General features: G+C 39.4%; 3 protein-coding genes across 13 annotated transcripts; 1 reads left to right on the top strand and 2 right to left on the bottom strand.

Moving 5' to 3' along the window:
- The first annotated feature begins 11,703 nt into the window (after positions 1-11,703).
- On the top strand, positions 11,704-26,545 carry ADNP2 (ADNP homeobox 2). Of its 6 annotated transcripts, none has more exons than XM_081325976.1 (5): positions 11,704-12,134; positions 16,223-16,340; positions 21,572-21,691; positions 22,152-22,241; positions 22,924-26,545. In XM_081325976.1, the coding sequence occupies exon 5, from the start codon at positions 23,023-23,025 to the stop codon at positions 25,837-25,839; it is 2,817 nt and encodes a 938-aa protein (XP_081182102.1). In that variant the 5' UTR covers positions 11,704-12,134; positions 16,223-16,340; positions 21,572-21,691; positions 22,152-22,241; positions 22,924-23,022; the 3' UTR covers positions 25,840-26,545. The 6 variants fall into 6 exon arrangements, 5 of the variants coding, with proteins under 5 accessions (XP_081182102.1, XP_081182101.1, XP_081182099.1 ...); XM_081325975.1 differs by having other exon boundaries at positions 21,568-21,691; XM_081325973.1 differs by lacking the exon at positions 21,572-21,691.
- A 3,960-nt stretch (positions 26,546-30,505) lies between these two features.
- On the bottom strand, positions 30,506-37,608 carry LOC308665231 (biogenesis of lysosome-related organelles complex 1 subunit 4-like). Of its 6 annotated transcripts, none has more exons than XM_081322990.1 (6): positions 36,868-37,591; positions 35,995-36,066; positions 35,281-35,382; positions 33,660-33,794; positions 31,757-31,847; positions 30,506-30,609 (listed from the first exon to the last, which is right to left on the bottom strand). In XM_081322990.1, coding segments are annotated over exons 1-6 (678 nt in total). In that variant the 5' UTR covers positions 37,144-37,591; the 3' UTR covers positions 30,506-30,607. The 6 variants fall into 6 exon arrangements, with proteins under 6 accessions (XP_081179116.1, XP_081179119.1, XP_081179115.1 ...); XM_081322989.1 differs by lacking the exon at positions 30,506-30,609 and adding an exon at positions 30,857-31,358 and having other exon boundaries at positions 36,868-37,589; XM_081322993.1 differs by lacking the exon at positions 33,660-33,794 and having other exon boundaries at positions 36,868-37,608.
- A 5,026-nt stretch (positions 37,609-42,634) lies between these two features.
- Positions 42,635-126,355, bottom strand: PARD6G (par-6 family cell polarity regulator gamma). The gene is made up of 3 exons (XM_081325390.1): positions 126,036-126,355; positions 101,856-102,078; positions 42,635-44,832 (listed from the first exon to the last, which is right to left on the bottom strand). The coding sequence occupies exons 1-3, from the start codon at positions 126,105-126,107 to the stop codon at positions 43,976-43,978; spliced, it is 1,152 nt and encodes a 383-aa protein (XP_081181516.1). The 5' UTR covers positions 126,108-126,355; the 3' UTR covers positions 42,635-43,975.
- Positions 126,356-127,034: the final 679 nt, after the last annotated feature.

Here is a 127,034-nt window from a genome sequence, read left to right as displayed (position 1 = left end):
TATTGGATGGAAGGATAAATGCCATACTTGAGGGAAATGTACATCTAATAAGTATAGGGGCATACATAAAATTCTTCATGGGTTGAGGATAGAGCACTGTTAATTTCAGGAGATGTGTCTGTTGCCCCTTAGATATATGCTAGTCAGCCCCACATTTAGCTAGCATATTAAGTGGCAGCATCAATGTATTTATATATCTGCTATAGAAAAAGTATATGCAAGTGGGATGCTGCTTGCCCCATATCTTCCATGTTACGATATTGTTCCAAATTTACAGCCAGTTTTAGACTGGCAAAATTCATGGCCTGGAAGAAAGGGTGAGTGCCCCCTCCCCAATTGTGAATGATGCATTGTGTTAGATTCTAGAAGTTAGAAGATTACAACTTGAATATTTGATTTTCCAATGGACTGTTCTCCCAAGAGAATTTTCTCACCTGTGCTATTTATTGATTCTCCATATAGGAATATCAGATGCTTACATATCTCAAAAACAAGGTAAACTGAAACTATAGCAGGGGTGTCAAACTCGCAATGTCACATAATGTGTCACGACGTATTGCGGCTTTTTTGCCATTGCCGGCAATGGGTGGGTACGGTTTCGCTATGATGCATCCAGCCCGCAGGCCGGCAGTTTGACACCCCTGAGCTATAGGTTGTTCTCCTTTGAATGAAATCAGCACATCATCCCTGATTAGTGTGATTTCAGTATAGAGATGTCCGCAAAGAGAAAAAAATTGAATGTTTTGGTTTAATAGTGAAAAATCTTGCTAGGGATTAGCTGACCAAAAGAACTGCAATTTAAAAAGGCGTAAGAACTTACTCCAAAAAACCTATATACTTTGGATTGAAAATTGTCAAGCATTTTTCAAAAGCCAAACTGTTTGAACCACTGTAGCTTAATTCATCACATCAGTCAACTTCCTATTTCTGTCATCTACTTAACTGTAAACTAAAGGAGATATTAATTATGTGCTTTGACTCTCTTCTTTGAACTTTCCCCTAATGCTGGCCTCTACGTTCATATAACATTTATGGAAAAAGATTGTGCCTATGTTGGAAAGTAATTATTAGAAAGCTGAACTAATGTCATTTTAGAAGGGAAGTTAGTATTTCCCCATTATAAAGGAACAAGAAGGTCAGGTAGACAAAAAAATGAGAAGAAACCATTATGCTTAAATAGGAAAGTGAGGAATTGGGCTATACCTTACTGTGTTGGGAAAGTTAACCTTGACCATTTTAGAAGTAGGCATATGTAAAATAGTTGTTTATTTTTTAAAAGGTAAAGGTTTCCGCAGTTTAGTTGTGTCTGCTTCTAGGTACTGTAGCAGTGCTCATCTGTTTCTTAGCCAAGGGAGCCAGTGTTGTCCAAAGACACTTACGTGGTCACGTGGTCACCATGACTATACATTGAGGTACGTGGAACGCTGTCACCTTCCCACTAAAGTGGTACCTATTTATCTACTCACAGTTGAATTTTTTTCAAAGTGCTAGGTGGGCAGGAGCTTGAGCAAGCATCGGGAGCTCCCCCTGTCACACGGGGCTCGAACCTGGACTGTCGCCTTTCCAGCTGTCAAGCTCAAGGTTTTTAACTATTACGATTTATAACTGATCATAATGAATCTTGTACCCCTTGCACAGGGCTGGCCAACAATTTTGCAAGCCAGCCAAATGTTCTTGCTAGCCAAAGGCTACCCAAGGATTCATCTGATTGTTGTCTCTCAGCGACAGGGACTTTTTACCCCTTGAGTGCCTGCTTACTGGACTTTTGGATGAGTCTAGGCTGTAAAGCAAGGGTGTCAAACTGCCAACCCGTGGGCCGGATGCTTCATGCCGAAACCGCACTCACCTCATTGCCAACAGTGGGGGAAAAGTTGCAATACGTCGCAACACGTCACGTGATGTTGCGAGTTTGACACTCCTGCTGCAAAGAGATTGAAGTTTGATCCACAGTGCTTCAGATCTCAAATGATCCTTACTCTTAAAATCGTTAGAGTGGGTGGTAAATTCACCAGGTGGATGTAGAGATGAGTGTGGTACAGGTAGGCCTCGATTTACAACTGTAATCTGGCCTGCCCGTTACAGTCACAAGTCATGATGGTTGTTAAGCAAGGCATCCATGTGATTGCCTCACCTAATGACCATTATCCTCCCTCTCTCAGGTGTGGTTGCTAAGTGACCATGCGGGTTGTTAAATGGACATAGGGAAAGAACTGCCTGCTGAAAAAAGGCAGGCTGTTTCTGTGCACAGAAGGGGATTCCTGCATTAGGCCTGAGAAACAAAGCTTGGATCCTGAAGGATCCACGCTTCCTTTCACCTGCCCAGTATACTGTTCCCCTGTCTCCTGAGCACTAATCTTTTTAGCCCTTAAAAACACTGCAATCTCCAGCTTTTTTATCTAGAGAGCCAACAAATGCAAACTTTCTGTAGCAGGAGACAGTCTCTTGGTCCACCTTTCAGAATGAGCCTGTTTGCTGGTTTGCAGCAAATGTCATTTTTCTGTAGTAGGAGAAAGGCTCCTCCTCCCCTTTCAGATTTTTACGTGTGCACCTCACCCCACCTTGTGCAACTAGATGGTGGGACAGTAGGCAGGTTCTTAACTAGAGCGTATTTTGGAGTAGGGGTTTCATTAGGCGAACACATAAAAATCAAACTAGGGCTTATTTTCAGGATAGGGCTTATTTTCGGGAAAACATGGTAAAACATATAAAGAACAGTTGCTGGAATTGGGTATGTCTAGTTTAATGAATAAAAGGACATAATAGCAGTGCTCCAATACCTATGGGTTTATCACAAAGATGGGGGAGTCAAGTTATTCTCCAAAGCACCTGAGGGGAGGACAAGAAGCAATGGATGGAAACAAATCAAGGAGAGAAGCAACCTAGAACTAAGGAGAAATTCCCTGACAGAACAATTAATAAGTGGAACAACTTGCCTCCAGAAGTTGTGAATGCTCCAATACTGAAAGTTTTAAAGAAGAGATTGGATAGCCATTTGTCTGAAATGGTATAGGGTTTCCTGCCTGAGCAGGGGGTTGGGCTTGAAGACCTCAAGGTTCCTTCCAACTGTTATTCTGTTCTGTTCTTATATGAAAAAAGTCATCCTGGTTCTGATTCTGGCAACTTCTTTTATGATTCATGAAGATTTTCCCATTTTCTCTATTTTACCCTGTTGAAGGATGTATTCTTAAAAACAAAATAAAATGCAACAGGCTGAAAAAATTGCTTATGGGGTAAACATGGAAAGCTATACTTGTGAGTCTTATTTAAGGCACTGAAGAAAATTAAGTGTCTATGGAGATTCTCAGTCATCCAAGTGATTGTCCCAAAGGTGGTTTTTCAAAAGACTTTCTTTAGAAAATCCAATTACCTTTTGAAAAAGCTCTTTTGGAAGGAAATCAACACATCTATACATTAGATGCCATTCATGTACTCTGGAATACAAAATTACAAAATAGATATAAGTACCGTTGTAAACAATAATCTTGGATTGTAGATTTCTTCCCGTGGATAAAATATCTCTTTACTAAGGTATTCATGGAAAAGAAAAGGCAATCAACATTAACTTTATAGAATATTTAAGATATTCCTTGCTGAGTAAGACTTCATAGAAAATAAGTTTCTTCTACCAAGTTTAGACATTAAAGGAAGATATATCCAGTATCTTAACATCAACAATGAATTTATGAAATTGTCTAGCTTTGGGAAAGCAAGTATCTGTCACAAAACACAAGAAACAGTAAGTGCTTTTGTTAAAAAAATGGTTTGCACAACAATATGTTTTCCTCAGTTTGGTTAATTTAATTTTTTTTAAGAGCCCAGACAAGAAGCACTTTCAGACTTAAAAGATTTCTTTCCTCTCACCTTTACAGTCCATAAAATCAGAATGGGTCCTTTCTGAGACATTTGCCAGTTCTCCATTGCTTCTGCAGGCTAAGATGCCACTTATTTGACTGTTGCCTAGTCTGTAGTTCTTCCTTCTATCTCCCAGATCATTCCCACATACCCTAAGAGTTACAAATATTCTTTGCTATTGAAATCCTTTGTCAGTTCTTAGCATGCTCTTTTCCCCATTACTTTGCTTATTTACTGTATATTGAGAACCCTCTGTAAAGGACCTACAACAACACTGAAGGAAATAAAAATTAAGTAACTTTAGGGCTAAGTTGGGGAGACATCGCCCTGGCTAAGGACTATGTCTGCAGTAATTAAGAGTTGACACTGACCTGATGAGACATTATCAAATCAAATCAATCAAAATATTAGTAATACAGATCTCAGGACAATTCAGTTTTATGCACAGAATTAAATAAGGTGAGAATTGTAATGTAAGCATCCCAGTACAATGAGATTCTGGCCAATAATTTATGTTTAACAATGATATGTGTAGAATTAATAAATTCTTCCTCCCCTCTGCTGTCTTCCCAAATCTGCTCTGGAGAATTGGGAACTCTCCATATTTGGGGATTGGGATAGGGGAGAAAAAGAAGGGGAATGTGCAATTGTACAAAGAATTTGAGTTTTTTGAGAATCATTTTTATATTTTTATTTATAATAAAATTTACAATCTATCTTTTCCAGGAAGGTTCCCAAAATATTAAAACCACATTTTTTCATTAAAAACAGCTAAACTGGTCATTCATAGTAAAACAGCAGCAAAAAGTATTAACTCAAATGCCCCATTGACATATGAGAAGCAATCAGAGAAAATAAAAATGTCTTTCATGCCAGAAGAATAGTATATTTGGCATGTAGATCAGATATATTCTATTAGGCATTCTGAGCTGATGGAGATCGCTAAGAAGGCCTGTTTTGGGCAAGCATGGCAACTAAATTTTTGACTTGGAACGTTAATGGACTAAATTCACCACAGAAGAGAAAGAAAGTTTTTCAATATTTAAAACAATTCAAGATAGATGTTATATGTTTGCAAGAAACGCATATTAGGGCTATGGACCAAAAGCTTTTATTGAACTCAAGACTGGGTACGCACTTTGTTGCCTCTGCAATGAATAAGAAAAATGGAGTGGTTGTTTATATTAAAAGTGCCATAACAGCGGACTTAATTGAAGCAGACAAGCATGGAAGATACGTACTGATAGACTTGTTGCTAGAAGGCAAAAAGACGCTTTTAGTTGGACTGTATGCCCCTAATCAACAACAACAACAGGCTGACTTTTTTAGTTTACTTCATACAAAGGTTACCCAGTTGGATTATAAATTTTTTATTTTTATGGGGGACTGGAATGGTGTTTTGGATGTACAGATGGATAAGGCTGGAGCTTTTAAGCGCATTCCAAGTCATGCTAGACTGCCTAAATCTTTTTTTGAAATGAAGGATGACTTGGAACTGCGAGATATTTGGCGTGAGAGACACTTGCAGGAAAAGGATTATACTTTTTATTCTGATAGACATCAATCTTTTTCGAGGATTGATTTTATTTTGGTGACTAATGACTTTTTTTTGAGGACTAAAAAGGTGAAGATTTGTGCAAGAACTATCTCTGATCATAGTCCAGTTTGGTTAGAGATTGATAAGGAGAAAAGAGACAGGCGCTCATGGCGCGTAAATGAGAATTTGTTTAGAAATCAGAGAAATGTGGAAGAATGCAAACAGCGGATGAAGGATTTTTTTGAAACTAATATGAACAAAGGTACCTCTATGGATATGGTGTGGGATGCTAGCAAGGCCTACATGAGAGGGGTGTTGATATATATGAATAATAAACATAGACGTGCTGTAGAAGTTAGGAGGAAAGAACTGGAGAATGAAATAAAGGAAAAAGAAAAGGCTTTGATTTTGAACTCAGAGGATGTGAAGACTAAGGAGGCTATTAAATTGTTAAGAGGACAATTTGATAAATTAATGGCTGACCAAGTGGCAACCAATCTGCGGTTTGCCAGGCATAATACTTTTTGCAACGCTAATAAACCAGGTAGATGGTTAGCTTATAGATTGAGGAAAAAACAAAGGACTTTTAATATAGACAAGATTGAGCATAAAGGAAGGGTTGTGTTTCAACAGGACCTTATCAAGGACGCTTTTGTGGATTTTTATTCTAAATTATATGCTAAGGAGAAAATTAATGAAAAAGACATTGATATATATTTGGAGAATGCTAGCATCCCGGTTCTTACGCAAGTACAAAAAGAAGGGATTAATCAATTGATTACAGAAGAAGAAATTTTTACAGCAATTAAAGAATTGAAGGTGGATAAAGCACCAGGTACGGATGGTTTGACTGCGGCCTATTATAAAAATCTACAAATAGAGATGATAAAACCGTTAAAGGAACTGTTCCAGACAATCCAGAGGGGGGGAAAGGTGCCACCGTCTTGGAGAACAGCTTTTATTTCCTTGATTCCGAAGGAAGACCAAGATGCTACTCAAGTTAAAAATTACAGACCGATATCGCTTTTAAATACAGATTACAAGATATTTGCTAAGGTTTTGGCTAATAGACTGATGAGGGTTCTGCAACAGGTGATTCATGGGGACCAAACGGGGTTTATTAGTGGTAGGCAAATGAAAAATAATGTGAGGCATATAGTTGATGTGTTAGAGTTTTTGGAAAGGAACAACCAGATCTCTGCGGCGCTAATTTTCTTAGATGCTGAAAAAGCTTTTGATCAATTGAATTGGCAATTTTTGTTGAAAGTTTTAGACAAAATGGATTTTGGGGAAAATTTTTTGCAACCGATTAGGGCATTATATCAAAAACAAACTGCCCGAATTATAGTTAATAATAGCTTGACAGAAGCATGTAATATTGAGAAGGGCACAAGGCAAGGGTGTCCGTTATCGCCCTTGTTATTTGTGTTAACATTAGAGATATTATTGGTTAAAATACGGAATTCGGAAAAAATTAAGGGGATACAAATTAGAGATCAGGATTATAGATTGAGAGCATTCGCAGATGATCTGGTTGTTACAGTGACCCAGCCAGAGAACTCTGTTGTGGACCTGATGGAGATAATAACACAATATGGGAAGGTTTCTGGATTTAAAGTTAATACACAGAAAACCAAAATTTTGGTCAGAAATATGACAGTTTTGCAAAAGGCTCTTTTAGAAGGACTAACTGGATTTGAGATTGTTAAAAGGGTTAAATATTTGGGGGTGTTTTTGTCGCCCTCTAATACAAAGTTATATAAAAATAATTACGAAAAACTATGGGGGAAAATTCAAAAGGAATTGGAGAATTGGGAAAAATTGCAATTGTCTTTGTTGGGACGGATTGCAGCAGTGAAAATGAATGTCCTGCCTAAATTTTTATTTCTATTTCAAATGATACCGATTCTTAAGAAAGATTCTAATTTGGAGGAATGGCAGCGAGGTATCAATAAATTTGTGTGGGCAGGGAAAAAGCCACGAGTTAAACTTAAGATTATGCAGGATACTCGTGAGAGAGGTGGGCTTAAAATGCCCAATCTTAAACTATATTATGAAGCTGCTGCATTAGTAGGCATAAGTGATTGGATTAATTTGACACAAGAGAGATTATTAAATCTTGAGGGCCATGATTTGTTGTTTGGCTGGCATGCATATTTGTTGTATGACAAGAAGGTAGATAATGTGTTTAGAGTGCATATTTTAAGACAGGCATTGCTGATAGTTTGGAAGAAGTACAGACATAAGTTAGATTGCAAGATACCACTGTGGGCAATTCCAAAACATGCAATAGAAAATATACATGCTGGTTTCAAACATGATGTGACTACGTACAAGGAGATCCTAAGTTTGGAAAGAAATGTCTGGTGTTTGAAATCATATAGCCTCTTGCGAGAAGGGAAGGTTGTTCAAAACTGGTTTCAATATACTCAGTTACGGGCCAGGTGGAAAGAAGATCAGAAAAATGGTTTTACAATGACTGATGAAAATTTGATAAAGCAAATTAGAAACCAGGGACCAGCACATATTAAACGGATATATCTTGCGTTGATAGAGATTGATTCAGAAACAGAACTTGTTAAGGATTGTATGATAAAATGGGCCCAAAACATCCAGGAAGTTATTACAATGGACACGTGGGAAAAGATTTGGGTGAGGAACATAAAATTTACACAAGCTCAAAATCTAAGAGAGAATTTTTACAAAATGTTTTATAGATGGCATTTAGATCCTAAAAAGCTCGCAAGTATGTATCCGAATTATCAGCCTAAATGTTGGAGGTGCGGTGATGAAGATGCAACATATTTTCATATATGGTGGACATGTAAAAAGGTTAAGGCCTTTTGGATAAAAGTTTGGTGGAACATGCAGAAGATTTTTAAACAGAGGATAAAGTTTTGTCCGCAACTTTTTTTGTTGGGAATAATTACAGATGCTACAGTTGTGGACACTAAGTTGATGTTGAATTTAATTACGGCAGCAAGACTCTTGATAGGTCAGTATTGGAAGAAAGAGGAATTGCCGTCTATAGAAGAGTGGACTTTAAAGGTTTCCGACCTGGCAGAGATGGCGAAGATTTCGGCCTATTTGAAAGATCACTCGCAAGAACGCTATATTATGGAATGGAGAAAATGGATTGAGTTTATCCAGAATAAGTATAGGGTTAAGAAGTTTTATGTAGCATTTGAATAAGTCTTCTTTCTTTTTTCTTCTTTTTTTCTTTTAGTTTTTTTTATATATATATTTAATATTACTAAGCTTTGTTTTATCCTATATAAGCTAGAGAGTGATGGATTTTAGAGTTTATAGTTGTTAGTATATGATTGTTTATGATTGGGTTTTTTTATATATACCTTGTATTTAGCTCTGGGAAGTCGGGGGGGGGAGGGGGGGAGGGGGGAGAGGTAGGGGGGAGGGTGAAGGGAGGGGGAGGGGGTTTTTTAAAGAAAAATTGTATGTTAAAACTTTTCAATAAAAAAAAATGTCTTTCATGCCAGAAGAATAGTATATTTGGCATGTAGATCAGATATATTCTATTAGGCATTCTGAGCTGATGGAGATCGCTAAGAAGGCCTGTTTTGGGCAAGCACCATTTTTAAATCTTATATGGGAAGGCACCTGGAGCAAGACCAGTAAAGATGAAGTATGGGTTGGGTTATATGGAAAGAAGTGCTCCTTAAGCTATTGGTGCCAAACTATGAAGAGTTTTATAACTAAATTAAGATTGGAAACAAAGTAGAAGTTAAAGAAGGTAGTGTAATATTGAAATAATATGATAACACCTAGGTACTGTTGCTGAAATATTAAAAAGTAACTGAAGTTTCTGGATTACTTTCAAAGATGGCATATATAAGTTATTGCTTTAAGTAAGAAATTTCCCAGGCCTGGGTTCTTGAGGGAAGGCTATCCAATTAAAGCTGTAGTTGGCTCTATGGCCTAAGAGAAGGGTAGGCAACCTTGGCTCTTTTATGACTCGTGGACTTCAACTCTGAGAATATTGCCTACCCCTGCCCTAAGCTCATCCAAGTGGTTCATACCACAGAGAACAATTAAGCTTCTAAAGACACAAATAGATCTAGGCAGGGCTTTTTTTGTCATAAAACGCTCAGAACGGAGTTCCGGCACCTTTTTTGGATGGAACCTTGTAGGGTAGGCTAGGCGGGTTGTATATCGTGTGAGTTCCGGCACCTTTTTCTTTTACAAAAAAAGCACTGGATCTAGGAGTACTTTCAAACTGTTAATACCTTCTTTTAGGGGAATAGCAGTCCAGACAAGAAAACCATCCTTACATGTGGTAATTCCATCAGTATTCTGATGATAATCCAGTATTTTATGTAGGTGGCAAAAACAAGACTGCAGAATAGATAAGTATGAAGAGTCTTTGAAGGATTATTTCAGAAAGATTATCTCCTCAATATGAATTTAACAAATCTCCTATCAAGATAAGATAAACTGAAAAGTTGTACGCTTGTTCTTGACCCATCTTTTCTTTTGACATCTTGGACAATGATAATGAAGATAGCCAAGAAGTCTAAAAAGTAAAATAAAATAAGGTAACAAAGTCTATACTATGTAGCTTGATTATGTAGCTTGATCCTAAGGTAAAGGTAAAGGTAAAGGTTCCCCCGCACATGCGTGCTAGTCGTTTCCGACTCTAGGGGCCGGTGCTCATCTCCGTTTCAAAGCCGAAGAGCCAGTGCTTGTCCGAGGATGTCTCCGTGGTCATGTGGCCGGCATGACTAGACGCCAAAGGCGCACGGAACGCTGTTACCTTCCCACCGTAGTGGTCCCTATTTATCTACTTGCATTTTTACGTGCTTTCGAACTGCTAGGTTGGCAGAAGCTGGGACGAGTAACAGGCGCTCACTCTGTTACGCGGCACTCGGGATTCGACCCGCCAAACTGCCGACCTTCTGATCGACAAGCTCAGCGTCCTAACCCACTGAGCCACCGCGTCCCTGGAAAGCTTGATCCTAAGCTCCTTCAAAATTGTTTTTCATTTTTGAATCATCTTCAGATGTCTACATTTTATTCAAAATTCCATCTCAGAATCCAAACTACAATATGTTTGAAATATTTTCTTTAAAGTATGGAACTGCACCTAAATGGACTAATTCCGCACCAGTGAAAATACTGTTTTGATTAAATGTAGGATGGAAAATAATAATATTCCATTTAATACTGCACCTGGATATACAGTATTCAATGCTCTATCTAAAAAAAGTATACTTTGAGAATGGCTCTTTTACAGTGGGCAGCTATAAGTCTAAATCAGGCGTGTCAAGCTCACCATGTCACGTGACGTGTCGTGACATATTGCGACTTTCCCCATTGCTGGAGCTGGGGTGGGTGTGGTTTTGTCATGATGCAACTGGCCCACGGGTCGGCAGTTTGACACCCCTGGTCTAAATAAAATTAATTATAATCATGACCGTTTTTGTAAATTTGTTTTATATTACATTCGACAAGTAGAAACAACGGTTTGAGTTTAGATGGAAAATGGAATTTTTTCATATTATGCAATTTGGGTTTATTTTAATTAATTATTGATTGTTCTTTGGATAAACCTTAAAAGTCCAAGAGCAAAATCATACAATTGCAATTTATTGAGCAGGTGATTTATTTACAACTGAGATTCTCCATGAAAGTGATTTGTGATGGTATTCTCTGCTTTCATCATCCGTCATATGGCAGAAAGTAAAAGTTGTCATCAGTTTTTCAACATGATTCGAAATAATCTTTTAAGTAAATTTAACATGGCATTACAATGGTTTTAGCCTTGCTCTTTGAGGGAAACTCAAAGGATTGCATACTCTGAATTGGGAAGAAGGGTCCAGTGGTTTTTTTTTTTTGTCATAAGGAAAACACAGCATCTTGACAAGGATGGATTTCATTGGTTGTTGGATATGAAGGGGGCTTTCAAAAATACACTGATGCAAATAAACCTTCCACAACATTCTATTAACATGAACAAGAGCACTGCTGCATGACCACGTGACAGGACCACATGGGATGACGTCACGCGTCACACCCTCAGTGATGACGTCACAACACAAAATCACGTTGCTCCTTTTCACTTTTTTTGGTTGAAAAAGTGCCAAAGTAAGAGAGGGAAAGTTGAGGTTACAGGTAGGCAAAGTGGGAGACACTCTGCAGGACTTCACAACGATCCCCCAAGGACACCCTTTTAACACTTATCTTTCCTCCAGGGTTGATGCTGATGGAATTAACCAATGGGAGGTGTGGAACAAGCGTCTCCTTATTGGTCCACTGACCGATATGCAAATGAGAGAAACGTCACTTCCTGGGACAAATCGAGCGCCATTTTCCCTTTCTGGCTCTGGAAGGAGGGAGGAGCAGCCGGAGGTGGGTGGATGGGAGCGGGGGGCTCAGTGGTGGTGCGGGAAGCCGAGTCCGATATTGCACGGCCGGCTGGGCGCTGCCAACGCAATGATGCTGCTCCGCCGCCGGTGCCCGTATTGTTGAGGTGCTGAGCGCGCGTTGCAGGTCGAGACGAGGAGGCGGAGACAGGCGGGGCGGCTGCTGACTGAGGGTCCGAGTCACCGGTCCGCCCAGGCAATAGCAGCTAGGCAGGAGGAGGAGGAGGAGGAAGAGGAGGAGGAAGAAGAAGAAGAGGAGCGGCGGCGGCGGCACCGGGCAAGGTTGCATCGCGTCCGCCCGCCTCAGGGAGTCACCATCGAGGAAGGAGCGGACAGGCAGCAGGCGCCCCCTGCAGCCGGGACAGGTAAGTGCAACCTCTGCAGATGTAGGCAGAAGCTTGACTCCGCGTCCTCTCTCTCTCTCCATCCGAGGCGCGAAGCCTTGTCACGCTTGGCGCCAAGGAAGAACCTCCTCGCGGGTCTCTCTTCGCGCACCTTCTCGAGGCTCGGCCAGCAGCCAGAGGCCGTGCCCAGGCTTGCTTGCTTGCTGTCTTCCCGGGTGCACGGAAAGGCGGTGATGGAGGGAAAGGAGGCCCCGCTTCGCAAAGGGATCTGCGCTCCGGTGCTGCTCCAGCCTCGGTTGCGAGTCGGGAGTTCGACCCGAACTCCTTTCGCTCACGGGGCGCCAGAATCGGCCTAAAGCTTTTGGATTGCTTGCTTTTTTTTCCCTTTTCCTTTTTTCCCCCTCAGGCGTGGGAAGCCCGCTGCCAGTATCGTTTCTGTGTAACTTAAAGGGATCTCGGGACGCCCAACTCTCCCGACATTTGAAATGGAGCTCCCAGTTTGGGAAAAGAAAACTTCTCACTCTTAATATTTCTACCTACCTGCAAGAGGAAACTAGGAAGCAGCTTCAGTGTTTTCGGTTCTAGGGATAGAATAAAATAACCTGCCTACGCTGTTCAAGTGCTGGTTACTTCTTCGTAATATTTTATTGTCTACCAGGATTAGTTTATGTTAGTTTTACACACACTCACACACACTCACACTATGTAAACGTGATAAACGGGGATCCGCCTTGCATACGATAGCTGTCTTCTTTACATTTCCATGCATGAATAGACAATCACATAGCTCCATTTCAGGTTACGTTTATGCAAAATTATCCAAGTTTTGGGGTTCAGAACCGACTGAATTTGAGGCAGTCAAAACATAATGTATTCTTCTATTTTGTAAACTTGCAAAATCTAGCTAACTTCCCAATCAAATAAGTCTCCCAAGCTGCATGGCCTCCAAACAACAACGTGATTGTGATGACTGGGGAGATAAGTGTTGTAGCCTCACCTACTCGGAGGGCAGCTTACTGGGGAAAAATCTAAGTGACATTTAAGCCATTCGGACAATTTCAACACATCAGATTAATAAACTGTGATGTCAGAGTAGATCATAAAGATTTCAAGATGTTCAAGAAAAGCCAGACAAACAGAAGGACAAAGGAAGAAAAAAGTTAGGTGGGAGCTGTTCCCAGGTTACCATGTATGAAAGGTGGTTCTGCAAGAAAGGCTTAATCTAGGGCAGGGGTAGGCAACCTTGGCTCTTTTATGACTCGTGGACTTCAACTTCCAGAATTCCTGAGCCAGCCATGCTGAGGGAAAAGAGAAGTTTCCAAGCTGAGCCATGCTGACTCAGGAATTCTGGGAGTTGAAGTCCATGAGTCATAAAAGAGCCGAGGTTGCCTACCCCTGATCTAGGGGTAAGTGACTGTTAAAAACATTGTAATGTCCTTATATATAAAATTAGGGTTTTAGCTCGCTTGGATTTAATTCAAACACCATAAGATCTTAAGTTCAGAAATGGGAAATTTGGATCCTTATTCCTATCTTAGTAGTTTCAAAATGAGGAAATTTTGAGCAGGGATATATGACAATGGGGAGGAAGGCCGTAGGAGTTGAAGGAGCTTAAGAACCTCTTATAGAATGGCAATAGCACTTATTATATATTGCTTCACAGTGCTTTATGGCCCTCTCAGAGCAGTTTACAGAGTCAGCATATTGTCCCCAACAGTCTGGGTCCTCATTTTACTGACCTTGGAAGGATGGAAGGCTGAGTCAACCTTGAGCGGTTGAGAACTGAACTGCTGAAGCTGGCAGCAGAAGTAGCCCGCAGTACTGCATTCTAACCACTCAGCGAATGGTTAGAATGGTGAACCAAATATAATGACTTAGGATATGTGACAGATTTACGAGCTATCCTATGCTGTAAATCTTTGGTTTACAGTTTACAGAGTTATAGATGTGTTTCTGTTTCTGTCCAGAGTTGTTCTTTTAATTGATGATCTTCAATTTTGAGGAAAAGAATTGTGCAGGATGGTATTGTAAGAGGGGTTTGAAATTGACCTCTTTAGCTCTTTCTGCTGAAGGACTAAGCAACTCAAAATGGCTTATATCCTCGGTTTTTGGAACTAGCTAAAACAAGATAGGTACTCTCTGAATCTGCTTTCCCTTGTGTAGTTATAATTGAAATTATTTATTCTTTTAATATTTCACTTAGACCTTTACCAATGCCATAAATTAGGCACTGTGGCTAGAGGCAGCCTGTAGCCCTAGTGGAGGAAGTCTTGGCAGGTTAAGAATGACATAGAAACATGGAGTCAATTCATGCCTAAAAGATTGTCTAGGGATGGGCCCTGCCTGCCCTTTTCTTAAACATGCATTTTAGGCCTTCCACAACATTTTAATGATAAATGGCAGAATTGAATTTTGACAAATACACCACCACTCTTTATCCCAGTAAGGCATTCTTATTACTGTTTACTAGTCTCTTACATCAAATGGGAAGATTTTTATTTTTTTTACCATTTGTTTATGCAGTTTTTCAGCTATGTAATGTTTGAGGAGTTTCTTGCATGCCTAGCCCATTTCAACTCATCCAACAGCATTTCAATAGGATTTATAGATTAGGGCTTTAATTTGGTCATTACTTTGTGGATTTATTGGAATATTTAGAGTCATTGCTATGTTGCAAGGTCCAGTTTTGGTTGAGCTTTAGTCTTCTGACAGATGGCTTCTCATTATCATCAAGCATCTTCTAGTACAATCTACAATACATTGTATCCCTTTTATCTTCATTGTTGAAATGAAGATCAAATCTGTTAACAAAGTCAAAAATTTCAATATGGTTATACCTCCTTTTTCCACATGTCTGTAATTTTTAAATTACTGAGATGATTAAAGTATACAGGTAGCCCTCAAGGTACGACCACAATTGAGCCCAAAGTTTCTGTTTTTAAGTGAGATATTTGTTAAGTGAACTTTGATCCATTTTACAACATTTCTTGCCACAGTTCTTAAATGACTCACTAGCATTGATAAATTAATAACCTGGTTGTTAAGTGAATCTGGCTTCCCCATTGACTGCTTGTCAGAAGTTGCAAAAGATGATCACATGACTCCGGGACGCTGCAGCGGTCATAGGTATGAACCAGTTGCCAAGCATCTGAATTTTGATCATATAATCATGGGGATGCTTCGAAGATTTGTGACTGAGAAACAGTGATAAGTCACTTTTTTCAGTGCTGTTGTAACTTTGAACTGTCACTAAATGACCTGTTATAAGTCGAGGACTACCTGTACTGCAAAGATGACAAACTATCACAAGTATCCTCAAGTTGATCAGGTACAATAAATATGTCTTTGCCTGGAGCAACAGAAAACTTCAACATAGATTCATAAAACATGTTTACATCATAATGCATATAAGAGAATGGAACGAAGGAGATACCGATTCTAGATACTGTCTGCAAGCTGTTCCTTAATTCTTCCTGCTTATTTTTGCTACGTGCCTCTAGGGAAACAGATGTTTCACTGCAAATTTATAACGTTCACTGTTCCGTATATGTTTAAGTTCTTAATACCTATAAGCATCCCGAGTAATTAAAATCATGGATAGACTCAATTTTTACCAACCATAGTTACTAGCAATTTTTGGTGATTTTCATACCATTGAATTAGATAGACATACCACTATATCTGAGTTAGATATCGGGTGAAATATTGTCTGATATTCTCAGCAGTGGACAGTCATGTCCATAGGTATATTATACCTACGATATACAGAACTATCTTGGATATGACTGTCAGCTACTGAGTCCATATTAAATCCTCAGGTATGCCAACTCACTGATTTTCCAGATTGGTTTTCATGATAGGCTCCATTTCTAAACAGTGTTCATTTTTAAATCCCCTTGTTGATGTTTAAATTACAGCAGTACCTTCTTTCCAAGAAAGAAATTAGTCTTTTCTAATTTCAGTCATTTCAAACAAAATTGTGTATTCTTCATTTCTCAAATCTTAAATTGTTATGGAAGTTATACAGCTTCCTACCAAAGTTTATCGTTCCAGTTATATGTGAAATTATATTGAGAAATGTATCTCTGTTTTGTGTCTTTGTCTTTCAGGCAGTTTGACATGTTTCAAATTCCTGTGCAAAATCTTGATAATATAAGAAGATCTCGGAAGAAAGTGAAGGGTATTCTTGTGGATATTGGACTTGACAGCTGTCAGGAGTTACTTCAGGTAAAGAAGAAAACTTTTGAAAAATGGAAGGCCTTTTATGATTGCATACATAACATTTCTGAAATGATTTCATGAGACCCAAAACGTGGAAAATGTTTTAAAGTAAGTTTTTGTCCTGGAAAAACTAAAAGTAGGGTCCTATACTTCAAAAGATAGCATTGTCAAATTTTGTAATACTGTGACACTGTAAAATAATAAATGAGTGTACAAGCTGCCCATGAATAAAATTAGTAATTTCATTGAAATTAGGATAGGTCAAAAATATATTATTAACTTTTAATGATTAAATTTTAATCTATATATCAAAACTTTTTATCAAAAGTTAAAGCCATGCTTTCATGGGAAAAGTAACATTTATACAGTTCCTTTTGCTTTTATATAAAGGGTTACTTTTATATAAGAGGGTTACTTTTATATAGTTCCGGAAATATGGACAGGCACTTTTATTCACCAAAATCGGGGAGAAAGGGTGTTTCCTTGGCTGTAATAGGTTCTTAAACTGTTCTTTAAATGCTACAGTTTGCACTGGGATGCTTTAAATTGTTTTTGGTGTCTTTCTAATGAATGAATTAATCCACATTGAGACAGGCTCTTTCCCTTCCCCTGTTATTCTTCCTGGTCAGGTGGTCAGAGTTTGGCATAGAAGTATTGTTCCCTCTGGTCATGACTACGCTTCCTTTTGAAACACAAAGAATGCTTAGATTTTATATAGAGCTCTGGAACTGTTTGCTTTGCATAAGTTTCCCCCCCCCCCAAACTTATAATTCAGTAGTGAAGTCCTAGTAAATTATTTTCAAGACAGAATCCTCTCTTACAAACTGGGCTTGTATGGTATTGTTTCTATCCCTGGAAGAAAATTGCCATTCTGTTGCATGGCAAAGATTTGTCTATGTTACCGTTTCGAGTTGTGAAGCAATAGGTATATCATGAGATGCGCTGGACTCTAATTAAAGCTTTGGCTAGAGTCATATCATCCTTTAGACAAGTCTGTCAAATGCGGGAAAATCAGCAGTCCAGGCAATTCAAACGAACATAAAAATTTATTGCACGTTTATGCTCTCCACAAAAATATCAACTACCAACAGTCAAAGCCAATTGGTGGTTGTTAAGAGTCAATGGAATTCAAGATGGGCTGGACGAAGGGACTTGAGACTGATGACTCGTTTGACTCCTTCTCTGGGCTCAGTCTGGTGATCTACAAATCTGGTTTAGTCTGGTAAATTTTATTCAGTAGGCAACAGTGAATATTTATGTATCTGATATTTAGGATCTGCTTGCTTTATGGGTTGCAGTAGTCACAACCATTTTCTTGGTTCAGTCTCTATCCTGTTTCACTCATCAGTCTTACTCTTGCTACATTTTAGCAGCAGTATTTTGATAATATATATTATCAACAGATATATTGATAATATATATGCCTGCCCATTCCAAAGCTTCAGATGTTAAACATCATATTTCATGTTTTCCTTTCTTTACTGGTTCATTTATTTGGTGGAGGCTTGAAATGTTGTCAATCTCTTGTCTAAGCATGAGGAGAAGCTATGCTACTGAGTTGTCTTTCATTCCATATTTTTATTACATTGGAGGAAGAAATTACTTTCTATGAAATAATGATAAAGACAGTACTGGCAGATATTAATGGCAGTGATTTGTAGTGAATTGTTAAGAGGAAAATGAGAGAGGGAGAGGACTAACATGGATATATGCCACAAAATCAGTACTGTATCATTATAAGGAAGCATTGACTGCATAATTTAATTTCAGTGGAAAAATTAGTGAATGAGATAGAAATTCTACAAGAAACCACTAAAACCAAAAAAATAGAGAAAGAGTAAAAATTCTGATCCTGATGATGACATCCTACCAGTAGAATTCATAATAAAGAAAAGCTACAAAATTTGTGGTTAAAGACACCTTCCTTAATTTTGAGTTTTCATCCATACTGTCAGAATCCATTTATATCACATTTCATAAATGTATAGGTAGAACAATGTGCTTATTCTGGGGATTCTGCCATCTCTCCAAAGGGGGGGGGAGGATAGACTTTAGGCATTTTCAAACAACAGGGAACATTTGAACTAGGGGAGGGAGGGGGAGAGACAGATCTGGATTGCATCTTCATTTACTACAAAAGGAAGCAATAACCATAAAACCAAGGAGAGTTCCCTTTCCCATGGAAGGGCCTGACATCTGACCAAATGGATGAGGGGAGGGGCTGAAATGGGAATGCTTTATATAGGATTGAAATGTAACTTTGTTAGATTCCGTCTTGTATTGCCACAATCGATTCCATCCTAGTAAACATTTTCCTTTTGGACTAAACTTGCATCCAAGAGTTCTTATTTCCTAAGATGTGGATTGAGGTGGGTCCTGACACATACCTTCAAGTTGGTATGAAGATACCCTACTAAGGCTGGATATAGGTAGTCTGGCATGAGAGGAGTTTTTTACTTTTATGCTGGCATCAGAACTTTTTTGTGGACAATCTAGGAAATGGAAGGGAATCTTGAGGTGTGTAGTGGAGAATTCATTTTTCAAACACTGCTTCTGGAGAAGTTCTGGATACTCACTTTGTCTTATTGTATTCTTTTAAAAAGTTGTAGTCTTGGGCAGAAATTTTTTAAAATGGTCTGCGGTTAACCTCTATTTGCATGGCAGGACTTTTCTTTCTTAGGAGATGTTTTCTCTCTTTGGAGGTGCAGGAGAACATATTCCTCACTTTCCAAGATGGAAACAGGGAGGGGATCTGCCAGTCCCTAATTGAGGTAGAACAGGGATGGTAAAAAGGAAGATAGGAGTGGGGAACGCCATGGATTCAAAGCATGAGGAACTTCTTCTTTTAGAGGATCACATGACAAAATAACTCTATCTCCCACATAGCTTCTAATTGGAAATTTAGTACTGAACGGAGCAGGAGGCAGGTTGGGAACATGGCTGAGCATGAGTATGAAGTGTGTTGATTTTGAAAACTTGCTGGGCTTGTCCTACTACTGTAGGCTTGGGACTTTGATGAAGAACACAGCTAGTTAATAGAATAAATCAAGTTTACAGGTTTTTTTTTACTGTAGTCTTGTTCTGGGGTATGTATGGTTTTTTTCTTATTGTTTCTTGACTTTGAGAAGTTGGTGGATTTCTGTTAGCATTGTCTCCTGTATTTGCTTGCTTCCTTAAGGTAGTGTTTTTCATTCATGATCATTAGATCAAGTGATCTCAGACTTAACATTTTTATCCGACAATGTGGGACAAGTCATTCTTCAATCAGACATCTTATTGAAGAAGGCTTTTATAGTTCACTTCAACCAGAGCATCGACTTTGTCTTACTTTTCGATTCATCAGGATCAATAAAGCTTATTTTGTTTGCTTTATGTTTATAAAGCAGTTTCTTTTATTTAGGCTGCTTAGCTCCATTTCTTAACAAAGATAGTTGAATAGTTCAACCAGCTTTGTCTCAGCTTTGGATTGCTATATTATTACATGGGGCCTTTTTGGGTAGGCGCTAGGTCAGACCTGGGCATTTTACAGCCCACAGGCCACATTAAACTTTTTGACTGTGCCTGGTAGTCTCTCTCTCTCTCTCTCTCTCTCTCTCTCTCTCTCTCTCTCTCTCTCTCTCTCTCTCTCTCTCTCTCTCTCTCTCTCTCTCTCTCTCTCTCTCTCTCTCTCTGTGTCTGTGTGTGTGTGTGTGTGTGTGACAGTGGAGGCAATAGTCCCAGTTTCTCATGTGGCTCCACGGGAAGCCAATCTGTTCTCTAGGTTTTGCTGTCTCTGTCTTTCTCAATAGACTCTGCATCCAAAATATTTAACTAATCCCTTGATTTTTGTACACTGGATTTTTGGGCTTGAGCAGATGCTATTTTTGAGTGGCTATGTTTCCCATAACATCTACTTCTGCTTCATTGACTATGCTAAAGCATTTGATCTTGTGGATCACAACAAATTGTGGCAAGTTCTTAAAGAGATGGGAGTACCAGACCATTTGTCTCTTGAGAAACCTATATGCAAGTCAAGAAGCAACAGTGAGAACTGGACAAGGAACCACTGATTGGTTCAAAATTTTGAAAGGAGTCCGGCAAGGCTGTATACTGTCACTCTGCCTGTTTGACTTTTGTTCATGGGAAGCCAGTAGGGAACTTTGAAAATTACAATCAGGGGAACTGTGTGATGGCTGGAATTCTGACTATTCATTCAGTGTTTTCACATGTTTGAACAGTTATTGAGTGAGTGGTTGTTAAATGAGGAGTACTTGTTTGGGTCTTTTAAGGAAAAAATACATACTTTTTTTTAAAAAACCACCTTTTTAACCTAAATTTATCTATTTTGTCTAGTTTTCTTGATTTAATTTAATTTAGACTTCTACCTAGACAACTGAATAAATATTATTTTGGATTTCAATAGTTTTATGTGGCTTAAACATATTTTAATATTGCAGTTATAATGTGTGTATGAATACAGATTAGGCAAACGCACCTATGTAAATGTCTTAAAGTATAGTGGTTTATATCTTTAAATCAAGGCAAATCACATAAATTTTATAAGGTACCTCAGTTTCGTAAAGAAATCTTTTCGAGATAACTAAAACACCAAATCAGTTGTATACATAAGTATAGATATTTAAAACTCTGAAGAGATCTGTTTTTGTTATTTTTATATTGCATTTATGTCCTGATTTTCCTGTACAAGCTCACAGTATTATATGTGATTTCTCCTTTGCTAATATGATTCTTACAACAACCCTGTGGGATAGTATTTGAAATAGCTAGATGTCATGCATTTTAGCTGAAGAAAATATATTCCATGCTTAATATCATTATATATTTCTAATGTGGATGAGAAATCTTAAAACTTGAATGCATGGTTCAATTAATACTTTATTAAGTTTAGTTTTACTGTACACTTAGAATTGATAACAGGAAAAAGTACATTGAATTCATGGAAGCATGTGCCTCTTGGAGTAACATTCCCCCAGAGATATATAGTATGATTCCCTGTCTTCAAGTGTTTTTGAATTCCCTACAGACCAAGTTTTGTTCCCAGTATTGGGGGGTAGGGTATTTTGGAGCACTTGTCAAATCTCTTGTGAATGTTGTTGATGTGGTTTTTGTCTGGACATTCATATTTTATAAGTCATATATTTTGTTTATTTTTATTTATTTATATTTTGTGTTTCTAATCAGCCCATCTCCCTTAAATTTTAAATATTGTAAGCTGCTCTGAATCCTTTTGAAGTTAGGTGGCCTCAAAACCCAAGAAATTTGATTGAATTAAGCAGTGGATGGGAGAAAATTTTGCTGTTGCATCATGGAGTGCCCTGCCATCTTGATTTCAAAAGGAGAAAGAAAAACAGGGCAAGGTGAGAATTTTCCTCAATAGGGAAAATTCACCCAGTGACTTCCAGACTTTCTTCCTGCTCCATCGCTGAGCCAGAAATTTCGCTACTGAAGACCTTCAGCATTGTGAGAATGTGAAGTGCTGAGCTTAGATTGGCACAAACCAGATAAAATTCCTGATTTCAAATGAGTGGGCCTACTTTGGCCAAAAGTCATTTTGAAAATCATTTAGAAAGATGAAAGCAGTTATGGTTGGGGTGGTAATGCCAATTAAGTGGAATTGTCTTTTTTTTAAAAAAAATAAAATAACGGTCATACGTTATGCTTTCTGGTAACTGGTTTGCTTGGGCTAGAGGATTTGAAAAAAATGTTTGGGGTATTACACCTAGCTTTGGAATCCCAGTCTAATTTTAAATTAACGGTATTAAGTAACATTTTACTTTAGTTATGGGCTATTTTCTTACCACCTTGCTTTTTTCTTAGACTCTGAAAAGTTTTGATCCAGGAGAAAAATATTTCTCTAGTACTTCATGGAATGATGTATCTCATTGGGATAGTGTTACTAAAAGAAAGGTATGTAATATAGTTATCATCATTTTCAGATTTAAATGGATTCAGATGTTCGATAACGGGAAGATGTTCTGAAAATAGAATAAAAATGTTGATTGTTCTGCAGTTTTTCAGTTGCCTTATTTCTTTTTTATACTTTTCTTAAATTGTCAGAATTGCATACAGAATAATTGGTTGCTTTTTCAGCATTTTGAAATCAAGTTATTACAGCTGTTATTCTGCTTTAAATTTTTGTCTTAATTTGATGGACCAAAGATTTCCATTGATATATTCCTTTAATTTTCTTTTAACCATAGATGGTAATAGAAATTTGACATTTGTTTTGGTAATACTTGTGTAACCTGTATGACATAGAAGAGCATTGTTTCTTCCCTTTTTTCGCTCATTTATTTCTCTTGGATTACGCTGGAGTCCACTCTGCTGGTATTATAGTAATTTTACTGATTCTTAACAACAGCAGCAAAAAGTTTAGATTTCATCTGCCTTGGTCCTCATACTATTTGTATTATATTAATATTGTTTAAAACAGAGAAGAAAACTAGATAATTATAATCTCCTGAAGAAGAGTTCATATCCAGTTAACAAGACTGTGATGTGGTTTTTTTTTGGTACTGCTGCATTAACCAGTTGATACATATATTATTTGGGAATTCTACAAATGATGCTCTTTTTTCTTGTTTTTCAGAGATATAGAACAAATCCATATTGCTGCAGCTTATGCAAATTTTCCTCAAAATTTCTTAATTCTTTCAAAAACCACCTGACCCGCTACCATGAAGATGAAATGGATCAAGAGTTAGTTGTTCCTTGTCCAGAATGTTCATTTGCTTCACATTCTAAGACAGTAGGAAAACATCTCCGAATGTTTCACTCCAAGAAGAAAATACAAAACTATAATGTGAGCGGTGGTATGAGACAATTCCGGAATGATGCAGTAAACTTTGTATGCCAGAAATGTCAATTTAGCGATATGTTGTACTACAATACAAAGAAACATGTGTTGGTAAGCCATTTTCAAAATCTAATAAGCACATATTTTGAGGAGAGGCCTGATGAGACTGAAGAGAACTTTACTGATCACTACTGTAAAAAGTGTAATGCTTTTGCAAATAGCCGGGATTCTTTAATATATCATGTCTTAACATCTGAAGTACATAAAGATCTAGAGAACATATTGGGGCGTGTAATTTCAGTTCAGCCTATAAAAACAGGACCAACCAAGTCACTGCAGATTGTCAATATTGCTCCCAAGCCATCAGCAATTGGTACAGTTTCACAACTGATTCCTACCTCGGTAGGATCAAATTCTACATCACGTTTTCAACTTTCACTTCCATCAGTTAATCAGAATCAAAATACAGTGTCAACGAAAGCAGTTCATAACGTGGTTGCACCTTTGAGCAGCGCTAATAGTATGACAGCTTCGACTTCTGCCAACCGGTTACATATTGCCTTTCTTTCTGGTCCTCGCCCAGAAAATCAGAATAGTGTTGGTCTTCAGCCTGCAGTTTCCCAACCAGTCTTTGTTTCTCGTTTCCCCGTAAAAGAGCCAGTAAGACCCGGAGTTTTTTGCCTAAATCAGCCCACAGGAAACACAAGCAGAGCTGCTCCTCCAGGAGTCATTTCCTACACTCGGCCTATCAGACCTACTCTCCTTCCTGTAGGTAATCAATCAGTCAGAACTAGCAGCAATCCAATTATGCCAGGGCCTGGTCCCGTTCCAGTTAACAGGCCTTCATCGCCGGAGATCCTTGCTGTAAATCGGCCTATGGGGAGTGGATCTGGAATTCTTCCAGTTCCCCAAACAATTACATCGAGAGTTCTTCAGTTTAACCAGCCAGTCACACCAGGGGTTCTTCCTGTAAACCAGTCTGCTGCTGGACCTGGGATTGTACAGTTTAATCAGCCGGTTACACCAGACGTTCTTCCAGTAAATCAGTCTGTTAGACCTGGAATGTCTCAGAATGCTACTTTACTTACCACTGGACCTATGCTTAGACAGTTAATTCCAACTGGCAAACAAGTTAATGGAATACCTACATACACTCTTGCACCAGTTTCTGTGACTTTGCCTGGGACACCAGGGGGTGGGGTGGCAACTGTTCCACCACCTCAGGTGCCTGTTCAGTTGATGCCATCTGGCCCAGTTGCCCAGCCGTCTCAGGGTCCTGCTACTGTGCCCTCTTCTGTTGCAGTAAGTTCTTCTACAAACCCTCAGACCAAGACTTCTCCAACCAGCTCTGCAATGAATCTAGTTCTTAAACAAGCTAAGCAGTGGAAGACTTGCCCTGTTTGTAGCGAGCTTTTCCCATCAAATGTCTATCAAGTCCACATGCAAGTGGCCCACAAATGTAGTACATCGAAGACGGAGATTACTCGTGAAATAGACAAAGTTGCGGCCTGTGCGCCTTTTCTGAGGTGGTTAAAAGATAAGACCATGCGATGTTTTTCTTGTAAATGCTTTCTAACTCAGGCAGAGCTGGTAAAACATATTTTTATCCATGGGTTAACTTGCCTCTTCTGCACCAGTATTTTCCATGATTTAAAATGCCTTGTGGCTCACACACGAACTGTGCATAATGGAAAGAAGAAACTGCACTCAGATTATGATGATAAAGGGTTTCAGCTTCTGAGTGATTCTGAAGATCATCTAGTATTCCCTCATTTTGACTACAGTATAACTTCGAAAGAACTTTGTGAAAGAGAAGTGCACCTCGCTGTACTTGCTGGTGTAAATTCAAGGACACTTATTCCTTTGTATATCAAACTGCAACAAGAGGATGCTGAAATGAGCAGAGAAAACAAGAAAGTTTCTACTTGCCCTTTTTGTTATGGTATTTTCACTAGCACAGATGCTTATGAAATCCACTTGAAAGAGCGGCACCACATCATGCCAACTGTGCATGCCATTTTGAAGTCTCCTGCTTTTAAATGTATTCACTGCTGTGGGGTGTACACTGGCAACATGAGTCTAACAGCTATAGCTGTGCATTTGCTTCGATGCCAGAGTGCTCCTAAAGATAACACGGCAGCTATGAAGATGCAGGTTGACCTTGATGAGAAGCAGGATCTACCACTTGTGAACGGGGAGAACCATGACGATGCTTCTCTTTCAGCCAAGAGGAAACGGTCTGATCATCTTTATGCTGCTTCAGAAGACCAAAGTGATGAGGATCCACCGTTCTTTATTATAAATAATGGTTCAGCCCAAATTCCAGCAAATGAGGTGAATTGTGTGCCTTCCAAACGACAAAAGTCTGATCCTAAAACTGAAATCAAGGGAGAGTCTTCAGTTGAAGATCTTCATGTGTTGGTGTTAAATCCAAAGCCATTCCAACACAGCTCAAATGAAGTCCAAAAAAGGTTTCTTGCAGATTATTTTCACAAGAAGCCATATCCCACTAAAAAAGAACTAGAATTGCTGTCATCTAGTCTGTGTGCATGGAAAGTGGATGTTGCATCATTTTTTGGGAGAAAGAGATACTTCTGCCTAAAGGCAATAAAAAACTTTAAGCCATCTGTGCTTTTGGGCTTTAATATGTCAGAACTTAAAAATGTAAAACACAGTTTAAATTTAAATTGTGAATTGGAGGATGTATAATTTTTTTTAAAAAGAAATAGTTCTGATATCAGGCAACCAAGATTGCATATTACATCAGAAACTTCCACTTACTTATTTTTTTTATAATATTACTGTTCTTTGGCTACATTTGCATACAGTAGTAAGTTAGAATTAAAAAAAAAGATTTATCATTCACAAGCAGTTTGTACTTTGCCTGATCAGCCCTTAGTTCTTTCCATCACTAACACAGACTATAATAAGAAATCAGCAGGAAGAAAAGGCTTAAGGTCAAAATTAGATTCAAATTTAGACCTGGCTTTTGGCTCCCAAATGAGCTGACTTGGATGCCTATTTTGAATTCTGGTTCATTAGATGTATAACATTCATGAACCTTAGTTTTGACCTAATTTGAAGGTTTTTTGCTTTTAGGTAAGCACAGGTTACTGTAGTTCTCTGACTGGTGGACGGTACCAAGGCTGAGTCCAGAGTAATGGGCTGCTCCGGAATGATAAACTAGATTTTTTAGAATCATAGCTCACTATTTTGTGTGAACACAAACAGTGCAGTGGGGGTGTATTTCAGAATACCTGAAGTTCTAGTTCCTTTTGTTCTGTTTTGTTCCCTTGCTTATGATGTAGTTTTGTCCATGGGATTTTATACAATTGTGTAACAAATTTCTAGTTTTTTTCTTAAAAGAAAATACCAATTGTTTCTAAAAAATAAAGTGTATAGTTTTGGTAAAATATCAAAATTGGTTAGACGGTTATCACAGTGTAAAAGAATCATCCCTCCGTTCAAAATTAAGATGCTTGGCTTTTAATATGACCTTACCACCTTCAAAAATACTCAAATTGTCAGTGTACAGCAGTACACTGTATAGCAGTACAATGCAAAAATACGGATAATAATATTAAAACAACTTATTTGCTCCTGTAGATACAATGGTACACATGAGATAATTTCAAATGCTGTTTCTGAACTTCAGTAAGAAATACTGGATCTTTATAGATATGCCATTGTTTTTTGTAGCCTTCATTTCCAAGTACTGATTATGCATCTTGGATTAAATAAAGTTAGGAGCTGCCTGTTCAGTTAAGATGTATTTGTCTTCAACATATATCCCCCAGATATGCTACCATAATTCTTAATTATGCCATTATCGCTAGAGAATTCTGTGAAGTGAAGCTCATGTATTTGGAAGATGTCCAGGTTGGAGAAATTGATGTAGACTAAAATGGCTGTCTAGAGCTAATTTTACTTAATGCCATAGCTTGCTGTCAGCATTCTAGTTTGCATTTTATTCCAGAAAGGTACAGGTATTACATTCATGTCTGTTAATTCTTGTGCTGACAAATATTCAAGAGCAAAATTGGAAATAATTTCTTGACACTTTGCTATATTGCTGTAAAAATTGTCTTGGAATATGGGACTAATGGCAACTTATTCAGCAATCTAGTGTAGGAATATGTTACACTGTGACTGATACACAATCTCTTGGATTATGATAATGGCAGTATGTGAGAGAATGTTTGCATTTATAAACTTAGGGTTATTTTTCTTCAAATGCAGAGTGAAAACTATTCTGTCATAGTAGCCGATGGTTTGATACTACCTATAGATAATAATTTTGTCTAAAATTATTAAGCCTGGTAGACATTTTTAAACAATAGTAAGACTAAGCCTGTGGCAGTTTTATTACTACTTTTAAAATATTATGTTTGGGCATTGGATGATTGAACAGTTTCCAGATCCAGGTTAGTCTTTAGTTGCTAGATGATAACTAGCTATTAACGTGAACAGCATAACTTATTACTGCCCTATCAGAAAACATTTGGTGTGCAGACTTTATAGTGCATTTTAGTTATTAAAAATGTTTCTTATGGCAAGACTTGTTTTGATGAAACTGCATGTAAATAATTGCAATTTAAGCACTTGCATTGCAGGCTATTAGATTTCTATAAATGTCAGAGAATTGTAAGAGGGTTTACTGGTTTGGTTTCTGTTCTTTCATGAAGCCTTATATCAAGATAGAGATATTTAAATAGAATTTATTACTGAAAGGTAACTGAAAGGTCACACCTGTGCTAGCACTGATAATTAGGTAGCAGAAATGAAGGACTTGGAAGACCTGGCCACCTAAAGCAAGAATAGCTTTCCTGGCTCTTATTTCATCTTTCAGGGTTATTGAGAGAAATATTAGATTCTGAAGTGAAGAATAACATTGTCTAAACTTATACACTATGCACAAAATAAAAGGACTGCAGATAAAGGACTGCAAAGATAGAGTTACCTTCTCTGGAAGATGGTAGATTCCAAGATTAAACAGAGGGGAGTTTGAACTGCTATTTGGTCCAAATTCATACAGTATATAGTCTTATTTTTATAAAAGGATAAATACATTTATTGGGTGTCATTGCTATTGTTGTTTTAATATTGCTGTATAATTATTTGATTTCTTACCAGCATTGGAAATGGAATTGTTACAATAGTAGTGCTTTTGCTTAAGACAGGGGTCCCCAACCCCTGGTCCGCGGACCAGTACCAGTCTGTGGCATGCCAGCAACCGGGCCGCACAAACAAGCAAAGCCCCATCCACAAGATGCAGGCAGCACACAAAACCATGGACCGTGGAAAAACCTCTCTGGAACCAGTCCGCTACATTTCAATTTTTTTTATCACACATTTTATTATTTTTACAAATAAGGTGCCAAATATATCTAACACTCCTTTCTCCTATTTTCCCCAACTCAACAATCCTGTGAGTTGGGCTAAGTGTGACTGGCCCAAGGTCACCAGCTAGCTTTTATGGCAAAGGTGGGATTAGAACTCATGGTCTCCTGCTTTCTAGAACGATTGATTTAATCCCTACCAAACTGGTGTTCATTTCTTTGCAAGTACTGGCTCAAGATTATGGAGGAGCAAAATTAATATAATGATCTGTGAAGCCACACACAGCTTTTGCATCTGTGCTATACTGTAGTAATTTAGTATACTGCTTCAGTGCTTAGTTAATTGGTGGGAGCCCAACCCAGCCAGCAGCAGGTTATATGGACTGGAGTTTCACACTATATATGTTTCTCATCATTATAGTGATGGCATCTTGTTCCTTTTCAGTGTTTTAATGAAACACCTCTGCATTGATGGCCTTGGGAAGCGCTGAATATTGGTATAAAAAGGGCCCTTTTCTGAGTTTGAATAGCTATTTCATAACATGGCTGTTTCAAGGTCAGAATACTTTTGGAATGGTTAGGACATACCATTTAAAAGTAAAAACATTTTGTCCCCCCAAAATGTTTGTGGCAGTAAACCTCAAGTAGGCATGTCTCCTGCTTTGCAACGGCAAGGGACACGTGTTTTGTGGCAGTAAACCTTGAGTAGGCATGAATCATGCTTTGCAATTGCAAGGAGCACATGGTGTAAACCTATTCATACTGCTAGGCTGTCACAAACAGGGTCATCGTAATTCTTCTCACTTGCCCGCTGTTTTCTGATCACAGGTTCAAACTGTACGTGCTAGCTAGTTTTTCCAGAGCAACAAAGTGAATTGTCAGTGGTTTTGGTCCACTAGTGGGTATTAGCCTTTGGGAGGTCATGAGTTCAGTTTGGAGCAGCCATATGAGATATTCTTCTGGAACTTTATTCATCAACCTCACGTACAAAGAATGGACAATTGTCAAGATTTTCCATGCTTGTCTGCGAACACTACTTTTACATTGCACATCTAGAATATGAAATTATTCTCCAATAGTACTGCTTATGTGTTTTCTGGTGAAATATTGGGCTTGTTCCCACTCTTATTGTGTATCTTGTGTTTTAAACTTTCAGTGTTCCGCAGTTTGATAGCGTTTACTTTTTTAAAAAAAACTATCTGGTGGAAGTTTTGAAAACATATTTCTTTCCACGTGAGCTCTGCATGTTTCCTTTTAACTTGACCAAATTTTCAGTGACAAGAGTGGTCCTCCAATTGGCTGCTTCATTTTTGTACAATCATGAATTATCAAAACAGAAAAGTAGGGGAACTTACCTGGTTGCAGCGTTTTTTCATTTACTACTTGTGACAAGTGACTGACCTTTCATTATGTGCCGACATTACTAATTTACCATATATCATATTAGGTGCAATGAACGGTTGCTTCCGTGTAAAAGGCTATATGGTCAGATTTGAAAATGAAATGCTTCAACTTGAACTTATACCAAACATGATGGATGAATTCCCCTTGAAGTAAAACTTAAAAAGCCTTAAATGGGTATATTGTTACCCTTAGTAAGTGTAAATTCCTAAAAACTAGAATTCTGATTAAGTTGTTCACAGTTGTGTTGATTTGGTAATGAAGAGGACAAATGAAAAAATATACACCTTCCTATCAATTTAGTCCCAATTTCCCTTTGTTGAATTACTATTTTCACACTTGTCAGAAATACATATAGGTAATAAAACATCTGCAAGCAAATAACCAAGCTCAGAGAGCACCAATAACTCCACTTTTCAATGGGGTATGCAGCCTAGAATTAATGGGAGCTGAAATCCAAAATGTTTTGAAGAATACAACTTTGTTTCCCACAGTTTGAAGACTAGAAATACTTGGCTGATAATATGATGGAGGTACAAACAGAAAGGTGATTCCTCAAATTGGATTCTATAAAACTTTCACATGCTCCCGTGATAAAGCAGTCCCTATCATAAATCATCTTAGTGGCTTACATAGATGGTATATGAACCCCATTTCATTTTTACATCAACATTTTGTGTGTCATGGTTAAGCAAACTTCAGAATAAGGATTAGAATAGTTCTTGGAAGAAGTCATACTCTGTAAAAAAGAAAAATATGGAAATCAAGGCCCTGTTCGCTGTTGCCTTCCGACAAAAAAAGAAGCCAGTAAAAGACTCCCTCGCCCCCCCCCTTTGTTCCACAAATTCATAGTGTATAGTTGTGGCAGGGACTGTGGGACTTGGCTATTAATACTTTCTTTTTCTGCCATCTTACATTATAAAAAAAGAAAACCATCTTGTTACAGTTTCTCGAATGCATTTAGAATATGAACGATCGCTTTGTAGTTAAGATATGAACAACATGCTTTAAAATGGCATTTTAATCTAAAACTTAATTTAAATGCTTAGTTACAAGTTAACATATAAGTGCTTTGGTGATCAAACATTTCACATTTTATATAAAAGGATATTCATGAAAAACTTTATGAAACAGTTGCCTCTGCAGTTTAGCAATCTGTACATATTGCTGTTTTTCTTTAATATGCATACAGCATTTCAAAGAACAAAGTTGCTTTTACTATGCTCTAGTCAGCCAGTGGATTTCTTCTTGCTGTGTTGAACAGAATCCAGATCACTAGCGTCAATGTATATTTCGGTCCTTATTGCACTTCTAAGTACTATTATTTAAAAAATATGCCTGTGGTACAGAGATTAACAGCAGGAAACACGGCATATTTTGTTTTCCCCACTTATTTCTCTACATATAGTCTTTGTTAATCTTCAAAAGAATTTAGCCAGAAAACCATGGAACAGAGTTTTGATAAATGGCTGTAAAATCTTTCTTATCCTAGGAGAGAGGGAAATACAGAGGTGAATTATATAGGTTGGTTTTCTGAACTATTCTGGCTGGAAGGTCTTCCTGTGTGTATCCAATCCTTCCCATTTATTCCCTCTGTCTAATCTCAATTAAGAGGATAGTGTTAGACTTGCTTACAGTTTATATAATATACATACTATCTTTTCTTGATAAAATTAGCTGCCACTTAAGGATTTATATTAGATTGTGCTTTAAGATACTAGTATATTATTTATACAGAAAATCCAGCTGAAGTAAATACACTTGAAGACAAACTGGGACACAAGGAAGGCACCGTAGTTTTCTAGAAAAAAGTGCAGCAACAACCTAATGGATCTTACTGATGACATTCTCCATTACGTGTTACCACTTTCAATTAAATCACATACATTGTCCTTGATCAAGACAAGGAAAGTAGTCTTCAGTCTTGAAGAGATCAAGAGGCTCATACAGAGCTTGATCCTGCCTTGATGATGATTTCTGAAATGAAAATCTACACATCAGAATACTTGTATACCTGATTTTTTTAGAACTCACAAATTTAACAGTTTTGGGGAAAAAAATGTCCCTCTTAGGTTTGTGTGTCTTCCATGAAATATACCAAGCAGATTTTGAAAAGATAAAACTACATTTAAATTTCAGTGCACATAAGGGATTTCTGGAACAAATGATAGGATCTAAAATGGAAGTCAGAAATTCATCCGCTATTTATTTTTCATGAAAAGTCTGCTAGGATTGTGGAGTTTTACAATATACAGAGCACAAGTGAAAAACCCCTCTGAATCACTAAATGAGCTATGCCATTTTAAAGGCTTGCGTTGATGCCTCAGACATATTTTACACCTTTTTTCATGCACTTATATGCTAACTGACTTTCAAAGTGAAAGAGTCCAGCCGTTTCTTTCATATTACCCCACTCCCTCGTCCCAGAGACCCAGGTGATGCATGACAAATGGGGACAAAATGGGTGCAAAAGCCAAGTCTTGTCTTCTCAGGTCCATGTTGGCTGCTGCCTTCATAGTAAATGATAGTAGTAGTTGCTTTGAAACCATAGGGCATGGGTGTCAAACTCGCCGCGTCACGTGATGTGTCACAACTTTTTTTCCTTTGCCAGAGCTGGGGTGGGTGTGACCTCCACATGATGCAACCGGCCTGTGGGCTGGCAGTTTGACACCCCTGCCGTAGGGGAATGTTACCCTCCCCCCTCCCACTTCATTATTGGTTATAAGTCTCACTATTCCTGATTTAATTGGAGCTACTCTAATCTTTTGATAATCGTGTCAGTCTGCCATGCAAACACGCTCAATATATACAGATGATTTCAATGCTGCAGTTGTCCAATAAAATATTTTAAGTTAAGGTCAATGAAAAACATACTGAACAAACAGGCCATAGGTAAGCCACTATCTGCAAGAGGTTCTAGTACTTCAAGATAGGGAACCTTTCTATCTTTATTCCCTTTATTTGGTTAACTCCCAAATCAGTGAATGAATTTTTGTCCTTCAAAGTATTTATTTCAGGCAAGTATCTTTACGCAGCTTTTCTAAACACATGTAAGCCACAGAAAGGAAACAGAGAAGTTGAGCAAGATGGCTCATTCCACTGCATCCTCTTCTACATGATGAGCTTACTGACTCAAGCCAAAGATCTGTATAGAGGACCTGAGATGTATAATTTTTGATGTTTGAGGTCTAACTTATGGAAAGTTAGAAAGACTATATACACAAAGGCAGTCTGTCAAGGACTATCTGTTGTAATTGTGGCCTTTTCCAAATGGCAATTACATTCAGGCCAGTATCACACAGCTTTATATAACTGTAGGAAGGCCATGCAGTAGACTGGCCACTTCTCCTTCACAAGGTAATCATCAGAAAAAGTGAAGTGAGGTGTGATGGGGGGAAGAGGATCAAGGATGTGGGACCCATGTGGCAGGAAGCAGGCCCAAGCCCTGTGGTAACTTCCTTTGTATTTATCAAAGGAAGACCTGAAAAAATATCCTTTAAATAAATATTACAATAATCATTTGTTCCCCCCATTCTCACATTCTTTGAAAATCTAAAATTATCTCACCGACAGTTATTTTGGAAATTATTTGGGGTAAATGTATCATAAACCTATGAATTCCTAATAACTGATCATCCACTTTGAGCTTATGGGAGTTATGCATCTAGATTTGCATCAATTTGTTCCTGCTATATTCAAGAAGTCTAAATTTAAGGTTTCTATAATCTACTCCATAAACTAATTTTGGTTTGTATCTCACATCTTTTCAGCCTTAATAAAAAAACTTACATTTAAAAAAGATGGCACGTTGATTGTGTACAATAATTTTTTTAACGTATTTGGAAAATTTCCAAGGTCAGATTCTGCCTTTATGATCTGTTCCTCCATTCCAGCCACATTACTACCAATCATTTTTACAAAAGCCTGGTTTAAAAGAAAAGGAGAGGAAAAAAAATAGCAACAACCATTCTAACAGAATGTTAACAAAGGGTGGTTCAATTTCCTAGTTTTGAATTAGAATACTGAATAAATCTGGAAAGAATCCAACTTTCTTACTCAGCAAAAAAAATATCAATTGAGTAGGTCATCCTAGTTTACTTTACAGAACTGTAATAATAAAAAAGGAAGAGAAAAACAGATAATACTGAGTAATAAATGTCAAGACCTGCAATTTACTTTGCAAAATTAAATGGGTTGTAAGTAACTGGATGAGACAGCAGCAAACATGGTTTAGTCAAGAACTGGATCTTTGGAAGTTCAATTTAGTTAAGAAATATGAAAACATAATGCAACATAAAACAAAAGGGAACCTGAGAACCCACAAAATTCACCTTATTTTGAACTAATCTAAAATCAGAAGATTCAGTAAAGAGTGAAGACATGTGCATACATGACAAGAACTTCAGAATAAGTACAGGTAGTTCTCAACATACGACACTTCATTTAGTGACTGTTCAAAGTTACCATGGCATTAAAAAAGGGACTTATGGTTCTTCACACTTACGACTGTTACAGCATCTCCATGGTCATATGATCAAAATTTAGATGCATGACTCCTAATTTATGATAGTTGCAGTGTCCTGGGGTCATGTGAGCCCTTTTCGTGACCTTTTCACAAGCAAAGTCAGCGGGGAAGCCAGATTTACTTAACCATATTAAATTAACTGCAGCGATTTGCTTAACAACTGTGGCATAAAATGGGACAAAATGGGCATAAAATGGGACAAAATTCATTTAAGAAATGTCTTGCTTAGCAACAGAAATTTTGGGCTCAACTATGGTTGTAAGTCGAGGACTACATGTAGAGATTAACTAGATTTGAAATACAAAAATGCATTTCTATGACAGGAATTTCCTGGGCAATAGTAATATGATTAGACTTGTATGTGAAGGGTCCTTGGTGCTCTCTGAGCTTGCTTGTTTTCTTGCAGATGTCTCATTAGTCTAAGTAAGTAACATCATCAGTGCTAGTGACTAGTACTGATGTTACCCAGTAAGGGTAATGAAACATCTGCAAGAAAACAAGCAAGCTCAGAGAGCACCAAGGATCCCTCATTTCAATCCTGAGCTACAAATATTCTCCTTCATTGAGACTTGTAGGTGACCTGAGTCTCAATAAGTAAGTGAAATGGCATCTCCCTTATGTTTAACAATTATCAAAGATATGTGTGTTTATTAAAACATATTAGGAAAGCAGTGTGAATAGAAACATACTTGTCCTTCACAATTTCTTGCTGGAAATATTTTTTAAATATAGATTATGATTAAGGATCTGCAAAGAATCAATACACTGAATTATCTCTTGCTATGCTGACAATAAGACCTAACCTCCAAAATAAAAGTAAAATTGAAAGTAATTTCTTTTAGCCTTGTAAAGAGAAATAAAATATTGACATTTGAAACACAATACCTCTAGTTTGTCAATCTTTCTATAGAGCTTCTTCATTTCCATTGCCTTTGCATGAATATGTGGCACACTTTCATTAATTACTTGAGAAGAATCATTTCTAACCTAAGAAAAAAAATACATATTTTACTGTAACAAACCTGGGAGACTAACCTTTGATAAAATGTAACCAATGCATTTATAATGGTACACAAACTTATCTTCCAAATGAATGTATACAACCCATACAAGTTGATTTAACAGTTGTTGGTGCTCCATCACTGGAGGTTTGTAAGAAGATTGGACAACCATTTGTCCAGAATGGCATAGGGTCTTCTGCTTTAGCAGGAGGTTGGACTAGAAGACCTCCAAAGTCCTTTCTAACTCTGTTAATGCCAGGCTTCATTCCGAAAAGATCTGTAAATGCTTCTGGATTTGCTAAATGTAGATTTCAACAGTTTATTATACGCTGCCGTTATGGAAAACAGGTTACAAGACTGCATACCAATCAGAACTGAACGCCGGTATCTTTTATTGTTATAAGGACACTTCAAAGATAAGTGTCAAACAATGTTTACAATTTTAAAGCTATCTGTATAACTTCATCTGTATGATTTCTGCAGTCCTTTTAACTTCAATCATCGGTTGCTTTCAACACCCAACAGCCACGTGACAGCCCACAAACCGTTAAGAGAGACTTTCAACACAACTCAGGCGTTTTGAAGTAGCATTACCTACCATGTCCAGCATTCCCACAAACTCATCTACCCTAATCAATAAATCTTCCAGACTCTTGTCTAAAGTGCCGATCTGCAAAAAAAGAAAAGAAAAAAAAAGCAAGACAAAATAAAGCAGGGCTCTTCCAATTTGGCCCTTTTATGACTTGTGGACTTCAACTCCCAGAATTGGTCAGCCAGCATGCCTGGCTGAGGAATTCTGGGAGTTGCGAAGTCCACAAGTCATAAAAAGGGCCAAGTTTGAAGACCTCTGAAATAAAGCATTCAAAGACGAAGTAAAACGGCAAGCGCAGGCGGGGGTGGGGGAGGGGAGGGGCAGTGGTGGTGAAAGAGTCTAGACCAGGGGTCTTCAAACTTGGCCCTTTTATGACTTGTGGACTTCAACTCCCAGAATTCCTCAGCCAGCAAAGCTGGCTGAGGAATTCTGGGAGTTGAAGTCCACAAGTCATAAAAGGGCCAAGTTTGAAGACCCCTGGTCTAGACCTCCGGATAAACTCAGTGCAATCAACCGGGGGGGGGGGAGGGAAAACAGGCAGTAGCAAGCCTCGGAAGGCCACCGGTAGCGTAACGCTCCGCCGTCGGCCGCCACTTCCCGCCGGCCTTACCTTCTTGGCTCGCTTGGGATTTTAAAGCCAATTTGCTACGAAGTCGAACACGGCCGCCGGCGAAACTGTTACGGCCAGCCACTACAGACCGCAGCGTTAGAATGCCTCACAGAACGACCCGGGGAGTTCACTCACGGCCGTCGTCTGAAGGACGAGGCTATTGCCGGGGAGGGGGAGGAGAAGGACGAAGAGGGGACGGGACGACGCGCGAGGCTTCAAAGCGGGCCCGCCCAGCAAAGAAGGCGCCTCCCGGCGACCATTCAACTCGCCTGCCCGGCTGAGGCGACGTTCTCCAGCGGCGAGGGGAGCAGGTAGGAGGCGTAGTCAGCCGCCGCCGCCGCGGCCAGTAGAAACTCCCCGCCCAAGGCGTCGCCTTGCGCCGAGTGCTGGTCGCCGAGGCCGGAGGCGCTGCTGTGACTCTGCGAGACGTGGCCGCTATCGGCGCTCGAGGACGAGGAAGACGAGGAGGAGGAATGAAGAGGAGGAGGCGTCGGCGGCGGCTCCTCCGGGACGCTGGCAGAAGGGGCCCCGGCCGCCTGCGCCATCTCCCGCCCGTCTTCCCGACCGCGCCCAGCCCGGAATCGCCCGTCTGTCACCTGACTCGGCGCCTTTTAAATTGGAGGCCCTCGAAATGACAGCTTCATTGTTGCCCCCCCTCCCCTCCCCTCCCCTCCCCTACGGAAGCTCGGCAAGGACAATGTGAGCCAGTTGGGGTTACTCGCTCGCGCTTCCATTCGCGTTCGAGTTGAGAGGGTGGAGCGAAAGCGAGTGTTTTGAGGTGAAGCACGTGCTTAGGTCACGTGGGAGAGATCCTGCCTCAGGCGGCGCTCCTGGGAGTGGTGTTTTTTTTTTTGGCATATCCCGGCCTGCTTTACTCCAAATGTGGAATTCCCCCCCCCCCTTCACTTTAAACTACAGGGTTGTGTCCTACAATCTCAGCCGACTTGAAGATGTGTGGAATTCGACTCCCAGAATTCCAAAGGGCAATGACTGCTGCTTGAGTAAACACTGTTGTAGAGGAAAATAAAGGATGTTTTTCATCTTTTTTCCCCGTCTTGACTTCCCAGCGTTGTACATGTACGAATCTGTTTGAGGGAATACCACAGTTATTTAAACTTGCTCCACCCCTGTATTTTATAACCTGTTGTTTTGTTTCTGCAGAAGGCAGCAGGACTAGGCTGATGTTGAGATGGCTTGCTCAGAATTTGCCCTTCCTTGCCCCCCCAAACTATAGGCTAGATCAGGGGTAGGCAACCTCGGCTCTTTTATGACTCCTGGACTTCAACTCCCAGAATTCCTGAGCCAGCTGTGCTGGCTCAGGAATTCTGGGAGTTGAAGTCCAGGAGTCATAAAAGAGCCGAGGTTGCCTACCTCTGGGCTAGATTGAGGGCAAGTGAAGAAGGGGACGACAGAGAATGAGGTGGCTGGATGGAGTCACTGAAGCAGTAGGCGTGAGCTTAAATGGACTCCAGAAGAGATAGGAAGGCCTGGAGGCAGTGGCATAGCATTGGGGGTGCAGGGGGGGCCGGCCGCACCGGGCGCAACATCTGGGGGGGCGCGCTCGCACTCGCAGCTCTCTGCCCCTGCCTGGCTCACTCACTCTCTCTCACTGCAGTGCTGGCTGTGCGAATCCGATCCGAGCCGCCGGGTCGCTGCCCACTGTGGAGGGGGGGGTGCCAGGCATGCGGTGCGGTTAGGGGGCGCAAATTACTTGCCTTGCCCCGGGTGCTGACAACCCACGCTACGCCACTGCTTGGAGGAACATTATCCATGGGATCACGATGGGTCGGACACGACTTTGCAACTAACAACAAAAATATAGGCTACATGGGGAAATTTTTAAAAGTCTCAGAAGTCAGTAGATTGCAGTTACCAGTTTTTAAAATCTCTCGTTTGTCATAACTTACTTGGGAAGATAGAATGCTTATTAGGTACAAAACTAGGTTAGATAGCTAACACTTTCAACGAAATGAAAACTATCAGAAATTATCCGAAATAGCTTGGCAGTATAATAAAATCAATCAAAACTTATGCAAACATGAATTTGAGGCACTAAAAATGAATTGTTCAAATATAGTGTGGGAAGTCATCCCCCCCAAGAGAAATATTTTGGGGGATATTAAAAAGGCAGAATATTATATTTCCCCAAAGGAATAATGGAAAATCTTAGGCAGGACCTCCTTCCCCCCCCCAAGTCTATCTGCCCCAGGCAGAAACCAGGTCTGTAGAAATGCAGATGTGATAATCCTGTCAGAAAGATTGGAGCCAGGAAGCTTGAAGCTGATGGGATTAGAAAGACAAAGATTCCCTAGAATCAACAACCCCTCACAAAAAAAAAATCCAACACAGGACATAGTCATCAGCCACAGCCCCAGGGAAGCAGGATATGACCTTTGGGACATAATAGGATTAACCCACCACCATTAGAATACCAGAAAGGCACACTGAACCTCAGATCAAAGTTCATGCCACAGGAACAACTCCAAGCACAAAAACTCAAGAAGGTATAAAAACCCACCACTCCCAGCAACATGTGGTCAGCTTTCCCAAAGCCTCATTTCTGTGTGGCTCTGCTCTTTAATAAACTACTACCTTCTTTCTAAAAGCAGTCTCCATTTTGTTTACTCACAGCTTGGACTGGACCCTGATGAAGATTTTTCTTTCATCAATAGTATACCAAAATACTGTGTCATAGAGATGCCATATCCAAAATACTTTAGAAGATAACTCCCTACTTACCAAAATCTCTAGTATTAAAATATGGAGTTAGATCAACACTCCGGTCATTACAAAGTCAGAAGGCTAAAGAACTGATGGAGGACCCAATGAAATATTACAAAACAACAGAGTAAGAATCAGTAAAAGTTCTACTGTAAGAAAGATATGCCAGCATAGTGGCCAACTGATTGGAAGAAGTCAATTTATATATCAAAAAAACCAATTCTAGATAGATATTGATTTCATGAGAAACACAAATACATTCTCTTTGTGAAAGCACACACACACATACAAAGGTTCTAATGCTGGGAAAGATTGAAAGAAGAGAAAAGAATGACAACAGAAGAGATGGATTCAGGTACAGTGGCAATGAATGTACCAATGGAAGACCTGAAAGGCTAGGTAGGGGACAGATTGTCATGAAGAAAATCTATATGATTACTAAGAGTTGACACAAACTTGATGGCACATAAATAAGAATAAACAAATGATCTATTATAAAGCTGTTGAAAGTTCTGTGTTAACTGACTTTTTAAATGTGACTTAAACTTCATTGTCTAATGAATTTATTCATTGCTTTGAATTCTCTGAACTATATTTTGAAGACACGTGACTGAAAAAATGCTTTCAAAGTAATGTTTGTATGTGCATATATAAATGGCTCATAGGACTGTAAATCCTTTGAAAGTGATGTTTTGACATGCACAAGAATTCTATGAAGCATCTGTTTTCAATCATTTAAGCAGCTATTTTTCCCAGGCATGCACAACTACTTTACTTTTGCTAGTGAAATGGCTGTGTATGTATTGATGGATATGAAAACAATTGGCAGCAAATTCCAGAACAGCTTTGTGAGCTTGGAGGAAGTGCAGCTTCTTTAATCCCTCTGAGTGATAATGTAATAAAGTAGATACCTGTGATTTTTATAGCTCATTGCTAAACTGTAGCTGTGAAAATAAACTTGGATCCTCTGTTACAGCTCATGCTGTTTACAATTTAATTAGAATAAAAACAAATATGGATAGAGACTTCACAGTACTTTCATTTGAATCAGAAACTTCAAGTACCCGAGTTTTTGAATGGGTAGGAAGCATACAGTATAAATCTTGCATCTGAGGTCAAATGACCGCTTATACATCATACAAAAATAAGATTAAAAATAAAAGGGAAAATGAAAGGTGAAATATCTATGGGCACAGATGGTTAAATGCCCATTTACTACTTTGTACAGAGAAATACAGAAGAAATAGGAACTAGTCTACAATATCAGAGAAGAGGCATGGTAATAAGATTATGACAGAAATATTGGGAAAATGGTGAAAGGCTTAAGATTTTGGTTAATCTTTTAAAGCGAAAGATAGGGCAATTATTCCTATTATTAGAGATAAAAGATAAAATATGTAAAACTTCAAAGGATATACATTGTCAATTTTTAAAATTCTATTCAGGGTGTACGGTATAGCAAACCAAATAAAATATATTGGTTGACGATATCGGGGCTTTTCTAAATAATATAAACCTACCACACTTAGATGATACACAAAAACAACTTTGCCCCACTATCTGAGATTAAACAAAGAATTTTAAAAATGGCAGGTGGTAAAACACCAGGAGTAATTGGGCTGTATTGATTGGCATAAAACATGTATAGATCTTTTGATGTCAAAACTTTTGTCAATTGTATGATGAGATACCTGATAAGGGAACATATCAGGGGCATTAGGTTTATATGCAATTGCACCAAAATCACTATGGGGCACTTATCACGTAACCTTGAACAAGTGTTAAGTGAACACTCGTAACTTGGGGATTACCTGTACCTATTTATAGCATGTTTGGTTAGATGAGGACCTTTAGGCTCTAAATAGAACTTTTAAATAGAACAATTATATCAATTAGTTATCTCAGATGCCTCACATGGCATCTGCCGGGATTCTGTGTGTAAAGGGGGTACAGTATCCTCCTTTCAATGTGACTGCGGGGTCCCATGTCGAACTATAGATCACATCATGACCAGCCGTAAGCCGAGGGCACATATCAGTCCAGTATCTGATTTTTTTAATATAAACAATGCTGCACTTCAGTGGTTAGATGGGCTAGATATTGTTACTTGAACATAGATCTTTTTAACATGATATTTTATTGGGTTCTACTAATCTAGTTGAAATGTTAATTTATATTGCTAGTCCACATGCCATATGCTAAATAAATAAATCCATTAGAAAGCTACAGAATGGAATATCTAATAAAAAATGTAATCCTTTTTTCCATGACTTTATGGAGAAACCCCATATTTAAACATTGGGAAAAAGATGGTAATTTGGAAAAATTGGATGAAAGCAGGGATATTGACTTTGGACCAATTGATAGATGATGAGAATGAACTTCTAATATACGCTGCGATAAAGAGACACAAGAGTACAATATTTTCAGCTACAACATCTGTTAACAACATTGTTTGGACCAGCAGCATTTTCAGCTTCTGAGACATGAGAATTACAGCTAGTTACTGTTGTAATGAAATTATATTCTATATTTTAATTTTTTTTAGTTGTATTTTTTTCACTTATTTTTAAGCACTTATGTATTTTTTTGATAATGTATGAATGCTTGCATTTTGTTCCCTCTTTTTCTTTTTTGTGATTATTTTAAAAGCAATAAAAATAAATTAGAATAAAAACAAGGCAAATGCTGGCCCATAGTATTGCCAAAAATTGGACACAATTGGAGAGCATCATCAGGCTTAAACCATCTCACTGACTGGATTTGCAAAATCTGACAATTCTATTCCTCTCTTATTGACCAGCCCATATGGTTTGTATCAATAGGGTATGTGAAGCAGGAGATGAATTCACTGCTCATTCTCCTGTTCCTCTGTGAATGCCTTGATTTTTCTCAGGTTGCTAACTTGTGAACAGATTTACATGGGGATCAAGGAAAAAGAGGAGAAAGGATACATGCTGGCCTATTGGATACAAACAAATAATTTTTTCATTTTTCTTTTAATAGATATTGAAATCTTTTTTGCAAAAAACCCGCCTATATTGTAAACCCCCAAATAACAATTTTAAAAAGCAAAGATTCCCCCCAACAACGAATAAGTACTCAAGTTATATTTAATTCCTGACAAATGTGTCAAAACAATATAGCCTTCATCTCAAATAATCATGAATGTTCCATGGACATAAACACAGCAATTTATAGTAAGTAATCTTAGTTGCACAACTAGTCAGGCATTGTTGCTACAACTATTATCACTGAAGCTCCCACTCCAGTTCAGCTGAGTCATTAAGAATTTCAAAGTTCAGCTCCACATTTCTGGAATTTCTTAACTGCAGCTATGAAACTGGAATTTCTGAAATGCAACAGATGGTAATTGTATTCAGTTCAGCAATGAGAACTAGTGAATTTTATTCAAAGTCTGATAATAAATTACTTCCTATTAAAACTCCAGGTCTAAAAGTTACCTGTAAAGGTAAACAAAAGCTAGACTCTAAATTAAATAAAGCAAGCTCATTCCTTTGGAAACACTTTAATACACAATTGTATACAGTAAATAACAAAAAAGGCTAAAAGTAGAAAAATACACCATAAAACAATTCTATTTTCTTTCTAGGCATCTCAGGAATATATTCATATTTTCTCTATAAACCATTTTAACAACTTGTGGCATTTCAGAATAGATAAGCAGAGCTGAGAGCAGGGCTCTTGTAGGCTTGTCTGTTAGTGTCTTACCATGCTGCTGGTATTTTAGATTTCTGAGGATAGGTAGCTCCACAAGGTTTAGAAAACAAATAATATAGGTTGCCTCCCCCCAAATTAATATTTTAATTATTAAAGACTCAGTGAATTCATTTTAATTCTAAATCATTAGAGAAACTTAGTGTAATTGTTTATGTTAGCTTAGAACATAGACAGGATTCTAAGTTCCAGTTATTCAATATTGTTAGCAAATTAGAAAGTGAAATCAAAGGTCACAAAAATGGGAGCATTTGTCTAATAAATACTTTAATAATAAAAATATAACGCACATCCCATGTTATTGTGGTGCATTACTAAACTAGCCTTCATGCTGCAACTTTTTCAAATAAACAGAAAACTTAAGTTTACACAGACAGATCTAACAATGACCAGCAGGGGGTGCTGATTTAAAACGAAATTATTCCAGCAATAGCAATTCCTCACCCATGTAAGATTTTGTACATACAGTACAGACATATACAAACACAAAATCATTTGGTCAACATTTCATTTCCAAAAGGGGCAGGGGAAAGGAGTAAATACAGCATGTCCTCAACTATAGTCAATATAGAAAGCCATTCTTTAAAGGCCACCTTTTCAGATTTAGGTGCAATACAGTCAATTCTCTGTGTGAAAAAAGCTAGGAAACAATTACCTAGTGGCAGAAAATAGGTTTTTGGAAGATAACGAAATTGTTATCCTCTGAGATTAATTGATGAAGCAGAAATCTTATTTACAATTTTCATGAGTTATACCAAACAATACTTTTATGTCTAATCACAAAAATTGTCCTTCCTGGAAAGTAACATATCTCACACGTCAGATAATTTATGAGAGTGATGGTTCTCGCTCTTCTGCATGTAAGATCGAATTGTTCCAGGAGGCACTTCCAGAAAGAAATACAACTCAAAGCATCCACTAAAGTGTTATCACAGTTCCATCCTCTTCAATGCCTCCTTTGGGAATAACTAAACTATGTCGAGGATCAGTTTTTAAGGAACTAAGGATTTTGTGAATATTGCCATTGCTTTCTCGTCCAAAGCTGTTGAATACTAGGTCTCTCTGTAGTCTGTGGCTAAGACTGTTGCCATTGATTCGGGAAAGGCTACCGGAAGGAAGACTGTGAGATTTTGGAATGGGCTGTGGTTCCAGGCAGCCTTCAATTACGATGTCAGTATCCTCGTCACTCTCCATTTCGTCAGGGTGGAAGTTCTGCAGGACGTGAGAAGAAGGCAAACTGTGATGGCTGGCAGTGCTGTCCGTAGACTGGCCAGAGCTCCCAGACATCCGACTGCTTCTGATAATATTGTTCCTTTGGTTTGCTGGCTTGACTGTGATGATAAGATTATGGCTATTGGCAATCATCATGTCCGTCACCTGATCAAGGGTTTTTCCTGCCACTTCTATCCCATTTACTTCCAAGACTTCATCATTGACAGCAAGCAAGCCTGTACTCTCGGCTAACCCCCCAGGAACCATCCGTGAGATGAAAATGCCAGGAACTTTTTCCAACCCATGGGGAGTCACTCTTACACTGGTCCCATCGCGAATGTAAAATCCAAGTGGTTTCTCACACCCGTGACGATACAGTCGTACTCTTCTATGAGTTTCAGGCAAAATATCCACATCAATGATGGAAGACACTGGTCTGAAGTCCTGAGGCATGCTGATATTAACATGGGGACGCCGGCGAAAGTTGTCATTCCGGAGAGTCACCAGAGCTTTCTTTTTCCTTGTTAAGGTGTTTGAACCAAAATTTCCATAATCTGCTTCATCTGTAAAGAGAGAGGGGAAAAATTAATACTTCAGACTAAATCCTTTGTAGACCATCTTATGCAACAAAAAGAGCCTTAACTCCCACTTTCATAATATGCCAACATTTAAATATGGTTGAAACATTGCTGTGAGGGAGACTGTCACTTAAAGACTGTGTTACTAATAAACATGTATTTTGAAATATTGGAAGAAATGTCTAGACTCTAGATTGGACAAAGAAAAAAGTGGCAGGCTGTTGTTAGGATGAACATGAAGCAAGAGAACCAAACTATTTGGTGACAAACATAATGTTTGCTTCCTAGAGGAAAACTCCCAAAATGAAATGCAATTTGTGGCCACTATGAAGAGAAAGCTAGAAATAACAGCAACACATATATGTCTGGCAGTTTACCACTCCTTCAAAGTCATATATGAAGCAACTGGCTAAGACAACAAGATTATCTTTTAAAAGACTGTAGGCAAGTAACCGATTAGCAGGCTAGACTGATTGGCTGCCAGTCATCATTGATTAATCAATAATATATGAATTTGCAAATTGCACCAGAGCACTGTTGCTTTTAAAAGGTACTAGTAGTTCATCAATAGGGACGCGGTGGCTCAGTGGGTTAGGACGCTGAGCTTGTCGATCGGAAGGTCGGCAGTTTGGCGGGTCGAATCCCGAGTGCCGCGTAACAGAGTGAGCGCCTGTTACTCGTCCCAGCTTCTGCCAACCTAGCAGTTCGAAAGCACGTAAAAATGCAAGTAGAAAAATAGGGACCACTACGGTGGGAAGGTAACAGCGTTCCGTGCGCCTTTGGCAGTCATGCCGGCCACATGACCACGGAGACGTCCTCGGACAAGCGCTGGCTCTTCGGCTTTGAAACGGAGATGAGCACCGGCCCCTAGAGTCGGAAACGACTAGCACGCATGTGCGGGGGAACCTTTACCTTTACCTTTACCTTTAGTAGTTCATCTCTTAAGAGCACAAAGCCGTATTTCAAAGCCATATGTAGTTCCTAACGGCCTTGTTAGTTATAGATTATTGTAATGAACACTGTGTAACTTAAAATATATAAGCATTTTTGTAAAGGCCTATATTAAAACTGTTGTGGTCTAAGATATAAAATATGCATGTGTAGGCAGACAAAAGCATATTTTAAAGGAGTCCTGGCAACCTGATGCTTGTAAATATGGGAAAGATGTGTAACTGCTCCTGTCAAATGTGGGAAGCATCCCTTATTCTATTGTCTTTAAGCAAACCTTCATTCAAGACAAAAATATCCCATTTATTTTCCGCACCAGATCATCCTGCAGTAGCAGATGAGTAAGTCACCAAGAACTTTTGAAAAAGGCCTCAAACAGATCAATACTTCAAACTGAAGATGGATAAAGCAATGAATGGGCCTGACATTTCACCCTAATACCACAATCTCAACAAAAAAATGTTAATTCCATCCACCCCCCAAACTTCATGATACAAAACTGAACCTCAATGGGGGCGGGCTTCCTTTTGCAAACATTTTCTCCAAACATTAATGAGAGGCAATTTTGGCCTCCTGGAAGAAAATATTTAAATGTTTAGAAGCAAGCTTGTGGGAGACAATGGAATGAAGAACCAGTGTCAGGAGACACAGGTGGGGTTTTTTGTAGCCACTTTATTAATCTCAGGCAGAAAATCAATATGCACGATTACTTGAGACACCCAAATATATAACTCATGATCTAGCACGCCAGAAGCAAGCTGTCAGGGCCAGAAACAGTAACTACAGTTAATGCAGCTTTACATAAATTGTTTGAAAAGACCATCAAGAGACAGAGAGGATTTGTGCAAATGAGAAGATGTCAAGTAAGCCATCTTTAACCAAATTAAAGGTGCAAAACTTATAGGCAGTCCCCTATTATTGAGGTGGTTTTCCTAAGCATGTGCAAAAAATCCTATATAGTTGTAATTTTTACTATGTCAGATTGGGAAAATGTATTAAATGCCTGATGTATAACTATATCAACTGTACAGTATTTAATATTTAACAATGTTTAATTAAAATTTGTGTTGGTGCTCACCATTTTTTAAATGCAGCCCTAAATATTTCACTCAAAGATTAAATTTGGCTCTCAAGTTCAAGTTTTGCACATTAAATAGGGAAAGAGGTGCTCATCATCAGTTATAAATAGTCTCTTTCAAACACACACACACACACACACACACACACACACACACACACAGGAAAAATGAAGGAAATTAGCCAACTGGTCTAGGCCCTGGGTTTCCAAACTTGGCAACTTTAAGACTTCTGGAGTTCAACTCCCAGAATTCTTCAGCCAGCCATTCTGGTTTTCTGGTCTACACTATGAGGCAGCAACCTGCATATTCAACTGTAAGGCGCAAGAGGCTGAAAATACATATGCAGAAAATAGCCCAACACAACCCTCTCTCCTGACAAGAACAAAGCTGAGAAAGTGGGTCCCCTCCCAGCCTCCCAGGAATCTGACATCAGAATGTATGCAGATGCCTGGCAAGTATGGCAGAGGCTTCCTGTTGCTGCACCTTTGCTTCCTTGAGGCCAAAGCCAAGATGAATACCAGGACAAGTTAAAGCAACTTGCTCTGAAGGTGGGGCTGATGAATTGCTACTTGCTAAACTGCTGAGAGTCTGAGATCCAGTTAGGCAGCTGTGAGGTTAGGGCGCATCCATTTGCCTCCTGCATTGCTCATAATGTCCAGTGAAGGATGCTTCTTTTTTGGAACGGAAATACTACTTATTTTATCATCTGAGCATCCTGAATGAGATTTTGCCGATCTCTGAGATATTCTTTTAAACATGAAGAGGACAAGAAACTTTCAAATTAAAATAATCTTAAAGTATTTGTATAAGTTAAAGAGATGGACTAGGACCTAGGTGAACTGTTTACATCCCAAGATTTTCCAAAGGTGGAGGGATAGGTGTAATATAAATCCGATCTTTACTTCCCTGTAACTCTTTGCATTGAACAGGGTTTCTAAGCTCATTTGAGGACCAGAGGGGTTTACCGCTGATCAGAGACTGGGGATTCACTGTATGTTTCTGAATTTATGTCTCCAGAAAGTTATGAGTAATAAGTAAAAGTAATACAGAACATTTTCATCACTAGGATTTCTTTTGATTCCCATTTTTTATCTTATATTCTGATTATCCCACCAAAGATATTTTCTTCTTCTTCTTCTTACTCCAATAAGGTCTGGGAAATAGTTGGGCAAGTATATCTTTAAAAACTTAAAAGTTTGTTGTGGTTCCTGAATGTTCCATATGTTTCACTTTTCCTAGTCTGAGGCTGTTGAGGTCTACTGATATACCACGTCTCCAACCCAATGCGAGGAAAGTGGCTTTAAGTACCATTTTCATTTTACCTGTGGCTTCCATGTAAACACTGAAATCTGTGAGATGAACGTAAACCTTTACGGCCTGATCTTAAAAGAGAAGGGGAGGAGAAAAGAAAATATTTCCAGAAGAGCTGACTTAAAAAAAAAACATGACATACATGCACACCCACACAGAAACAGACAGATCTTTAATACCAGAAGCACTGCTCTTCTTGCTTGGACAGCTGCTTTTCACAGGAATTGCCTGCCAGACAAAATACCAAAGCTTGGCCAGATAAGAATAGGTAAACAAGCAAGATTCCACAGAGAAATCAGACTGCTAGGCTCATATAGGAAGAATTTGTTTTGGACCTGGTGTTTTCAGTCCACGCACACTCCTGGTAGATTATTTCCTCTGATAATGCTGCATTGTCAGTTGATAGACTGGAAACTATATCAGAAGCAAAAGTACTATCACAAGGGGACTAACTTATTTCGTACAGCTTTAAGAATGAAACAAGTCTTTAAGGACTATGGGATGCCCTCCACACCATATTGTCATTTCCTGAATGCAAAGATCAAAATAAATAACATTTTGATCAGGCTCATGGTTCCATAGAGATCAACACAATGTTTTTTATACAATGATAACATTTGGCTGGGGAACTGTTCCATCATTTGTCATAAAATGATGGGAAAGTCAGAGATACAGAAATGTTTAAAGGAAACAGATATATAGTGAACTTTGACTTTAGGCAGCTTCCTTTGGACAGCAGATGTAAGCAAGAAAGGAACACAAAGTAGCATCCATCCAAGCCTATTTATGCTGACCAAGTTTACCTAGAAGTTCTAAATGAACAGTTTTACCAAAAGCAAAAAGAGAACCATCTTGGCCCACACTGGAAACAAACAAAAAACGTAGTCTTTGAATTCTTCAGAAATCCTAACCTAGAAAAGGAAAGTTGACAAAAAAAAGTTGGGGGGGGAAGGGAGAAAACACATGATCAAATCTCTCAGAGTTCAATCTTATACCTAGGTCCCATCGAAATCATCAACAAATCCTAAACAAATGAAAAAAAAACTGATTTGGCAATCATGAGCAGCACACACCCAACTTTGCAATTGCTGGTTCACTCACTATTACACTTAATCATAAGAATTTTCTTCTCTGGGCACATCTTCATTGCTTATGGTTTCCCATTTATTCCCATCCCCCCCTTCCCCCACCTCAAGCTCCTGGAGTGTGCTTCCTCCCTTTTTGTACAGTCTTGATTATTTTCTTCTCTTTAGTATCTCAATGAAATCACCTTCACTTAAACCTCATCAGAAATCGTTCTTTGCTAAAGACCAAAGTTTCAGCTGTGACTCCAATTTCCTTGGCTGTCTGCTGCCTTCTATCTCTGGCCAGATTGATCCTCTATATTTCTGTAATCACTTCTGATACTTTCTACAAGAGGAAGCTTTCTCTACTCCTCACTACTTGTCCTTGGGGGTCTCTATGGGATCTGTTTGTGGGCACTTTATTCCTTCCCACGTATTAAATGAGGTATATACGATGACATCCAACTCCTCTTCCTAGATCTCCCATGCTCATATAACCCTGGATCTTCAATAGCCAACCTGCTCTCAAGTTTTATTACCTCTTCTATAACAATATTATAAATATCAAATCCTTCTGCTTCACCCTGTTGGCCAACCACACCTTACTTCTGATCCAAATTGTTTGGCCATCTCCTTTCTAGACTCTTCTCTTATCGTTTCTTCGTCCTCTCACTATTTCCTAGCATGTCACTCTCAAATGATTTCATCTACTGTATGCTCAAGTTTATTGTCCATGTTAGCTATGGGTTTCTGGCAATTATCATTCCACACTTAGTTATTACAAGACTAATGTCAATCAATAACATCTTATTATTTGGGGCTGAAAGCCAGATTAGTCCTTTGAGTGCAATGCCATGAACTGCTTTCCCCCAAAGGCAGGGCAAAAGCTGTATTTTAGTTTATTTTAATTAAAACTAAAATTAAAAATGTTAAGATGTTTCTTCCACATGTCTTTAATTTTCTCCATTTCTCACATTAAACATTTTACTATATTATCAACTAATTATCAAGGGGCTCTGCAAACGGCAATTAAGATTTTGGGAGCAAACATGGTTCAATAATCTCAGGTCGTTCACCTTGGACTAATTATTAAGACTTTATGTTGACTTTGGGGTTACTCCTTGAACCAACTCAAATTTGCCCTTCCTTGGCCTTCTCTATGTTTTATTTTATCCCTACCCTTGAATCTATCCTTACAGACTCCAAGACTTCCTGTACTTTAACCTTTGTTCATTGCTTGCTCCCTTTTAAAGGATTAAAGGTAACTTGTCAAAGAGGGCATTTTGCAGCTGAAATGGCAAAGATTCATCTTTCAAAGAGATTTACATATGAATTTCTGTCCCAAGGAGCACTGGTTTTAACTGGTGATTCTACCTTTTAAGGCAACATCTGCTTTTTATAACTCATACAAATGCAGAATTATTATATTATCAAATCAGTACAAACATTCTAAACAAGATTGTAAGTGTGAAAAATGGTGGTAAATCACCTTTTTCAGTGCCGTTATAATTTTGAATGGTCACTAAACCTACTGTTGTAAGCCGAGGACTATCTATACTTGCACAAGCTGTGAGTATTTTTTACTGTGTGCCCCCTAGCTCTGCCTCTGCTTTGATATTTCCTACCTCCACAACCCGTCAAAAGAAAACCATCTAAAATGCTACAAAGGTAATATTCAAAGTAGGTAGTCTTTCCTTTGTTCAAGACAAGGTGTTCAACATCACTTTTTCTCTTCATCATCTTGACCACTGCAAAACAGCCACAGTCATTTTTAATCAGGTCAGCCAATGGCAAAGCCAGTGAGTCTCCCAGGGAAAAATTACATTCATGACTATTTCCTTTTCCTATCAGCTGAACACAAAGTTTGAAAGTAACCATCATATTTCCTTTTCTGACAGATTTCTCATTATCTTTATAGTGGAAGTACAGCCAAAATAAGCATGATACAGCAAGGGAAATCCACCAACTCTGTTCAAAGGGTGAGGAAAGCAAACTAAAGTTTATGGAACTGAACTGACATCAGAAAACTTCCAAACATCCACTATAGATTCTTAAATGTAGCTAAAAAATCACGTATTGGGGGCTTTTTGAATATAAGTTTGCACTGTGGTAAAAAGGGGCTACTACCATATCATCCCTTAAAGCAGGGGTGTCAAACCTAATTTCATTGAGGGCCGCATCAGCATTGTGGTTGCCCTCAAAATATTTTTTATTTTATTGTGCAACAGTTACATTTTACCTAGCCTAAATAAATAATAATCAAATATCTCTTGCCTTGATACAAGCGGTTACCAACAACTGGTTGTGTGTAACCAGTCATTCACACAAGCAATACGTGGCTTGTCAAACATCTCAGTTTGACTTTGAATTGAAATGTATGTGTGGGAAAAATAATTTAGTGTTATCCTTCAGAAGTATGCTGTTATGTCTAGCCAGCCTCCTTCCAGCTAATACTCTCCAAGTGTGTGGATCCATTTCCATATCAGACATCCAGGAAGTCACTGTACATGCTGGCTGGGGAAGATGATTATTGTAGTAACACATGGAGAGGGTGTCACAATATAGCAATACCATGGAGCTCAGCTGTTATGGAATTATGGGTTTGCTTTTGAGTGCTATGCAGGAGCCATTCCTGGCTCTTGGGAACATAGCAAGTTCGTGGCTTGCTGGGAAAACTGTTGCTTTATCCAATGAAAGAATAGAGTACTTAAAAAACCAACCTAAAGAAATCTAGCGTTTTTATGACCTTAGGGAGGTGCCTGAGCAATACTCAGTATCAAACTTAGCAAGTCAGGAGATCAAATGCATTAGGACGCAGCTGTGCCTTCGTTTTAATCAGTTTTACACAGTTGCTCTCCAGGATGCCAAGCTTTTTTTTTTCCAGACTGGCAAGCCAACGCATCCACCTGTATGTTGGGAGGAAAAACAGCCATTTCACCCCCAAGTGGGCTGGGTCCCTTGTTTATCATCTGTGTCCTGATGGAATCAGGCATCACAGTTCATCAGCATCGCCGCTGCATCCAACTTAGTTCCCAGGTGCTCCGCCCAAAAGAGCTGCTTTGGAGAAAGCATACACCAGGGCATGACTCCAGGGCAGTCCTGCAGCCAGACTCCAAGGACGGTAACAAGGAGCTCCACTTGGGAGGCAGGCAGTTCATCATCCCATGTGAGGATAAAAACTGGTAACCCTTGAGAACCTTTCAGACAGGCCAAGTTGAGCCCTGAGAATGCAAGAAACCAAGAATAAGGAAATGAAGGGCAGTGGGTGCCCCGGGTGAGCCTCTGGAGAATCCAAAGAGAAGGAGGGATGTAAATATTGGCAGTGGAATGAAAGAAAGAGAAAGAGAAAGTATCAAGTGTCATACCTTCCAAATAATGTATTCTAGATTCTTTTGGGGCACACGTTGCTTGCCGTGGTACCTTCTCTAGAGAAAAAATTCTCCCTCTGTAGCTTGATTGCTTAGGTTTATAGCAGTCTTTTGGGGAATTTTTTTTAGCCATATGCTTTTATTCATATCTAATGGAAACACCCTTAGCAAGTCTTAGCAAGCTGAGCATCAGCTTGATTGCAACAGCATCACTGGCCTGATGTCTACATCAGAGGTCCCCAAACTTTTGAGCATCAGGAACCGGTTACATGGTGAGAGGTTTTTCCGCGGACTGGAGGGGGCATGGTTTTGTGTGCTGCCTGCATCCCGTGGACGGGGCTTTGTTTGTTTGTGCAGCCCAGTTGCTGGCATGCCGCAGCCTGGTACTGGTTCACAGACCGGGGGTTGGAGACCTCTGGTCTACATAATACTAAGCCATAATAGTTGAGTTGGAGGATGTTTCTGGAGGTACACTGAGAATTTTGAGAATGTGTTGGCTGTTGCTTGGACTTTTTCATGCATAGATGATTGTCATGCAGGACATTGCAAGTTGTACAGTATCAAAATACTACCTGTTAGCCTTTTAAGCCACCTTCTTACAGTGGTTGTTTACCTTTGGCCTTTTTGGAAAAGCAATAAGTACATTTTCAAGTAAAGCATTGGCTGCAAGCCTTCCTTTTCATTTTTTAAGAAATCCCATGGGGCTCTAAGGCATTTTTGAAAATATTGTAAATACAGTGCTGGAGTTTTCTTTATAAGATGCCAACTTCCCAATTTGTAATAATTATTTTTTATTTGTCTCAAAATTTCCGTTCCATCTTCAGGTATAAAACATAGGGAATAATGCAGTGAGTCACAAGGCAGCTGACATTAACAGGTGCTAGCTTGTGTGTCAAATATTAAACAAAAGATAATTACTGGGACAAAATGTTCACGTCAAACTACATTAAGTACCAAATTTGATGGGTTTCAAAGCAGTGCAGTACCGAGGTACCACTGTATTTTAAAATCTAAATCAGACATGTCAAACTCGCAACATCACGTGACGTCACACGACATATCGGGACTGTTTTGCCATTGTCTTTTTGGGGTCTCAAAAGAGTGAATTAAAAAAACAACAACTGTACAGCTTGTTCCCTGCACTTTTCCAATCCTGAAGTTTAATAGAGAAAATAATTAAGACTGTCATTACATTATATGACTATTCCTAAATGGAATATAACTGTAACGAAATGTTTAGTTTTTGAAGCTTGTAACTATTTCTTTACAACCTAAACTTGATCTAGGTGACATCAACTTGAACTCTTTAGTTAACTTCTCCCAGTTCTATGTGAATATAAGAGTTATTTAAAATAAACATAACAGTAATGGAATTGCTTTGATATAATTGTGAAACAGTAACCTGGAAAATTGATGCATATCACTGCAGTATTTTTTTGGTTGCACCAGTCCCGAAATGTATTTTTCAAAAGGAATATTGGTGTATAGGAATGCAGTTTTAAATTATGTTTACTTTTATGCTTCTATGGCCAATACAGTACAAATACGCCAGATTTCCTATTTAACTATATTCCCCAAATGATGGCATTCAACTATTTTTTACTATTGTTCCCTCTGATTATGCTTATTACTGTAAAAACATGCTAAGAAGAAGTAGGGAGACTCCTTGACAACTCTTTTAATCAGTAGGTTCTAACATTTTTATTCAGTGCTGTCCAAATAACAACAACAACAACAAAAACAAACAAACATATTTTCAAACTGAGAAAGTGGAAAAGAGTGCAGATTCATTGCATTTGTGCAGAGACAGCCATTACTTTGCCAGAAGCGATGGTCTGTAAGCAGAGCAGATCCTGCAGTCTTTTCTGCAACTTTGGCTCAAGTAAAGCCCTCCACTTTCATGACAAAACTGTGGACAACTATGTTTTTGGGAGGAATGGGGTAAAGGTTATATCAAACTTTTATGTAGGTGGGTGGGACTGCACTCCCTAAATTGGGTGGGTGGATAAGCTTAATAGCAACTAAATCACAATTAAGTTTTCCAATAATCAAATGCAAATCTGTAATTAATATGATTGCCCCTTCTGATACATATAAAATGATATGGAAGTAACAACTTTGGATGAGTTTCATGACATCACTCAACATCAGCAGGCTCCAATGGAGTCCTGGGTCATAGGTTACACACCTATATCCAGTGGTGGGATTCAGCCGGTTCGCACCAGTTCGGCAGAAACGGTAGCTAATTTTTTGTTGCCCAGGCCCAGAATGGACTTCCGAAGTGGCATCCACACAGAGAACTGATTGTTCACATATTTGAATCCCACCACTGACGATATGTCACTGTTTTCAGTGCTGTTGTAACTTTGAGCAGTCACTGCACAAATGGTTTACAAGTGAAGGAACAAATGGTTTGTTGTTCATATATTTGAATCCCACCACTGCCTATCTCCCAAAGAGGTCCCATGGCTTTGAGGAGAAGGAGAGGTTCAGAAAGTTTCATTTAAAGGCAGAGCATTGTAAATCAGCTGAAGGCAAACCTTTGGGAACCTAAATAAAGACAGCTGGCCCCATGATGTAGTTCACACTGATTACTCTATTTCCTTTACTTGTGGTATCAGAGGATCCCACACTCCTGTTGCAGCAGTACAGGTAGTCCTCGACTTACGACAGTTCCTTTAATGACTTAAATTACAATGGCACTGAAAAAAGTGACTTATGTCTGTTTTTTATTTTATTTATTTATTTATTAGTTGAATTTATATATTGCCCTATTCCCGAAGGACTTAGGGCGGTTCACAGGGCAAGTTAAAAACAATACAAAAGAGAGAAAAAAATTAAATTAATACAGCCCACAATTAAGATAACATTAAAAATTAAAATTTAAAATTAATTTAATTTAATTTAATTAATATAATTTAAAAACCCTCAGTCCAGGCCAGACAATTCAAACAACCAAGTTTTTAAATCTCGGTGAAACGAGCGAAGGTCGGGGGCAGTCTGAAGCTCCATCGGCAGTTCGTTCCAAAGGGCAGGCGCACTCACAGAGAATGCCCTCCCCCTGGGGATCACCCGCCAGCAATCTCTAACCGGCGGAACCCTAAGGAGTCCCTCCCTATGGGCGCGCACAGGATGATGGGAAGCTGATGCTGGCAGCAGGTGCTCCCTAAGGTAATCCGGACCCATGCCATTTAGGGCTTTATAGGTCATCACCAGCACCTTGAATCTCACCCGGAGGGCAACTGGAAGCCAATGCAGCTCGCGTAGAAGAGGTGTTACATGAGAGTATCGGGAAACTCCCATTACTACTCGCGCAGCTGTATTCTGCACCAGCTGAAGCCTCCGAGTGGTCCTCAAGGGCAGCCCCATGTAGAGAGCATTGCAGTAGTCTGACCGGGAGGTCACGAGCGCATGAGTGACTGTACGCAGGGCATCCCGGTCCAGATAGGGCCGCAACTGGCGCACCAGGCGAACCTGGGGAAAAGCCCCCCTGGTCACGGCTCCTATATGATCTTCCAAACTGAGCCGTGAATCCAGGAGGACGCCCAAGTTACGAGCCTTATCGACGGGGGGTAACACCTCACCCCCCATCATTAAAGATGGATAAGAATGGTTCATTCGAGATGCCAGTACGCACAGCCACTCAGTCTTGGCAGGATTGAGTCGGAGCCTGTTTCTCCCCATCCAAACCCGAACCGCCTCCAGGCAACGGGACATCACGTCGAGGGCATCACTGAGTAGGTTCGGGGTGGAAAGAAAAAGTTGGGTATCATCAGCATATTGATGATACCCCACCCTGAAACCACGAATGATCTCGCCCAGCGGCTTCATATAGATGTTGAACAGGAGGGGAGAGAGGACCGACCCCTGAGGAACTCCACAAACGAGAGGCCTCGGGGCGGACCTCTGCCCTCCCGTCAACACCGACTGCGAACGGCCCAGGAGGTAGGAGGAGAACCACCGTAAAACAGTGCCGCAGCAAGATACCATGGTCGATGGTATCAAAAGCTGCTGAGAGATCTAATAGGACTTGGACAGAGGAGCAACCCCTGTCCCGAGCCCGCCAGAGATCATTCATCAGCGCGACCAATGCCGTCTCCGTGCTGTACCCGGGCCTGAAGCCCGATTGGTACGGGTCAAGATAATCAGTTTCCTCCAGGAACAGAGGAAGATGATGAGCTACCACACTCTCAACAACCTTCGCTTTTTGGAGACCGGACAATATTCAAAATAGCTGGGTCTAGGGCAGGCTTCTTGAGAAGGGGTCTCACCACTGCCTCCTTCAAGGTGGCAGGGAAGACACCCTCACTCAAAGAAGCAGATATCACTGCCTGGAACCAGCCTCGTGTCTCCTCCCGAGCTGAATAAACCAGCCAGGAGGGGCACGGGTCCAATAAACAGGTGGTAGAGCTCAGCCCCCCCATAATCCTGTCCACCTCCTTGGTAGTCACAGGATCAAACTCAGTCCAGATAATACTACTCTCAAGACCGCTCGATTCCTCCCCATCAGACTCTGCCCAGTCAGAGTCTAAACCGGTCCGAATCTGAGCGATTTTGTCCGCCAGATCTTGGCTGAACTCCTCGGCCCGCCCCTGTAAGGGCTCCTCCCTCACCTCCTGATTAAGGGAACTTACAACCATTGCAGCATCCCACAGTCAGATCAAAATTCAGATGTTTGGCAACTGAAACTCATGTTGATGAAGCTTGCAGTGTCCCAGGGTCATGTGATCATCTTTTTCAATCTTCTGACAAGCAAAGACAAAGGGGAAGCCAGATTCACATAGTTAGTAACTGTGTTACTAACTCAACAATTGCAGGGATTTACTTAAAAACTGTGGCCAGAAAAGTCATAAAATGGGGCAAAGCTCATTTAACAAATGCCTCACTTAGCAACAGAAAATTAGGGCTCAATTGGGTCATAAGGCGAGGACCACCTGTATGTGTATGCTGAGCGCCAAAGAATTGAGGCCTTTGAACTATGGTGTCTGGAGTAGACTCCTGTGAGTCCCTTGGACTGCAAGGCGATCAAACCGGTCAGTCCAAGAGGTTATCAACCCTGACTGCTCTTTAGAAGGCCAGATCCTGAAGTTGAAACTCAAATACTTTGGCCACCTAATGAGTAGGAAGGACTCACTGGAGAAGAGCCTAATGCTGGGAAAGATTGAGGGCAAGAAAAGAAGGGGATGACAGAGAATGAGGTGGCTGGATGGAGTCACTGGAGCAGTAGGCATGAGCTTAAATGGACTCCAGAAGATGGTAGAGGACAGGAAGGCCTGGAGGAACATTGTCCATGGGGTCACAATGGGTCGGACACAACTTCGCCACTAACAACAACATGTGTACATTGTCTAAATAAGATAAGAAAAAAAATAACAGAGGTCCAAGGACTAAAACAAGGTTCCTCCTATTGCTGCTTAATAATATAGACAATCCAATCCGACACTTATAAGAAGTTGCACAGAAGTCCATATCAACTGGTGGCTTCACAATTGTGGAGGTCTCTTGCAGTACAGATCAAGCCTTCCCCCCATGTAATTAAAATATGAATGAGATCCAGGAACCAATAGTACTATTTCCTTGGTCAGTCTGTGGAAAGTCAGATCCCTTTTCAACATATGGAACAGAGAGGCATATTCTATTTCTAAACAGGAAGCTGCATTGACACACTGCTACTAATAACAACATTGGACAATTATGAGACAAGATAAACATAGCCATGTGATTATAGGATTTGGCTGTCTCACTTTTATTAAATGTATACAAAGGAGGTTCTGCAAGATATTTATCAGGTAAAAACAAACTCTCTTTTTCACACCTCCTATATACCAGGTGTCCTACTGATTTTCATTACTGCCAACATTACCACCTACTTAGATAAAGAAATTAAAGCCTTGAATAATAATGTCTCTAGAAATGATAAAGTGAATATAGCATGGCTGAGCAAAGCTTCAGTTTGAATCTCCCAGAGGTTCTTTGGAGCAGGGAGCTGGCATCTGTTTGCAACTGTTTGCAATTTGAAAGCAGCTGGTTTTTTTTCTCAGATCCTAGGAAAAGGCCTTTGACAATACTGCCAAGTGATTACCTTCACACTTCTGGGTGCTCTGAAATATCTTTTAAAGATCAAATCTGAAGGGCTGCAGTCTTATTACATAGTCACATCTGGTCTAGTCATAGCCACGCTGGAGAAACTCCCTGATTAAATTGTTATGCTGATAATGGAGGCAAAGAAAACATTTATATTTGTTATTACTGTTGAAAATGCACCTGGTTAGAGATTTCCTAATATAACTAGCAGGTCATCAGAGAATTGAACGAGTTAAATAACTGGATAAACAACACTGAAGATTTCTGTCTCGTAACATTAAGTGTAATTATGGAACGCTGCTAACAAGTAATGAAAATGCAACGGCCAACTATTAGAGATTATTACCCAAGGTAGACAGAAGTTTAGCATAGGAGGAAATATGAGTCAGCTGGAACTGGTTTTAGAAAAGGAATGTGATTTTGTCAGTAGGAATTTTTACAGTGGAAACTACCCTTCTGGTCTTGCAAACGATGGCATTCCAATCGCTAGTGGCTAATACCTGGAAAATCAAAGCTTTTACATGCTTTTTAAAACTGAAGTGCAGAGTCTTTCCAGGCAGGGATTTTCAACCAGGTTAAAGGAGGGCAAAAATGTATTGCGGAGGGACCTCAACTCAGGCTACATCAGATACTTGGGCAATAGCATATTTATCCAAGTCATTTCAATGAAAAGAAATGGAGAATAACCATGGAAACAACTCAAGACTCTCTTGGCCAACCACGCCCCCCAGAGCACGGAAAAGCCAAAAATCCAGTGAGGAACAGCACAGCTCAAGTTTCATCCCAGATAACTGGTTGCAACGCATCCCGCTTGCCAGTTTATCATAAATGCGCTTCTGAGATCACCTGGCAACTTTCTGCAAATTTACAAGCACCGCCCATAATCATGTTCCAGGCCCAGAACTGCTGCTGAGGCTCCTATAGTAACTGCAGCGCCTGCCAAAATACCCTATTTTCAAGCCTGTTTCATTTTGCAAGGCCTAAATGATTCTGCTGCGGCTTATATAATATCTGTGATTCATTTGGGTGAACAGACTTCAGGTACTCCTCGACGTACCACCACAGCTGAGCCCCAAATTTCTGTTGCTAAGTGAGACAGTTATTAAGTGAGTTCTGCCCCATTTTATGCTCGCCCTAGTTAAATGAAACCTCACAGTTGTGGAGTTGGTAACATGGTTGTTAAGTGAATCTGGCTTGGCCATTGATTTTGCCTGTCAGAAGGTGGGAAAAGGTAATCACACGAAACTGGGACACTACAACTGTCACAGATAGGAACCAATTGCCAAGAGTCTGAATTTTGATCATGTGAGCATGAGGATGCTGCAACAGGTGTGTGAAAAACAGTTATAAGCCATTTTTGGCAGTGCCATTCTAACTTTGAATGGTCACTAAACAAATCTTTGTAAGTCGAAGACTACCTTCTACTCAGATAAGTAGGATTGGACCTTAAAGACGGTAGTGGGAAGCAATTTCCTTCTTGTTGCCAACAAAACCATATGGATTTATCCATGAAGACACCAGCACTCAAGCTTATCATAAAGGAGAGATTACCTTCTACAGCAGGGGTGTCAAACTCACAACGTCATGTGACATGTTGCGCCGTATCGTGACTTTTTTTGCCATTGCCGGCAATGGGGTAGGCGCGGTTTCGCTATGATGCATCCGGCCCATGGGCTGGCAGTTTGACACCCCTGTTCTACAGAATTCATTGAAGGTTATTTTTAAAGTTTCCCAACCATGAAAAGGCTAAGGAAGCAAGCAATAGTCTTCAACTTTGCCTTCCATTTGAAAACCTCTGTATGTTTTTTTTTTAAGTAGCCTCCAAAACATGCTGTGGAACAGTTGATGGCTTAGGGCCTTAGGCCTTAGGAGAAAGTGTATTCACTGGAGGGCCCCCTTCCATCCATGAAAAACTGCTAGATCAAAGCACTTTCTATGAATAGAAAGTATCAGATTCCACCCAAGCAAAACTCTTAAAAAGAACATCTGTAAATGGTTTTCAAAACTTCTAAACAAATGATATATGTTGTGTTGACTTTGTACATGTCTCCTTGAACCTGTATTTCACAAGGCTGATGATCTTTTGCCTAAATCTTTTGCCTAACCATTTAGCATAACAAGATATTAGCCTGAAAATTGATTTCTCAAGTGGAATGCCTCATCCTTCTTTGAAATAATTCACAGAAACATATATATTTCTGACATTACTCTCTCCCAACAATCCTGTGAGGTTGATTACATTAGAAAAATTATGACCAAGCTCAGGACATTCAAATGAATTTCATAGCCAAATAGCAATCTGAACCACTATCTTTTCACCTGGGTGTTTGGCTGATTCTCTAGATCAGGGGTATCAAACTGCCAGCCTGCAGGCTGGATGCGTCACGTGGAAGCCGTGTCCATCCCAGCTCCGGCAAGGGGAAAAAAGTCGTGATACATTGCAACATGTCACGTGACGCGGTGAGTTTGGCACCTATGTGCTAGATGAATAGGTGGGAGAAAAACAAAAAAATTAATAGCTGTCCTGGACTGGTCAAGTAACAGGGAGAAAGGATACCAAATGCAGTAGGAAACACAGAAAATGAAGACAAACCATCAAAGAACAACAACAAAAGAATCAAGCTATTTCTTCTTCAAAAATGAAGAAATTGGAATGAATTTTCACATCTTTTTGATTGCTGCAGTGATGCCTGGGCTACCTTCCCTCCCTCACTCAGAGAGAGTCTACAGATGAAAGAAAATGCCCATGAAACATCTTAGTTACATACTTAGGGAGGCACTATTGCTCCATGGTAGGAATGGAGGATGCAAGCCAATCTATAGCTCATTTTGCTAACACTGAATTTTTCATCTAGCTCTGTGTGAGCAACAGACACTCCAAGCTGAGACAATACTATCAGCCATGCCCTGGCATGCCCTAGCCACCCTTTTTTTTTAGCCAAGCCTGGTAGGCAAAGTAACATAATACGTAAAAATTACTCCAGCTTCTAGTTTTCTAGATGATATGTACTTTTATAATCATTTAATCATCTACTACACTGCCCTGGCTATTCAAAGAATGGAGGAAAACCACATACACAGGCACAGAGAGAGACAGACAGATACACACACACACACACACACACACACACACACACACACACACACACACAACACGCACGCTCTCTCAGAAACAGCTCTATTTCCTCCTCTTTACCAAGCAAAATAGAAGATTTTTTTTCCCCTGGAGAGAAAAAAATGTATAGTGTGTTCTCTGTCAAGAAAAGAAGAGCCACTGGCAATCAAAATACTGAACATTGAGCATGCCCATGCATCTGCCACTCCAGGTGAGCACAAGAACAGGACTCTTCTGCCAAAGATGCCATCTGAGTGCCTGGGCAGGCTTCAGGAAGCAAAATACCTAAAAGGTTTGTCTGAATAAAGTTGTTAGAGAGGCTAAATGCAAGCAGAAATATCAATACAAAAAAAGAAGAAGCTCTGAGTGAGAGCTGAGAATATTAAGCATGCTGAATTGATTTTAAAAAATGGCAAGGTCTATTGAGAAGAGTGGGGTCAACACTACCTATAACCTTGCTTTAAATCAGAGTTTTTCAAACTTGGCAACTTTAAAATGTAGGAGTGTCCGACTGGGGAATTCTGGGAACCCACACACCGTAAAGTTGCCATGTTTGAAGAAACATTGCTTTAAATAATAATGACTGAGATAATTTATTGGCTTTATATTAAAAACATTTTTTTTAAAAAAAATTGCAGCAAACAAAAAATATGGCTTAATACAAATAATGTGCATGATGATTAAGAGCTGCATAGATCTTCAATATTTAAAAAATTCTCCAATCTACGCCCCATATTCTTTTTCAAAGTAGAGTAAAATAAAACTTTCAAAGTTACCCATACCATTACAATTAATCTTCAACCAAAATTGGGTCAGAGTATCTGCACGTACATAAATTTCAGCTTAAGAATAAAGTGTTTTGCAGCTGCAACATTTTAAGAAGTTTTGTTCTGAAAAGGTACAGGGAAGATTGGCACAATAGCTTCAAAGGACATATTGGATCCTAACATGGCTCACATGTAAACTATTCAATAAAACTATTTGCCTAAAAACAGCTTTTAAATAATTTATGTCCTTTTCACATAAATTTTTTTTGAAATGCTTTTCTAGTTTCCAGAAAAAGCTTTGGGAACAATGATCCTGCTTGAGTGTGATTTGTTTTCATTTGCTTAATGCAGGGATTTTCTGCTTCCTTCTATGAGGAAAAACTCCAAATTCACAAATGGGTCTTTTGTTTTAATTTTTTTTATAACTTTCACATTGTGCCAAAAACATTTTTTGCATGTTTCCCACTAACAACCCTGTCCTATGGCAGTGGATCTCAGACAAAATATGGCCTATGCAAAGAAGAAAAGGTCATTGTTGCCACAAAACCATTCAAGGATGCAAAAAGCTCCAGTTGAGCACAAAAAATATTAGACATTTATTTAGCAGGTGTAAAGACACCAAAATAGTTGTCTTTTTTACAACCTTCTGAAAGAAAGCAGGTATGAACCCACCCATAATGATTTTTTTCCAGTGGGATAATCTGAATAAATCAAACTAGGGCTGAACCCAGATATTGCTAATTCTTGCAGCACACAAGATACTACAGACAAGTACATAATTATGCTATGAGGCACCATGGGCCAATTTTCTATGCATGAATGTTCTGCCTTTGATTTAATGGCCAACCTGTGTGGATTTTCAGGAGAAGCAAACCCCACACGCTATCTTTGGTGGGTAGAAAAGCACTCAGAATCAACAGCTAGCTGCTATGAGAGGCCAATGGTTCCTCGGGGAGTATTTCATAGTCTTGGGGGGCTCCCCAGAATAGACAGTACATACACAGGAAGAAGTTGTAGGAAGTTTCATAACCTCAGGGGAGTTGTTGAGGCTCAAAAGGTAACTTTTCATAAAATAGTTTTACCAAGACCTATTTTATTAGAGAGAGAGAGAGAGAGAGAATCAGATTACGTAGTAGTTGTCTAGGACAGGGGTAGGCAGCCTTGGCTCTTTTATGACTCGTGGACTTCAACTCCCAGAATTCCTGAGCCAGCTGGCTCAGGAATTCTGGGAGTTGAAGTCCACGAGTCATAAAAGAGCCAAGGTTGCCTACCCCTGGTCTAGGAGAACATGCAACAAAATTTAACTTAGCAAAGCCTACTAGCAAAATAAACATATACGGTAATCTTGGGACATCAAAATATCTGTTCCTACCTGGTGTCTTCCAGAGATATTGGAAACATAACAACTAACATTCTCCAAAGGAATAAACCCTAGTTCTGGTGTGAATGATGGTTCCATCATCAAGACTTTGATTACAGGTAGTCCTTGACTTACAACCACTTGTTTAGTGACCGTTCTAAGTTACAACAACACTATAAAAAGTGACTTAAGACTGTTTTTCACACTTAACGACCATTGCAGCATCCCCATGGTTACAGTTATGGGGCCACTGCCATAGAAGTTTTGTATATAATTACGTAGATTGTGTGCATATGTTTACTTCTCTTCTATCATGTTCTCATCATACGCTAAATAATAATGGTCAAAATTCGGGCACTTGGCAAGTGGCATGTATTTATGATAGTTGCACTGTCCCTGAGATCATGTGATCACCATTTGTAACCTTTCCAGCTGCCTTCCAATAAACAAAGTCAATGGGGGAAGCCAGATTTGCTTAATGACAGCCTGTTTCAATTAACAACAAAGTGGCGGGGAAAGGATGCTAAATGGGGCAAAATTCACTTAACAACTGCCTTGCTTAGCAACAGAAATTTTGGGCTCAACTGCTAGGTTCCCCAAAGCAGACTCTGCTACTCTGGAACAAGATCACTGCCCAGAACGCAAAAACAGCATGAAAATGCACCACAAAACTAGAGGTAAAAAGAAGAAATTTGGAGTATCTATTGCTAAGCCGAAATTCCCATGCAACCATTCTTTCTCTGGGGAAAAATCGGAACAATAGAGCAAGTACAAAAGCTGCATTCTGCACTGGATGGCTGTTCCCTCTCCAATCATTATTAATTAATTTCAAGAATTCAATGCCGCCTTTCAAAACAAAAGCTTCTCCGAGGCAATGTATAGTTGCTATAATAACACAGTCATACTGCATCAGCATCGAGAATTATGACTGCAAAAAAGAGTAGCATAGAAAATACTTAAAAAATTGTTAAGACTGCTGGCTTTGAAAACTATTCAAGTTTAAAATCCTATCTACCTTCTCTGTTTAAATAGCTTGGTTGTTTTTTTTACAGAAAACCTATTTAATTGATTACTTCCCCACCCCACCCCCAAAAAGGAAAGATACCAAACACACCGAAGAAGAAAGTTCCACAAATATGGGGCCACGAGTGCCTTACTCTACAGGTAGTCCTTGTCTTACAACCATTTGTTTAGTGGCTGTTTGAAGATACAATGGCATAAAAAAAAAAGAACTTATATGACTCTTTTCACACTTTTGACCATTGGAGCATCCCCTTGGTCATGTGATCAAAATTCAGACACTTGGCAACTGCCTCATATTTATGATGGTTGCAGTGTCCTGGGATCATTTGTCACCTTCTGACAAGCAAAGTCAATGGGGAAGCCAGATTCATTTAACAACCGTGTTACTAACTTAACAACTCTGGTGATTCATTTAACAACTGGGTAAAGAAAGGTTGTAAAATGGGGCGAAACCCACTTAACTATCTCACTTAGCAACACAAATTTTGGACCCAACTGTGGTTGTGAGGACTGCCTGTATCTAAATAAAATAAAATATCTGTAATTTAATTTTAATGCCTTGGCAGGTTTTATGAGGATAAGAGTTGCAGGTGTCTTATTTTCATCTACTGTGCAGCTGAATTCAGCATAACACGACTACTGTAGCCATGGCATCTCACTGGAGCAAACTCATTCAATGGCTTATATAGTTCCCCCAAACAGCTGCAGGCAAGGCACAGATTGAATCACTGAACGAAGCTGCATCCTGCTAGGCCACATAAACCATAAGAGAAAAATAGCAACATATGTTAGTACAATTAAAATCCATTCGCCTCTCCCGTGGATCAGCTTTCAGCTCCTCAACCTTATGTAAAGTGAATACCAAAGCATGCAAGACTGTCATTGTGGTTTGCAAGCTAAAGTTACAGGCTTAGGAAAGATGAAAGGTTCAAGTTAAGGAAATTGAACTTTTCGGTGCCAAAAAGCTGGGGTGGAAAGGCAGTCTTAGTATTTTGGTAAGAAACTCAAGTTGGAAAAGTCTGGGGATTATCTAGTTCCAGTGAGTCCAGCTGAGGATCATCCTCAATGCCACATCTTTACCAAACATACAGGAATTGATGACTGACAACTTAAGCAATTTCATCTTTCACAGTCCAAAAATCACCCTGAACTGCCATTCCGTTCCTGCTGTAATATTTTAGTTATAAAATTATAGCTTTCTCTCACTTTTAAAGGCATCATAGATACTAGGAGAATGTCCCAAACAACCCTAAGTAGAAATAAGAAAAAGTGATTGTTTTCCAACTTCCTATTAAAAGATAGGTCCAATTTTTTAAAATTTAGCTTACAGAACTGAAACATTAATTAGAATGACTAATAAAGGAATGAACTGTAAGAACTTCCCTTCCATTAACTCTCCTTGAAATCTCAGTGAAGTCCCTGAAAGTAAATGCCAAGGAATTCAGCTCCGTATTTTCCTCTGAAAATCAAGTCTACAGTATTCATCTTTGAGAAGTTAAAATAAGACTTTAGAAAAACGTTGGAATATATGCTATAAATTTGCCAAAACCCGATCTCTTTAGATATACATGCTTTGTGGCATATGCATGTGGAGTGATTCCCTAAGATACTAAGAAAATTTCCAAGACACATTTATATAAGTTATTTTGAAAAAAAATAAACTTTTATCTGTTCAGTGAAACCATAGTACTGTTCAAACTACTCCTCCTTTCTCTCCAAATTATCAAGGAGACTAGATTCCTATTCAGATGTTAATTAAAAATTAGTGAAAACAGTTTTTACAGATCATACCTCTGACATAGCTTAGGCCAGGGGTAGGCAACCTTGGCTCTTTTATGACTCGTGGACTTCAACTCCCAGAATTCCTCAGCCAGCCATGAACCTTAGGGCAAGGTTCACATATGGATCACATATGTCTGGACTATGGAAACCATCAGTCATATTGCATTTAAATTGGTTTCAGCATGAGCACACTGATAATACCGAATGTGGGATTGCATGAAAGCCAACACTGTGCCTGTAAAAACTCCCAAAGTGCAGACATCCATGCTGCATAGGTGGAAACCTGCTTTTCATTGACATGTAAGGTGGTAGGTAGGCTGCTCGCTGTTGCCCACATGTTTGGCTTTACTAATCTTCATAACAGTTTAAGCAGATTTAGATCTCTTCCGTAGATAGGCAAAAATTAAAATGGAAAAATCAGTGGACCTTTCAAAAAGCATATGAAAGGCATGTATTAATTATAAAAAAAATGGTTCAGTCCTTGAACAAGGATAAAAGGTAAGTTGGGTTAATAAGCAAAGCAGTAACAGACATATAAATGCCAGTGGACGTTCCTCAACAATTTTTCCTTCCCCAGGCCTCACAAGAGTACGAGAGACTTCCTTCTTGGGATGGCTTCTGGCAAGTCTGAGGTCAGGGGTTAGCAACTTGCAGAAGTTCCCAAACACTTGAGACACTCAGCACTTCCACTAGTCCGGGGGTCTCCAAACTTGGTAACTTTAAGACTTGTGGACTTCAGTTCCCAGAATTGCCCAACCACAAGTTGCCATGTTTGGAGACACCTGCACTGGTCGACTAACCCAGGGGGTCCCCAACCCCCAGTCTGTGGACCAATACCGGGCCGCAGCATGCTAGCAACTGGCCCGCATAAACAAGCAAAGCCCCATCCGTTGGATGCAGGCAGCACACAAAACAACGCACCCTCCGGTCTGTGGAAAAACCTCTCTCCACAGAACCAGGCCTTGGTGCCCAAAAGGTTGGGGACCTCTGCACTAACCTTCCACTCTAGAAGGGAGACAGGTGGCAGGAACAACCCAAAAAAGGCTGGTTTTTCATATCTCTCCCACGTACCTAGGCCTAGATGGGGAGCAATTTGGCTTCTATCATTTATTTTCATCAATGTAAAGGCAACTGTCTCAGTTTAAATATTCATTCCCAGTTTGTTTACAACACGATTGTTGCTAACCATAGACATGCCCAAATTGACTGCAGTAATTTACAAAATTACCCCAAAGACTGTATTTTATTTTTTAAATGTTGCTGCTAACAGCACAGATTGTGTTTACACTGATTTCAGTTCAGAAAAAAACAATCACATTCAGATTAACAAGCAGGAATGCTAAAAATAGTTGTGACAGGAATCAGAGGATTGTAAAATTTTCTGCTACTACTGGTCTTATTTTTCTATTGTTCTTTTAGATTAGGACAATTCTATCAAGTAAGAAACGAACACACTGTTTTTCTGTTGGGGATTACATCTCATCATATCACTATTTTGGCAGAAAGGTGTTTTCACAACCCCTATGGGATCTCTTGAACACTGTACCAAATGACTAGGAATTCTTCTAGAACAGAATGGGACTAGAGAAAGCAAATGGAAGTATTTTTAATATATTTTATTATTTTTTTAACATACCTTAATATTTGGTAAACAGCATGTTGTCTGGGTTTATATTTAAAAACAATAGCAATTTCTATAATACTATAATCCACATAGTAGCTTTCCTTGATTTTCTCTTCTTCCAATAATATTCTTTTATCAACCTTGAATTAGTACATTTCTTAGTATTTAGATAACAATTGAATATAAACATTTTTCTAGTATTTCTACAAGTAACAACCACATCAATATAAAGCTTCTTTTCTAATTAATCATCTTAATTACCTTGTCATAAATCTTGTTTTCAAAGTTCTTATTTGTTTTCCCCACAATGTTCAAAACATTCTTACCAGTTAAGATTTTTTCAGTTAATTACACTTAAGTATTTAAATCTTTTTCCTCATACAAACCATCCCAACAATTTTACATTTCTCATACCTTAAAACAAAAACAAAAGAGAGAGAAAAAAGAAGGAAATAGTATGCTACTTAAGAAACATGTCTCTCTTAAGCTAAAATACATTTATATCCAGAATTTTTCTATTCTTTTTAACCATGTTCAAATAAATGTTTAATCTTTAAATATTCCATCTAATAAGTCCAATCATCTAATCTTTTAAATCTACTCAAAACATTCTTATCAATTGAAATTTTCTCAAAATAAATTACACGTAAGTATCTAAAACATTTCCCTCATATAAACCATTCCAACATTTTTATATTTCTCATATCATAAAAAATACTATGTTACTTGAGGGGCCTATCCTTCTTAAACTAAAATTCATTTATATCCAGAATTTTCTATTTCTTTAACCATATTCAAACAGGTGTTTAAACTTTAGATATTCCATCTGATCATCTACTTTCTTAATTCTAACTTTAGCCTTTTTTTTTTGCTAAACATCTTTCCTAATCAGTATGCTCCGCTGGACCAGAAGGTCTTCCCATAGTCTTGTAGATGTTGTTGTAGGTACAAGAGACAAGTCAAGTAAGATGTTTTTATAGGAATGTTTTGTCCCTTTGTATTCATTGAAAATCTTTTTCTTTCTCTCTCTTTTAATTTCTCTTATCATTTTTTTTGTCTTTCAAGTTCTCGTAGTTCTCCTGACAGCTCTATAATCCTTTTTGACAAATCTTTTTTCTTGTCCTCAGACTTATTTTGCAATCTTGAAGTGTAGGTTATCTTTTCCATGTCTGATATTCCTTTCAAGTTTTTCTCTGCCTGGATTAAGTCATAATTCCTTCCATTGCTGGGTTCCATCTTTAAATTTCTTTCCTCTACTTTATATTCAGTTGTCTGCTTTATTTGATCACTCTCTATTTTGTTTTCTGAGTATTTTGTTGTGAGGTTAAATTGAAGATGTGTTCATTTATATTTTCAAAGTTGTTTTTAATTTTGTCATGGTTTGAAGTCATTGTAATTTTATTAGTTGTATCATAGCATACATTTCCTCCTGGAAAGTATTTGTTTTTTCTTGATATGTTCTTTCTGGATATCTCTGATGTTCCATGATACCCAAAAATCAAAGTTTTCCTTTGTCTGCAAACAGCTTTAGAGTCACAGTTCAATAAGTATTTATAATCCAGGAGGATCATTTTTCCCCCTAAGGTTTATGGTTCTCGCTTTGTAGATAGCCCAAAATATTTTCTTTTCTTTGTTGCAGCTCTTCTCTGATAAGTTAAAACACTGAAGGTCACAAAAACAGGTTGTCTTTTTCTGGGCTTTTTGCCAATTCCTGTATCAGACCAACTACAATTGTATATTTTCATCCACCATGAGATGTCAGCACCAGTTCATTTTTCAGTTTTCAAAACAGGCAATTACTTTCTGTTTTCATCAATAATCTTTTGAAAAAGAATAACTTAACTAATTCCACAAATTTAAAACTTATCCAGATTTAAGCCTTATATTCATTTCATTTCAATGTATTTCTGTCCCCCATAAAAGTTTAATTCACCGCTTCCATCTGTGGGAGGGTGGACCACGAGTCCCCCTCCTTCTCATTTTCAGAGGATTTTTGCTTCTTGGTTTTTTTCTCCAGGAAATCAATTATCAAATAGAAGAGAGAAAATCAGTATTCTTACCCAGTTCCAAACACGTTGTTTACGATGAAGCTTAGATTAGTGCTTTTTGGCTTCAGCTGCATGTAGCTTGGGCTAGACTCTGGAGTGAAGCTAGCCTTTCTTCTGCTGGTTTCTGGAGGGCTTTCCCCAGACACCCGGATTGACTGCTATCTCTCCACAGTCGGCGGGGCACCTCTCCTTCTTTGTCACCTCTGTGAGGCAGGTTTAGGCCCATTTAGGGTCCCCAAACAGAAAAAAAATTGGCCACAGGATGCGGAGCCCCGCAATCCCTTGGCTGCTGCGCTACTGCACAAAACCAGAAGCGCAAATGGAAGTATTATTGGCACACGTGGAAATGCACTTTCCTAATGTTTGATGTGATTGATTAATTAATGTGATGTGATATGGATGGAAAGCTGAGAGCTCGGTTTTGAGACTCAAGCACCATGCAATGGGGTAAGCTTCTCTTCTTGCCCCAGCTGCTTTCTACCTAGTTGTTCAAAAGCATGCAAATGCAAGTAGATAAATAGGTTCCACTTTGGTAGGAAGGTGACAAGTGTTCCGTGTGCCTCAGCATATAGTCATGCTGCCCACATGACCTTGGAAAATGTCTTTGGACAATAGTGGCTCCCTCAGTTAAGAAACTGAGATAAGCACCACCCCTAAAGTTGGACACAACTGGGCAGAGGAAACCTTTACCTTTAATATCTGATGTGGTTCTTGGTGATCACAACATACTATTGTAACATAATTCTTTCTGATAGCCTTAGTATTTCACCTGTTTCAGCCAACATTTATTCCAGATGTTAAATTTTAGAATATTAAAAGCCTATTTTTCCAGTCTCAGCATGCTCAATTCTTCCATAATTGTCTGTATTGCATAATATTTATCTTTGATCTATTATCCTGGCTGTTCCCTATGGATGTAGAAGCACATGGAAGTACCTACTGAGATATATTTCTAGAATTGAAGGAATAAAAACAATGTTTTGAAGCCACACCCAAGAGACTCCAACAATTTGGCCTCTTTTTCACTTCAATTCTTCAATGCCCTTTCTGCACCAAAGCCATATAAGCTTTTAGGGAGCTGAATAAAATAATTTTTCTGATACCAAGCAACATCTGCCAAGGGCTAGATGACAAGTTTATTCTGTGCATTAAGATCAACCAGAGTTGCAATCTGCAACAATGCCTTGTCTTATAAATCATATTTGCCGGGTATTGACGGTGTAACACTTTCATTTTGAGACCGGGCTGCAGTTTTAAACATCTTCCAACCTGTTTAAAAGATAGCTAAAGCAACAGAACTCTTATGGCACTCTTTAGAACAGCAAAAATGTATCTACACTCCCTCAATAAAAACTTGTCTCTTCAAGTCAAGACTCTTAGACATAGCCTACTTTTTAAAACTTGAGTTTATTTCATTAATAGACAGATGGGTGCCAGCTGGCTGATTTATCCCAATCCACCAGTCTTGTAGCCAGAGGCTGAAGAGTCATTATTCTGTAAATGATTAAAGACTTCATGTTTAGTTACAAAAGGTTAATGATTACTCAAGAAAAAGTAAGCATGACTATATATAGCAGCTAAACCACAACCCAACTCCTCTGTCAAGCTATCCTATGGTAAAGAGGAGAGCAATCTGAGGCCCCTGGATTTTTTTTTGGCAAGTCTTTAATCTTTTTCCAATCAAAACTGTATCCCCCCCATCCCATGCACCGTGATTCCTTACCCTTTTGAAATGGGAAAATATATTAAACCTATAATCTAGGAACATAAATTGACTTATCTTTTTATAAAATTTAATCTCTATAAATATCTACAATCTCTATAAAAATCTAATTTAATTTCTGTAATTCCTATTCTTTAACCAGGCTTTCTTGGGTGGATGGGAGTTATCTGCTTGATTTAGATCAGTTCGAAATACCTTAATAATTTTGCTTTATTGGCTATCCGCTATAATTGACAAGTGTTTGCAGAAGTGTATCAAGGCTACTTCAAAGGTGCTAATTTTATCAAGATACATGTGAAGCAACACAATGCCTTTCATTTTTTAAGGAAAATAAAAGGCAATAACTGGTTTCATAGCCTGTGGAGTTGGATTTATTCTTGACATTCAAAGCAAGATAAAAGTTTAATTTTCTGACCAAAAAATTACTATATCCCTCTACTGCAAGATAAGTAAAATCTGAATAAATCTCTTTGCATCTGAGTTTTTTAAAGAAGCTAAAAAGAATATTCCTTTTTCAGTTTTTAATTGCAAGCTCCCTGTGAAAAAGGCTAGGAAGAAGGAAAATAATTTTGGATAAAGACCAGGAGAGTTAATTAAAGTCGAACTATTCAATTTCTGATTACCTAAGTGGAAATTGTGGAGTAGATGATCTTTCTAGAAATTGAAGTTGCAAAATTTCATACTACAAAATATCACAGCTATTCTTCACAATAATCCCCCCTCAAAAAACAATGCCTTAAGAATTGAAAGAGCCATTACGAATAGATTTATACATAACAAATAATCCATTTCCTCCTTGTTCCCCCACTGAGGTTGAAATAAGTTGTTGGAAAGTAGCACTCCACTACAGATAGAACTTGGTCAGGGGTAGGCAATCTTGGCTCTTTTATGATTTGTGGACTTCAACTCCCAGAATTCCTGAGCCAGTTAGTTGAAGTCCACAAGTCATAAAAGAGCGAGGGTTGCCTACCCCTGAACTTGGTAAATGAAAGCAATTACAATTGGACTTTCCATTGTGATTGTAAAACATGATGTCATGTGACCACACCACTTAGCAATGGAAAATTCCAGCACTTCTGATTGACAATATTAAGTGAATCATCACAGATCATCTAGCAAGGACCTCATGTGATTGCCATTTGCAATCTCCAGTTGGTTTCCCCATTGACTTTGCATGTAAGAAACTGGCAAAGAAGATAGCAAATGATCACGTAACTGCAGGGATGCTGGGATGACTGGAACTTTGAGGATCAGTCATAAATACTTGTTCAGCACCATTGCAAGTCTGAACAGTCACTGAATGGATGGTTGGTGAGGGCCACCTGTACCACACAGTAGCCTAAAGCCAACTCTCCATTTTTCTTGTTGCCTGATCTTGTCTTTCATTTGTGAACTGACCAATCCTGAAATGGCAGATTGTATCCTTGGTGTCAGAGACACCAAAAAATATGTGGATGATGAATTAGCCGAAGTTTCTCTTTTTAGGTAAATTTCTCCAATGCCTTTAAAATTAGCAGACCCACCTCATTATGCAGTGAAAGGCCCATCAAACCTAGTGGGATCTGTATCCACATCTTTCAAAAAATAGATATAATCTAAGAGAATAATGAGCAGAGAATGCCAAACTTGTTGCTACTGTTGTGCTTTGGACACAAGAATAAGGAATTAAAAAGACATTTCCTGCCAGATTCAGGCAGCACATCATCATCTCTGGGACTCCAGAAGGCCAGTCTCCATTACTTTTCATCCTCTTCCCAGCCCAAGACATTAAGCAGTTGAGACCAATCAATCAATTTGCCTTCTTCTTCTTCTTCCTAGGATCCTGTTCATCGTGTGAGATTAAAAGTGGGCAGATATACCAGTTCAGAAGTCTGTGACCACCATTTGCTAAACTCACTGGGACCCGCCAGGGAAGGAGTGGACCACTAAACAGCTTGGTTTTGGCATGACTCTTGGTAAGCTGAGTGGGGATGTATCTAAAGAAATACATACGTTCTTTGAGGCAATAGTGGGCAATCTATGGTCACCCATCCAGCTTGCCAGATCCTAAAGTTAAATTAGGAGGCACATTCTTTCATTTTAAAACAACATTTTAAAACAGAGAAATCACTTCCAAGGAACAAATGACAGACTGAAGATGGCTTCATGAAAAGCCGGGTTGATGACAGCGGAATGAGGAGCAGATGAGTACACCAATTATTTGTTAATTTCTCTCCGGATAAGGAAAAGACTTGAGATTACCCACAAGTGCTCCAGGCAGCTGCTCCTTGCAAGGAGATCACAAGTTAGCAGACTTTGGTGTGTTTAGACCTCTGGGAGATGAGGAAATAACCATCTTTCTCAAAACATGTTGACACATTTGAAAAGACACTAAGTTTGCACACTTCCTTTTCGAATCACTTTTAGAAATTGCTTGTTAAGTGATTTTCAGCTCTTAGGAACCTTTGGATTGACATGCTTTACAGCAAAGGATGAGCTTCTGTCAATCCTTAATGTCTTAGTAATTAAAAAGGGTATACAAATAACAAAATCAAGACAGTGATCTGGATAGTTTTGATATATTTGATTTATAAAACAGGTTTGTTAAAGTTTTGAAGAATTTTGTGAGAAAGGTAATAACAACAACAACAACAACAACAACAGTAAAAGAGTTGGAAGGAACCTTGGAGTCTTCTAATCCAACTCCCTGCTCAGGCAGGAAACCCCTATACCCAGCAGGAATTCTGGGAGTTGAAGTCCATGAGTCATAAAAGAGCCAAGGTTGCCTACCCCTGCCCTATACCATTTCAGATAAATGGTTGTCCAGTCTCTTCACATTCACAACTTCTGGATGCAGGTTGTTCTACTGATTAATTTTCTAACTTTCAGGAAAGTAAAGGTAAAGGTGAAAGTATTCTCTGTCCAGTCATGTTTGACTCTAGGGGGCAGTGCTCATCTCCATTTTTTTGGCTGAGGGAGCCAGCATTGTCCAAAGACATTTTCATGGTCATGTGGCTAGCATGACCAAATGCCGAAGGGCACAGAATGCTGTTACCTTCCCACTGAAATGGTACCAATTCATCTACTCGCATTTGCATGCTTTCGAACCACTAGGTTTACAAGAGCTGAGGCAAGTCGAGGGGCACAGAATGCTGTTACCTTCCCACTGAAGTGGTATCAATTTATCTACTCACATTTGCATGCTTTCAAACTACTAGGTTTACAAGAGCTGAGGCAAGTAACAAGAGCTCACCCCATCACATGGCACCCAGGTCTAGAACCTGGGCTGTCAGTCTTTAATGGCTGAGCCATTGTGCCCCAGTATGTAAAACAGGTTTGTTACAGTTTTGAAGAATTTTGTGAAAAAGGATAACAAAAAAAGTGAAAAGGAATCAAGGAAAGAACTAAAGTTTGTTAGAAGCAAAAGGAAAGAACGTGAATTGATTTATCTGATTAAGGCAGGTTGTTATCTCTGGTAACCAGGGCTTTTTTTGTCATAGAACGCTTAGAACGGAGTTCCGGCACCTTTTTTGGATGGAACCTTGTAAGGTAGGCAAGGCATGTGTGAGTTCCGGCACCTTTTTCTTTTTCAAAAAAAGCACTGCTGGTAACCTTTAATGGATTTATATTGACATCACCACTGAAATGACCAAGCTTTAACAATTTGCTTATACTTCAGAAATGGGATATGAGAAGAAGAGATAATTTGTTGTACTGTAAGATTTTATTATTTATTTATTTTAATTCCATTTATATCCCGCCCTTCTCCGAAGACTCAGGGCGGCTTACAAGCTTAGCAGTAGCCTTCATTCTATGTATATGCCTGCTTATTAGGGCTTTCACACACACACCCAAGCGGCATTATAAAGAGATAAGTTACTTAAATTGTTTATACTTGTGGTGAAGATGAGAAGTCATTTCTTTATATATTTCTTTTCTTTTTCTTTATTCTTTATTCTTTTCTATTTCTACTTTCCCCCTTTTTCCTTTTGGTCTGCACATTTTACTCTTTTTATTCTATTTTTTCAGTTTGTATTGGTTTTACAGTTGTAGTTAAAATCTTTAATAAAATTACTATATAAAAAAGAATCAAAGCAAACAGTGAAATAAGCCCCTTAATCAGTTTCATGCTTTGATATTATTTAAAATCCACAAACCTCAAGTGCAAAAATAAAAGGATTCAACATTGGAGTTTTTCTTTCTCAAACTTTCTGGTACCACTGTTACATCACTGTCAAGTCTGCCACAGTACTCCAATGCCAAGAATATAGTTTTTAAAAACACACACAAAAAAAAACAAAAACAAAACAAAACAAAGGCAGGTCCAGCTATAAAAGGTTGCCTGTGTCTGCTTTATTATTAGATAACATTCATCTCCCACCCGCTAAAGCTGTATTCATTAGGCTATTCTGAATGTTCTAGAGCAAGCTATTTAGGATTCTTCTCTTCCACCAGAAGACATGCAGATTATAGAAAGAATATTTATATTTATAATTGCAAATACCCAGAATATATACACTAATGAATGGGATATCTAAGTTTGTATTGAAAATGTGTATTCTACTAACCTGAAATTCTCCCCGCCCCCTTTTAAAAACAAATATTAAGCCAATACAGTATATTAAGCCTGCATCTGGAATTCTCTGAATCGTGGGAACTGCAAAATTTAACGTATCAACTAAAATCAACAAACAGTTAATAGATTAAACTATATATTTTATAGATATGTAGTTACATAATCCCTTTGATTCCAAGTTAGCTTTTCTTTTAAAAAAAATTATCTCCCTCAATCCCAGTTCTCAACTATTCCCAGTTGTACCAAATAATCTACATTAACCCATGGATGCTAGAGACATACATAGCCAATTCACTATTCTTTTTCAGGGTGAGCAACATTTGCAACATACAGAAATAGATTGAGAAATAGTAAACAACACCCCCCCCAATTAAAGAAGCAGGATAAGAAAAAAAAAATACAGGTAAATCTAGTTCATACCAATGCTATTCACTCTAGCTCCCCATGGATTTCTATTCTTGCAAATACAAACTATCCTTATTTCTGATTGATTGATTGATTGATTGATCCATACATTGTCTTTTGTCTCTAAATGTCTCACATCTTTCTTCTGGAGGATTTCATCAGCTTCATTTAACCATGACTTTCTCAGTCTTTTCATTTGTCATAGCCCAGTCATTCATCCTCCATATATTTGTTTTGTGATTCAGTCTTCATTCATTGTCTCTACATGACCTCTTTAGGACTGGTGGCTCATTTATGTATTCAATTCATGTTCATTCAACAATCACTCATTAATGATTGTTTCTTCTTGTTTACCATACACTTCGTAAGTATCTCACTTACTCCAAGTGAATTCAATTTACCTTTCTATTTCTCCTGTGAAAAAGTGAGACTAAGTCTCACTTTTATATAGCTAATTGTCCAGAAGCATATTCTTATTCAGGGCCATTTTGCTTTGTTTACTTCATTCCTCGACACCGAAGTGGTAGAAGAGAAAGCAAAAAAGAAGACTTCATTCTTCTTAACCAACCACATACTAGTGACTACCATTCACACACGTTACAATTCCTCCATTCTTTTTCCCATCTTTTGTAAACATTTTCCAAGTTGTATACATTCATCTTCTTGCTCTAGATTTGCTCTATCATCCATTTCCACTTCCAAACACAACTACTTTGTCTTCATTATATTACTTTTCAGATCCATGCTGCTTATTACATCATGCAATAACTGCAAAGCATTCAAGTTCTCAGCTAATAAAAAGACACCTTTTGCATATAAGTATGCATGTAAGTTCACATCTTCAACTAACAAGCATCTAGTAACACTTTAAGAATTCTTTATATATGTTTGTGTAAGTAAAGGACACCACACACATCCCTGTCTTCCTCCCTGCTCAATGCTGAACCACTGAGTAGGCATTCTGTTCACTATCACACATATTTTGCTCCCATCCATGATTGTAAATTCTATACTACAAACATAAACTGCTCTAAGTCAACAGATATACATTTCTTTTATCACACATGTATATTTCATAGTGACCTGCTAAAGAGCATAATAAGTCACAGTACTACAGGACTACAGATAGTTTCAAAGGATTTACAAACCTTGTTTTTCACCATTGTAGATTACTGTGCATGTCTATTAGACAAAATAAAATTGCTAGTACAACACACAGCAGAGAGACAAAAGCAACAAAAATGAGGTTGATTGATTGCTCATTAAGACTGTAGACAAATAAAAGATCCTATTAAATAGGTGAATACATTCTGGCTAACCCAACATCCAAAATAACATGCTGTGTAATATCTTTACTGAACACGTTGAGACAACATTCCCTGCCTTTGTTAGAAAAATGCTGTATATGAAATCCTGGGATAATCAGCTCTCTTAAGGGGCTATGTGGAGTCAGATTTGAAATCAATAAGATGGTAGACAGATGTGAATTTGAGGGACATACACATTATTTAGCATCATAGGAAAAAACCACCAATGTAGATTGCCATCTCTTCATGGATATAGATTTATCAAAATAAATCATGCCCCTTTTAACCTCGTTCCTAAAACTGTGCAGAAAAGGCAATGGGCAAACATATAAAGTTTATTATAAGTGGGTGTCATCAGAGAATGGGGACCTTTGTCTAACAGAGCTACAGAAGTGAGAAGGTCAGAAGAATAGCTCTCCAAGATCCCATCTGATGATGTGTGGAAATCCCTGGCTACCTAGATCATTACAACTACTGAAATTAAAAATTGCCAGACTGCTTATTTCTACAAATTACCCAGACCAAAGTAATATCTGGGACACCATGAAAAACCATTGTGCCTATATCTCTGAGCATTCATCTGCTTTGCCTGTTTGATGTTACATCCAGCTCCAGCAAACCTGTTCCCCCACATAGCTTGGTGACAAACTTTAAAAGGAAATTTCAGCACCATCCCCAAACAGCAACTCCTGGTAACAGCCAGATAAACTGTACCGGGAGATGTGGGTTTAATTATAGCATATCTTGCTATAGATCAGGGGTAGGCAACCTTGGCTCTTTTATGACTCGTGGACTTCAACTCCCAAAATTCCTGAGTCAGCATGGCTGGCTTATGAATTCTGGGAGTTGAAGTTCACGATTCACAAAACAGCCAAGGTTGCCTACCCCTGCTATAGATGGTTCTGGCCAACTAGACCCAGTCACGGAAAGGCACCGTAAATCAAGCAGAAATAAACCCATCTACAGATAAGTATTTGTTAAATATGTGGGAAGAAACCAAGGGAGTGAGAATACTTTTAGAGCCCAAAATATCCTTTCAAATTAAAAGTAGGATCCTCTCACTGTTAATTCCCATTAAGTTAGAGCAGCCTTTGGCCTTGTGGGTTGGAAATTAATCCCATGAATCGGAGGAGGCAAAGTTTAGTTTGGTTTAATAAAGTTTGCTACATGTTCCTCCCCTGCTTGCTTGAGTTTAGATATTACATTTTTAAATTACAGCCCTACACAGGATGGTTTTCAGAAAACATTTTCATTAATTTACAGAGACCTTTTATAAACTTCATCAGGACATCCTCCCAAGAGATTTCAGCTAAGTGTGCTCTAATATTGAGGTGCTTTTCAACCATAGTCTGCTTTGGGGTCAATTACTGACAGAAAACTGCCCTACATTTCAGACTAAATTCAGCAAAACAGTCCCAAAATGATGGTGCTCCTTTATGTCTCGGGAGTGCCTAATTAGCTTCACAATCTGTTCCTGCAAAGCTAATGACTTTTTTCCCCCACTCAAATCTAGGGTGAGGAGTTTGCATTGCTGGAAATGGAGTATGATTATGGTTCTACATTCTACAGAGCTAAAAAAAGGGGGGGCATTGCTAATGATATGCTGAAAAATAGCCAGCATTTAGTTTTAAAAATACTTTTTCCTCCTGTATCCTAAATGACAGAGATCAGAGCAAAATTAGCAGTCTAGTGGCTTATGCCAAGAGTCCTGGATTTTACTGTTTATATTTTACTAAAGCATATGTATGAATGACTTCAAATTAAGTTGAAATAGATACCTCCCATTCTAGTTCAAAATTTCGAGCAATGCTCTCTGCCCCATGGTAGAAAATAAAGCAAATTTGGTGAAATTTGATCACAATTAAAGATTCATGAAGTCTGCACTCTACTCAGATCATGTTCACAATTACAGGCAATCAGAGCAAAGCCACACCTACTGCTCTCATTTGATTTGTACCGTCTTAAGACCTGTATAGAAATAACCACACACATTCTTTCTGCTCCCCAAATCTAAATATAGTCCTTCTTTGCCCTATATAATAACTATAAAAATGCTGTATAAAAACACACATCCAAATTCAAAAGTAAGCCAAAACTGACCAAACTGAAAGTTAATAGGATTCTACATTTTAGTCAAAATTTTTATTGAAGTCTTGTAAAAAACCTTTCCAAAGGATACCTGGTTCCATTATGCTCTTTTGGTACACTGAAAGAATGAAAATAATTTAGAAAAAAATACCCACTGTAAATATTAATATAAAGAATGGCCTTCAACATCGTGCCTCTAGGTCAGAGGTCCCCAACCTTTTGGGCACCAGGGACTGGTTCCGTGGAGAAACTGGAGGGTGCGTGGTTTTGTGTGCTGCCTGCATCCCATGGATGGAGCTTTGCTTGTTTGTGTGGATTGGTTGCTGGCATGCCACGTCCTGGTACCGATCCACGGACTGGAGTTTGGGGACCCCTGCTCTAGGTGATACCTAGTAAATCTAACAAATCTCTTAGTGGTCTTCGAGCTTGATTGTTTACTTGCAGACATTTCATTACTTAAGTAGGAAACATCATCAGTACCAGCGAGTATAGGGTTTGCTTCCTGTTTATAGGTAAAGGTAAAGGTTCCCCCGCACATGCGTGCTAGTCGTTTCCGACTCTAGGGGCCAGTGTTCATCTCCGTTTCAAAGCCGAAGAGCCAGCGCTTGTCCGAGGACGTCTCCATGGTCATGTGGCTGGCATTACTAGATGCCAAAGGTGCACGGAACGCTGTTACCTTCCCACCGTAGTGGTCCCTATTTTTCTACTTGCATTTTTACGTGCTTTCGAACTGCTAGGTTGGCAGAAGCTGGGACGAGTAACAGGCGCTCACTCTGTTATGCGGCACTCGGGATTCGACCCACCAAACTGCCGACCTTCTGATCAACAAGCTCAGTGTCCTAACCCACTGAGCCACCGCATCCCTGTTTATATACAATAGCTAACCTTGCCAGTATTGGTGGAGATATGACTGGTAGTTCCTTTCTTAAGATATTGTTTTCTTCTTGCTTGTTTGTCTGGCGTTGATGCCTGGTTATCTGGATTTTGGCTGCCAGAGCAGTGAACAAACAGGAAGTATGTCTTAAAGTAAACAACCAAGCTCAAAGACCACCAAGTGCTTCACAGTTAAACCTTGATATATATATTTGCAACATTCTAGGTAAAAACACTTGAGTCTGGAGTCCTAAGTGTTATTGTGTATATGTATTTGAGAGTGCATGATGCTCATGATTTTATGCAGTACTACATTACCACCTAAAAATATTATTGATCCCCAAATTATAAAATGCACTTACTTCTATTTCAATAGAAAATTGTTGGATAATGCCTGTCTCAGAACTAACCACATGGCTGATTGTGGTATACAAGTGTTCAATTGGTTTTAATAAAAAAATATTACAATACGTTTGGATTAACTTTAATAAATAGCTGCACTGATCCATTTTCTACATATTTCCATTTTTCATCTCAGCACCAAAAAGATCAGGATTATCACACATTATAATTTTTGAACATAAAGTGCAATGTTAAGTAAATATCCTTGAGTTGGGTTGAAAACTGCACTGTTGTCCAATAAACATTCTCCCCTTTATATCATAGTCCCAAGATGATTAAAACAGTGGGAGAGCCTGTGGCTAACAGCCAGTCTTACTAACTCTTTTATATAACTGGCCAAAACATTTATCTGCTTTAAAATTAGTGTAGCAGGTGGCATATCAATTGAAGTATTTATATTAAATTGGTTGGCATCCTGCACTTGAAAAGAAGCTACAGTTTATTACAACTACGATGGGTTTCTTTGAGAAGAGACAAAAGGAAATAAAGGAGAGTGAGGCACAGATCTGCAAGAATTCAACTCCAGCACAAAATCTGACTGGACCCAGGACTCAAGAGATCCAACAGTTTGCTCCTAAACTTATTTAAACAACCTATAGCTTAAGCTATTTAATGGATAATCTGCTATACATTCCTGGGGCCTCTTGGCTATTATAAGATATATACTGTAACTACTAACATTTAGGACAGGAGAAACTGATCTATGTCTTAGCAGAAGAGCTTTGAGACAGCAAAGAGCATTAGACAGTTACCTTTATAATCCTCAAAACAAGGAGGCAATTCAAGCCTTAACAAGCTTCAAGCCAGTGGCTTCTGACGACAATTGCACTACAGCAAAATTTAGCAACTACCTTAGAGATTTCAGTGGAAACATCTGCAAAGAAATATATAATTTTGGACCCAGCCCAGCCCATATCTCAGCAAGAAAAGAGTATATCAATGCAGATTACAAATGTGATCAAATGGGAAGTGCTAGAAAATTAATTAGAACTGATTCAGTGGCTATTTCTGAAAATATCTATGGTAATAGCAAGCTGAAGCCTTGATGACAGAGCACTAAACCTTGCTTCTCTGTAAAAGAGGGAAAGCACCTTTATGAGCAGCAAAAGGGTTAAGATAAAAGTTCCCTAAATATAATTTGGTGTTTTGGATCTGGAAATTTGTAAATCAAGGTTCAAAACATGCTGCCCTACCTCCAAAATAGTTTTCTTCGGATCCACTGCTATTAATACTTAAGCTGAGAGGACACAACAAGAAACATCATTAAGTTGCAGTTTTCTCATGGGAAGAGTTAAGATTTGTTGACAAGTTGGAATAAACAATTGCTTCCAACGTTTAATTTCAACCAATATCTCAGATAGCAGATTTGCATGTGAGTCACACTGAAGGAGATCCTTACTTAAATCTCAACAAACCACTGGGGATAATTTAGGTGGCCAGATAAGAACTGTTATCCTAAACTGCAGGTAGTTCTTGAGTTATGTCAGCAACTGGAAGTGGAATTTCCATTAATAAGCAATGTATCATAAAGTGACACATTTGCTTAGTGGCGACATGAGATGAGACAGGAATCCGAAAGAGCTTGCTTATGCCATTGAAACCATGTGCCAGGCAAGCAGTCTGAGAGTTATGAGGAGGTGCTGTGGGTACACCCTACGGACTAAGGGCAAGTCTGGGACAGATGCTACAGAGTACAAGATCCCCATACCATCTGGGGGCTCCTCAGGAGAAAAGCAACAGGAGCAGGAACAACCTCCAGGAGTGACTTGAGATCTCCTGCCTGTTTCCTCTTTGACTCTGCTTGTGAACAGCTAGCAGGAAAAGGTGCAAATGGTGATCACATGACTGTGTGATGCAAAAACCATCATAATTGCAATCTGATTTCCAAGGGTCTGAATCATAGCCCCATGATTGTGGGGATGCCTTGTGATGGCTGCAATTTTGAGGACCACTTTTTAGTTCTCCTCATGCAGTGCCATCGTAACTTCAAATGGCCACTGAACAAGTGGTCACTAAGTAAGGACTATCTGTAAACTAAACTGCTTTTGGGGGATGTTAGATCTTTATAAAGGGCAGATTGGTACACCACTGGGTAAAAGTGAGATCATCTTAGCTTCACTGCCACAGAGACAGATTTGTTGCATTTATGACTAAGATTCTAATTATCACATTTGAGGCCCACTGTGCGGAAGATGAAAATCCACCAATTTGTTGCTTACATGTGACAAATGAAAGGTGATACTTAAGTACTTATAATACTTGGTTTTGTTTTTATTTGTGGGTAATTAATTTCTGTCAGCATCTAGAATGCATTCTAGAGAACAAAACCATCTTTCTTTTCAACTACGTGACTGTATACTTTACCCAGGGTAAAAACTAGCCAGTGTTTGCAGGCTCCTCCAAACCTATCTGAGACAGGCAGGCAGGCAAGCAGGCAGCAGCACAGAGTAATACTGTATAGCTCTGGCGGTGTGTGTCTTTGTGTGTGTGTGTATACGTGTGTGAAATGGATTGCAGTATTTTACAGTCTGAGCAATGCAATTGAAATAGCAGTGGGATAGAATACAAGATATGGTCTTGTTTAACACCCCTTGTGATGGGGGTGGGATTAGAAAGGGCTCCACTGCCATATTTTATTTGCAGGTAAGTGTTGATGAGACAGGCGCTGCCATTTGCTGAGACAAGTTAGAATGCAGAGTGCTTTATTCTCTTTATCTCTATAAGCAACATACAAAACAGCCAAGAGGGAAGGTAGTGGCATGTTTGAGATCCCCTTGCCAGATCAAAATTGGAACCTTGCTTCCACATTCAAATCAACACCTAGATCATACTGACTGCAACTCTCTTTTCGCTGTGGAGCAACGCAAACTTTTGTGTATCTTCCCAGAACAGTGATCAGCACATTTCTAAAATTCAACTTTCTTATCTGTCAATTACAAAAGCCCTTAAAGGAGAACTGGGTTTAACAGCATTGGTTTAACTCACCAAAGTGTAAAGCGACCAGGCTAAAGAAAAGGCAGCACACTCAATAGATACCAAATCGGGAGAGCAGATGCTCTTAACAGAGAATATTAAAATGCAGGTATTAAGTTGCTAGAAAGCAGAATGACAAGCACAAAAGATATAAAATTATTTTGACAGAGAACCCAGGTATAAGCTCGACTGCAAACAAAGTCAGAACTGTTTAGTTGCTGATCCATTATCAGTTGCTGCTTGCAAAAACTACAAGAGAATGCAAGCCCCTTCTGATTATTTACTGGTACCTACCTCTAGTGATCTTCAGAGTCATTCATAGCCATGACAGTCTATCCCATCAAGACAATAAGCCAGTGTTTGGGATAGTTATTATTAAACTTGCAGGCTGAGCATAAGTGAATTCATACTTAATTGATGGCTATAATTGTCAATTCACAGAAAACACAAAAAGTATGTGATGAACCCTGTTTATAAACCAATATAACATTAAGACAATTCTATTACTGAATATTGGCAATGGCCTTAGGCCCAACAATGTCTTTATAAAAGGAATATGCCTAAATAGGAAGCTGTTTCATCATAGTGAACTAATGAATTAGCTTCATGGAGCTTTGCCTCTCAAGAATTCTCCAAACCAGCTGGATTTCCTCTTATATGGGTAAGATAACTAGGAAAGTAGGCATAGTGGTGGCATGATGCCTTTATACTGGTAAAACTGGATTGACCATTCTTTTAATATACGCCTATGAGAGAGATGGGTATATTCCAATCCACGGAAAGTAATTGATTTTACAATTAAGAGCTGGTACATACTGGTACATACTGCCACCTAATGAGAAGGAAGGACTCTCTGGAGAAGAGCCTAATGCTGGGAAAGATTGAGGGCAATAGAAGAAGGGGACGACAGAGAATGAGGTGGCTGGATGGAGTCACTGAAGCAGTAGGCTCCAGAAGATGGTAGAGGACAGGAAGGCCTGGAGGAACGTTGTCCATAGGGTCGCGATGGGTCGGACACGACTTCGCAGCTAAGAACAACAACAACATACTGTAGACGAAAGGAAAGGAAAGGAAAGGAAAGGAAAGGAAAGGAAAGGAAAGGAAAGGAAAGGAAAGGAAAGGAAAGGAAGTACAAATAGTTGCTAGATAATGAAAACCTGTAAATGCAAACAGGTCGCCAAGCATCTAAAATGTGGTCATGTGACCTTGGGGAAGTAGTACAACATTTTTTTGACAACCAGAAACGTTTTATGGGCCGTAAAGGATCCTTTCTGAGGCCACTGTAACTATGAATGGTGGTTAAAGGACTGCTCCTAAGGTGAGAACTTTCCGTTTGTTGAGTCAATGCATGTAATTCCCAGCAGCCTTTAAGTTTGGGAAAGTCTGAGATACAGTATAAGATGTTGAAATTTCATATAGTTAGGATGGAAGAAATGGTAGGAAAGCTTGCAGACCAATCCAGGAAAAAATATTTAAGGTCTTATTACAGAGCCATTATAACCTCAGATGGGACTGAACAATTCTATGTTCTAATCCTAACTGGACAGATGCTTACATAAAGTACACAAGCAGACCACAATACCAATACATTCCATTTTCGCCACACCAAATCATCTATTGTTCATTGGCAGAATATAGAAGAATGCACGTAACTTTTCAGGGATTTTTGAAATGCGATTCCTATCATCTTTCACCTTGTGAAGTGGGTCTAAGTCCAATAAGATATGGCGTTCACAAGCATCTGAAAGCCATACATATCCATGCTTGGCATAGTGCCTAAACTGAGAAGTTACTGGGGTCACAATTCCTAGATATTTTCTGGTATAATCATTGTTCAAATCCTACCAAAATATGTACGGTCTGCATACTTATTTATCAACTTCAATGTCACCTCATTCATGAAGTGACTCTAGGCAGCTTTCACAACAGGACTAAAAGATCTAGTAAAAATAACAAAGGGACAAAATAATCAGTAAGATATAGAGCAGACATGTCAAACACAAGGCCCGGGGGCCAGATCCGGCCCGCGAAGTGGTTTCATGCGGCCCGCGAAGCCATCCTGGAAAGAGTGAGGGAACGGCCCCCACTGCCTTGGCCCTGGCCCAGAGACCCTCAGATCTGTCCCACTCCTGCCCAGGCCCCCATAGGCACCCTTGATGCGAATGATGTAGAGCTGGCCACGCCCACCCAGTAGGCCACGCCCACCCTGGCCACACCCACCCGGCCCCTTGACGGCAACTGCAATGCTGATGCGGCCCTCAATGAAATTGAGTTTGACACCCCTGATATAGAGGAAGGCAAAGAATAATTAAATACACATATTCCCAACAAAATACATTTACTTCAGGTTATTATCTCACTGAGCATCATTGTAGCACTTGAACAGGCGATTTATAATCTCCAATCTAACATAATGTAGTTTCTGTGTATTTAGGGGACAGATAGATGAAAAATCAGTGGCCCTGACCAGTTTTGATTCCTGTTCATTCAGTGCCAGCTTCTTTCTCTAAACAGAGCATCATTAATAAGGTGTGGTCCTCAATAGGAAGATGTTGTCATGTACTACTTGGGATTATTTTATCAATGAAAATGGAGGTTATCATCTTTAAAAATAAGTAATATTTTAGCTACTTAAGCTCATTTTTGGTGCTGTGGCTTTATCCAATTTGCAAAACTAATCATTCAAGTGTTGGACTTGAGATCACCCATGGTTTCTATATATTGTATTTATAAATTCACACATGTGAGCATGTCTGTGTTCCTTTACCTCAGGGGTGTCAAACTGCCAGCCCGCGGGCCGGATGCATCATAGGAAAACCGCACCCACCCCATTGCCGGCAACAACAAACAAGTCACGATTATGTCGACACATGTCATGTGACGTGGCAAGTTTGACACCCCTGCTTTACACTGACAAGTGTCTAACTAGTCTACCATCTGCTTCCAATTTTTAATCCTGAAGGATTTTATTATCTTAACTAAGGAGCCCTTGCTAAGAGACTTGCTCAAATCCTTTGTGCATGCCCAAATAATATATTAATATGTACATTATTCCCACAAGCTTTGGGGTAGAGCGAGGATAGAGATCAGTACAGTTGCATGTGGATGTGGAGGGTGTGACTGTTTCCTCCAGAGTGACACAAGTTTTTGTTATATTTTTATAGTTTATATGTGTTTATTGTTGTTTTGAGAGCCGCCCATAATTATGGTTCATAAGATGGGTGGATAAATAAGTCTTTTGGACAAATAAATAAAATTAAGCACAGTATACTATCTACAAAGCTTCTTGGGACAACTTAACAGCTAATGAGAAAATCTTTTGGTGAAACTACCTTCATCATCTATATGCAAAGATCTGATAATAAAATAATTATGCAAATTGGCTAAAGTGCAGTAAATTATTGTACAGGTTTTATTTGTGTCATTATTTACTACTCATTGTCTATGTTAGGTTTATTGTGAATCATCCTGAGATTTAATTACAAAAACAGCCTGCGTAATTTGTTTTAAATAAAATTGATTTCACACCAATTTTTCTTTTTTTTTAAAAAAAATAATAATAGTTTTATTGGTTTATCAAAATGTAAAATGCAAAGAGAAATTAAAAAAAAGTAATAAAAACTAGGAGAAGGGGGAGGGAAGAGAAAAAGAATGGTGTAAAGAGGGGAAAGAAAAGAAAAAAGCGCCAACTTATGACTCTCTTTAGCACAGTAGAAGATAGCAACATTACAACTGCAACTTTTTACTTTTACACAACAGTATGTGCAAGCCACTTCTATAACAATAAGCCTATCTAATTAGCAAAAACAAACTCAAAATTTCATTTTTTCCCCCTCCATTGCAAGCACAAAATCCGGAAGCAATTTCAAAATAGAAACAAGGTTAGATAATACTCTCTTCTTTGGATAAAAGAATCAAATTGACCATCTCTGCTTCTCTTTGGTGTGGGGAATAATATATACTTCTGTTGACTCATTAATCCTTATCATAATTCATATTAAGGGAATCCTCTATATTATTTCAGGGGGGTTTTTTAACCCTAAAGGGGAAAAAAAACACTTTTTCTAGTTTGGAGCCTTGCATTTTGCACTAGTCAATATGGACAGATCAGCAAAAGGCAGGTTATCTCTAGCGACCGTGTTTCCCTGAAAATAAGACCCACCCTAACCCTAGCCTGATTTTTGGGGTGGGACTAATATAAGCCCTACTCCAAAAATAAGCCCAGGGGTGGGCGTGGCCAGCACAAGGGGTGGCAAGAGTGCAGGGGCCGACGGTGTCCGGCAGTAGCAGCAGCCCACCAGCCCCTTGGCACAGCACAGGTAAGTCCGAGCGTGGAGGCAAAGGTGGGGAGGCAGGCAATCCAGATGTGCTGTGTAGCCGCCTGACTCATGGGGGGGCTCGTGTGGTGGCAATGGCAGCAGGGGGAGGCAGAGGCATGCGATCCCAAGGCGCCGCATAGCAGCCTGCCCCAGCATGGCTGCAGGCAAGCCAAGAGACAGTGGGACGGAGTGGGCAGTGGATTGGGATCGCATGCCTCCCCCTGTGCCCCCGCGAGCTGGCAGCCACACAGCACATCGATTCAATTTGCTCAATTTCCATGCACCCCATAGGCACCCAAACACTTTTTGTCCGGATAGAGAACTGATGGAGACTGGAAGTTTAGTCTGCTTGGAAAAGGAAAGAGTGCGGCAGGTGGAGGAGGGCGGCAGGGGAGGCTTGTGCCACTCGGTCTTTCAGCTTTCCCTGCCTGTCTGCGCTGGTCTCCTCCTTGCCCTGTAAGCTGTTATATATATAAGACCAGTGGTGGGATTCAAATATGTGATCAACTGGTTCTCTGTGTGGATTCTGCTTCCAGCAGTCCATTCTGGGCCTGGGCAACAAAAAATTAGCTACCGGTTCTGCCGAAGTGATGCGAACTGGCTGAATCCCACCACTGTATAAGACCCGGTCTTGTTTTGGGGGAAACGCGGTAGCTCAGGTTATTCCTCAAAAGTCATTTATTCTTCCAGAACCACTAGGAATGTTTCCATATTTTTTCTTTTGGAGAAAACATATTCTGATCTATAATAGAAGAGCCATCATATACCCCCAATACTGTCTTCCTGTCAAAAATGACCTCTTATTGACCCTCATCCAAAATATTACCTGACTGAGCATGATCACTTTCACACTTCATCTAAATATCTCAGTGACTAAAGCAGGTTCATCTTTATTGGGGTTAGGGGCATAAAATCAGGGTCCTACCAGAACTCACTGTATAAATGTGAAAGCAATAAACAATTGTCTATCAGAGCTACCTTCTGCAATTATCCACTGACGTACAAACAGAACCACTGGGTGAAAGTCCCACCTCAACCTGTCTTTCTAGGCCATGTTTCTCCACCTAATGAACTTTAAGATGTATGGATTGGGGAATTCTGAGAATTGAATTATGAACAACCTTAAAATTTATAAGGTTGTGAAACACTGGTTTAAGCAGATATCTTATTCCAGCTTCTTCAACCTGGTGCCCTCCGTGTGTGTCAAACTGCAAATCCCATGATTCTCAGGCAATGAGTATGTTTGTGAGAAACAGAGATCAACTTCTGACATGACCTATCTGTCTGTCTGTCTGTTTCCTTCTCTGGTAAAGTCTTGGGATAATGTGGGAATTGCCTTTAAAAAGAAATCAAGGGTTTGGAACCAGACTGCATGGTTCTGTGCTGACTGCACAGAAATGGTTGGGGAGAACTGCATAAGTACCCAGCCATGAATGGACAAATGATTCAATTAGCCCACCATTACTGGGGAGCTGAGCAACTTTCCCTAGATATGGGAGGTCTTTGGGTGTCCAGAAGTATGAAGACATCATAGATGAGGAACCTTTGCTTTGAGCATCTGCCACAAAGTTGCTTTTATTTATATAGACAGCAATCTTATTTTTAAAAATCGGATTTCAGAAACGTAATAAGGGAAGGAAAAGTTGCATGCTTTTGTGTCTATACCTAATCCTACGGAGATCATTTTGGAAAGTAGTTGAAAGAAGCAGAAGATGGAAGGAGAAGAGAATTTGCTGAAATTTCCCATTTGGGCTATATCTCATTTACAAAAAGATAGCGATGACGGCAGACAAGAAACCCAGTACCAGTACAACATACATGGATGGATGGATGGATGGATGGATGGATGGATGGAATTATTTGTTTTTATAGCTCTCTCCCCTTCTCTATTTGCTGAGAAGAGATAAACATAGAACACAGAAACAATGTGCTGCTTTTTTAAGAGAGGAAATCCTTTATAAATTGGATTAAGGGATGTTAGTCATTGCTGGCTACTTCTCAAACAGAAGTCAGACACTGAAAACCTTTGCCATTCACAAAAAAATGTATATGTAAACCTTTAGTCTGACCGGTTTAAAATATGTCTGGGTCAGAGGGGGAGGGGAATAGAGCTTTAGGTTTGTTTGGTGGTTTGTTTGTTTTTGTTTTGAATTGTGAACTATTTTAAGGATGCACCATCGTTTTTCCTTCCCACTTCCCTGGTGCACATAAATGCTGCAAAAGTTAAGACGCTGCTAGAAGCATCCCTCTGAGTCTGTGAAAAGTACAATGCAAATCCACCATTAAACAAATTCATATTTTCCTCTGAAGCCACACTGAAAAAGCCAACCTCTCTCCCAACTCCTAATGCAGCGTTTTCCAAAGGAAACTTCCTGTGGCTACTCTGAAGGCAAAATATCCCAAACCAAGGATATTTATATTATGAGGAAAGCAAGCAGGATCTTTAAAAGAAAATGGATGGGGGACGGGGAACGGGAGGGAGGGAGAAAAGAGGGGAGGGGAGGAGAACGTGTTATTTCACTCCAAAGAGGGTTTATTCATTTAGTGGCTTTGCAACTGCAGCTCAGCCTACATTTACACAGCACCCATGCGGTTGAGGGGGAGGGAGAAGCAAGAATGTAATTGAAGCCACTGAAAATAACCCATTGGCAAAATGACACTAGTTATTCAGCTTAGGCTTCTTTCAACAGTTCTCATGGCCATAATTCCAGAGATGTTTTTGCCAACACACCAAAAGAAACGATTGCTTTTCTTCCCCCTCCCATCACAAAAGAGGCATTGTCAGACACCCCGAAAAGCAGATTACAAGATCTGCAGTGAGGGGGTTATAGACAATTCAACCTAACCCAGTGGGTAACAGAAGGTATTTCTCAAGCCCTTTACAAACACCCCACCTTCTTCTCCTCACCCCAAACTAAATAAATAAATAAATAAATAATTCAGTGAGCCTGACTCAGCAGCCTGACAGGAATAACAGCCTGCCCAGTTATGAAATGCTGGCTTAAGCCAGACAGTAATTCTTCTTCTTCTTCTTCGGGAGACACAGGAGGCTGTGAACACAGGAGGCTTCAGCTAAAACATTTTCATAAACTAAATTGGGGAGAAAATTGTCTGCCACTTTTGTGTATCCTAATGTGCCAAGATGAATAGTGCTTGTGTGCACACACAGACACACAGGCAGAGGGATCAAAGAGACTATTGCCTGAGAATGGAGGCACTGCTATGAAGTTTTATCTGCTTGCAATCTTAAGATAGGCAAATAGCAGAATCGGGAAAATCATTTCTTTTAATGCCAGCATCCCACAGACTCAGGCTGTGTTTGGCAACAGTCTATAGATAAGAATCTAGCTGCCTAGATTGACTATTAAGTAGAGCTGAACTTGTATCAACCATTCTAAATAATAAATGATAACACATTTTATCTATTCAGTGACTCATTTCTTATCGTGTGAAAGATATATCCCACAGAAGCTGTTAGTCAAAAAAAAAGGAGTGAGCTCTACACAACATCCCCCTGACAATGGTTGAAAAACTACTGCCATCATAAAAGCTTCTGGTGAGTGTTCTGTGCTGCATAAACAAACTTGTCGATCAAGGTTATCAGCCCATAAGCTATGATGGTTTTCCAGTGTTCATTTGTTGCACTTAGTATCCCTCCTTGTTTTTAAGAAGCTTCTCTTATTAAAAGCTATCAAGAGGAGCTTTACAACACCTTCACAAATCAGTAGTGGTCATAAGCATCTCTAAAGTTTGGACTATTTTATCCACCATCCTTTATTTAGCCAGCTACTGAAAACCCCCTTTTGAAGACTTGACTAAATGTCTGATCAAAAAATGCTTATTGTTTAGGACCGTGGTGGCGAACCTATGGCACGCATGCCACAGGTGGCACACAGGGCCCTCTCTGTGGGCACGTGCACCGTCGCCCCAGTCCTATGCCTTCAGCTGGGTTTGATAAAACCTTTTTTGCTTTAGACCTCCGCCGCCGTGTGCAAAAAAAAAAAGGGTTCAATCAATCGATCAATTTCAACTTCTCGCGGAAGAAAAAAGATCTCGCAAAGTTGGAATTGATTGATTGAACTTTTTAGTCCCACCCAGTCTGCTGTTACCACCACAGCCACGCCCACCCAACGGGCCACGCCCACCCGGCACCCGATGATACATAAGTGGGTTTTGGGTTGCAGTTTGGGCACTCGGTCTCTAAAAGGTTCGCCATCACTGGTTTAGGAACTAAATTACAAACTAGCAGTCAGAATTTTTTTTTTAAAAAGATCCTCTCGGCTGAATCAATAAATCTGTAAGTAAACAAAGATGTTTCTGATCAATCTCCTAATATTCCACTGAGCTCAAGCACAATTGCGAAAAACAGATCACCTCCCACTTTTCTAGCCTAGAGTTACAGTACAGATCAACTGTCACTTCTGTTGCCAACCTTATCCAAGTTGGGAAAACAACCCTAAAGGCTAATTAAATCTCAGGCAGAGCCAATGATTAAAACAGAATGTGCCACAGTCCTAATAAGGTAGATTTCAAACACAAGAGCCCTTTCTCTTTGCTCACCTCTCCGGCTACTTTTCTCAGCAGAAGTTATCTCTAGGATAAAGTTGGAGACCAATTGGGAGAAGGATTGGCGGGGGGGGGGGAGGTAGAATAAAATGTAATTTGGGAAAGAATCTAGATAACCTTTATTTTACCCAACGCATACCAATTCTGTGACAATTCAAACCTTTATGTCCCAATGTCTGCAATCATTACTTCTTCCCCCTTCTCTACACATACCTTTAGTGTTGCTACATTATTTTTGTTACTGAATAGAAATGTTTTGATTCTCTAAGACAGCTTTGTAGGCTGACACAAAGAGACACCCCCCCCCAAACAAAAACCTGTTACCGGATTGAATGGCAAATGCGTTTTTCTAACTTAACTTTCTAAAGGGAGCCAAAAATAAAATGGAGGCACCCAGAAAATCCCCAAGTAAATACTTTTTGTTTGATTCTCAGTCAAGGAGTGGGCTGTGTTTCTGAAGCCTGGTAAAAAAACAGAATTCCTGAATAATCATCTTAGCTATTCAGAGGCAGAAAAAGAATTGATGGTGTAGAATTTGTGCAGTTGAAACTCAAGAGATCTCCTGCATTCCACCGCTGTTTATACTTTTGAATCAGCTTTGACAGAGGCTGTTGAAAGAGGAACATTTTAACAGGCCCATTCATGCCTTTATTAGAACAATTAAGGGACTCCTACAGTTTTAGCTATGAAAGAATGAGACCCAATTAAATGAACTCCAAAGCAGAAATGCTCCAACTGCTAGGACAATGTAGAAGAGTAGCGTTATTTAAATAATCGAAATAAAGTGTTATATTAAAATTTCCTAAGACAAAACTCTCCTTCATATCACAGTTCTCAGGCAGGTTAAGGAAAGGTTCTCTCACTTCAGTACTTTGATGACCAGCCTAAAGTAAATACTTGAATTGTACCTGTTGGGATATGTCTCCTCTTATTTAAAATGTGGACATTAGTTTAACTAGAAATAACTGATGAATCAACTAATGCCACCCTCTTTTGAGCAGCTTTATTCAGCCAGGCCTGGTATACTTGGAACAGCCTTTATCAAGCAAAATAAAGTTGTCAAGTTGACCTCAGCTCCTGATGATTCACATCTACCAAGAAAAATAAAACTAACAGGTCCAAACCTACTTGATCAAGCAATAGATGTAACTGCTTCCCAGCTCTTCAGTATTCAGAGCAACCTGAAATATATCAAATACTAAAATTCTCATTTATTGGTACTAAAATGTCTGGATAACTGAATGGTCAACTTCTTTTCCAGCAGTTTATTAAAGCAGCATTTCCAAATTTCTTAATGTCTATTAAGAATCTCCATAGATATTTTTTCAAAAATACAGCTCCACACATTATCAATCATCAGCCATCCCCCAAAGGGGTCAAAATAATTTCTTTAGATTTCCTCCAAAAATATTTGGTATCTACATGAAGGAGCATTAAGCACTTCCATCTTGGATCTTGCCTTGGATGAAGCATCACAGAAGCATCCTGTAATTAAAAATCTGACTATATTTTTGGCACATCTGTTACCTTTTTCATGACCTTTCATCAAGGCTCCAACATGCCTTTCTGTGGTCTTCTGCTTAATGTCTTACCTTCTGCAGTTATGCAAGGCAGATTTGCTAGTATCCCATATGACAAATACCTATCTTCATGCTTTTCTAGATCTAATAAACAAATTGTCTGCTGAAATATTAAGTGAATTCCTAAATTGTTTAGGACAGGGGTGTCAAACTGCCGGCCCATGGGCCGGATGCGTCATGCTGAAAACGCGCCCACCCCATTGCCAGCAATGAAAAAAAGTCACAATACATCGCGATACATCACGTGACATTGCGAGTTTGACATCCCTGGTCTAGAAGTTCTGAGCATGGATGGTGGTTCAATAGATACCAGTAAATTAGAATCCCGGGAATTATCACTGCCATCCTGGCTGGAGAAGCTAGGAGTTATAGTTGAGCAGTACCAGGAGGACTCCTCAACTCTAATTGGAAAGCCAGTCATGTAATTTAAAGTTCAATAATGAACACTTTCCTCTTTAAAATTCATTATGTTTATTGGCTGCCGGTAAATTCTTTTTCTAATTTACACACAGAAGCAAGCCACATTAAAATAAATGTAAACTGTGGGTCTTTTTTAACAGGCATGGGATAAACCACTCTTTAATCAGAAATATACTCCCTTAAGCTGATGAGAGAAGCGAACATTCTTATTCTAGCCAATAAATCAACCAGTCCCAAAGAGGTAGTCCATTAAACTATCTCCAGTGTCTTAATTACTATCTATCTTTAGTCAGTTGCCCAAAACAAGCCAGAAGACTGTCCTAAAACTGCCAGATCACTTCTGGCAAATCTCATTCTGATGCAAAATAATCTTGCTGACCATCAGGACTGCCACTTCTGAGAACAAAGTGAAGTTAGGTCAGCTTCAAATAGATGAGAAGGTCCAAGACTGGTAGTTATCTTTTGGAAGGCCAGGACTCTTGCTCCTTCTTCTAAACTAACCCTTCTAACAGCATCCTGTCATGCAGGACTAAGCATACTCACAAAAACAAGCAAGCAAACAAAAGAAAATATCCTTAATATTGTAATCGACTTATGTTCATGGGAGCTAATAACCAATCCATATGGAAGATACCATATAAGAAATATGCAAAGAATTTCACCCATGTGCTAGTTTCCTATCAGCTCATGCATCCAAGAACAGGATCTTGCTGCCTCATTTCACCTAGCTTATCAAAAGTCTGCCAAATAGCTTTCATTTCACAGATCTTCATTGAACATTAAAGCAAGGATGCCGTTGAAAGATTTAACAGATACTCTAAACTCAATGCCTCAAGTGATGTGTCAGCTGCCATTTAAATGACATTGTATTCCTAAGCGGTAGATATACGCAAAATGCTTCAAACAATTTTGAACATGAAGGGTTGCTTTGAGTGTTTTAAGCAACTGCTTCTTATGGTACGATCATTTCCTCATCTGCAAAACACATGACTTCCAAAAAAAATCAACTGAATGGACATCTAGATCAGAATTTAGGCTATCTGAGGCTTTCACACTATGGGCAACAAGAAGAAAAATCTGCCCACTAATTTAATTAGAGAGGAAGACTCTGCATCCCATTCTGCTGAATTGTTCCTGGGGGGGGGGGCCTGTGAAAAACAATGAATCCTTTCTTTAAAGACCCAGCCAGTGTTACTTCACTTATTACCGGTAAGGAAGTTGTATTTAGATACATCTCCTCCTCCTCCTCCTCCTCCTCCTCCTCCTCCTCCTCCTCCTCCTCCTCCTCCTCTCTTTAAGGCTCATGCAAGATAGTATTTTCCTTCCTTATCATCATAATGAAACAAGACATTGTCCCTTTTATGCAGACAGAGGACAAAGGCTAAATGTAAAGAATGGGCCCCAAGGTTGTCCAGTGAAACTCAGCCAGGATCTAAACTCATGTTGCATGTTGCGTCTATCAACTTCTCCACCTGCGGTATCTATTTCAATTGCAATTAAGAGCATCGGTGGCCTCAGCTTGCACAGCAGGTGGGGGCTGGGGGGGAGGACAGAGAGGCCCTAAAGCAGGACATCTGTGTATTCCCTAGACTCTGAAATAAGAGAAGAATATCGGTCCAATATAGTAATCCGCCCACAATCTGCTTTGCTGGTGTATCAAGCAACAACAGACAGAATAAAGTGTATTGGCAAAAAAACACCCATTGAGAGCTTTGGAGTTCTTTAAAGCCTTTGATCTTAAAATTCACAAAAAAGTAACTAATCACTTAAGTGCAGCCAGCTTTAAGTGTAATAACAACTATTTCTCCACCAAAGATCGCAGGATAGGGCATTGGCTTCTTGTGTTATTTATCTTACAGGACAATACCAAGATAATGAAAAAAATCAAGCCAACAAATCACTTAAAAGAAAAATAAATGTTCAGATTCTTGGAGGAAAGAGGGATGTTTTGATTTGGTATCAAGAGGAAAAGCAAAGCCTTTTTATTTTCTTGGGAACGCATTTTAGTCCAAAGTTAAGCCTTGGCAAGCCTTTGCAAATAACTACTACTCTTAACGTACACCACCGGTTTTACACTGGAAGTAAGTAAGCTGAAGATGACAGCTGTACTATTAGAATGGTTGGTAAGAGAATGTGAAAGAGTAACATAATGACATTTTCCAGATCTTCAAATTTTATACAGGCCTTATAGCTTTATACAGGTAGCCCTTGACTAAAGAGCACAACTGAGCCCAGAATTTACATTGCTAAGTGAGAAATTTGTTAAGTGGGGTTTTTTTATCCCATTTTACAACTTTTCTTGCCACATTCGTTAAGTGAATCATTTTCCTCCTCTTCTTCTTGTGCCATATCCGTTATCGGACGTTGGCGATCATGTTGGCGATCCTGTTTTTATCAGCAGCCACACAAAAAGGTGCTGCTGAGTTTTGTCCAAACCAGTCCCTTAGATTTTGAAGCTCTGATGTTCTTCCTTCCGCCTGGACCTCGTTTGCCCTCAATCTTTCCCTATACCAGGGGTAGGCAACCTTGGCTCTTTTATGACTCGTGGACTTCAACTCCCAGAATTCCAGAGCCAGCCATGCTGAGGAGAAAGGGAGAAGTTTCCATGCTGAGCCATGCCAGATCTGGAATTCTGGGAGTTGAAGTCCACGAGTCATAAAAGAGCCAAGGTTGCTTACCCCTGCCCTAGAGGATTAAATGGAAAATGCCGTGTTTTTCTGGGTGTCGCATCACATGTCCGAAATATTCTAACTTTCGTTTTTAAATTGTTTCGATGATTTCCCTTGGCTTTCTCAGGCAGCTTATCAAGTGAATCAGTAAAATCAGTTTAATCAGTTAAATCAGTAACCTGGTTGTCAATTGACTCTGGCTTCCCCATTGACTTTGCTTGTCAGAACGTCACAAAACATGATCACGTGACCCCGGGACACTGCATCCATCATAAATACGAAACATTTATCAAGCATCTGAATGTAAATCACGTGACCATGGAGATGCTCCAGTGGTCATTAAGTGTGAAAAATGGTTGTAAATGGCTTTTTTTCAGTGCCGTAACTTCAAACAATCACTAAATGAACTGTAAGTTGAGGACTACCTGTATATATTCTACTTCCTTCAAACTATGATAATCAAAGGTGAGTGTGTTCACATTGGCTAGTCAACCTATCACCTACCCAAGCCACCTTATTCTTGCCACATTATAAAAAAATATTTTAACAACTTCATGCGAAACCATCAGGCCCTACAGTTTCCAGCATCGTAGGCAAGCTGAAATAAACAAATGTAGCAGTTTAGCCAAAAAATAAAAATAAATGACGGTTTTATCTCTATGAATCAAATAAATTAATTCAGGGGGGGGGAAGAGCCCTAAAATAGATCTCTAGTAGAATACATTTTTAGATTAATTTGGGAAGGTAGGATTATTTATTTTTAAAAAAAACTGTAGTGTTTTGTGCCATTTGGTTGCAGAGTGCGATTGTCTGCACTATGTTCACTTGGGACACAGGGCAAAGCCATTGATCAGCGCATGATGCCATGGAGGACTTGCACTTCCGTTGGCTTGTTGCCAAGTTTGATGCTCTTTTGGAGCCGAGAGTAAATAACCTTGAGTCATCCAGACAGCTTCTTTTTCTACGGAAGGATTAGAACCCGGATCTCCCAGTCCAAAGGTCTTCAAACTTGGCAACTTTAAGACTTCTTGATCTCAACTCTGAGAATTCCTCAGGCACCTATGGCTGGCTGGAGAATTCTGGGAATTACACAAGTCTTAAAGTTGCCAGGTTTAGAGACCTCCTGTCTCCATTGATTCGTTCCCTACAAATGCAACATGTCTCAAAATTCTGCCTCTCCCTTTCCAGTGGCATCACCACAATACTTGGCGTCCCTTTTTGTGTGTGTAAAGCCTTCCCTTCCTACCACTAATATCTGCTTTGTGTCATGGTAAATTTGTGACCTTGAAGGTGGAACCAAACAGAGACAAAGGAGAAGAAAACAGTGTTCCACGAATGTCTGTGGAATATGGCAGCTTGAGAATGGGTGCATGATTCGGTTTTGTGTTACTGATATGTTTAACATTAACCCAGGAATATAAAAACAAATCTATTATTAGACAAGCAAATCAGGAACGCTATGGATCCCTAACGTAAAGAATACGTGAAACAAAATTTCTCAGAATGGTAGCATGTATTATAAAAACAAAATAAATAAACAAATAAAATCTCGATTTCATTACCACAGAGACAAAGCAATCCCAGTAGACGGAATCCTATCCCTATTTCTTTTCTTTTATGTATGATGGTTACTGAAAGTTTTAACAACAATAATAAGAACTACTACAAGCTAAAAAAAGAGAGAGTGAAAAAAGAAAAAGCTAAAAGGGCAAAAAAAGAAAAATAGAAGGAAGAAAAAGATACAGGTAGCCCTCGACTTACGACCACAATTGAGCCCAAACTTTCTGTTGCTAAGCGAGACATTTGTTAAGTGAGTTTTCTCCCATTTTACAACCTTTCTTGCCATAGTTTGATAAGTTAGTAACCCGGTTATTAAGTGAATCTGGCTTCCCCACTGACTTTGCTTGTCAGAAGGTTGCAATAGGGGAGCCCGTGGCCCCGGGACACTGCAACGGTCATATATATGAATCAGGTGCCAGCCTCTGAAATCACGTGACCATGGGGATGCTGCAACAGTCGTAAGTGTGAAAAATGGTGGTAAGTCATTTTTTTTAAGTGCTGTTATAACTTTGAATGGTCACTAAACAAACTGTTGTAAGTCGAGGACTGCCTGTATAAAGAAGTTGCTTCTGATTTTGTTCACAGCAGTTATAATTAAAATTATAATTTAACCACTCTCTAAAATTACCTAATGTTTCTCTCCTTTCTGTAATCTAGTCCAGGGGTGTCAAACTGCCGGCCTGTAAGCTGGATGTGTCACGCCAAAACCACACCCACCCCATTGCCGGCAACGGGAAAAAAGACGTGATACGTCGCGACACATCACGTGATGCCGCAAGTTTGACACCCGTGATCTAGTCTGTTAAACCATAAATCGTAAGTTCATTTTTTTTCTTTCTCTATGCAAAAAGGAGTTTCCAGCCATCCATAAATGTGGATTTTGTCTTTTCTCTAATCAAACAAATCACTTTAGCAATTTTGGCGAGTTCTGTCATCTTCACCAACCATTCCTCCATTGTTGGATTGCCAAATCTTTCTATCTTTCTACGTACAGTAATCTCACTGCAGTTTTTATACATAGAAACAGTGTTTCATGGTTCAATCCCAGGACCAAAGATTCTGATTTCAACTGAGTGCCAATCTTTTAAATCCTCTGGATCACATTTGAGCCCAACAATATTTAGCTTTTTTACATGTCCACCAAACAAAATAAAATGACCCTTCACATTTCCAACATCAGCATGAAGTACCTTTACACCTTCTAGATAATTTTCTGCTGTGATATAACAGAGGTATATCATTTAATAAAAATTCAGATCATTATACAATGTAAGGAAATTTATCCCTGTTTTTCATAAGATGCAAAGCTCTGTAATTTCCAGTGTTATCTATTTATGCAAGTAGCATTCTGCAAACTTTAGCGGCTGTTTCAGTGTTAAGCACCTTTCTAAATATACAAAAGAACAATTTCTGAAGGATACTCAGTTCTTGCCAGTTACCAGCAAGAGGCACATGCCATATTAATGAGGAAAATATGCTAATTATTCCAAGGGCATGCTATGAACAAATGTTAATGTGCTACTGTCTTTTGTCGGATTTATTTTTGACACTCGCCTAACTACAGTTTATTTGCCCTATTTAAAGCTTCTTAGCTGGGAAGTCATCAAACACTGCACTTTATTCAGGGGTACCACACTGGGGGTGGCAGAGAGGGTGAAAATGTATAGATGATGATCATGGTTACAGCTACCATCTTGACATCTTTTTTTTTAATCCCATTTATATCCCGCCCTTCTCCGAAGACTCAGGGCGGCTTACAATCTAAAGCACAAATCAATGTGCTTAGCAATAGCCTTCATTCTATGTATATGCCTGCTTATTAGGGCTTTCGGGGCCCCCCAAGCGGCATTATTACAAAGTCAGCTTATTGCCCCCAACAATCTGGGTCCTCATTTTACTCTTCCCCCCCCCCACACACACCCAGTAGCTGCCTCTGATTCTATTTTCAGCTGGGGAAAAAATCAAGTCATTTAAGTTTTCAACATTTTAACTCACCTTGTTTTTGGATAAAAATCCTAAGCAATGGGTTTGCACTTGAAACTGCTTTGTAGAAATTGTCATCATTATTAATGGGAAGAAGATCCCCATGGATGTCAGCATAGCCTATCATTACCGCCATGTTGGAAATATGGTGGATGTGAAGGAGAAGTTTGTAGAAATCTTCGAATTTTCCTGGCTTGTAGCGATCCAGAGAAAATCTTCGAAATTCTGCTCCAAACTAGGATCAAGGGAAAAAAAAGGAGAAATGGCCATATATCAGGATTTTTAGGACTGCAAATTTAGCTCTCAGTTTACTCTTTTTATCTTTTAAGTAGTGTACACAATTTTGCAGATTTTTGAATTAGAAGAAGTCCTCAATGACTACAAATGAAGTTGTTAAACGATGCATTTAGGTAAAACATCACATGACCATACCAGACTTACAGTGTGAGTCCTGCTGTGGTCATTAAGCAAGTTGCCCATGGTCATTAAGTGAGACTTGCGATCATAACCTGACTTTATTGCCAGCTTCTCTATTCACTTTGATTGCTGGAAGCCAGCTGTGAAGCTCACCTATAGCAATTACATGACAACGGGAATGCTGTAATGTTTGTAAACGTGGGACAGCTGCAATAGCGATCATATGACATATGACAGTGCAGGGGCAATGTGATGGTCATAAGTTTTAGCAGTGCTCATAAAGTTACTTTTTCAGCACCACTGTAATTTGAATGGTTGCTAAACAAGATGGTTGCTAACTGAGGACTACCTATATTAACATTTATGATTTTAAAAGAACATGCGAAAATTAATTCAGTGTTAAACATGTCAACAATCTGTTCTTGCAATGCCAGCCTGGTTTGATTTTATAAATTCCATTTCATTGCCATCTTTCCCCAAATTGTTAAAACCTCAACTTTAGTGACTCATCTTACTAAAGCAATCACATCCAATTGCATGTGCACATGCAGACCTGCAAAAAAAACGGTGCGTTCATGAGTAGGCAGAGAAATGCTGTGTTTACTCAAATTCAAAGCTTTTGTTCCATATCATTTCAAAGCATGCACAGTCCTATGCTATAAATGCCAGTATCATTAATCACCTTTTATTATCCCCAGATGCTTCTGCCCAAAGATGAGGTTATTTCTTAGTTAAGAAAATCAATCTAATAACAAAGTATGCACTACTTTTCTACTACAATGCATGGGCAACATTTACAACATTCCCACTGAATATAGGTTTCCTCAACTCGTGTTACAGACTCTTAATGGAGGATATCAGGGAAAATTAATTAAGAAAAATATGAAAAAGAATGACTGTATGGTTAAGAAAAAGCTCGTTCTAGCTTTAAAGATCAGAGTAACTTAAGGACCACCAAGAAGAATGTTGATGAGAAAGTTATTATAGTTTTTGCTTTGATCACAATACTTGAAAGGGTTAATAGAAGCTAATAAGGATCCTCAACTTACAGCACTCTTGAGTTTGTTCAGGGATGTTAAAAGGTAGTAAGTTTTAGAAAGCAAGTTACTATACAAGCTTTGAGGCTAAACTGGAGATGTACATAAGTGATTTCACTTGTTAAGTGGTACTTTAAGGAGACTGAACAACAACAGAATGGTTGCATTAAACATACTGAATGCTCTAGAAGAATATTGGATAAGGATGAACCAACCCTAGAGATAAGAAAATAATGAAGCACTTAGTACTAAAGAAGTATGTTCTGTCCAATAAAATCATCCATCCGCAGAGATACATTCTCTCTCTCTCTCTCTCTCTCTCTCTCTCTCTCTCTCTCTCTCTCTCTCTCTCTCTCTCTCTCTCTCTCTCTCTCTCTCTCTCTCTCTCACACACACACACACACACACACACACACAGAGAGAGAGAGAGAGAGAGAGAGAGAGAGAGAGAGAGAGAGAGAGAGAGAGAGAGAGAGAGAGAATAGCAAAAACAGGAATGTGGTGGGCATATTGCAATCTTACACACCGGGAATAAGTTATTTCTTAAATAAAGAGGAAAATACTTAAAATTCAAACAGAATTACTATTGAAAAAGTAACTGGTATACTATATTACTATATAAGCCATAATTCTATATATCAACGAATGATCTGCATAAACAAAACCAAAACATAACGTAAAAATAACAGAAACAGAGCGGGCCTATTTGAGATCACAGATTAAGTACACCTAGGTACCCTCAAAAAAAATCACAAAGAGTAAATATAAGTTTTATTACATACTTTAAACTGCAATCATACAAAACATGGAAATTTAATTGTTTGCAAGCTTTCTTTGAATATTTCTCAGACCGGAAAGCAATAAAAAAAAATCTGTGAAGTCCAAAGCTTGTAAGCTAAGACACGTAATGAACAGTGAGTGTAACAATTAAAAGATAATGCAAGTCTCAAATATGTGGGAGAAAAACAACCCTTAAGCATCTATAAATTAAAAGACTTTGTAGAAAGCATATATTCAACTTAAAACATATCCACAGACCCTACATGCCAAAATACTTTGTGAATTATAAGTTAACCATTCTTAGACTTAGGCCAAATACTTTTGATTTAACTGTTCCCCACTGTTTATTCTATGAAAAAAGGTTATTTCCATCCTTTTCTCCATAATTAGAGGCTAGTGAGCAGCAATGATATATCTCTACTCATTGTAGTGCCAAACAGAATATCTCATAGCTGGTGTTTGTCTCTACTTTTTGAACTATATTCTCTGTTGCTTTGAACTTTCCTATCACTCAAATGCTAAGTAGATTTAGAAGGTTCTAATATTTGCCTATCACACAGACAACACTAAGACACCAGCCAGGACAATCCTTCATTACAGGAACTTAATCTGCTTATTAGGGCAATTTTTAAACAATGAAGTACAGTAATCTACTTTGACCTGCTTACCTAGTGCAAACAACTCAACTACAACTACAAAGCTAAAGAGAGAAAGAGGAGGAAAGACAAAAGTAAGATGAAAGTAATTTAGGTTAACAGTGCTACAAATGGTGACTAAGAAAGCAGATTCATATATACTTACTTCCCAAACAACAGGCTGTCATCATAGGAATCTCCTGAGCGTTTGTCACCGTCTGGTTGATTTGCAGTTAGAAGCAAAAGAAATCACCAACCCATCCTAGCCCAAAAGGAATTCTTGTCTATTTCTACCCTACTTGATCAGCAAGCAATAATAAAGAGAGTCAAGCAGGTTATACAAAAATAAATTCACTATAAAAGTTAATACAATGCACAAACATTAACTGAATCAAGACTGGTTTTAATCGAAGACAGATAGTCCTGAACTCAACTGGAACCAGAGCAAAGACACCCACGTGATTGCTACGTGGTTGCTAGGACAACATTTCAACCCCTCCCGGTTGTAGTCATTAAGCGATTTCATGGGTCATTAGGTGGGTGGAGTCCCAGGTAAGGAGCATTGGGTGCCTTGGAGGGATGGGGACACTGGGAGGATTCACTCAGAGCTGAAAATCTTCCCTGCCAAAATCCAGGCAGGACTTTCAGCCCCTGAGCTGAAAGACACTCACTGGCAGCCTCCCAGGGCCTTCCCCAATCCACAAATGCACCCCATGCTCCATTCCTTACTGAACTGCCTCTCCATTCAGGAGCTGAAAATTCTTCCTGGCAAAAGCCAAGCAGGATTTTCAGTTCTGAGCAAAAAGATAGTGGCATGAAGAGAGATTTGAGAAAACTAGACATAAAGGAGATATCTCTCCTGTTGAATGTGGACAGTAATTCCTACAGCATGTTAGATATACTACAGTAGAGCTGTATCCGTATGGATCTTACATTTGGAAGGTCCATATTTCTTGCTAGGAACTTCTTTCTGTAACACCTTCCCATCAAAAGGTAAGTTGGGTTGCCTGAATACCTGGCAGAGCCAGTGGACTTGTGTTATTCAGAAAAAAGCAGAGCCAGTGGTGGAAAAGAAACTGTCCTCTCTCTAGGAACATGAGAGAGGGTGGTACATGGCATTTTTGGAAGGAACATGGCATCTTTTTCCAGACTTTCCCCTAGTGTGGATGAGAAACTCTCCACAGAATACTCTGGCTCTAAGAACTTTATTCCCAAGCAAGCATGTGGAAGTCCCAACCAGCATGCATGGCAAGGGGAGATTTCAATTTTCCCCTATGTTCTTCCTTCTGAAAGCTACCTCCTCAATTTATATCTCCTCCTCTACTGATGATACCAGCTCTCCAACTGGCAGATGATCTGAATATCTTTTGTATAGATGTTGAACAAGAGGGGAAAGAACATCAAGCCCAAATTCCACTAGAACTGGCCTTAAAGAAGATAACTACCGTAACATTGTGCCCTCCCCCCACATTCATGATCCCTAGCACTGGTCCAAAATGATAGTGTAGTCCAGGGGTCTTCAAACGTGGTCCTTTTATGACTTGTGGATTTCAACTCCCAGAATTGTTCAGCCAGGCATGCTGGCTGAGGAATTCTGGGAGTTGAAGTCATAAAAGGACCAAGTTTGAAGACCCCTGATGTAGTCAGTAGTATCCAAAGCTGCTAAGAGATCAACAAATACAAGGATGGATGCATCACCTCCATCTTGCAATGGCCACAGATCACCAGCAAGAATAATCAAGGCTTGTCTCTTTACAACTGCAGCCCCGCCACCTGCTCAATAACCTTCCCTGTTTCATCCACATTTCAATACTTAATAAGTGAGGGGGAAAATGGACATTTTTAACCAAGTTAACCCAAACTGCATAACCCAGTTATACAGTTGTTCCAGACTCCCTGATCAACATAAAGATAAGATGAAGCAGTGGTGAAATACTATTTATTTTATTATCATTACTTGCTGATAATGACCATCAACACGGGTTCTGCACACAAGATTTAATTTAATTTAATTTAATTTATTAATATTTCTATACTGCCCTTCTCCCGAAGGACTCAGGGCGGCGTACAGGGCAAGAATAAAAATACAGAATTACAAAAGTTAAAAAGTAATTAAATACATGCCCATTAAAAAACAGTTAATACATAATAAAAACCCCAATAAAATGACAGTAAAAACCCCACCAATCCCCCCTCAGGCCAGGCCGGCTTGTTCGAACAAGTATGTTTTTAGATCGCGGCGAAAGGAGCGAAGATCGGGCGCCATCCGGAGCTCAACTGGTAACTGGTTCCATAGTTCCGGGGCGCCCACAGAGAAAGATCTCCCCCTGGGGAGATATACCAAGCAATATAAAATATACTTGTAGCAATAGAAATTGATCCAGATTTTGCTGTTGTTCTGGAAATGGCCTACCCCTTAAGAAAAAAAGAGTAGCTTCTCTTCTTTAGCTTCTTAAGCTTTCTTGACAAATTGCATAGGAAGAACTGTGAAACAACACACAAGAGACTGATCAACTTCCCCATTGTCAAGAGGCAAAAGTATTCTTGCACTGGTGGGCTGTTGAATCTCTTTTCCAGCAGTGATAATAGCACAACATCAGAACTTGCAAGAATAAAGGCTCTCCTATGACTTTGCCCATAAAGTATTAGCAAAATAATTTGCATGTGGAAACAGATATTTCAAACAAGCCTGACCTAAACAGAACTTACATCTTTCTGCAGAATGTTGTCAATGTTCCTATTTCATGTCTTTTTCTAGGTTCTTGAAAAGGTCAACTGAAACCAAGCATTGGCCAGATAGGCTACAAAATTCTAGATCCAAATGTACCCTGATATCCATAATCAGAAGAAATTGTCTTGAAAGTGAGGGGGAAAGGAGGCCAGAGGAACTTTCAAAGAGGATTAAGACAAGATCTTAATGAACAAAGCTACATGTGAGCCTCTAAAAGAAAGAAATTAAGTCAGATTCCAGCCTCAACAAAGAATTGCGAATGCAGCAGGGAACTTGCAGCAAAACTCTTAAACATTTAGACTAAACAGCTTTTTAAAGTTCCAAGTTATAATTACAGATCTGTGTACCATAAGCCAAGGAATTCATTACCTGGGCTGTATAAGTCTTTAATTCACTGCATTACACAGTTTGCCTGGCACAGAACGGCATTCATGAGACTAATGGGCCCATATGGAAGCAGCCCTTAATTGTTCGTTTCACATAGCCGAGGTTTGAAAAAGAGACACTCAGATATTTTAACACCTGGGGCTGAATTTGCCAAGCACGATGCAACCAGCAGGTCTCTTTTTTTTAAAAAAAAAATACAGCTACTTTTGTTCTGTTGTGATTGATGACTTGACTTTACTCTTTACAGGAAAGCCCACTTGGGCTTAGAGAGGATAGCTGCATTAACCACATACAATAGAATGAGACAGGTTTATTGGGCAGCATGGGGACGGGGTGAAAATCAGATTTCGACAGAGTGTGCAACAAGGCATTAATATGGAACTAAAAAAGGGATTATTAGTATCAACATGCAACTTGGTTTTATTCTATTTTTCGGAGAGGCAGTGAAGAAGACAGAAGTCTCCCGATGGGTTCCAGCAGATTTACTCTCAATCGTTTTTATGTAGTAAAAGAACAGATTAAAGAATATCGGAAGACGAGACTGGTTAATGGAGGAGGCACTCAATTTGACACCTAGAGCTTGTTTCTGTGGTTCAAGCCACAACCCGTCTTTTATCAATAGAAGCAACATAAATTTGACAAGTTTGTAAGAGATTGGAAGCCATTTATGGATGTTAAAATACCGTACATCAATGGACTGTTAACTGAGGGTTTTGAAGATTAGTTTAACTTTTGGGGTTACCAATTAACAATTTTTTTTTGCAGTGAACAGAGATTGGGTCGATTTAATTGATAGACAATAGAATTTTATTTGGGGTATAGAGTTAAGCGATTGTGGTTTAAAACAGTAATTTAGTAATATAGATGGGAAAATTTACTATTTGTAGACCTGTTGAGCAAGAGGGGGAATCTATTAGATTTGTTGAAATTATATTTATCAACGTTCAGCCAGAGTGGGTGTTATATACAGGTAGTCCTCAACCTATGACCACAATTGAGTTCACAATCTTTGTTGCTAAGTGAGACATTTGTTAAGTGAGTTTTGCCCCATTTTACGACCTTTCTTGTCACAATTGTTAGGTGAATCATTTTTTTTTAAAAATTCCATTTATATCCCGCCCTTCTCCGAAGACTCAGGGCGGCTTACAAGCTTAGCAGTAGCCTTCATTCTATGTATATGCCTGCTTATTAGGGCTTATCAATGCAGTTAAGTAAGTAACACAGTTGTTAAGTGAATCTGGCTTCCCCATTGACTTTCCTTGTCAATATGTTGCAAAAGGTGATCACCCTGGAAGACTGCAACTGTCATAAATATGAGTCAGCTGCCAAGCATCTGAATTTTGAGCACGTGACTATGGGGATGCCAGAATGGTTGCAAGTGTGAAAAATGGTCATAAGTCAGACCAAAGGTGCTTTTTCAGGAGGCAACTGGACTTTCTTGTTTTTCATTCAAAGAAAAACAAGAAAGCCCAGTTGCCTCCTGAAAAAACACCTTTGGGATGACTTGTGACCAGGATGACTGAGAATCTCCACAGACATTGGTCATAAATCACTTTTTCCAGTGCTGTTGTAACTCTGAACGGTCACTAAATGAACTGTTGTAAGTCAAGGACTAGCTATATTTAGTGTTAATTGTATATCTGTTCTATATATTTTCTTTTTTACCCAAAATTGTTATTTTTTTCTTGACTTCTTTGTAGTTGTTATTCTTCGTTCATTTCTTTTTATTTGTATTTTGTATTGTATCTTATCTTTTGAAATCAATAAATTTTATAATAAAAAAATAAAAGCAACATAAATTTTACCCTGAAAAGATGCATTTCTCTATAAATGTTAGAGGATAATCATTGATTGAGTGTGGATCACCCTTCTCTCAATCTGGGTTGCTCCTCCATCAAAAGAATACTTTGCACAACCCCACTCAACTAATTTTCCATGGAAATGCCTAATCGATAAACTGATGGTGCTCAGCAGGATTACTGTGCAGTGACACAATAGATCCCTCTCCTCTGCCATTTTTAAATGGTGAAATAACAAAGACCTTCTCCAGTCTGCTGAGTTCTGAAAAGATCTGAGATCTGAAATCCGCAATAAAGGAAGTTGCCCCTCTAGGTGTTACCAAGCAATGCTTGCTTCTACCAAAGTTCAGTGAAATTTAAGACTTCTCCAACTTCTTGCTATGGTTTAAACCAGATATGTCAAACACAAGGCCCGGGGGCCGGATGCGGCCCGCGAAGTGGTTTCATGTGGCCCGCAACACCATCCTGGAAACAGTGAGGGAATGGCCCCCACTTACTTGGCCCTGGCCCAGAGACCCTCCTTCCTCCAGAGACCCCCAGATCTGTCCCACTCCTGCCCAGGCCCCCATAGGCACCCTCGATGCGAACGATGTAGAGCTGGCCACGCCCACCCAGTAGGCCATATGCACTCTGGCCATGCCCACCCAGTAGGCCACGCCCACCCAGGCCATACCCACCTGGCCCCCTGAGGGCAACCGCAATGCTGTTGCGGCCCTCAATGAAATTGAGTTTGACACCCCTGGTTTAAACAGTAAAATGAATTCAAAATTCCCAGAGGAAGAAACAGGAATATGATCATTCAGAAACAAAGCTCAAAAAATAAAAAAATAAAAATCCAAGTATTGATACAACTGTGTAGACCAGGGGTGGCAACTAGGGCAAAGCTCAGGAATTCTGGGAGTTGAACTCCACAGGTTGTAAAGTTGCTCTAGTTGCCCACCCCTGGTGTAGACTTACAAACACAACTGAGCCCCACATTTATGTTGCTAAATAAAACAGCTGTTAAGTGCCCCATTTTATGATCTTTCTTGCTGCAATTGTTAAGTGAATCACTGCAGTTGTTAATAACAAGGTTGTCCCTGCAACCTCATGCCTTCCAATCAAACCCCTTCCAGCAAATCCACTTGCTTCCAGAGGGCATCAGGTTCAGTGACCAATTTTGTCTTCTAGGACTTTCACCAGTTCCCTAAAATAATAGTTATCATGATCTAGAACAGGGGTGTCAAACTGCCGGTCCATGGGCCGGATGCATCATGCCGAAACCACACCTACCCCATTGCCGGCAATGGAAAAAAAGTCACGATACGTCACGACACGTCATGTGACATTGCGAGTTTGACACCCTTAATCTAGAAGAATTCTCAGGTATGACAGTTCTGTTTTAACCTGCACTAAAAGGCAGAGGTTTCCTATTTCAGACACCATACATCATCATATAATACTGAGTACTCAAAAGAACAAGAGAAGTCTCTCAATGTTTAAATAGAATGTTTTTCATATAGCATATTCTTAATAAAGAGGATGTCCAACAAAATGGTTAACTCCTTGATTTTTGAGCACAGATCAAAGACTTGTTAAATGGTTAAAATATGCTTTATTTTATTTAAAAACCAGCAAGACCTTTCTAACAATTTATATGGTTCAAGAAATCATGTACTTACAAAAATTAGGACAGATGCGACACAGTTACGTGTAGCAGAATTAAGACTTAAATTAGCAGACTGTATTAGTAGCTTTAGAAAAAAAAGTGTTATCAAGCAAGGCAAACCAGACATGGCTTTGATGCTGCTCTATCTCATTAGGGCAGGATTGCCAGTCAACTAGTTGACTCCAGAATGCACCAAAAACTAAAGCTAAGAGAGAACCAGCAACATTTCACTTAATCCAAAACAATGTAAACATCATGAAAATGGACACCCTTGGATTACATTGACGAGATTCATTACATGTCACCTTTACAACTCTGGCATTCCAACTCTTAGGATATACAGTACAACGATAATCCAGGAACAAACAATTAAGGATGCTTGAAAAAAATTGATATTTCAAAAAATCTGGTATGAGTTACCTTTCCCTCACAAATTAGCATGCAGATAACAACTGACACATCATCCAAGACTTGGTGCTGTAGCACAGCTCTCACCTCAAAAAACCCAAAACCCCTCCTAAAATTAAATTCATCGGTTTAATCTTTTTCTCTTAAAAGAACACAGGGATTCATAAAGTGGATGAAATGGGCTTTTGAATGGACCCATAAAAATGACACTAACTCAAGACAGTTTTTAGTTGATAAAGCCCCAATAATTAAAATATGGTATCTTAAAGACAGGATCAGCTTCAAATATTTTGTTGCAAATATTTGTTCAAACAACAATAGCAAAATATGCACGCATGTGTCAATACACTGCTACACCTAAAGAGGATAAAAGTTGAAAGATAAGTTGCAATTAAAGGAGAAGTCACATGTGGCTTTTTTTAAAAATAACAACCAGTGATTTTGTCTATTTTTAAGATCTTTCCAAAGGAGGCTAGCAAAAAGATTCAGCAAGCAAATAGATATAGGGCTTTCTGCCTGAGCATAGGGTTGAAGACCTCTCAGGTCCCTTCCAATTCTGGTATTCTGTATTTTGTATTACAGAAGAGAGGTCTCAATTTAGAGCCTACAAACATTTTTCAATCTTGCAAATTTCTCAGTTTTCTTATTAGGAAAGCCAGTGTCTCAATAAATTTAGGGTCCAAATTCACATTTTGTGGAAAATGTAACCATTGGAAGGAGGAAGAAAAAATGGGACTACTGGATTCCAAGTATAATTGCAATTGTTTCAATCCCATCTCAGGATTGTTCCTCATGCTGAAGAAGTTTTTTTTATTATTCAAGTTTTATTGGTTTTTCAATATTTACATACACATGTATTGGTGAAGCAATATGGTGGTTGGGTAGTGAAAAGTAACAAATAACAAGTTGTTTGTAAATAGTTCAGGTTGCATTAATAAAAATTCCCTGATTCCCTTAGTTTTCACATAGTCAAAGTGATCAAGTTAATAAATTTCTAGATATGACCTAATCAATTAAGAAAGTTTTCAATGTAATTAGACTAATACATATCAAAATCCTGTTTTTAAGTTTTACCTAACTGCAATAAAATACTCTAAAGTGGCCTACAATATACAGAAGAAAGCTTACTTTTTGGGTAACCTACAATTCCCTATTTCAGTAAAAAATAGTTGTCTTGTCTACAAAACTTACATTGTTCATTACAAATCATTCTTATGATTTGACAGTAAATTCTAGTTTTCATCTTAACAAATCACGAATTGTTAGAAAAGATTTTTTGTCTTAACCATTCAACACATTAAAATACTATCTTATATTATAAGATTCTAAATTCTATAGTATAATTCAGTTTTATTCTAAAAGCTTAATTTTGTTTTCCTTTAAAAATCTAAAACCTAAATATGAAATCAGTTTTTGTTTTTTTAAGATTCCCCTTGGTCCATCAAAAAAGATTTTTTAAGTTCTGTCCTTACAAATCCCCCCAAAAAGACAAGTCTAACTCTTTAAATCTAACTCTTGCCTTCCTTTTGTGCCAATCAGGTTTACATCTTAGTGTCTTTAAATTCTCAAATGTGTCTCCCTTTCTTCCTCCACCTCTTATTTGCATCCACCGAGACCATCCAAATGACAGTTTTGCCAAGCTGGTGTCCCCTTTATAATAATTGAAATATTGCTTTAATGGCTCAGTTTTTTGATGTTTGATGTAATTCTTGTTCCATTTCCATCTGGGTTAGGTAGAACATAGTAGCTAATGTTGTTATTGTTTGATTAGCTGAATCTTCAACATACTGTATTTGAAGGCCTTTGATATCTTCGCTCTTAATGTTGCTTTTTTTTGGTGTTCTTGTTTTTTGAACTGTAACTTTTGTAGTTAAAGTTGGAGTTTGGACTTCAAAGTTCTCTGTAGGCTGCGTTTGTTGAAGTCTTTGAAGTCTCCTATTTCAGTGTTAATTTCCAGTTCTTCTATTTGTTTTTGGGTTGTCAGTTCATCATTTAAGGTCAAAGTTTGGTCTGGTGGCTTTGAGTTGTCAGGTTTATCATGCAATTTGGCTTTAATTTGTTCAGTTATAGCCAAGATTGTGTCCAATATCAATTTGTAGTTAAGTGGTGGGATATAGTCATCCATTTTGTTAAGTGTTTACAGCTAAGTCTTCCATGGAGGCTATTTTAATAGAAGTCAGTAATTTTCCACCTCCAATGCTCCTAAAAGTTGTTTTCAGTGCCAGGTGTTCCCACACTAGTCTTTGAAGATAATATCAAGGACAACTCTGTTATTCAGTCAGCTGTCAGAATAAGCAAAAGGTTTACTTGCAATTCCAAGTTTAACCACAGGATGTCATCAGTAGCATATAGAATAAGTTGTAAAATTCTTTTTTCCCCCAAATTAATATAAAGCTTTTATATAATTAGTCCATTCTTTTTTCCTTAGTTCACATCTTAAACAGAAAATTGGGTAGTAGATCCCCACAAAAATATGAGCTTTTTAATAAGTAGGAATGAGATTACTTAGTTTCTTTGCTTAATCAGATGGTGTTTTTTCTTTCTTTCTTCACTTTAAGGCTTAAAATGTTATTCCCCCAAGTATACAAAAGCTGTTTTTTTTTTCAAAAAGGAGGGGAGAAAATTTTCAGAAAAGTCCCACAGGCAGGCAGTTAGGGGGATAAGAAAGGAAAGGTCTCACCCAAGTCCTCCAGATTGCTTCATTGTGCTAGATGGTACTTTTGGCTTTCGGCAGGGAACGGCTTAATGATCGGCCATGTTGATGCCGGTCTCTTCTTCTTCGGGCCAAAAGGAGCTGCTCCGGATTCAAGCGGAGGGCTGCTGCCCTTCCATGATCATAGGAGGGCCTCCTTGCGGTGGTTGCCCTCCAGGGCTACTTTTGACTCTTTTCAGGGTCCTCCAATGAAGAAAGATCAGACAGCAGGGAGGGAGCTCTCTTTGCGCATCCGAAAGCACCGCATGCGCAAACCGGAAGCCCTGAAGAACTTTCTTATACAATTTATATCAAAAACTAACAAACAGGTTTTTAGACTGTCTGCACGCCCATCTTTTTACTGAGCAACTGATGTGCATTCACCTGGCAGTCAAATGATGCCCCCAGTAGCCCTTCTGTGTTTCTTTTTTTCCCCCTGATGTCTCAAAGACATCAAAGATCAGCTCCTTAAGAAAGACCAGGTATTGGTTTACACATATTTCACATTCCACAATTTGTGGAATAACATAACACTGGCTGATTTATTAGATGCATAATCCAACTTCTGACAATCCAAATCAACGGGGAAGCCAGATTGACATATCAACAGTTGTTACTAATTTAAAAACTACAGTGATTCACTTAACAACTAGCAAGAAAGGTTGTAAAATGGGGCAAAACTCATTTAACAAATTACTCACTTAGCAACATTAATTTTGGTCCCAGTTGTGCTCTTAATTTGTGCTCTTAAGTCGAGCACTACCTATAACGTTAGTGCAATGTGAACCAAGCTTAAGAGAGATTACCAACCATCACCTGCATATTAATATTTCTGGCTATAAGAAAACAGGACTACATTATCCCATGATTAACTGCTAGGACATGGCTCTTAGGATGATCAAAGTCATTTCAATGCGGCATGCCATCCTTGCCCCCCTTCCCCATTCAACAAAATGAAGAAAAGCTTGAGTTCTATTAAATAATCTAGGTGCATTGCTAATTTGAGGTCTAGCCATCTGGTGGCATAGAAAATTTAGTTCTCCACATGAATTCAGTCCCAAAGCCAGACAAGGACAAATTGCAGATATTCTGTGTCATCCAAAAGAAAAACATAGTCCTTTCAATGACTTAATTTGGTGATCAGATTTCTGTGACCGCTCTTGCACTTGTGAGATATTAGTTCTCCCGATATTTTACTAAAGCCACTTTGTATTTTGAGAATACAAAGAGTATTGAGAGTATTTTTTCAGTTCCTTACAGAAAGATCCAGATTCAGTTACTTTGTATATTATTGAACTGACTTAGCTCTATAATTCTTTCATTTTGAAAACATAAGAGGAACATAAGGATTCGCAATCCGATTACACCTGAAAGGCCAGGAAGACTGTAAAAGGCACCCACTCACACCTTAAAAAAAACCCAACCTAAAGCATTAGAGGGCAAGGAAGAAAAGGTAAGCTCTCATTCTGAACTTTCTAGTTCCCAGGACAGGTTTTAACAAGCTTTAGTGCTACAGTTTAGAGTTGATCTAACCTCCATTTAATTTTTAAAGAATGACATCATGAACATCTGCCAGGAAGAAGAATCACCTGCTAGGTGGCATTTTGACCCATATCTGATCTAGAATAGTTTAGCCAGTGATACCATTTTGAGGTTTTAATGGTTTCATATCCTTTGCACTACTCCTGCTAAGGCTGTTTCAGATTGTTACCAATATATATGTTTCATTAACTGTCTAGACAACATATTAGATAGCCAGTTCTACCAATTTAAAACTCAGGATGGAACACTGCTGAAGGCTCACGTTGATATACTTTCTTACATAACATTTAAGCTTTGTATATTTATAATAATGTTCAACTTAATAAGGATATTTTCCCAAGACAAAGCCTATTCATTCATTCCAATCACCAATAGACTAGAGAAGACACAGGTCTCAATCAATCGGGTGCATTTACTGCCTGACTTACTATATCTGTGTTTTGGCTGGTTCTACTATACATTTTAGGAGACCCATTTTAAAGTTTATTTACTGCTGAACATTAGGTACAAATAAAAATTATCTTCATATACCCACATATGTATTTGATCACTCAAACCTTTCTGAAAGATTAATATGCTGTAGGTCAACACAAACGTGGCTGGTGAACAAGAGGAAAGTTATGAAGGGGAAGTATCATTACCTGTTATGGTAAGCAAGCTCAGATATCCTCAAACTATCCTGTTTTATACAAGTCTGTGCTAATTAAAACAATCTTGATGCTCTTCAAAAATGAAAAAAAAAGCCTGCTAGGATAAGACTAAGGCTACTTGACCCGACGCTATGTTGTTCTACCAATGGCTAATCAGATGCCTGATAAGCAGCACAGGAAGGCAATCACAACTTCCTACGTACGTTTCCCCAACAATAAGCTTACCGATTTTAATCCTGAAGATACGATACAGCAGTCATGACCAGTATTCACTGGTAGACTTAAAATCCACATATGTATTTGATCACCGTTTAAAACTGGACTAATTATGATATCGCTGAGGTGATTTCCAAATTTAAGCCTGCTTTGTGTCCATTTTTTCTCATGAATCTCTCTCACTGCAGGACTGAGCATCAGCAAATTTCCTCAGGTTAAAGCACCATGAAAGTAAGAAACTACCTTTTCTCTGTATGAGACATAATGTAACTGCTTTTCTTTTTAAACCAAAGAGATTTAATTCAAGAGAAGTCAAATGATATACTTGAACTATTAACAGAAGTTGATGGGGTGCTCATTAAGAGCAAAGAAGAGGCCTTTCCAGAAGGATGACAATAAATGGCTTAAGAAACAGATTTTCCAATTAAAACAGAGATAAAAATCCATTCTCATACACATGTTTTCCCTGGATGTTCTTTTTTTTTCCAAAACAAAAGGAATGCCATCACTGCCTGGAGAGAAGGCTAAAACCACAAAAAACTAATCTCTATCATCAGAACTGGTTTGCTAGGAATGTAGTTGAGTGAACTTAATCAGACAGAACTATGTTAGCTTTTAGTCAAAACAATATTTTTTTTTCAAAGCAACCTCTGTCCTGGCTTCTAGGCAAGTCACACCAAACTAGTACCACAAACTCACACCACTGATTTATTTTTAAAGCACTTTTTTCCCATTCATTTTTGTAGTCATTTTTAATAGGAAAGAGAAGATTCCATCAAGACCCACAGTTAATAAAGTGTTGCCTTTGATTTACTCCTTTGGGTTCACTGAAACAGCCAGAGACAATCCTTAGAAAACATTGTCATTTTGCGTGACAGAATTTTGGCAGAAATAAGAGTACTTGCTCTGGTAAAATCTAGAAACAGGTAGTCCTTGGCTTATGGCCACAATGGTGCCCAACATTTCTGTTGCTAAGCGAAACAGTTGTTAAGTGAGTTTTGCCCCATTTTGCGACCTTTCTTGTCACAGTTAAGAGAATATTTACTTAACTGTTAAATTAGAAACACACTTGTTAAGTGAATCTGGCTTCCCCATTGACTTTGTTTGTCAGGAGGTCACAAAAGGTGATCACATGACCCCGGGACACTGCAACCGGTTGCCAAGTGTTGAAATTCTGATCACGTGACCAGGGGATGCAGCATTTGTAAATGTGAAGAACAGCCGTAAGTCACTTTTTTTTCAGTGTCGCTGTAACTTCAAATGGTCACTAAACAAATAATTGTAAGTTGAGGACTACCTGTACTTCTCATATCATAGTAACTAAACTATCTAAAAGCACACCAACAGCTAATGTCAATTCATCAGGAAGAGTAAAAGAAGTAAGTCCAGGCTAATACCACTTAACTTGAACTTCAGAGGAAAGTTGCCACAACAAGCAAAAAAGAGAGGGTTTTTTAAATAAAGAATATTTTAATTAAAGCAACTAGTATGAAGGATACATTCAGCATTAGCATTTATAAACATCCAGTGTTTTCCTGAAAAATTCAGTTATTTGAATGATATGATGCAAAGCACACATTTTTGAGCTCATGGGCCATTTTCAAAAGCCACTGATCAGCATTCTAAATGTATTAAGATTATGGAATTAAAATATTGTACAGGTAGCTTTTGAGATCTGCAAGTGGGCATCGCGCACACTGCCCAGAGGCTACCATATGAGGGGACAAATTATGCATTGTAAAGATCGCTTAGAGGTGACACATACTTCCAATGTAATCTACCGGATCCCCTGCATGGATTGCCCGTGACTACATAGGACAGACAGGGAGGAAGCTAACCACCAGACCGCAAGAACACAAGTGAGCCGTCAGATGAGGAGACCTCATTTGTAGCCTCACACTGTAATGGACAAGGACATACATTTAATTTTGCAGCTATTAAGATTGTTGGACGAGCTGGCACAAAAAAAGCCAGGGAAGTGATTGAAGACTGGGAGACAGGCCCCTTGTCAGTCAACAGGAGTGCTGATTTACTACCAGCTTATCAAGTACTTAGGAGGTGAGGGCTTGGCAGAACAAGGAAACAACAACCAGCCATCAAGAGCCCAATCACACAACAAGCACGTATAAATACCACATACAGAATAGCCCTAAAACACACACACTGCTAGAGAAAAGTACTCTGGGGATGGGCTCCAGCACAAGTCCAAAAGCTTGGAAAACTTTGGTCCCAGTGACCAACCCAGATTGGATCCTGCAGATAGTTTTTAACTTAAGGCTGTTTAACAACAAACAAAAAACACAGCCTTGGAAAAAGTGACTTATGACCTGTCCTCAAAGCTGTGAGTGTCATCCCCGCAGTCAAGAAATTGCAGTTTGGGCAGGTGGCAACCAGCTCGCTTTTACGACTTTTGCAGCATCTTGCAGTCACATGATTGAGATTTGCAAACTCCCCAGCCAGCTTCTGACAAGCCAAGTCAACTCAGATTTGCTTAATAACCAGGTAGTTCACTTAATGACCATGTGATTCACTTAATGACTGCAGTAATTTGCTTAAATGACTAAAATTGGGTCTAGTCACATGAAAACTTGTTTAACAACTGCATCACTTAGCAGCCAAAATTCTGGTCCCAACTGAAGTAAGAAGTCAAAGTTTTTTCCAGTGAGAAGGAAGAGTCAGCTAGCAGTCCCATCTTTTTAACATAAAGCATTTTTAACCAGAGAAGAAAGATTTAGTACAGCATATAAGACATAGATTCAGGGATCTATGTTTTTTTTCAGTTCTTCTCAATAAAATTCTTTCAAAATATTTCACATTATAACTTCTTTCAGCCCTTGGTCAGTACTACAGTCAGGGGTAATAGGGGTTGCACAATAGAGTATGACAGGCTAGTATGTTAATGGACTATGTATATTTATTTATTCTAATCCACAAACTTGGAAGGGGGGAAGGCAAGACTTTGCTTTGTTAGTAGCAAAACAAATACTAAACTTCAGAACTTTGCCATCTCAATTTATCTCGTCCGTAAAAGAATTTTAATCCTAAAATACTAAATTCTGCTGTCCGGAACACAAAGTTGTTGTAGTCCAAGGACTTGATGTGGACTTTGCAAGGACAAAAAAAAGTTGAAAAGCAACCAGAGATGATCAGATGGCTGCAGAGAGTAAGTCGAAGGTAAGTTAGTCAAGGGAATGCAGACAGGCCAAGGACAATATAATTAAAAATGACCAAAACACCTGAGGATGATAACATCTCCAAGAGTTTGGAAGACAAACTGAAATGACCTTTGTTGATGTTCTTGTTGACCACTATATCCTTCAGAGGGCAGACAAAGGCATTAACAGCATCACCCACAGTTTGCCTGCTCTTGATGGACAGGAAATACGCTGTTGTCAAAATCGGTAATATTAGGGAAAAGTGTCCATGTAAGGCAGAAATTCTTATTTTACAAACATTAAAACTAAATGTAGAGAGCCAGTTTGGGTAGGTAGGTACTCACCATGACCAGGTAGTCCTCGGCTTAACAAGCAATCAATTAGTGACCATTCAAAGTTACATCAGCACTGTGCCTTACGACCATTTTTCATTCGAATGTTGCAGCATCCACCATGGTCACATGTTCAAAATGCAGATGCTTGGCAACTGATTCATATTTATGAGGGTTGCAGTGTCTTGGGGTCATGTGATCATTTGACATTTTCTGACAAGCAAAGTCAGTGGGGAAGCCAGATTCATTTAACAACCGTGTTACTCACTTAACAACTCCATAACAACTGTGGCAAGAAAAGTCGTAAAACGGGACAAAACTCACTTAACAACTGTCTCGCTTAGCAACAGAAAATTTAAGCTCAATTGTGGTCATAAGTCAAGGACTACCTGTAGTCCTTGGTGATAACCATTCATTAAGCAACCATTTGAAGTTCTGATGGCATTGAACAAGGACACTTACAATGGAATCTCAAAGTTGGGGCCATCACAGCCTGCACACAATTGGAGTTTGGGCGCTTGGCAACCAGCTTGCAATTATAACGGTCAGAGCACCCCACAGTCATGTGATTGCCATTTATGATCTTCATCGCCTGCTTCTGGCAATGAAAGTTAATGGAAAAGCTGGCAAGAGGTCATCAGTGGCAATCACATCAGTTTGCGTGGCTGCCTGAGGAATTCTGGGAGTTGAAGTCCACAGGTCTTAAAGTTGCCAAGGCCGGACACCCTTAGGTTAGACAAATGCAATGTTAGGCTGAATCAACGAAACATTTCATTTACCCCCTCCCCTAATTCAATCAACTTTGGACGCAAATGACAATTACGTGAAATATGTGTATGGATGCCAATGACATCCTTACATAAATGACTTCCACCAAAACAAATGACCTAAATTGCTAGGAAGGGCATACTTTGGATATCAGGAGTAAGGAACGTTCCCTACTGTCCCAATTAGCGCACTAAATAAATGGTTCATTGAAATATCCAAATCTCAAGAAAGACATTATTCCACTTTATTCTGCTTTGATCAGATCCCACCTTGAGGATTGCCCTGAGGACCGTAGCTAATTCTGGGCACCTCTTCTTAAAGACTCAGAGAAACCAGAGCAGATTCAGAGAAGGGCAAGGAAGAGGGCCAGGGGACTACAAAATAAGTCCAATAAAGAGAAATTAATCAGCTATGTTTAACCTTGAAAAGATATAACACTCTTTTAACTCCCTGTAAAAAAGGTAAAGGTTCCCCCGCACATGCGTGCTACTCATTTCCGACTCTAGGGGCCGGTGCTCATCTCTGTTTCAAAGCCGAAGAGCCAGCGCTTGTCCGAGGACGTCTTCGTGGTCATGTGGCCGACATGACTAGACGCCAAAGGCGCACGGAACGCTGTTACCTTCCCACCGTAGTGGTCCCTATTTTTCTACTTGCATTTTTACGTGCTTTCGAACTGCTAGGTTGACAGAAGCTGGGATGAGTAACAGGCGCTCACTCTGTTACACGGCACTCGGGATTCCACTCGCCAAACTGCCGATCTTCTGATCCACAAGCTCAGCATCCTAACCCACTGAGCCACCGCGTCCCTCTTTAACTCCCTGAGGGAGTGTCATATATATAGGCCTGTTCCCTCTCTTTACAGAATGCAGTATCTAGAATACACTCGGCTTACGACCACAACTGAGCCCAAAATTTATGTTGCTAAATAAGAAAGTAACTGAGTTCTGCTCCATTTTACAACCTTTCTTGCCACAGCAGTTAAGTGAATCACCGCAGCTATTAGGTTACTAACATGGTCGCTAAGTGGATCTGCCTTCCCCATTGCCTTTGCTTGTCAGAAAGTCACTAAATGGAATCACATGACCCCCAGGAGATTGCAATTGTCATGACTCAGTTGCCAAGCACCTGAATTTTGATCACATGACCATGGGGATGCTGGAACGGTCATAAATGTGAAAAACGGTCATAAGTCACTTTTTTCAGTGCCATTGTAACTTTCAACGGTCACTAAAATGAACTGTTGTAAGTCGAGGACTACCTGTAATATGCTTAAGTTGCAAGAAGACTCAGTCTGACCAAATCTGGGCAGTGGAGGAAAGGAAACTTCCTATTATAGATAGTCATTGACTTACAACTATTCCTTTAATGGCTGTTGGAAGTTACAAAAGCACTGGGGAAAAATGACTTACGAATGGACGTTTTTCACACTCACAACCCTTGCAGCACCCCCACGGTTACGTGGTCAAAATTTGGATGCTCGGCAACTGGAATGTATTTGTGACGGCGGCAGCGTCCCAGGGTCATGTGTTCACCTTTTGCAACCTTCCGGCAATCAAAGTCAACAGGGAAGCCCGATTCCATTTAACAACCACATTAATTTAACTGCAATGATTCACTTAACAACTCTCTCGCTTGTCGACAGAAACCTTGAGCTCAATTGCCGACATAAGGCGAGGACTACCAGTACTAAGAGAAGTCTGGCAGTGGAACCAGTCACCCAGAGAAGCGGTACGATCTCCTTTATTAGTTGTGTGCAATTTCAGAGTCCTGCAAGGAACAAGGCAATTAACCTCCTTAGCCTAAATAGCTCCTGCCAAGTCTATGATGCTATGAGTAAAACTTGCCAGATCACACCGGCTTTGGAGGCAAATTATTTGGAGTAACACAATGGAAGATGTTCTCACTATGGCAACAGCAGGGCGCCAAGCAGGTCTCCTCATGCCACGATAGCTGGTTCTGTCTTGAAAAGAGTATGTCCTTCAAGTTCTCTAGGGTGTCAAATGAAACTCTGCCACGTAGGCCGAGTGTGGACAGAAAAGGGTTTTTTTCATCCCCATAGAGCCTAGATTTCAAGCCCTGCCTTCCCTCCCTCTTCCACGCCCATAATTTCAAACCAGTTTGCCTGGATATAGGGGGAGCTTAGATTTCTACATCTAGAAGGCATCAAGTTGGGAAAGGATGACAAAGGGATTTAAAGTTCTTCCTGGGAATGAAATGCTGCAAAGTTAAGCATGTTTTTCATCTAGATCTGGGGTAGGCAACTTCAGCTCTTTTATGACTCATGGACTTCAACTCCCAGAATTCCTGAGCCACCATAGCTGACTCAGGAATTCTGGGAGTTGAAGTCCATGAGTCATAAAAGAGCCGAGGTTGCCTATGCCTGATCTAGGGACAGGGGTAGGCAAGCTTGGCTCTTTTATGACTCGTGGACTTCAACTCCCAGAATTCCTGAGCCAGCCATGCATGCATGGCTGGCTCAGGAATTCTGGGAGTTGAAGTCCACGAGTCATAAAAGAGCCAAGCTTGCCTACCCTGGATCTAGGAAAAGGCGGAGAGGCCAGAGAAGACAAAAGAAGCCCTTTGTAATATATATAGGTAGTCCTCGACTTACAAACCATTAGTTTAGTGACTGTTCAAAGTTACAACTTTGAAAAAAAAAGCGACTTATGACCATTTTTCACCCTCACAACCCTTGCAGCCATCCCCATGATCACGTGATCCAAACTGGCAACTGGCTGCAGTGTCATGGGATCACCACCCTTTGTCAACATCTGACAAGCAAAATCAAGAGGGAAGCCAGGTTTACTTAGCAAACATACTATTAACTTAACAACTTGTAGTGATTCACTTAACTAGTGGCAAGCAAGGTTGTAAAATGGGACAAAACTCTCTTAACAAGTGTCTTGCACGGCAACAGAACTTTTTGGCTGGACTGCACTGGTAAGTCGAGAACTTCCTGTAAAGGAGAAAGATACAAGACCAATTTTCCCTCTTTCTGAAAACATGATACCTTCCACAAAGCCGACAGGATACAGTCTTTTTACACAACATAGGGAACACATGATGTGGGGATCATCACCACCACAACAGAGAATTACCTATAAGAGAGACAGTAGCCTGATACCTAGTAATTGAGAATTGTGTTGTTCCCAAACATGGATGGATGAGCTGTTTTGGCCACTATAAAGTGGTGAGCTTCCAATCCTGACAGAATCAAAAACACGATTAGGTTGGGATGGGGGTGTCTGGGGGTGGGTCCCCACTAAACTAAATTAAACTTTGAAACACAGCTGTTAAGATTACAGACCTCCTTTTGCTCTTGGGAGAAAACCCATTAGCTCCAAGAAAGAAGAGCTGCCTTCCACCAAACATATGTTTCAGATGTACACGATTTATGGTTCTTTATACACCCATTGCCACTGGGCAGGCCTGGATCAAGAGGCAGCAAAAGCAGGCTCGGCTTCATTTCAGGATTCCCCAAAGTGCTCAAATTATAAAGCTGTTTGGGCAAAGTACACAGAGACACAACACGTGTGTGTGTGTGTGTGTGTGTGTGTGTGTGCGCGCACGCACACACACACACACACACACAAAAACTGTAAAAAAGAATCTGGATGTGGTCTAAGCCAGCATCTTCTCATCTTTCCAGACCACCGCAAGTTCGGAGAAACGATTCCCTTTTCTCTCTCTCTCCCCTCCCCCCTTCCAATAAAGGAGAAGGGAGAAAGTTTCACTAGATAATCAGGCAGCTCCGGGGGGCGGGGGGGGGAGTAGAGAGAAAAAGACAAGGATGCAACAAAGACGAGGATGCAACTTTCCCAAACAAGTTTAAACACGATTGGTGAACGAGTCCGCGGCGCTGAAGACAGGCAAGGCGGCAGTAAAAATGCCAGGCGAAGGTTTCCTTTTGAAACATCGGGAGGGCCAAAAATGGGATTTAATTGCAGGCTGACTGGCGTTGGGAAAAAGAATTGAATTTAACCGCCGCCACTGGCGAAAAGAAGACGCGAAGGGGTGAAGGGAGAGAAGTGGGCGGTCGGGACGGGTGTGTGTGTGTGTGTGTGTGTGTGTGTGTGAACTGAAGAAAAGAATACTGTTTTTCCTTTCCGTCTTCCAGTCATCCCTCCCTGCGTCTAACAAACGCTATCTAAAAAGAAAATAAAAAGCACTTTTTGAAGTTAGGAAGAAACAATGAGAGATCGTGAGCAGAGGAGGAGCATTTCGCTCACTTCTACGCAAGGGATGATTTGGGGAAGAGGTTGGGGGTAGCGACGCGGAGGGAGGGAGGGAGGGGGGGATCGGCACAGCATCCCGTCTAGTCCGGCCTTCTGGTGGCCCTTTTCGGTTAAATAATCCCAAAGACGAGCGAGCCAGCCAGCCAGCCTAACGTGCCTGGCCGATCGCCTCGCCTTCCCCTCTCGGAGTCCAACTCGCGCGCTCCCTTTTGTTATGAACAGCCCACCAGCCAGAAACGTGCCACGGTCATCGCCACGCTCTGCTCAAACAGGCAACCCCCCAAAGCCAGCGCCTTGGGTACACCGGCCTTCCAGAATCCAGACTCAATATTCAAAACAGAAGGGGGGAGGGAAATAAAACCCCAACCACCTCAAAACTCAAATGGCCCCGAAGATCACCAAAGAAGTTGCCAGGGGCATTTTTTTTAATCGTTAGGGATGTTAAAAGGGAGAAATCGATATCATCCTAAGTAGGCGGGGGCGATAGAGGGGGGGGGGCCGCGAAATTTGATATCCCTTTCTTAAATCGAAAGCAGAGACTTTAAAAAAAAATAAGTTGCTGCCCGAATAAGTTGTTCTTCTTTCAAGCGGAGAGTTACCGGGGGGGGGGGGGAGAGAGTCAAAACAAGAGAAGGCAGGAGACTCTTCATTCATTAAAAAAAAAGTGGGGGGGGGGAGAGGAAGGAAGGTGGGGAAAAGGTGCCGGAGAGAAGAAACGGGAGAGTTTATTCAGACGAGAAGCAAGTGTGTGGGTCCTTACCTTGCTTTTCACTTCCACCGCGCTATAACCGAAATACCGCAGACTCTGCGATTTATTAAAACTCCGATTCATTTTCTTTGCCCCCGCTAAAGAAAAAACCCCGTCTTTCTCCTCTTCCTCTTCGCCCCCCTCAAGAAGGGCTGCAAGATCCACCGCCTCCGTGAGAAACTGCCACTCGGGCAGCCGTTTGGAAAAAGGCTGCCTCGACCCTGGAATGTAACTTCTTTGGAACGTTCAGCCTCCCAAGATTCTTTTACTTTCCCCCGGCGCGTTAATCTCAACGCCCGCCTAGCTCGGCTCTCCGGGCTTCTGGTTGTTACAATCGCTTTCAGGCAGCTCGCAACGCGCCTCTGACTCAATAGGAAGGCGGCCGCAGGACGTAGCGAGCCCCGCCTCCCCACGAACCTCCTCCTCCCTTTAAGCTTGGCCCGTTTCAAATGCAGGAGCAAGTCCCTCTCCCAGCCGCCAGAGGGCGCCTGCCCTGCTTTGCGGTTAATGACATAATTGCTAACGACCTAATTGGCCGCTTAGTGGCTTATAATGGGGCTGTATCATTTATTTATTTATTTTAATTCCATTTCTATCCCGCCCTTCTCCGAAGACTCAGGGCGGCTTACAAGCTGAGCAGTAGCCTTCATTCTATGTATATGCCTGCTTATTACGGCTTTCGCACACCCCCTAAGCGGCATTCATAAAGAGGTCTTTAAAAAGCCTGGGTATATTAATTGCTGAGAAGAGACTTTTTTTTAAAAAAAAAGCAAGGATCTCGCAACTTGACAACTTTTAAGTCTTGTGCAGTTTTAACTCCCAGAATTTCCCAGCCCAGTATATGCTGGCTGGGGAATTCTGGGAGTTGAAGTCCACAAGTCTTAAAGTTGCCAAATTTGGAGACTCCTGTTTTAAAGCATACCCACAGATCTGTTGTTCTTTGGCTACGGTTTTGTTTGTGTTAAGGTGGTGAAAAGTATCCACACATTGCAACTTTTATTTCAAACCTTT

The sequence above is a fragment of the Vipera berus genome, assembly GCF_964194415.1.
Source record: "Vipera berus genome assembly, chromosome: 3".
In the NCBI taxonomy this organism is placed as follows: Eukaryota; Metazoa; Chordata; class Lepidosauria; order Squamata; family Viperidae; genus Vipera; species Vipera berus.
Note: the sequence above shows the minus strand (reverse complement) of the source record. Positions and strands in the feature narration are given on the sequence as shown.

Bases quoted from the DNA above. Each gene is read 5' to 3' on its own strand.
- ADNP2 (XM_081325973.1), top strand. From the start codon at position 16,233: ATGTTTCAAATTCCTGTGCAAAATCTTGATAATATAAGAAGATCTCGG. The intron at 16,341-22,151 runs GTAAAGAAGAAA...CTTTTTTCTTAG, and splicing joins GCTGTCAGGAGTTACTTCAG to ACTCTGAAAAGTTTTGATCC. The intron at 22,242-22,923 runs GTATGTAATATA...CTTGTTTTTCAG, and splicing joins ATAGTGTTACTAAAAGAAAG to AGATATAGAACAAATCCATA.
- LOC308665231 (XM_081322988.1), bottom strand. From the start codon at position 37,143: ATGGCGCAGGCGGCCGGGGCCCCTTCTGCCAGCGTCCCGGAGGAGCCG. The intron at 35,383-35,994 runs GTAGGTAATGCT...TTTTTTTCTTAG, and splicing joins TTGTGGGAATGCTGGACATG to GTTAGAAATGATTCTTCTCA. The intron at 33,795-35,280 runs GTATTGTGTTTC...CTTTTAAACCAG, and splicing joins GAAAGATTGACAAACTAGAG to GCTTTTGTAAAAATGATTGG.
- PARD6G (XM_081325390.1), bottom strand. From the start codon at position 126,107: ATGAATCGGAGTTTTAATAAATCGCAGAGTCTGCGGTATTTCGGTTAT. The intron at 102,079-126,035 runs GTAAGGACCCAC...CCTTGATCCTAG, and splicing joins CGGTGGAAGTGAAAAGCAAG to TTTGGAGCAGAATTTCGAAG. The intron at 44,833-101,855 runs GTGAGTTAAAAT...CTCTCTTTACAG, and splicing joins GATTTTTATCCAAAAACAAG to ATGAAGCAGATTATGGAAAT.